This window comes from Rhododendron vialii, chromosome 4a, assembly GCF_030253575.1.
Source record: "Rhododendron vialii isolate Sample 1 chromosome 4a, ASM3025357v1".
In the NCBI taxonomy this organism is placed as follows: domain Eukaryota; kingdom Viridiplantae; phylum Streptophyta; class Magnoliopsida; order Ericales; family Ericaceae; genus Rhododendron; species Rhododendron vialii.
In genome coordinates, this window is record NC_080560.1 from 34,812,919 (window position 1) to 34,916,555 (window position 103,637).

The following is a 103,637-nucleotide window of genomic DNA, read 5'->3' on the forward strand; positions in this document are numbered from 1 at the left end:
ACCTATGAAGCACATGCTAAGTTCATGAAGGAAAATTAAGGAGCGAATGATGCTGGCGCCGTGCTAGAGTACTTTCAAAACATGAAATCAAAGGATCCTTCTTTCTTCTATTCAACTCAACTTGATAATGATGGTCTTATACAAATTTTATTTATTTATTTTTCCTGATGATTAACGATCAATATTCAATAGTTGATTATGGACACTTTGGATGTGTTGTGTGCTTTAATTTGACACAACTTACCCGACGAATGATTGTAGTGGAGCATTACTTTATGATGAGACAACAGAATCTTTTAAGTGGTTTTTTGATACTCCCTCCGTCTCTTATTTAGAGTCCAGTATTCTATTTTGGGTTGTCCCTTAATAAGTGTCTATTTTGTAAAGTTAGTGGGTAAAAGTTAGTGCATTGTCTATTTTGTTCCTAAAAGTAAATTCCATTTTGAAAAGTTAGTCAGTAAGAGTGTAATGATGATGGGTAAATAGGGAAAGTGAATGAAAAAGTTGATGTGAAAGGTATACTGATGATGTCTTTTTAATAAGTTGGAGTTACGAAGCAGGACACTTAAAAAGGGACGGAGGGAGTACTACTTTTCTTGCCGCAACGTGGAGAAAGAAATTGACACAATTCCTAGAGATCAATCTATTGCCGTGACCAAAGCAATACAATAGGTATTTCCTGAAACAAATCAACGTTCATGTGAATCATGTGTGTAGCACATTTACAGAATGCTGCAAAACATTTGAGTCATGCATTTTATGGATCAAATCAATTAGAACATGATTTCAATTAATGTGTCTGATTTTGAAGGCAAAGGTGATTGGAGATTTGGATTTGTCAGGTATGACCACAAGGAAGCAGTTGAGTTGGCAATTGCAGAAACTAATTGATTATGGGTTGAAAGTAATAGCTCAATTGTGAAGAGGACAAGTTATGACAAAGGAGCAACAAACATTCGCCCAATCTGGGGCATTTTACAAGACAATAGTTCATTCTATTCGATTCTGGAAAGTGTGAACATTTGTAGTACAAGTAGCAATTCCAACACACAATACGCGTATTGAGCAACCATCATACCCAGTCTAGAACAATTCACATAGCAACCGATAGACTAAAACCATTTTTACTTATTCGCTTGGCAAGCTTGATCCCTTCAATTCTTGTTTGAGAACTTCCATCGAATCTGAAACTTCTGCCTTATATACGTAGAATTTTGTCATGATTAAGAAGAAACCTAAGTTCAAGAAGCTGAGTAACGCAAGAAACGCATAGTAATAGTCAATATGAGAGGCATTGAGGTCATTGAGAATCCACCCATGGTGCCCATGCTCCTTAGTAATACGAGCAATCGTGGAAAGAAGAAAGCTACTAATGAAGTTTCCGACTCCTATGCTAGTCATGGAGTAGGATGTCCCAAGACTCTTCATGATTTCTGGTGCCTGGTCATAAAAAAATTCAAGTTTTGGAACTGAAATAAACGTGTCAGCTATCCCCATGAGCACATATTGAGGGAGCAAAATAAATATGGATAGGGGCACTTGTCCTCCAGTTTCATCTATCCCATGATTTTTGGCCACACTAAGTCTATACCTCTCGATTAGGGATGCGATCATCATAATAAAGATATGAAGAACTAATCCAATTCCCAGTCTTTGAAGAAGGGTAATACCTCTAGGGTTTTTTGTCCATCTGTTGATTATCTTCACGAAATTTCGGTCATAAATCACAATACAAACAAGAAAGGAGATGGTCTCGACCCCGGTCAAGGTAGCTGGAGGGATTTCAAATCTTCCAATGTGTCTGTGAAGGGTTGTACCTTGCTTAACAAAGAGAGTCCCGCTTTGTGCTGCCATTGTGCTCGGAACAAATGTGGCCATCAGCATTGGAATCATTCTTAGCATTTGTTTGGTTTCTTCCACTTGGGTGACTGAGCATAGCATCCATGGAGTACTAGTAGGACCTGTTTCAACACAAGCTTTGTTGAGGAACCTGCACAAATTAATAATTGCATGATATTAGAGGATCATTGCAAAAATAGACATTCAAGAAAGGGACACAACTTCTGCAACAAGACTTCCCTTCCCAAAATGCCCATATGAATGTCCTTAATGTCCCCTTTTTGAATCCCCCTTTCACCAACCTCTCTCTCTTCTTATTTTTTCTTCTTCTTATCGGTAGAGAATGCTCTGTCACTAATTAGACATAGTTGTTTGCCAAGCAATCTATAAACAAAATAGTTGTACGTAAAATTTATCAATTGTGGTGGAGCTAGCAGTGGAATCTTTGATAGTAGGAGTAATACGAATGTGAATAGAAACTTCGTATGGATTATCCCCATTCGCCTAGACCCTACAATTAACTAATTAGCTAAAGAAAAGTTAGACCACAATATATAGGGGAATAATCCAAACCTGAGGGTTGGTGTGGAATCAATCCTGAACTTCCCATTCTTGTTGTACTCTTCCAAATCAAGTTCATAAAGTTCTTTAGGGTCAGTTGGGATGGGTACCCTCCACTTCCTTAGAGCAGCCACTATGACCCTAGCCATTCTTGTAAATGGGCTCCCAGAGGGAGCCTTGTGCCTGTAAAGCGGCGAGCCAGCCAAAAAGATTAAAATAGACACGGCAAGGCCTGCCGTTGGAAGCCCATAGCCCAGGGCCCAGCCTACATTGTCTTGTATGTAGACAAGGATTGTTTGAGCAGAGAGTGTCCCAACGTAGATGCTGAACATCCACCAGTTGAAGAAGGAAAGCTTGTGGGCTTTTTCTTTGGGCTCAAAGTCATCGAATTGGTCTGCGCCAATGGTGGAAATGTTGGGCTTCGTTCCGCCAGTCCCCATGGCTAGGGTGTAGAGGGCCCCGTAAAACACGGCTAGTTGGATCGTTGAGGCCTTCTTGCAGTTTGGGGGGTCCGAGCAATGCGGCGGTCTTAGCCCAGGAAGTGATACTGATAATGTTAGCAGTAACATCCCCTACAATAACAAGAGGCCCACTTTTTCAAGAAAGATAAAACGGGCTAAGCTGGGGCTATTTAGGGTTACTGAGCCCAACAAAATACATATTGGGCTTTCTTTCTACTTTTTTATTTTTTTATTTTACCTTGCCCTCATAGAATCTGTGATTTAGCAATAAACAATAAGTTGGTTCATTTCTCGGTGCTATTTTTAATAAATAAGCAATAAGAAGAATGGACGATCCCAATCCCAGGAGAGGATGTATTTCCCTATCCCAGGAGAGGATGCATACACAAGACAAGAATTTGGTGAATTAGACTTACCAAGAGATAAATTGCAGATGCGATCACAAACGTCCAATAGCGACCGAGGTGAGCGTCGGCCACGTAGGCCCCCAAGATTGGGGTCATCCAAATGGTGCCAACCCAATTGGTGACATTGTTGGATGCAGCCACAGTACCCTGATGGAGCTTACCAGTCAAGTATATGATCAAATTCGATGCGATACCATAGAAGGCCATGCGTTCAACTATCTCATAGACTGCATAATATGAACATAAAAAGGGTCATTTGGAAAGGGCCAATTCATGCTGTCACGTGAAAGAAGAAATGTGCAAGAGAAAAGTGACAAACTTTGACAACAACGAACAACATAATGAGTATATTTTCCAAGCAGTATGGGACACAAGGAGTTTATTTTCCATATTATTGGCAGGAAAACTATCATATAATCCATTTAAAAACTACAAAACTCGTCGCGGTCTATTGTAATAAAACTTGCTGTTAGGAACTCTAGTATTTATTTCCTGTTTTGTTAAAATTCATTTCATATACAACTGTTTCTAATGGGTTTGTATTCTATAACACTGCCACTGTCTTCAGGTCTCTCACCTCGCATACCTATAGTTGATCATCATCTTCAGGTAGGGGTGGAGCCAGGATTTCTAACTAGTGGGGGTCAAAACTTCGACCTATTTGTGATTCACTTATCCAACGAAACAATTAGGTTAATGAGGTAATCAAAAAGTGTCTGTAGCTTAAAGACTTAAGTACTTCAGACACTTTTTCATTGAATGGAGTTTTAGTTGATGTAAGTGGGAAAAATGAAATCGGTATTTTAATGGCTTTAGCTCGTTTAGTCTGTTTAGAAAATAGGGAAAACCTAGCCTTAATAAATGTAACATCGCTTTATAATTGACCCCGACCACTTTTTGTATTTTGAAAACGATGTATGATATATAGCTTTATTTATACTGTTACAAAAAATATCTGTCCGCATGCACAATCATAAAATCTAGAAAACAACAAAATCCATAACCCAAAATAAAGCAAAGGCCGAAGGGAGAGAGTTCCTATTATAATAATTAACCCCAATATCTCCTTTCTTTCCTACTGATCTCACTTTCGTGTTTAACGTGAATGATGTTTCCCTATTTGCCACCCTAAGTTTTTCTAAGTACCAAACCAATGAATAGTCTGGGGCAAATAAGATTTTCAAGGTTGGGTCAACCAAGTATTATTTGGGTGTAAACTAGTATCTATCCATGGTGAAAGTTGAAAGGCAGTTGACCCCACTTGTACCAATGTCTCTCTGCCCTTGTCTTCAGGTGACGCTTTTAAAAAATCAAGAACCGGAAATCATATTCACTTATACATAGAAGATTAAAAAGAAAAAGAAAACTCATTGTCACAATTAATGGGGATTTTCAACTCATCAAACGGAGATGGTAGCTAGCTCATAGCTAGTTTATATAGATATCATGATGGTACGATGACACCAACCACCAGAAGAAAGTAGGCAAAAAGCACGCCAAGGTAGAAGAAGCAAAGTAAGACTAGAAGTTCCAAGATTCATGGAGAAGGAAAGGGGGAGCTGGGAGAGAGATCAGTAGTCAGTACCAACAACGAAGGAGCAAGCCTTCCATCCACCTCTCTTGGATCTGCGGACGGGGTTCCCTTTGAGATCCACTGTTCCATCTTCTGTATAATCATGATGATGAACCCCTCCTTCTTCCACACCCATTATTATTAGAACTACTAGCTAGTATAAATGCTTTTGGTTTTTATAACTTTGGTGTCCGGGCTAGCTTACGCGCACCTCGATTAATTCTGGGAGCCCAACATTCTTGCCTTCCACTTGCGGGAAGCTAAATTAAAGCGGAAGCAAAACTCTATATGGATTGACTCTACAGAAGGAGATCATAAGAATATGTTGTGTGTGAGAAGTTGAAGTTATTCCTACTAGTTGGCGTCTTTGAACCACACCCTTTTATAGAAGAAATACGTACCTGAAAAGTGTGTGGAATTTAAAATTCACCAAAAAGGCAGAAAATAATACTAACAAGTCCAATGCATTTAGGAGGAGTGTTTCTGAAAACCATTTAAAATAATAAATGTGAACAATTGAATTTAAACAAAAAAAAGTAATCCATTTGAATTATTTGGCCAAAACAGGCCTAAATAAGAACACAAGGCAAAAGGAAAAATCGCTAGTCACAATTAAAAAAGATCTTTCAAATCATCAAAGGGAGGTGCCAGCTACTTTCAACATGTTTCACGTTGGAAAATTATTACTTGCTCCTAGAGCCCCGTGATACTTCAGTCTTATGTCACTACGCATCGGTGTGGGCTCCGCCACCAAGTGTGCGGTGAAGGAGGCCCATGAAGCACCATGTGACGGTGCTATAGGAGCACTGAACAATCACTCTTGATCAAAGAGGAGGAGGGAAAAGATTAATAAAATTTCTTTGTCATCGTTCAAAAAACAAAAGAGAGAGAAACCGGAAACATTCAAGTAATTAAGGAGAAAAGACTACAAGCCTTAGATTCATGAAGAGAGAGAGAGAGAGAGAGAGAGAGAGAGAGAGATTCATTTTAAAATGAGAATAAGGACCTCCTCATTTCTCCCATTTTCCGTTCAAATTTCGATGGTCCGAGCCGCTTAATGTGTTCAGAACGTGATTTTAAAGGTATCCCAATAAATCGGCAAAAAAAATGATTGGGAAGAACTTCATCTGAGCAGCTTTTGTTTCCGTTAGATAAAAAACAAACAAAAACTGTTCAGATGAAGCTTTTCCTTGTCATTTTTTTTGCTGATTTCTCCCGGGTACTTTTAAAATCACGTTTTGAATATATTAAACAGCTAGGATCATCGAAATTATATTGGGAAAGGGAGGTCCGCATTTTATTAAGTTAAGGTGGTCTTAAAAGGAAGTGGACTGTATATTCAAAACGTGATTTTAAAGGTACTCGCGAGAAATCAGCAAAAAAAATGACCGGGAAGGGCTTCATCAGTTTTTGTTTGTTTTTTATCTAACGCTTCAAACAAAAACTGCTCGGATGAAGCCCTTCTCGGTCATTTTTTTTGCCGATTTCTAGCGGGTACCCTTAAAATTACGTTCTAAACACATTGAGCGGCTCAGATCATCAAAATTCGAACGGAAAATGGGAGAAATGACCGTATATATATATATATATATATATATATATATATGTATATATATATATATATATCTAGAGAGAGAGAGTGTGTGTACCAACAACAAATGAGCAAGCTTGGCTTCCATCCACCTCTTTTGGATCTACGAACAGGGTTCCCTTTGAGATCCATTGTTCCATCTTCTGTATAGTCACCATGAACCCCTCCTTCTTCCACACCCATTATTATTACTACAAGTATATATGCTTTTCGTTTTTTTTAATTCTGGTGTCCGGGTCGGCTTACGTACACCTCGACTAATTCTGGGAGCCCGACCCCATCGTCTACTTGCATGAATCGAGCTAAATTGAAGTCGAAATAAAGCTCTATATGTACTGACTCCGAAAAAGCCGATCATAAGAATATGTTGTACGTGCATGTTAGAAGGAGAAGTGGAGAAGTTATTCCTACTAGCTAGCGTCTTCGAAGCAGACCCTTTTATAGAAGCAGTATGTACCCGAAGAGTATTTGGAATTTAAAATTCACCAGAAAATAATTCTAGCATGGTCCAATGCATTTCTAGGAGGAGTGTTTCTGAAAACCATTTAAAATAATGTTAGGCTGACCATATGTTTTACATGTTATATTTGTCATGTGATATGATCCAAAAATGCTAAGGGTACCGAATGTAGGGGTACCGAAAATGTACATACGGCACGTGGGGCCCCCTTTTGGGTCTCACATGAATAATTTAAATCGTTCACTAGTTTTAAAATAATTTTTCAAATGGTCTTGAAGCTGAACTAAGATATGCTTAAGTGGATGCCCCAATCTTTAAGTTCCATTCTGAATTTAGGATCTTGGAATTTGGAAAGAAAAGTTTGAAGATTGGATCAACAACTTATATCCAATTAAGCAAGGGCATTCGAAAAATAATTTTAAAATTAATGAACCGTTTAGATTATTTGAGTAGGACCCAAAAGTAAGCCTTGCATGCTGTATGTACATTGTCGGTACCCTTTTTTCGGTACCAATAGTCTGGTTCGATATGATCTACTTTAATTTATTTTTTATAAAAAATTTATTGGTACCTGATTCCGTTCATGGCAAAACAAAAATAAAATCTTTGGATTCGAAATCATGATAAAAATTGTTGAGACAATTTTGTCAAAACAAAAAAAAAAACGTAGCCATTTACCAAAGCCCTCCTTTGACTTCAATTCTTGATATACATACGGCAAAAATCTTTTAAATTAAAGGAAAAGATAAACGAGATCCATTATTTTTATCCAGTGACTATCGTACCCTTACATCTTGTGCATTTATAGATACTAGTTGCATGCTAACGTGCAAAGCACGTCATTCATGCCCGTTGTGTAGATGCATTTTGTTTTTTCTTTAAATTATGGATCTTGTTGATTATAGCAAAGGTTATATGAATATGGTTGGTCAAGTGTATTTTGAGAAGTAGCTAGTTGTAGAAGTTATGGTCTAGATAAGTTTTCGTGTTGAGCAAAAGGCCTGAAGTTATTTGGGTACTTGCATGACTTTGGCTATAGGGTTTTTTTTATACAATTGCCAAAGGGTTAGACATAGCAAAAGGTAGAGTTTATTCTAGTCAGACAAAGCAAAAGTCCTTGGTTTGTCAGTTCTTCATGCCAAAAGGTTGCAAAGAGTTGGATCTGGTGGAAGGTGATTATTTGTTTTGTCTGGGGCTGTTTGGAGTTTCCTCAGCTGCTAGGGAGTCGATTGTTGGGTTGGAGGTTGAGGTTATTGAGTCATGGTCTTCTTTTTTGCTTCTCTTGTTTGGAGTGTTCGGTGGTAGAGCGAGTAGTGCTTCTGAACGGTTTGTTGTCTCTATGCTGTTGTCAACAGAGATGGTGTACACATTGAATTTTAGTTGATTGATTCCAGCATAGTTGTGCATGTAGGCTTTCAATGTGATGATGCATTTCTTTGGTTCAGCTAGCATGTGAAGCACTGGGAGGGCAAGTTGTCCCTGCATTTAGTTGGTAGTTAGATATTTTTTTTAATGTAACATGGTTGAGTCCTTTTTTAATGAATAAACTGTGTTTTTCTTACATCAATTAATTGCATCTGCTACTGTAATGTTAAGAACTCTGTTGCAACTTTTGAAAAGACTGCTGCTTCAATTTTTCTAGTTGGATTTGTGATTTGGATATTAAATTTGATCCTGCGAATAAAGAAAATTTCATTCAGTTGTGTTGTTGTAAATGAGAAATTGTATGAAGGTGTAGGGAAGGTTTTTTACTTTGTGAGTGTTGCTACTTTTTGGTTACAGTAGTTGCACTAAAAGTCTCCATTTCCGTATGCATTTATTGCTTTTTTGCAGATTTAGCAAGCTAGGTAATAAAAGTTATGCGCAAAATCAGTAACTCTTGCTATGCCATGCACATTCAAGTACTGTGTCTGCATAAGAGGAGTATGAAAAGAAGCTTAGGGTTAGTTTGATTAATGATTCCAAAACGTAGTACCAAAGGGAAAGTTGTTACAGCAAATATTGTTACTGCAGTATCATTTTAAAACTTAAGGCATGCATATAGAAAGTGGAAATTTAAATACGAGAGCTAGGAAATGACGAAGTTAAGCTTTTCTATTATAAGTTTGAGGGTATCAAATAGACAAATTGTGATTGTCTAACGAGAAATGCATAAATTTAGAGCCTCATGAAAAATATAACATATATATGTATTGCGTGATAAAGTTAATATGCTACTATAGGGAACCGGTTAATATAAGAGAGAGAAAATTAAAAAAAGAATCCATGTACGAGAAACTGAAAGAACTGAGGATTACTGAAGATCTGTTCAATAACTCAAGGGTTAGCTTAATAGGAGATCAGATTTAGAGCTTGATTGTATTAGTTACATGAGAAATTGAAGGTTTGAGAGAGATTCTTTTGTGCCAAAAGTATGAGAACTGTATAACTGTAAAGGTAAAGAAGTGGAGTTAAAATGCGGAGGGTTAAGTGGTAGAAGAAAAACATGGCAAAGGTTAAGGGGTATAAATAAAAACTGCATGTGTAAGGTAGAGTAAGAAATTGGTATTCCTCAAGTGGTGGATGTACATAGTGGAGGGTGGGTTTGGAGGCTGAAGTTGTAAGTGGTGGAGTGAAAAAGTGGTGTTGCCCAACATAGTGGTATCCCAATAAGCAGACGATGATAAGTAGGTTTGCCATAGCATTATTCGTCTTCGAAGCTGTCTTATTCTAGCCATTGCATTAATCGAGGGCTTTCCGTCTGCACAGTAAAGCTTGTGCATTTAGAAAGGTTGACTTCTGTAGGCCCTGTTCGGCTATGTATGTCCAAGCACACAAGCAATGAAGTCGGGTGGTGGTCTGGGGAAAAAAAAAACGCTACACCACCAGAATATGATAAGATAAAGTCAAGCTACCCAACTAAGACAACATGCTACAGCTAACAGCAAAGGAAAAGGCTCAAAAAATGAAAAGTAAAGAAGTTGATGACAGGCAGGCAGCCACAGAGCTATCTTAAAGTAAAGCTTTGACAGTTAGCTACAGGTAAAGTTCTCCCAAAGCCGGAGACAGAGGCCGCTACTCCTTCTGAAACTGGGATCCTAAAGGAAGGATAGGACAGAGAATAAGGACCTAAAGTTCTTCGTCGGATGAGACCGAGAACTGAAAGATGTCTATCAAAGAGCAACAGGGACTGATTATACCGTTGTCAACCAGCTCTGAAGGTTGCAAAGCCTTTAGAGTGCCCCTGAATGGAAGGAACGAAATAAAGAGAGAAACTCTATCCTAGCTACTGAGGAAGGGGAGAGGAGAAGAAAGATAACCATAAAACTATAGAACCTCACCTCAAAGAAAGGTCCTTGGAAGAGCCTGAAGTAGAGAAACAAAAGTAACAATCAAAAATAGAAAAGAGCAAACAACTGAAAGAAAAAGGCTCAGAAACATGGAAACAGTTACGACCCTCGGCCCACGGGAATCGGAGTTGTAGTAGGAGCTTGAGTAGAAGGAGTCAAAGGAACTGGCTTGAAGTCCCTCCAGGTTGTCTGGTTAACCAGGTTACCTATTCAAAGATGAACTAATTGCCTTTGGTTTCTTCTAATGGCAGGCCTGTGCCCCATCTATCTCCGCTTTCCGGGGTACCTCTTCATCTAGTATCAGATGATTCCATTGATTAAGGTTTCAGTGTTGCAACTAAGAAGTGATAAATAGTAGGATTTTGTATAGCTGATAAAGCAGAATTGCCCCAAAGTCGCTTTTCTTATGGAGGAGGAATAAGGTAAGTTTTTCATTAAAGCTTCATAATTTAGCTTTGAAGAGTAAGATAAGTTTTTGTATTGAAGCTTCATAATTTAGCTTCATAACATGAGTCTGTAGTGCAAATTTAGCTGAGTTTGGCAGCAACCATATCAATTGCTGGAGTAATCTATACGAATTGCTAAATTACTTTGGAACATAAGTTCTGTAATCTATATGATAAGGAAAAATGTAGTTTAAAGTTTTTTCCTGATTGCAGTCGGGTACATTAATAGTACTTAAGTAGTAGCTTGGAGCAAAAACATAGAATCAACCAAAATAGTACAGAAAGCTAACACACTTGAACTTATATAAATACACTTCAGCCAAAACAATACAGTTTAGCGAGATACAGCTGCATAAGTTTTCATATTGTTGGTTGATTATATTTCAAAGGTAAACAGAAAAGTAACATATTGTATGAAAATGGCGCAATAGGAGTTCATGAGGGTACAAAATGGAAGGCAAACGGGAACCCAAAGACAAATTAGACCCGCTAGGCCTCCCAAAAAATGCATAAAAATGAAAGGATTCTTCATCAGTATTGTTGTATGGTTTGTTTTTGGAAGTTTTCCTAAGCAAAAATCTATCATGAAAATTGTTAAAGATAAATCACAGTACATAAATATTTGTCATTTATAGTTCTAAATTTGAGTCTTTGTAGTACCTTCTCCACTGATATGGGGAGGTGAGCAATTTTGAGGATATCATCTTTTGGATTTTCATCTGCCTTTTGTACCAGAACTTGTGCTTGTTCTATTGCTTCCAGTTCTCTAAGTTTTGTTGTGTTTGTTACAACCTGCAATAGTTAGAAGTAAGTTAATAGAGTATATAGTTGGTATTCTTTGAACTGACACAATAATGCTATGATAGGCCTTTTATTGTTTAGGTATTATAGTAGTTACCATGATTGTAGTGCAATTGCCTCTGGTATTACTGCATCAAAGATGAAATAATAATAACATATCAACTATAAATGACTAATTCGAATCACAATAATAATGAATTCAACGAATAGACCATATTTGGAGCAAATACATGAAGTTGGGACATATGCTTAATATACCAGCACCGTCCGACACATACAAAATAAAAATGGAGGGAGAGTACTAAAAATATAGGCAATTGGAATTCACAACACTATCATAGAATTGACATACAATATGACTTCATGTATATCTATACATGATATAACTTAATGTATCCTATGTGACAAGCAAAACAAATATCTGGAGTACTATGGCGTATGTAAGAATTATGAACACGAATGTCCAGCCATTTGATCAAATCTTCACATACAGCCCATATCAAATTCTCACCCAAACCCAATATCTCCCCATACTTGCGCACAAAGATACTATATGCTCTATATTCTAAGTGACCAAGATGTGGATATCTTGCAATAGCCAGCAATCACCCTTTGACCTTCGATTGGAAGAAGACAATAAAACCCTCCATGTCGAGTTTCAGGATTCCGGTGCTTCACATGCAACCACTAGCAAAATGGAACACAGACAATCATATTGCTGAAACACGAAACTTAGTATTAAGAATTCATTGAATTTGACAAGATGTAATACATATTCCACAATGTTTTAGCAAATACTGATAAATTAATATACTATATGGATTAATCCATGACACTCACAAACTAACATATATCTAGATTAATTCCACATAGCTAACTGCATCCATCTAGTAGAAATTGAACCTAGGTATTCTCCAATTATAAGTTAGGCACACTCTCCAATTATAAGTTAGACACTCTAACCATTCAACCATGAATCCTTAGTAGAGATTCTCATACATGAGGAATAACCAAACTCCAATTGAAATGAAGATTTGATTTGATTTTATTCAAATTGAGAAAATAATCCACATGACTTTAACTTTACTCTTTTTGTGTCTGAAATAACTCTCATCAAGTTAGAAAAAGTATACACACAAAGATTCCACATGAACACAAAATCCTCCAGATAACAAATTAACTAACCAAAAAGCAGAACAGTGACAAATCTATCAACATAGACACATGCAACAGTAATAGAACACCAAAAAGAAATATTGTCCTCATCAAACACATAAACTACAAAATCAAGAATCCAAAAAGCAAAAAAATAAAGCATTGAAGAGAAAAGACACACATGCAACACGAATAGAATATCCAAAAAAGAGAGAGTACAAAACACTTGCCCTAATAATTCTACCAACACAAATCAAACTGCAAAACCATAGCTTACTATGGTGTAGACACTTCAATCTGGGCCTTCCAATAATCTTTAAGTTCCCCGATGATGAAATAAGAAAAAATATACCTTCAAGGCTTGGATTGTTGTTCTTTTGCTACTCCTTCTCTAAACCTCAAGAAAACCCCTTTTCTAAACATGTAGGGTGGCCTCCGATTCAATTGCAAAGAAAAAAACACGTTTGCTTGGTCAAAAATAACTTTTTCCATGACACACTTATGGTAAAATGGGCACACATTTCAATGTATAAAACGTCTTTGAGTGAAACCAATTGGGTTTGAAAGAGAACTCGACAAGCTTTCCAATGCTTTAAACCACGCCCAAATCCGAGTTCGGGAGTGTCCGAGGCGCCCCCGTGAAGTTCAGTGTGCTGAGCTGTCTCAAAAAACCGTGCGGCATTTCAAAACGCGGCACGGCATTTTAGAAATGCAGCACAACATTCCAAAAATATTCAAGAAATCACTCCACCACACGAGATTTCAATACATCGCTCGGCCTTTTGAAATTTGAAACACCGTCAGGAGGAGCGTCTGACAGATTTCCTTGCGCGTCGGCAAACTGTTTAGAGCACGTTTTTCACGTTTTTCGCCTTTGGGTGCACTTCAAGCATATTTTTGCCTATAAATACACCCCTCCTTTTAGAGGAAAAGGACCCCCTTGATTCTCTCTCTACAACCTCTTACACCCATTACACCCACATATATCTCTTTCTTTCTCTACATCAACCCATAGGCTGGGCTATTACAAAATCAGTCTCAAATTGATTTTTCTCTTTTTTTTCTCTCTACACTCATTTGCTCACAAGTCTCTCAAAACTTAGTCCAAATCAACCTCCACTCTTTCACTTTCAAGCACATCCAAGCCTCGATCAAAAGGTATAAACAAATTTCTTGAGCTAAACCACGTTTTGGCCTTAAGGGGAGCTCATTAGGGCCCTTCCTAGTCCTTCTATACTAGGTTTGGGCCTCGAACGAGTTTTATATTCAAAAAGTACAAAAAAATAGTTGCTGCATTGGATACGCTATATCGTGCGGTATTTTGCAACATCGCACGACGTAGTGTATTACACCGTGCATTATTTTATTTATTGTACATATTCCTTCTTATGTTATTCTGTTTAGTCTGTTAATTGCTTTTCTGTGTGAGTACATTCTAGAATCAAGTTTCATGTTAAAAGTCATTTTTTTTTAATTTTATTAAATCTTTTAACATTTCAAAGAGCTTTTAACATTGCTTTACATGAGGAGATGAAAAAAAGAGTCTCGTAAATCATTTTTCAGAGATTCGGAAAATCTAAAAAACTATTTTGCGGACCTATGATTTGTTTTGTCATGTAAATTAAAAGCGAACTGATGCTGGAATGTGTAGACAGGTGCACTGCACGGTGTTTTAGTTACACCGTGCGACGTATCCGAGTCGTCGTGTGATATTTCACATGATATTGGCGGACTGCTGTAATGCTATTATTTCATTTTCTGTACATTGCTCATCCATTTCATACTGTACAGTTCGCCCTACAAGCACGCCAATGTATTATATTTAATTCTGTGTCCCTTTCCCGTACATGTTTTAAAGTTAAGTTTTTCAAATGATATTAAATCTCCCATTTAAAATGCTTAGTAGAGACCGGTTTTTACCGGGTACGCAGGGTGCTTTTTCAACAAAACCTTCCCCGCTCGTAACGTGGCTCCCGGATCCAAAATCTCGACTTTTTCGCTAGACCAAAGCTTTTTTTTTCTCTCAAACAAACTCTCGATTTTTCGGATTATCCATCTCGAAAATCCGGGTGGCGACTCTTCGATCGTGCCGAGCAGGGAGCCCACATACGGCGACGAAGAATCATGAGAGGCAAAGGACCCAGAGGTAGAAGATCAGGAGCCAGAAGTAGAAAGCACAATAGTTGGCTTAGCAGAATGGGAGGAGCCCAAGACTCGCAGACGAATCTCTTAAGTTATAAACTGAAAAACCATAAAACACAGCACAACAGCAGAACAAAATAAGAAATCAACAAACGAGCATTACCTCTTACCAACAGGTACAACAAGACCCAAACAACTGAACAGACTAAAGCAAACGGCCCAAATCCAATAGGCAAATGGCAAGAAACCGAGAAGCAGTAGTTACCAACATCAGCGAAGCAAAAAGCGACAATCCAACAAACAACAATTGCCAAAACCCTTCTCTCTAACAAACCCTCACTCTCTCTTTTCTCCCATGAGATATCCTCCTCCTCTGTCAGCTCCACCCAAACACAAATTTTCACCCCCTATTGCCACGTAACCCAGTAAGACCCAACAACCAAACACGTACCCCAGTAAATCCAAGCAGTGGAATTACCATTTCACAAAAAAAAAAAAGCAAGCCAACACTAAAAGGGCAAAATCGTCCATCTATAAAATGGCAAGCGAAACACGTTCTTCTTATAGAGGAGGAGGATATAGTTGCATGGGGTCCCGTTGTGCCTTGGGGCACATCACGCTTGTTGTAAGCGTAAAACGGGAATTCATCCCGATGATGAAAATTGGATCTGAACCGTTAACGTTACAGAGCTCGGCAATGTCGGGCATCTCTGCGAAATTCAAGTCAATCAGACATCGGCAACTTAGTGACCAAAGTCCATTGTTTGTGGAAAAATAAAATAAAATGAAACGCAAATATGGTTTTATACACTTCAAAACAATTTTTTACCAATTTTATACCATTATGCATTTACTGATATCCAATCAACTTTTGTTTTTTTTAAATATTATGGCAGGTCATTTTTTCGGGCTGCGGACATACCTCATACGGGAAGACGTATAGGAAGGCAGAGATGAACATGTCCTTCAACTCCAAGGGGTTGGTCAAATGGTTTTGGCCTGAGATTTAGGTGTTTGCTCTATCTTAATGTCTCAGGTTTGATTCTTCTTGTCAACAACTCTTGGGGCCACTTCACCCCCGCATGTAAGTGTGTGAAACGATAATGGGAGGGGCTGTAGGATTTACTCCAAGGTATGCATAAGCTGGCTCGGAACACCCTGCATTACCAAAAAAAAAAAATCCTCCGGGGCAGAACAGGCCCTATAGATAAGATTAGTAATTTAGATTAGTGACTAATGTAGTTGACCTTCCAGGTTAACCAACTGGGACTAACTCAGTTGATCACGATTCTTGCATCTCATTAGAAATTTCATTAGGTGGTCAGGAGTTCCAAGATATATATTTGGAAATAGTCTTGTATGTTGGTGATTGCGGCAATTAATCAGTTCATCACTTAGGGTACATGCTTATTAACTTAATTTTCTACTTCGTTCTGTGTGTTTTGTTTGTCTTTTTTGAATTTTTGTTAGATTCGCGTGATATTTTTTGGATTAATCATTTATTTCAATGAGAGGAGTCTAAAAAGTTCTCCTACAAAATTATGACTGAAAGCAAAAAAAATCCACTAAAAATGAAAAAAGTATCAAACAGTTGTTTTATTTGTCTAAAGTATTGTCTTATTTGAATTCTTTCAACATCAGCTCAGACTTTTATGCTTTTCCAATTTGTCTCGTCGAAACGAACGATTAATCTCAAAATTTATGATGAAAAGCTAAACAAAAAGTTATGAAAAATAAAAAATATCAAAATAAGTTCCAGACTTATTAGTTAAAAGGAATGCAGCCTTACTATAAATTAGGGCCATTAGGTGCAGGAGGTACTTAACCAATGCTCTAATAATTGCATATGGGATAATAATCTTGCTCCTCCAATGGTCAAGTTTTTTGGATCCCCAGCAGAGTTATTAGCAACAAGATGATAGCAGTTGAAGAGGCAGAATGTAAAATTTGTGGAACCGAACCAGTTTGCAGACAGTTGATCACCTTCTTCTACCATGCAAATACTCTTTCCATCTCAGTTTCTATCTTTAGAGGTAATTTTCCCGATGTGAAACATTATGATCTTTCCGTCTGGGCGCCTCGTCTCCATCCATCATCGGCCCATCGCACATATATGCGCGAGAGCCGTGACCGTATACTTCCCAACCGCATAACATTTTGCTGACATTCATACGTTCGATGATTTCATAACTAGTGAATACACACAACAATCACTGCTCCAATCTTAGTACTTTGACAAGAATTTGTTTTTCGGGAAATGATTTTGCTACTCTCTTTTTTGTTAACGCCACTCTCCTGTAAGTGTATTTTTGCATCAAAAATATACTTGTAGAGGACTGGCGTTAACAAAAACAATGAGTGGCAAAATCAACAGCCTTTCTTTTTCCTTCTCATTTTGACAAGTGTAAACATTTGTAATACATGTGGTATACAACCACGGTAAAGTACATTCCCACGTACAATGTGCGTATTGAGGAACCATCGCAATCGATAAAGAACCCGACAACTCAACAATTTTACGTTATTCGCTTCGCAAACTTGATCCCCTTAATTCTTGTGTAAGAACTTCCATCGATTCTGAAACTTCCGCCTTGTACACGTAGAATTTTGTCATGAGCAAGAAGAAACCAAAGTTCAAGAAGTTCAATATCGCGAAGAAGGCATAGTAGTAGTCGAGGTGAGAGGCGTTGAGGTTATTGAGGATCCACTCGTGGCGCCCGTGCTTCCTAGTAATATGAGAAACCGTGGAAAGAAGAAAGCTACTAATGAAGTTTCCGACCCCTAAGCTAGTCATGGAATAGGACGTCCCTAGACTCTTCATCATTTCCGGTGCCTGGTCGTAGAAAAATTCGATTTTCGCTACCTCAAGAAAAGCATCGGCTGTCCCCATAAGCACAAACTGAGGGAGTAAAATGAATATCGATAAGGGCACTTGCCCTCCGCTTTCGACCAATCCATGATCTTTAGCCACTCTAAGTCTATACCTCTCGGTCAGGGATGCGATCACCATAATCAAGATATGGAGAACCACTCCTATTCCCATTCTCTGAAGGAGGGTGATTCCTCTAGGGTTTTTAGTCCATCTTTTCATTATCTTCACAAAATATCGGTCATATAGCACGACACAAACAAGCATGGAAATGGTCACAAACCCAGCTAAGCTTGCCGGGGGGATTTCGAATGCTCCAATACGCCTCTGAAGAGTCGTGCCTTGCTTAACGAAGAGAGTGCCGATTTGTGCTATCATCGTGCTGGGAACAAATGTAGCCATCAATATCGGGATCATTCTTAGCATTTGTTTGGTTTCTTCCACTTGGGTTACCGAACATAACATCCATGGACTAGTAGAATCTGTGTTGACACAAGCTTTGTTGAGGAACCTGCAAAAATAAATGCGCGATTTTAGAAGATCATCGAAAGAAACAGACGTATTACGGAAGGGCCGGAACTTTTCGCGATAGGATTACCATCTGTTTTGGATGGTCTGGATTCACCCCGTAAAACTTATTTACAGAATACTCCGTAAATAAGTTTTTTCTCTCAGAAGATACAAAGGACTTGGTACAAACCTGAGGGTGGGTGTGGAATCAATCCTGTACACTCCATTCTTGTTGTACTCTTCCAAATCAAGTTCATAAAGTTCTTTAGGGTCCGTAGGGACGGGTACCCTCCACTTCCTCAGAGCAGCCACTATTACCTTAGCCATTCTCGTGAACGGACTCCCAGAGGGAACCTTGTGCCGGTAAAACGGCGAACCAACCAAGAAGATCAAAATGGACACCGCGAGGCCCGCGGTGGGGAGCCCGTAGCCCAGCGTCCAGCCCACGTTGTCCTGTATGTAGACGAGGACCGTGTTGGCGAAGAGCGTCCCAAAGAAGATGCTGAACATCCACCAGTTGAAGAAGGAGAGCTTGTGGGCTTTTTCCTTGGGTTCGAATTCGTCGAACTGGTCCGCGCCGATGGTGGAGATGTTGGGCTTGGTTCCGCCGGTCCCCACGGCTAGGGTGTAGAGGGCCCCGTAAAACACGGCTAGTTGGAGTGTCGAGGCCTTTTTGCAGTTTTTGGGGTCCAAGCAGCGCGGCGGTCTTAACCCAGGGAGTGATACCGATAGTGTTAGTAGTGACATCCCCTGCAATAAAAAAAAAATAAGTTCGTTTTTTTTTTCTCAGTAAAATGTATTTGTAAGCTGTCTCTATATTTGCAATGAAATATATTTTCCTACGCGTATTTTTGGAATAAGAATTAAAATCGTTAGCGTACTATAAGGGTATTGAGCTTTTGATAGATTTCGAAAATCGATAATTTCAATGGCAAAATTGGCTCAAACAATAACGTACAAATATGAAGCTCACCGACAGCTAATTTTAACTCTGGTAGCGTGCTCTAAATTAAGTCGATTTCATACTGATTATTAGGCTTGAAAAGAAACGATTTTAGATAATTAATTGTAGGTGATTTTATTCGTATACTGAATTTTAAAAAGAAATATAGCCCTGGAGGGTCAAACTAAAATCCATCTACTTACACTAGTTGATAAAAATGGTTGAGAGATTTTCGCTAGGTTTGCTTAATATAAATGGATACGCAAAGCGAGGTAAGGATTCGGTGGATTGGACGCACCGAGAGATAAATTCCAGACGCGATCACAAACGTCCAGTAACGACCTAGGTGAGCGTCGGCCACATAGGCGCCCAAGATTGGGGTCATCCAAACGGTGCCAACCCAGTTTGTGACATTATTGGCTGCTGTCACAGTGCCTTGATGGAGCTTTCTGGTCAAGTATAGGATCAGATTCGATGAGATCCCATAGTAGGCCATTCGTTCAAACACCTCATAGACTGCAAAACACAAAATCAAACACGAAAACGAAAAAGTCAATTCCAAGGGCCAAAATTACTGTTTGTTACGTGAAAGAAGAAGAAATGGGACAACTTTGGCATGGAGTGTACAAGTAGAGCCAACTTGTGAGAGGAAATAAAGTCGTGTGCGGCCCTCGTGGGCCGTCCTGTCTGGGAGCACATCTTGGCCTTGGTTGGTGAAACCGACAAGACAATATTACGACTCAATTGGGAGAAATTATACAGTTGTCCGAGAGTACCGTCAGTCAAGTGATACTTTTGACCACTTTACAACTACACATTTTTTTTGAGGTCTACCACAAAGTACTGTAGAGACCCTACAGGAACGTATAATTGTAAAGTGTTCTGGAGTACCACCTGGCGATACTCTCGGACTATTGAAGATTTACTCCTCGATGGGCAGGGCATAAGGAGGGATTAGCTAAGGAGGGTGAACGGGTGATTAGCTTATACTTGGTTCAAATGATACTTCGTCCTGCCTTTGTTTGCAGTTAATGGGCATTTCAGCTTTTTATGGATTCCCCTTAAAATTGTTGAGATTTCCACAACTACCCTTCTGAAATAAATGCAACCCGCGCAATTTAAGTCTGATTAAACTTTTTATGGGGTAAAATTGGAAGATTGCTTTGTTTTGGTTGCTATTGCAAGTGTTTTTGGAATGACCGAAATGGAAAGATGAGCAACAAAAATGGGACGTAAGGAGTTGTTGATATAGGTGGACAAAAATGAACAGATAAGAATGAACGAAATTATTTTTGCCGATCACAAAAAGAAGAATGAATAATTAGAGAGCTAGATTACTTGGTTGCCTTCTTGAGAATACAAATAAAAGCTTAGAGGAGTTCAACCTTTTTCCCTACCCAGATTAGCTTATCCTAGCTAGGGTGGGGGTGGTGTTACTCTCCAAATGTATAAGCTTCTTCCCCGTCGTTCTCCCAGCACCAAACACTCTCTTCCTTCTCCCACTAACAAACGAGCCCTTATTGGGCAAGAAAGAGTCATCGAATTGGTATTCGTTTTTCATTACCCATCTTTAAATCTATTTACCTAATCCAATTTAATTTTGTGGTCTATTGAGTTTTAAGACTTGCTACCTAAGGTGATTGTATATTCGGTATGGCGTTGTCACGGTTATTAGATTTTCTAGTCGTCATGACGTACCTACTACTTACTACCTAGTTTATTGTGTTTCGTAGAAAAATGTACACAATGCTTAAAGACTCATACCTTCTTTTTTTTGGGTAAGTATTAAAGACTCATACCTTCTTTTTTTTGGGTAAGTATTAAAGATTCATTCTTTTTTTTTTGGGTAAGTATTAAAGACTCATGCCTCCTCCTTTTTTTTGGGTAAGTATTAAAGACTCATACCTTTTTCTTTTTTTTGTAAGTATTAAAGACTCATACCTTGTTTGGTTGGCTACTTGAAAAATATTTTCCAACTCCAAAAACACTCATTATGCCTACTTTTAATCATTACTTTTATTTCTCTCTCCACTCATTACTTCTATCTCTAATCATTATTCTCATTTATCTCTCTATCTCTCTTCAATCATTTTTCAATTATTATCCTAATTTCTCTCTCCACCCAATACCCAAAAAACCAAACTCAAATTTTTTTGAAAACCCATCCAAACAAGTCAAGCATTCTAATACTAGGCAGCTATGGAAGTAGTGATGATTGGGAGATAGAGGCTCCAATTTGACTTGCACTTAGGTGGGAGCCAAGTGTCGGAGACTGTGACGTGGTGACGGATTAACAGAAAGTCTACAGCCACCGCACGCCTTGTGGAGCCTACTCCGGGCACCTACACATATCGAATTGAGCTGACGTTTCACGTTGCCCGCTTGGTTTTTCTTAAAAAAATTATTGAACAGCTTGGATCATTTGTGAGGGGCCCAGAATGGATCCCACACGGCGTGCAGTGACTGTAGCGCTACTCACAGATTAATATTTCTTCCAGGCCAGGTTTGCTGTGACTTGAGTCTGAACATCTAAGTAGTTGATTGGGGACTGGGTCAATCCAGCCCATCGAGAGAGAGAGAGAGAGAGAGTTTTTTCATAAATACGGACTGGGTCAATCCAGCCCATCGAGAGAGAGAGAGAGAGAGAGAGAGAGAGAGAGAGAGTTTTTTCATAAATACGGATGATGTCCTACTCCTACCAAACAGTCCAGAATATGCATGGCTAGCTGTAATATCTAAAGATAGTAGGTGACGATCTGAGCCAACCAAATTAATGGGCAGCAATTAATCTCCATGAATGCTGGCTGGTGATAAATTTAGTAATCATCCGAAAGCATCTCAAATAAGTTATTGGCATAAAAAACACACATATACTATGTTCCAATCCCTTAGCAGCGGCAGAGGCAATGTAAAATTTTCCAAATTTTTCTCTGATTTAGATTTTACCCTAGATTTTATGTTTCTGGTTTTTCTGAGCAGTTAAAGGAAAAGAATTCAAATCAAAAGCACCACTCTTTTCTCATTTTACTATGCCTTCTTTCAATTATGCAGTCCAATTCTATTGAATCTGCAATAACACAATATAGTTGGGTGATGTGAGTGAGCCTGCATGCGACGTTTAGCTTTTCGATCAAAACATGGGAAAAATGCATGGTTTGTTGTACAAAGTTGCATGATCTGTTCTCTTTGCAAATGAATGCTAATATCAATAAGCGGCTTATTTTTGTCTTTATTCAAAAAATTGAATTTCAATCGTAATTTTTTACTTTTTAAATTCCTTTCATCAGGACAAATTAATAATTCATAAAAAAAATTGACGTAAAACTAACAAATACGAAAAAAATTAAATAAAGACAAAAAATAATCCAATTAGATTATTTGGCCGAAATAGGCCTAAATATAAGAACATAAGGCAAAAGGAAAAATCGGTAGCCACAATTGGAAAGGATCTTTCAAATCATCAAAGGCAGGGACCAGCTACTTTTAACATGTTTCACGCAGAAAAATTATTACTTGCTCCGGGAGCCACGCGGCAGTTCGGAGTTTCTTTCACCACATAGCGGCGTGGGTTCCGCCATCAAATGTATGGTGGAGTAGGCCTATGAAGCACCATGTGTCCGTGCTGTAGGAGTACGGAACAATCACTCTTCATGATCAAGAGAGAAGTTGGGAAAAGATTAATAAAATTTCTTTTTCGTCGTTCAAAAATCGAAAGAGAGAGAGAGAAGCAGGAAGCATTCATGTAAGGAGAAAAGGCTACAAGCCTTCAAAGATTCATGAATATATATATATATATATATATATATATATAGAGAGAGAGAGAGAGAGAGAGAGAGAGAGAGAGAGAGTACCAACAACAAAGGAGCAAGCCTTCCATCCACCTCTCTTGGATCTGCGAACAGGGTTCCCTTTGAGATCCACAGTTCCATCTTCTGTGTAGTCACCATGAAGAACCCCTCCTCCTTCTTCCACACCCCCCATACTTTGTGGAGTTATGGAGGAGTGCACATATGCTTCTTTAATTTCTCTCTACTAATAATAAAAGTACTGTCTTCGAACCAAACCCTTTTATAGATGGGTCCTTCCTTGGCCTTATGTACATGCACCAAAAGTGATACATACCATGGCACAAAATGTCAAGAATTCAAAAGTCGACCGCGGACTCGATTTATTCCGGAGTTGACTTATATAATACTCCCTCCGTCTCTTTTTAAGTGTCCTGCTTCGTAATTTCAACTTATTAAAAAGACATCATCATTACACCTTTCACATCAACTTTTTCCTCCACTTTTCCTACTTACCCATCATCGTTACACTTTTATTCACTAACTTTTCAAAATAAAGTCTACTTTTAGGGACAAAATAGACAATACATTAACTTTTACCCTCCTAACTTTACAAAATGGACACTTATTAAGGGACAACTCAAAATGGAATACTGGACACAAAAAAAAGGGACGGAGGGAGTATATTTATCAATATTAATAAAATTTTCAGCATATATATACTACTTTACTCTCAATAACCAATTAATTAAGGCTGCCAACCTACATATGTAAATTATTCTCAAGAACATTAATGCTAGATAGGCAAAAAAAACTTACCCAGAAAATACCCCGAAAAGGAAAATCAAGAGCCCAGATAATATTTTGAGTGAATCTAGACCATTGATTTTTCTTTTCGGGGTACTTTCTCAGTAAGTTATTTGGGTGCCTAGCATTGCTTGTGTGTTTTCTATACCTGCCTTGTCTGATATCTTTTGGTTTTGATTTTGAAGCATGATTCCAAAATAAAACGTCCATTTAGCTCCTTGGTTCTTGGAGGTAAAAGGATTGATAGGGCCAGATTTGAGCCGAGATGAGCAAGGCGGCGGTCTTAAGCCTCCGAATTTTGGATCAAAATTCGGGCCCTAGCCAAATATGTAATATATATTTAATCTAGCACTTATATAACAATTAAGCTAGCTAGCCTAATAGAAAAGTCTAGTTCCTCTATCCAAGAGATACATGGTTCAAGTTTTAAGGGCCTTTTTTTTCCTTCCCCATTTGAATATTTTTTTTCCCTTATAAGTTCGTCTTAGATCCCGAGAATCTCAAAGCCGGCCTTGAGGATCGGGGCCACTGGTTCCTTTTGAGAGCACTCACTTTGTGCATGTTGCCAAAGGTTAGATTTGTATCCAATCTTTCTATGCCCATACCTCAAATGATTAGGAACTAGATGAATTATGTTATTGTTGTTGTTGTTGTACACTTAGTAAATTAATGAGATGTAAGGATCCATTTTGCATAATCCACTAATGCTACTGGTATAGATTGAGAAGAATAGATCCAATGTACAGATGGTTTTGGGAACCGTTTTGGGTCCCGCAAACATGATCGGAGCCGTTCATTTTGTTCAGAATATTTTTTTAAGGTCTTTGTAAAAATTCAGCTCAACCCGATATCGGTAAGGACCTCTACGAAACATCCAACTTGGTCCTAGAATTCAAGCTGACAAAGTTAGATGTTTTGTAGAGGCCGTTACTGATATCGGGTTAAGCTGATTTTTTACAAGGACCTTAACCAAAAATATTTTGAACAAAATGAGCAATTCCGAATCATATTTGTTGGACCCAAGACGGATCCCAAAACCATCTGTACATGGAATCTGTTTTTCTTGGTCTTTGCCAGTAGCACAACTCTTTGCATAAAGTCCATGTGACATAAATTATAAATATGGATTCATACACTTCACTTTGTGAGTGATTACATAAGAAAAGTACTCTTTGGCCCTATTCTAATCTTTAAGACCGGCCACCCTTTCTACAGCGAAAAAATTGTGCGGAATAACTGTGGAATCTCCTACTTACGGGGTGGCACCACGACCTGAAAAATACTCTCCCCTCAAAAAACTATTTAGTGCATAGGACGAAATATTTCCTCCGTCCGGATTTAATTGTCCCTAGTTTTATTCTAACTGGCTAAAAAACAGGTTATATCTTTGAATCCGTAATGAATTTCATATCGAATATGAATGTTGTTTGATAGATTTCAACTAGTTCTATAATACAATGTTTTCGAAATCATGTAAAACATTTTAAATTGAAAGATATATTCGATTGAAAAATGACACGAATTCCAAAAAATGACTATTAAATATGGACGGAGGGAGTATATTTTTGTTGAAAAATATTTCAAATTATTTTTTTTGCAAGTTATACGATATTAATTCTGCAGAAAATATATAGGTTCTCGTTTTGCAAACCAGACTAAATTTTGATATGGACACTGTACTAAAAAGAATGCTGTTATGTTGAGTAGTATTTGTCTTTACATGTCGTATTTGTCAAGTGATATGACGCACTTTATTTATTGATACAAAATTCCAAGAAACCATATCAAAGATTCAAGAATGCTGTGGTATGCCACTTTGATGAATAAAAAAATGGTAATTCGGTAATTATCTTGTCAAAATCTGATTTGTAAGAAAGAAAAAATAAATTGGTACACACAATATCCGTTCAACAAATTTGAATTAAAATATATAATATCTCAGTTATGAAAACGTGAAATAAATGATAATGTGGGCGTTTACGAAAAAAATTCTCGGAGCAGATTTTGGAATACTAGCTTTTAAAATTGTGAGTTTTGTAAAATTCTTATGAATGGGATTTGAAAATCAACAGATTCCTAGAAACTAAAATAGGAATTAGATAGAATAAGGTTCTTGAGAAGCTGGATTTGAGATCCTTTTCGGATAAATTTTTTTATTCTAAATACTCTTGAAGCTGAAGCTGATTTCCAACCTTTTGCAATAAGCAGTCATAAATTTTACTACGGCTTAATCATCATTTCACAAATATAGTAAATAATTTCATCTGCTCCAAAAATTAAAACTTCTAAAATCTATAGCAGAATTTGAAACTATAATTTACAGCTATTGCAGACACACTCACGGTTTGTTTGACGACCGTAAGTTTTGGGTGGATATAATAGGAGGGGATATATGATAACAGTCCGTTTCAAATGAGGAGTCCCTCATATTAGTTAAAATGTGGACCCCCCTCAATTTCTTTCATTTCTGGATCAAATTTTGATGATTCGAATCGTTCAATGTGTTTAAAACGTGAATTTAAAGGTACTTGCGAGAAATCGGCAAAAAAAAGAAGAAGAGACCGGGAATGGCTTGATCCAAGCAGTTTTTGATAAAAACGTTATTATCAGATCATCAAAATTTGATCCAGACATGGAAGGTCCGCACGGTCCGCATGTTAAGAGGTCCTCATTTGAAACGGACTGATATATGATAAAATGGTGAATATGTGTGTGTGTGTGTATGTGTGTGTGTGTGTGTGTGTGTGGGTGGGGGGGGGGGGGGGGGGGGGGTGGGGGGGAGCAAATGTATATGTTTGGTTTGTTTTGAAATGGATATGAGTAGGTGGATATAGAAATAAAAGAGGACAGTGATATTTTTTGAAATTAAGAGCGCTGATGGCAAACACTGGATATAAGTACTTCAGATATATTATCCGGGGTGATGACATATCCGCTTCTTATATCCCGTTGGCAAATGGGCCGTCAAGTTCGTTAATTATTCTCTGACTTTAAGAAACATCAAAAAACTATACACCAAATGACAATAAATTGTGCGATGAATCACACGCATATGTGAAAAAGGTATGATCGGTGAGTGGCCAGTAAATTGAAGCGTTCCTAGACTTATTGTTTTACTATTTCTCTTACTTCTTGAGATACAGGCACCCAAAATCTTTTTCAAAACGACAAAATATAAGATTAAAAAAAAAGGATCTTTCGTTCTAGCAAATGACTATAATACCCTTGCAACTTGCAAGTTGTGCATTGATTGACAAGATTGAATACATATTGATAGTGAACTCAAGCGGTTGGCGTGCTACTAATATGAATTTCAATAACACCAAAATGGGTCAAAGTCAGTAAGTTGGCGTTCTACTAATATGAATTTCGATAACACCAACGAAGGCAATATGGTTAAATATCTACTTTCCCCTCCAACTATTCCAATTTTACGTACTTCCCCCTCCAACTACCAATTGAAGCTACTTTCCCCTCCAACTTTCAAAACGTCAGCCACTCCATCCAATCCTTAACTCCCATCCAACTCATGGACGGAAAACCCAACAGCACTAACCCCAAGAATGGTTTTGGTGCCCCAAAAGTGATTTTGGTGCCAAAAGAAGGGTAATCTGGACATTCCAACTCAAACCCCAAACGTGATTTCACCATTTTGTTCGGATGTCCAATTCACCGAAGCCACGTCAGAAAATGGATGCTCTTCCACGGGGAGAAATGGAAGAAGCATTAAGGGTTGTTGGGCTAAATAAGCTAAGTGGCTTATTTTTTTGTCCTTATTCAAATTTTTTTTCATATTTATTAGTTTTTCGTCAATTTTTTGGGGTTATTGCTTCGTCATGATGACAGAAATCTAAAAAGTAAAAAATCATGATCGAAATCCAATTTTTTTTAATAAAGACAAAAAAATTGGCTTATTGGTTTATTTTTATCTTTATTCAAAAAAATTAGGTTTCAATCGTATTTTTTAACTTTTAGATTCCTCTGGTCACGATGAAGCAATATTCTCCAAAAAATTGACGAAAAACTAACAAATGCAAAAAAAAAAATTGAATAAGGACAAAAAAATAAGCCACTTGGCTTTTTTAGCCAAACAATGCTATGGGTAGCACACTATCACTCCAGCTATGTTTTGCAACTATTTAGTGGGTCCCAATTTAAACTTTGGTTAAGAATTTTTAACACGTCAAAATCGAGCAATATAGATGGAATATTGTTGAGGTGTAGTGTATGAATTTTTTGTACATTGAGCCACAAAAAAATTGCATTTCAAAATAGACAAACGTTTTGAATTATTATTTTTCTTTATTAAAAAATATTATAGTTTGGTTCATAATTTTTTTACTTTTTAAATTCTTCTTGTCGAGTCGAGCTAATAATGCTTAAAAAAATTGACGCAAAACTAACAAATGCAAAATTTTTATGAATAAAAATAAAAAAATGTGAATTAATTATTAAGCCAAAATAGGCTTTTGTGTTACAAAGATTTAACTGCTCCTTCTACTAGTTAACCCCAAGGAATTGGCCAAGTGATGTTGGCCTGACACTTAAGGGTTTGCTCACTCCTAAGGTATTGATTGAGAGAGAGAGAGAGAGAGAGATGAACAAAGTCTCTGTTTGTGGATTGGAATGGGGACTCGAGATGCAGACGAGGATGAGGGGGTTTTGACTGTAAAGGGATATACATACATATATATTGGCATATTGGTAGGTTAAAGACATAAATCCCTTCAATTGGATGAGGGGGTTAGAGCTGTTGGTTTTCCGTCCATGAATTGGACGGGAATTAAGGATTGGATGGAGTGGCTGACTTTTTCAAAGTTGGAGGGGGAAGTAGCTTCAATTAGCACAGTTGGAGGGAGAAGTAACTAAAATTCGAATAGTTAGAGGGAGAAGTAGATATTCAACCCAAGGCAATACGATGTCGATCTCCTTGCCTTGCTGTTAGCATTTGATAGTGACTCAGGTAGTTGGCGTTCTACTAATATGAATTTCGATAACACCAAAATGGGTCGTAGTCAATACGATGTCGGTCTCCTTGTCCTGCTGATAGGAAAATTGTTACGCATGTAGTGCGACCTGGAGGAACTACTGACTACTAGAAAAGAATAATATATGTAGGAGGCACTCCACCTATTTTCAATTATCGATCGAAAGTAACATTTACAAAATCAATAATTAGCACATTATCTGCTAAAAAATAGAAGTGTTAGACTTGTCGTCCTATGCGTACAATTACATGGGTTACCTAGCTAGCTACACGTAGGGAAAATATTAGACTTGTCTTATATCGTTCGTATAAACCACCCAAACAACGGTAGTATAATCTAGATGCTACTCAATCTGTTCCAAGCCTCCGTAAGGAACCTCACATTCTTATGCTAGAAAATAATTTTTGGAGAAACAACATGCAGAATGATTCAGAAACCGATCTAAAAAATACCAATGGTAGTTAAAAATAGACTTCAATCTATAATACTAAAGAAATTTGCTTTAGGATTAAAAAAAAAAAAAGAAATTTGCTTTACATAGATGCATCTCGAAAAATGAGAGTGATTTTGGTACTCTCCAAATTGATAACTGCACTCCCAAAGGGCACTAAATCAATTTGATGAGTGTCAAAATCAATTCCTAAATAGAATTGATTTTAGCATTCCCTTAAAGAGTGTGGTTATCAATTTTGAGAGTGCCAAAATCACTCATTTTTAGTACGGGAGACAATTGAACGAGGCCATAGGTCCAGGATCCAAAGTGAGACTGAGAAGATTTGACTATTTGTCACTCAGAAATCATACTGCTAATAGAGGACTTGACTATTTGTCACTCATAAACCCTAGCTCGTTCAATTGGTCTTCTGTATTTTTTTGATACTTGAAGAAAGTTGTTACTTTAACCTTCAAATGTGTAGATATACAGAGAGGATAGAAATTTGATGGCCGGGGCGCTAATTTTTAAAGATTTTGCTGGAGATCCTACATGACTAAACTTTCTAATTTTTAAAGATTTTGCTCTTTAACATTTATTTTCTCAGCAAAAGAAAGAATTTTAAAAATCTCTCAACGAGATCAAATTGGCATCTATCTATCTATCAATATACTATATAAATGTGTTTGAGCCCCACAAGCCTTCAAACCCCATTCCTAATTTTGTGGATTTTTTTTTTTTTTTTGAGAGAGAGAAATGTGGAGAAGTGGGAGAGAGAGAGGGTGTGAGAAAAAATTATTTTATGCCACTGGGCACCGTCACATGGTACTCCAAATTCATTTTTCATAACACGTCTTTCAGTGTATCAAATGAGACACATGTTAGCATGCATCGAACACGGAGTTAGATAAAATAGTATCAAACTATCTTTTTTTATCAACTAGCGTGTTTGCCCGTTTGATACACTGAAAATAAACCAATAGAATTTTCAGTCCCGGAAAGGAGGGAGGGCGTGGGAGTTGGCTGACATGGGTATGGACGTGGGGATAATTTCTACTAAGAATTAAGAATTGGGGGTTTGGAAAACTGGCATCACAACCGACTGACAAAATCAAAAGGTTTGTTGTTAAAAGTTTCCTTACTAGCCGAATGACAGTAAAAGAATGGACCAGTATGGTTCACGCCAAGAATCTAATTGACTTGTTTGTCCTAATTTGTTTGAACGGAATCCAAAGTACTCTTTATTTCAACCTTTTCGGCCAACCCACAAGTTCTACGGAGTATTAATCATCCCATGTGAACCAGAATATTTCTAGACCTAATAGTTAAATTATTCCATTTTTCAACCCTCTTGAGATCACAAAGCTTGGTCATGAGGAGATGCATTAATTTTCGTCTTGTTATTGGTCATTTTCACTCATCTGCTATTTAGCTTACCATACCAACTTTTCTAGATGTTTTTCAATGGTCTCTATTTTAGTTGGCGATCCTCTTGATTCTTTTTATGTGGGAGGTCAGTGTTCGAGCCCCGCTATCGTGAGCGTTTGGAGTTTAGGGCTGTGGATACTAGATAGCCTCTGAAATCTTTTATCAACTAATTTACTAACACTCTGTTAAGCCATGCTAATGTACACAATATTTGCAAAAAGAAAAAAAAGAAAAAAAAATATCTTCTAGATGTTTTTGACAAAATGGAAAACAAAGACCTTTTCTTGTAGATACGTAGTACTAATGCTATGCGAAAGACCAAAAAATCTAGTCCAAAGATCTTATCCTTCCCATTTGTATATTTTTCTTCATCTTCTGGTAGCTCGTGTTTGACTCGTACTTGGACTCTTGGCTTAGTGAGTTAGCTCGTATTTGACTCGTACTTGGACTCTATGCTTAGTGAGTTATCAAGGTCAGGAGTTCTACTTCCCCATCCTTTGAAAATAAACCCCCCTCTTGCCCAAGTTCATATTTGAATCGAATTTGCTACTCGTGAACGGTTAGGAATGACATCAGACAACTGAAAATAAGTACTTATTTTTTAAGAAGGTAATTTCAAGCTCAAAAATAATGTGTGTACGCAATAATTTTTCTAGCAATATGGATCTTGTTTGATAGGTCTTATCGAGATCTTTTATACGGTGTAAAAAAAAATTATTTACATTATTTTTGAATTTGAAAATGTGAAATAAGTACTTATTTTTTAAGAAGGTGTTCTGGAACGAGTCCGTAGTACCATGAGGAAGCAAGAAAAGAAACAAGGTTGTATGATCGAAAAAAGCAGTCCACAGAAAGATTTGGCGCGGCTCACTAAATTCTGTGGTTAATAATATTTGTAAATCGGTAGTTCCTGTTTGGAAAAGAATCAACAGAATAGCGATCGTGCGTGACAAACCAAGAAGAGATTGCTAAGAACATCTCCAATCAAGCTCTATATTGGGTCTCTATTTTAGATATCTAAATTTGGTTCTCTATGTATAGAGATGTTTCAAAGATATAAAGAATGATCTCTATTTTTTTTTTTTTTGTCTTTCTAAAATCACCACTTTACCCTTTTTATGTAGAGATAAAAATAGAGATTTAGAATTAGAATTAGAATTAGAATTGGAGTGAATAGTGAAAACCTGTAAACTTGCTTTTTAGATTAAAAAGAAGAAGTATATTTTGAGTCTCTATTTAAGAGAATTGGGTTGGATATGCTCTAAAGAAGAAGATGGAGAGTCCAACTATGTTTGGAATTGAGGGAAAATAGGAGAGAAATTTTACTATTCACAAAATTAGAATTCTTTATTTTCTCTCCAATCCAAACAATTGGAAGGATCTTTCTTTTCTTTCACTTTCCCTAAGTTCCAAACAGAGCCTCAATGTTGAGGGGGAGTGTTAAGAGTCAACACATGGATCCACAGTGGAATAATCAAGAGTGGATAACCAAAAGATGGGATAATCAAAAGTTGTCATATCGTTATTCATTTAAGAGTTTGTTAAGGTTAGCAATGTCGATGTCCACAATGGCATGATCAAATTTGGATCTCGTATGAAACTTTTCAATTTTGATATCACGGGTACCTTAGTGGTGTAAAAATTAGCGGTTATGGTTGTAGTTATTGTTTGAGCAGGTTGCTTCTTGGTTATGTTTTTGCTACTAAATGTTTTAATAAAATTGGTTGCTAAAGAGTAACTCATTTGGGAACCATATTTATTTATAGCTAAAAGAGGTTTTTATCAACAAAATATACCTTTGGGGACTAAATTGGCAAGGTCTTTAGGGACCAAATTTTTTGTCCTCAAAGCAAAAGTATTAGGGATAAATTGTGCATTTTGTCCCTAATGCTCACCCAAGTAGCAACCAATCCTAATGCTCACCCAAGTAGCAACCAATCCATTATATGGTAGCCTAAAGTGATTTTTGACTTTTCTGGACCATGAATTAGGAGCAAACCTCCCGGCCACGAAATATTGTCCCGAAATGTCTTTGCCAACCAAAATTTTAGCTTTAGCAACCAATAAGTTTGGTCCCTAAAACCATTATTTGTTGTAGTGAAAATTGAATAATTAAAACTTGCCACATCACCTTTTCAACCTATAAAATTTTTTGAAAAAAGTTATAAAAAAATTGTCTTTTTTTTATGCTGCAAATGAATGCAATAGGGAATGGAGAGGACTGTGGATAACGTTCCCACTCGATTGCTCCAAACTCCCCCATCGGATTAGATGGTGTTTTTGAAAAAAAAGACAATTTTTTGAAAATAACAGTTTTACTATTTTTGCAACAAAAACAAAAACTTCTTTTAAAAATATGAGAAAGAGAGAGAGAGCACCGGGGGGGGGGGGGGGTCAGGTGGTTGCTACTTTTGATTATTCAAGGGCCAAAATTTAATGAGTTGCTAAGAGGTTGTTAAGTTTGGTTATGCCACTGTGAGCATTTTTTTGGAAACATTGCTAACTTTAGCAACCATATGATTTTGGTTATTTCACTGTAGATGCTCTAATAGACTAAAGGTTGCTAGAAAAGTCTGGAAAGAGTGTACTAGAGAATTCTAAAATGGCAAGGAACTCTCTAGAAGGTTGAAGAATAATCTAGACGATTCTAGAATGGTCTAAAACGTTTAAGACACTTCTGGAAGGTTCTAGAAGTGAAGGAACCTAGATAATGCAGAATATTCTAGAAGATTATGGAAGACTCCACCCCATGCTAATGTTGTGTGGAGAGCTAGAATGTTGTGGAAATAAGATGAGGAAGAAAAGATATTTGGTGGGAGGAAACTAGAAGGTAAATATCGACCTTTGGATGAAAAGGATCTTACCCATCTATTAATGAGGTGGATGGCTCTATATAAAATGGGAGGACGAGGTCATTTATAAGAGTGCTCAAATGAAAGCTCACATCGAAGACCACACTGGGAGTGCACCAAATAGAGTGCAAATGAAAGCACTCTTGGAGTGCAACTAGAAGAGTGCACAAAGGAGCGCGAAATCTGTAAACTCCTTAATTTTTTGGAGCGCGATTTTCATTGTCAACTTTCTGATGGCTTCTTTGCATCCAATACCAAGCATATATTACAGAGATTCAGTCAATGACCAGAATCTAAATACAAGTGTAGAAAATTAGAGGCCGGTCCTCCTTTTTAGGTTCTGTCGGATCCTAACCCTAATATATTTTATCGAAGCTAGATGGCTTGGTTTCGCTGCGTGATTGACGTTTTTGCCCCAAATGTCAACAAACGAAATAAAACCATGATTCCTCGAATCTTAGCAAACTATAACCCCCCCCCCCCCCCCTCGCTCTCTCTCCCCATTGTTTCCACCTCCATCATCATTTCCACATGTACAGATTCTCAATCTTCTCCAACTACGATTCTCTCTCTACATCTCGCTTCCTCAACTTTGGGTGCAAACAAGAGCTTGCTCGAATCCTTCGCCGTCGACCTCGACCAGTCCTCCCTGCTATTCAATTTGGCATCTCCTCCTCCTGCGGCGGCCATGGTGGCTTCCTTATGAGCTTTCGAACGACTGCGGCGGTGATCCTTGGACTGTTGCTCGATTGATCGGAACACGTCGTTTGGTCAGAGAAGATCTCAGGAGGCATCCTTCGCCGTCGACCTTGACCAGTCCTCCCCACTGTTCAAGTTGGCATCTCATCCTTCTGTGGTGGCCATGGCAGCTTCCCTATGAGCTCCCGAACGGCTGCGGCGGCGATCCTTGGACTGCTGCTTGATCAACCGGAACACGTCGCCGGAGCCACCATACAATGTTGTTTGGTCTGAGAAGATCTCGGGAGGCTAGTGGATGCCTGCTTCTTTTTGTTTTGCTTCTGGTAAGACATCTTTTTCCACCCATACTCGGCGTCGTCGTTATGGTTATGATGATATACGGAGTATAAATTTTGAAAAGAACTGTGTATGTACTAAAATGTATTTATGAGAAATGAAAAATTGAAATCTACCTGAATCTGTATTGATGAGCCTTGAGATCTCAGTTTCATAACGTGGTTAGGCTATTTGAACTGTGATAAGAGTATATGAATCGGTTATATGTGAATTGTGTGTGTTTTTCCTATGAGAATTGTGTATTTTTCTATGAGAATTGTGTATTGTCTATGAGAACTGTGTATTTTTTTATGAGAATTGTATTTTTTGTGAGAACTATATATTTTCTTTGAGAATTGTGTATTGTCCATGAGAACTGTGTATTTTTCTATGAGAATTATGTATTGTCCACGAGAACTGACTATGAGAACAGGTAGTTCTCGTAGAATTGATAATGAGAATTGTGTATTTTTCTATTAGAACTATGTATTGTCCATGAGAACTAAGTACGAGAGCTGGCTATTCTTATAGAACTGACTATGAGAATTGACAGTTCACATAGCCAAAAGTATTTTTGTCCGGAACTTGTGAAGGTACAAAATGGACAATTGAAATATTGCTGTAGTGGCCTTGGAAATGGGACTCGGACCATTCCAGAGCCAGGTACCATTGGACGTGTCACCCATTGGGTTTACCATGGAGCACAGCTCCATCCGGTGTTCTGATGTCTCGGAGTCCTGTTGTTATATCGCTTGGTTACACCGGGCGGGACTGGATCCGTGATGCCCAAACAAAAATGGAAGTAAGGACTTTTCCTCGTGCACTCAAGCCCCTGAGCCATGTATGTCATCATGACGTAGGCCGAGGCGGTTTTAGCACATGAATTATTATTATGGCCAGCTCAGGCTATGTGCTCCGTAACCACCTTCTTCGGTGCGTCATTTGTGATATCACCCGAGGCGGTTACCCAAGCGTACCCTCCATGCGCTTATTTAGGGATCAAGTCAAGCGAGATCTATAAAAGGGAAGAGAAATCAACCTAAAGAGGTATACCATTTCACCCTAACCCTAGACTTACCTTACCCTTCCTAGATCTAACTTTGATTGTTGGAAGATCATTGGGCTGCCACCAACCCTAGTGACTTGTTGCAGGTGAGGCAGAGGGTGAGTGGAGCTGCACAGAGGAAACCAGAAGACGATCTAAACCTACATATCCATAAACCGAAAACGCAATAGCCATAAAATATTTTCTTTTTCTTTTTGTGTTCTTTTTTTTTCATAATTGTGTCATTGCTTGCACTAGGGCCGGCCCTGGGGTGGTGCTGGAGGTGCGACCGCTTTAGGCCTCCGGAATTTAAGCAAAAACTAGGACCTCATTATCCATTTATAATATCTTACATAATATATATAGATTGTTCCGCGCTCTAGTTTGTATTTTGCTCTGGCAAAGTTGGTTAACGTAGGGGTTTTAGTTCCCCGTCTCCCTGGTTCAACTCCCAGGAGCAAGTGATTTTTTGCAAACTGGAGTAATTTTTTTTCTTATTCGCATGTCTTTTGCAAAATTGAGTAATTTTTTTTTCTTATTTGCATGTTGGATATTAACTCTTGAATCTCTTGTATTAAAATTTAGTTACGCTTTAGTAGTTGTTTATTTTAATTTCCCTTTAAATTTCATATCAAATTCACAAATAAAACACTATTGAATAAAAATAAACAAAAAATAAGTTATTTTTACTCAACAAACATTGACAAAAAAAATGTCATAAATAATTATAAAGTTGTTAAAAATAGAATTCGTACAATTAAAATTAATAACACAATTAGCTAGAGAAAATATTGAGCAGTACTTCCTTAGGTTTGAGTTAACTCCATCTAATGCTATGAAAAAATTTAAAATTTATTTTATGAAACTGAAATATCATGTTTAATCTTTTTACTTTATATTAGTCCACCTATATTGAATTTTTTTTAAAAGAACCAAGGCCTCATTCTAAAATTTGCTTTAGGCCTCCAAATTTTCAGGGCTGACCCTAGCTTGCACGGTTGATCTAATGGTGATTGTAGCGAACTTCAACTCTTAAACATCTTTTTTTGATATTTGAACTTCGATTCTCAATCAAGATTTTTTCTAGTGATTCTTTGAACAAACAATACTTCATTGAATTCGCCACTCTAGAGTGATCTTGCTTGTGGCCAAGGACTGAGAAAACTGAGGCCGATTATTGAATTCTGCAAAATGACAGTGCTAAGCTATGTGTACGAAGCACCAATTAAATTATCTGAGGACAAAATCTGAACAAATAAATACTTCCTCCTTCTCTATTTTTCTTCTTCTCTCGTTCCATTCTAACCGGATAGTAAATTGATTATATTTTTCAATTGGTAACACATTTTGTATGCAATATTGATCTTACTTGATAACTCTCGATCAGTACTGTTAAACAAAATTTTCAAAATTACTTAAACCCTCGTACATTATAAGATATAATCAATTGAAAAATAACATAAACTCTCAAAAAAAAGACTAAAAATTTGGGACGGAGGGAGTAATTCAATTGTCACTCTGAAGATTTACAGAAGACTTCTTATCCCAAAACATGACATTTCTTTTTGCGGCGGCCCAAAATTGGACTACGAATACTCTGACCTATGATGGGCTAAGCTTGGGCCCCCAAAAGCCCCAGTCATGTTAACCACATACACAGATAAAGCCATTTCGGGTCCAACAATCCGAACTGCTTATTTTTTGGAAAAATGATGGTCAATGACGTATTTTAATAATTAATATCTGTCAAAAATATTTTCAACATTAACAAATGTTCTTACCATGTCATTGACTAGTATTAATTATCAAAACACGTCCAGAGCCGTCATTTCCCCCTCTCTTTTTTTAAAGAAATAATCATTTAAGAGTTCTTATAATAAATAAGCTCAATCCCATAAGACCATGATCGAAATCTCAACCTAGCAAGTTGTTCGGATAGACATGATTGCACAAACCTCAATTGTCTTTTGTTCAAAAAATCGATTATGTTCAGATGACAACTATCGAGGGACCCAAATAGTAACCTTTACTATAATTTATTCGAAAACTAAATATGAACAATCATAATTTGTTTGGAAACTAAAAAACGAACTTTCTAGATTTGATCGGCAACTAAAAATTTCTAATGCTTGAGTTTTGGACAGTCCTGTATATCCGAAGGGCCATTAAAGGAAGATCTTGTGTCGGTGAGTAGGGCTGCAAAAAAAATCGGTAAATCGCAAAATCAGTCAGACCCACCCTTACTGATTCGTACCTACGGAATTTTGTCCAATGTCTAGCCGTCAAGCGTCAAATGATAAATTTGGTTGCTGGGCATGTGTACTGAGAAAAAACGGAGTGCGAATAGAAACTCCCAGCTTCACTTAAGTATCATTTTTTTTTTTTTGACCAATAAAGCCTAGGAGAACAATTCAAATACCCTCTCTATCCCTCAAAACCCTCACCTCTCTGCTATTTATACATGCGCGTAGAACCATGGCCGCCACAAAAACCCTCGTCTCTCCCAAGTCTCAACCACACATGTCCTCACCTGTCACATAGGTATGGTCGTACACTGAGAATTTCTTCTTTTCCTTTCTTCTAGTGATTTTGGACATGGGTTCCAAAAATTTGCAGGAAATCTTGAATAAGCTTGGAGTACCCAGCTACTCCAATTCCTTGATTTTTTTTATTTTTTTTCCAGTTTCTTTCTTCTTCTAGATTCTTATGCAGATCGAAATCTGGTTAAGAATTCAATGAATAAATTGTTCCTACCTTTAATTTGTTTCGCTGTTAATATCACTCTCACTTTGATCACACGAAGATATGAAAATATTGCTCAAAGTCGTCTATACATACCTGTATGTAAAGTGTGTGGACGAGATATTCTCTTTCTGTCTCCATGCCCTTCCCGGTGGTGAACAGGAAGCAAGAACGCCCTTGCGGCCTCGCCCCGGGGGTGCGTTAAACTGTACATAAATCCGGGCATGAAAAGCATAGTGCATTGTGCAGAGTGTGAAGTACAAGTGAACAAAACAAATGGACTTGTAGAGAGTTTTCTATGTTTTTTTGTATTTAATTTGTTGGTCTATTTATAAGATCCAGTCCATCTTGGCAAAGCTTAAGAGCCTTTGATAGGCAATGTTAAGTTTTGAATGCTAATGGACTTAGATCAATTGTCTCTCCTTCCTGTTCTGGGCTTCTTTTACACTGTGAAGTTGCAGGTCATTGGAGAGGAGACATGAAACTGGTAGTCTCTTTATCTCATAATTCGTAAAATTGGTTGGGTGGTTTTTTATAGTGCATTTAAGTTGTGAATTTATTGTGATAGAATCCAAAACACTGGCTGGAGAATGTATCTGTCAAAAAAGAAAGTGCAGTTCACATAGATTTCTTTTTGTTCTATCTTTATGTACATGTATCGATGTATGTATAAGCATATCCTTGGAATTGTATCTTTAGTTGCCTTTGGGATTTCATAGAGATTCAGTGTATGCATCAGAGGAAAGTAGGTTTAAAGAAGAGTGAAGTTAGGATTTTTAGTTGCAAGTGGAGTGGTAGCCAAGTGGTAGGCACCATGTACTCTCATGCATTTGACACATATGACTCCAAACCTAACAATGCTGACTTTCATTGGGGGAAAAAAAGAAGAAGGTTCTTAGTAAGTTTACTATAATGAATGTACTGCAAATTGTTTATAGATGATATCATTGCTTTCCTTTCTCATTTTGTTTACTATAAATTTCCATTTGAATGATCCAGTCCATCTTGGCAAAGCTTAAGAACTTATGATAGGCAATGTTAAGCTTTGAATGCTAATGGACTTAGACCAATTGTCTCTCCTCCCTGTTCTGTGCTTCTTTTACACAATGAAGTTGCAGGTCAGTGGAGAGGGTACATGAAACTAATTGCCTTTATATCATAATTTGATTAGTCGTTTGTAGAATACATCAACAAGACATTATATCAGAACAATCTACATCTCTCACCAGGTTTTGTGTGTGTGTGTGTGAATGCTACTATAAGTTAAGTTTTTTTTGTAAACTCTAATACTTTTTTTCCAGTAAATAACTCTAGTACTTGTTACTATACATGTCTGCTTTTTTTTTTGACTGACATTGTGCTATCTTCTCTATGTCATTGTCTCTATGATTGTCATATTTGATTTTCTTTCAATTTCATGCAGGATGAATACCGCAGATAACCGGCCTGGACAACATCACACCATCCTCAAAAAATCTAAAATGCAAGAAGAGGAAGTAATGACATCCTAACCATTGCACTGGCAGTCTGAAAATATTGGTCCAAGCACTTTCAAAGTGATAATTTAGGTAGTCTATAGTTGATACTTCTACAATGGTAATTTGGGTGAGAACCAAGGATGTCAAAAAGTGCAATTTTTTATTTTCACAATTTATTTATTTTTTACATTGTCCATGTGTTCGAAGTTATGGTAAATGTCTAATATCTTTGTTTCTTGCTGTAGAGCAAGCAATTAAAAGGGCATAGGGTTAATTAATAACGTCATTGCTTATTGCACGATGTATTAGAATAATGGTCCTAATTAACTATTTCATACGGCACCATTAGGAGAGGCCAATATGTTTGTGTCAATTGATATTGTGAAAGTAATAGATGCCCTTTTTCTTGTACCTATCCATAGAGAGATGACTATTCTAGAAGAGGCAACTGGGTGTCACATGGCATGACCCAGATATCTCAGGAGAGGCAAACTGGGTGATACTAAGATTTTTGGGCTATCATGCTACATGACACCCAACCGTCTCTTGAACAATAGAGTTCTCTCCAAGATAGGTGCAGGAAAAGACCTCAATTACCTTAACAACATCAATTGACACACGCATATTGCCCTCCCCTAGTGGTGCCATATGACGTGGTTCCTTAGGTCCATTTTCTCATGCATTGTGCCATGAGCAACAATGATATTACTATATACCATAAATCCACAACGCATGAACAATGTAAATAATAAACTTTGTGGTAATAAAATATTGCTCCTTTTGGCGTTACATGTCATCCTTGGTTCTCCTCCTATTTTCCATTACAGAAGTATCAATTTGTAGAATGCCTAGATTATCACTTCTAAAAGTGTTTGAGCCAATACTTTTAAGTTGAGCTTGCCCTCACTGCCCAAATATTAAGCTGAGCTTGCCCTTACTACCTATGCCTTTGTTGGATTGTGGGGAGCTTGTTGGAGGCACTTGGATTAAAGTTTGGGGGTTTTCTATGCTTTGGGGTTGTTTTCTCAATACCATTGCTTGATTTTTTTAACTCCTTTTTTCCATTGCCGATTTCGATGTTTTTGGTCCATAGATGTCATAGCCATTGTTTTTGTTTTTATGATACAGATTTACACATCGGATCTTCTTGATGTCCGTTGATACTATCAGCACCATGTAACAGTTTGAAATTTTAATGAAAACAATATAATTTTAATTTAATTGACATGTATTCTAATTGCTTAATTATTTAACTATGGTGTGAATAGATTAATCATGCAACAAAGTAATCTAATTATGACAAGAACACTTCAACATGACTTATTAGATTATTGGATTGGACTTCACAAGTTCTAGTGTGGCAAGCCTAACCATCTAATTATGAGCAAAGCTAACCCTTGGCTGATGTAGTCATGCACCATAGGTAAACCCTAAATGGGTACAAAATTTACTAGGTAATAGCTATGAGTGATTTATCTCTTACAAACTATTGGTAGAAGAATGGACCTATTCGTTTCTTCGAGGACCAAAACTGGAAAAACTTAGAATTATAAGGTCCTCGAACCATTTAAATAGTTATGAAGGTCAAGCAGGCATGATAAAGCAGCTAACGGCTCCATTGGTCGATAGGTAAGGTTTTGAATGATAAGGAAGAAGAGTAGATAAGAGGGATATGTTATAACGGAAAATTGGTTAAGAATGAAAGATTAACTAAGAAGTGGTTTTCGGTTGTTTAAAAGGATGGATAAGAGTGTCATAAAGAAAATCATGTAAGTTTACATAAGGGCAAATTTCACTCAGACCCCTTGAGGTATCTGACAATAACAGAAAGTACCCTTCAGTTTTCAAAAATGACAGAAACTTCTCCTATTTCACAGTTTGGGTTTCATTCCGTTAGTAAAGTGGACGGAAAATGTACAGAAAATGAAATCTTCAATTTTATTTAGTTCTACAGCTATCTTAGGGCTCTCATTGAAAGTTCTAGAGCCAAAAATTAATTATGACCATTTAGGATAAAATAATTAAAAAAATAAAATCTTCGTACCGATTCAAACAAATTAAAATTTGGAGCATTTAAAATTTTTCTCTTTATTTGATTTTAGGGCTTTCAATGAAGAGCAAATACTTAAAGTGCTCCAATTTTCAATCCATTTGAATCGGTGCGAAAATCTTATTTTTCTGATTATTTTATCCTAAAGTTCAATAATTAATTTTTAGTTCTAAGATTTTCAATGGGAGCCTTAAGATAGCCGTAGAACTAAACGAAGAGGAGATACTTAAGTGCTCCAATTTTTAATTCGTTTGAATCGGTGCAAAGATTTTTATTTTTTTATCATTTTATCCTAAATGGTTATAGTTAATTTTTGGCCCCAAGGCTTTCAATAAGAGCCCTGAGAGAGCCGTAGAACCAAATGAAGAGAAGATACTTAAGTGTTCCAATTTTTAATCCGTTTGAATCGGTGCGAAGATCTTATTTTTCTGATCATTTTATCCAAAATGGTCATAATTAATTTTTTGCTCTAGGATGTTCAATAAGAGCCCTAAGATAGCTGTAGAACTAAATAAAATTGAAATTTTCATTTTCCGTAGGTTTTCCGTCCATTTCACTAACGGAACTAACGGAATGAAACCCAAACTGTGAAATATGGGAGGTTTTTGTCATTTTTGAAAACTGAAGGGTAATTTCTGTCATTGTCAGATACCTCAGGGGTCTGAGTGAAATTTGCCCTTTACATAATTGGTCGTTTTGATAAGAAAAAGAAGTCGGAGAGGTACACATTGGTAATTAAACCCACCCAGATAAGCTTATCCGGGGGTGGGATTGGTTTCGCTAAGGTTTAACTGTCGAAAAAGGAGTTCGGGTGTAAAGGATGAACCAAACACTAAATAAGAGTGTTTTAAAATTAGTTTATCCTCGTAAGACCCTTATCCTTTCCGCTCAAAAGATTGCAAGTTTGATCCACAAAACGCTCAACGTTTCAAACATTTGGACTAATGAACATTTGTTCGGTTGTTAACTTTAAAAATTTTAAAATTAACCGATGTACACGCTAGTTAGCTTAGATACATTCAGTTATAAAGAAAGAAACAACACATTAAATTCTGGGACCTATTTATTTCAATGACTTGAGTACAGAATTGGAAAAAAATCCAGTAAATACTCCAAGTGTTACGATACCATTTATTCCCTAAAAAATCCAGTAAATCATTTTCAAGGAAGCCGATAAGAGAGAGAGAGAGAGAGAGAGAGAGAGAGAGAGAGAGAGAGAGAGAGAGAGAGAAGGAACGATGGCCGTAGTTACAGCATCATCATCCTGTTCAGGACTGTGGGTGGGCCACTCCTCCACTCTACGCTTCTCCAGACCACCGGTGTTCGGAACCAAGGCCGGTTCCCAGCTAGGGTTTCTCTCGTCCCAGTTCAGTGGCATCTCAATTTCCTACCCCAACAACATTGTCTTTGCCCAAACCCATCTCTGCACCCGTCGTCTACCGCCCTTTTCGGCCCATCGCCCGTAATCTCTCTCTCTCTCTCTCTCTCTCTCTCTCTCTCTCTCTCTCTATATATATATATATATATATATATATATATATATATATATATATATATATATATATATATATAGACACACACACACACACACACACAGCGTATATGCATATGTATTCGTATGTATTCACAGTAGTGGAGCGAGGAATCGAAGTCAGATGGGGCCAAACTAAGAAAGAAATGTTTTTTCGATGATTTTTCAAGAGTAAATCTAGTCACTCGAGTTTTTATGGAATTAAATTGAAGAATTTGCCGAAAACATTCCATACTAGTTTTGAATGATAGTTTTTGGTAAAGTGTGAGCCATCCTTAAAATTGACGTTCGCACTATAAAACTTCAAAAACTCACAATCAAGCGGTGGACTTCAAACGTTTCTAGGATCTTTTAATACGCAAGTCTGGAACAATGAGCTCAAGAACCTTCAAAGGGTCCCTAGGGACTCCTATAGTGGCTGCAATTCTTGCTGAATGCCTTAACCATCTTACACAAGTATTAAAAGCTTTAAAATTCCTCCGTTCGAAGTTGTTCGTTGTGGATGACATTTTCTTGCTGAACGAATGGCTTTAGTGATTCACATTTCGCGCTACTTTGACAATCAGATTTGTTGATGTTTTGAGATTGCTTGAGTAGATTCTAATTACAATGATTAGGTTTAGGAACCGTATTAGGTCATCTAGATAACAAGGATAAGAATTAGGCAGAGGTCTGAGAATAATTAATTTCTTTTGTTATTGCTATTCCTGTAGCAAATAATAAAGGAGATGATGATACTCTCCAGTTTCCATCTTGAAACTTGATGTATGGGTTCTCATTTTTATTTAATTATCTGGTTGATTTTTTATATTTCATTTTCTGCTTTATTTGGTGGGATAGGGTTCAGAACCATGTAAGGTCAGCATTGTGATTTCTGAAACAAGCATTATTTTTTATACACGGGGAGCCTTGGGCACTCTGTATTTGAGTTACGATTTTATTCTCATTGTTTTTAATTATAGAGGATAACTTATCAATTAGAAACACAAGCGCTGTGTTTCTTTGAAAAACCTGTAATGATAACTTGCAACAGCAATGGCCAGCTTGTTGCTTATTTGTTTACAATCGATTTAGTCATTTGTTCAATAAATGCGGCCTTTGTTGCAAGTGTAAGTTGATTACTTCAGTACAATTGATTTTCAGGTAGAGTATGTCCTTTCACCGGGAAGAAAACCAACAGAGCAAACAACGTTTCTCACTCAAACACCAAGACGAAAAAGTTGCAGTATGTGAATCTGCAGTATAAAAGGATCTGGTGGGAGGGAGGGAAACGCTGGGTCAAACTGCGGTTGTCGACCAAGGCATTGAAGACCATAGAGAAGAATGGACTGGATGCTGTTGCTAAGAAAGCTGGGATCGATCTAAGAAAGAAATGACGGAGAGTGTGTTTATTTGTTTTGCCGAATTCTGTTGGTAGAAGAAAGCACCACCCGTTGAATTCATCTTTTTCAGTGAATGAAAAGCCCTGTTAATGGTATCTTCTTTCTGTTGTTTCTTTTCTGGATGCACGCAATTTCAATTAATTCTTCAACTAATTCTACTATGCAATTTATGAGAGAAGAGGGAGGGTCCAATTTTGATGGACTTTTGGCTTAGTTTTTGGCGAATGGTGAGCCAGGGGTCTTGGATTTTCAATATATATATGGCCGATTTGTAAATTGAGCCAGAGTTTCATCCTAACACTATTTAGACCGGTGGAGGACCGATGGAAGAAGACGGAAGTTTTTGCTTTTCTGTTCCTGGGACTTAGATGATGCTCTGGCTAGTCGGACAGGGATGTGGTTTCAAGCTTATTTTCATTTTTCTGTTCCCCAAGCGAAGTTATCCTGAACCAACGCAGGCTGAACTGCTCTCCGTGGCTGAGTTAGCAATTGGATATCCCTATTCGCGTGGATGGCATCCCGAGCTAACTGATTCACACATTCATTTCCTTCGCGCCAAACATATTACACACACACTCCCATCCTCTGCCAATTAAGGTCTAATTAGGTTGCAGCTAAAATGAAAAGCTATCGGCTCCTGAATCAACTGCATAGCATCTTGAGAATCACTCTCAACAATGATCTTTCTAAATCCTTGATCCCATGCCACTTTCATGCCTGTATAAACAGCCCAAATCTCAGCATGGAGGGCAGCAGCATCACCTATACTTTCGCATGAAACCAAAATCCATTTGAATCTCTAATCAAGCCATCATTCCAGCTGATCCCGGGTCTCCTAGGGAAGATCCAGTCTTAATCTTATTTTGAATTCCGTATTCAGTACATTTATTCTGTATATCTATTAGTTATGTAAGCACCCTAAGCTATTGGCTCTTTAATGAATTGTGGGTATCTGGAAGTTGTTCGTCAAATGGTACTGCTGGCAGAGCTTTCATTTTCATTAACCAAGGCTGTGTCTGAGCGCCTCACCTCCTGAGCGACTTTCCAGATTAGCAATCAAGGCAGCCTCACCTTCCAATAGGTGAGCGGACCACCTTTATAGTGCTCTTAAAGTTCCACGAGCTCAATAAATTATCAAAGGCTACTTCGACACCACCTTAGGCCAGAAGCAGCCTCTAGCTAGTTACCTCACTCGGGCCCGAAGAAAAACATGCGGTTGTTTGGAGGCTAGAGCAAAGGGTTTTTCAAGGAGGTTGAGCTCTCTCTAGGAAATAAGAAGACAGAATGCAACCATAACCAAAGAGTTGGATCTTGCCAAGTCTGCAGCTAGTCAGTCAAGTGGGCTTTCATGCCACCTAGTAATTACGTACACCAGTCGAACACTATCGGTCTTAGGCACTGCTATCCGTAGTACATCAGTCTTCTGATGTCACACACGAAACTCAGTCAGGAAATCCACCTTCTCTCTATCTGAGCAAAAGCTGTGTCAATATTTGCTGCAATCAGGGAAAAAAGGGAAATCCCGGCTGGAGTCAGCCCAAACGTAACCCGTCCAAACTCACCCAAGCCTGCCCATTTTTGCCACCTCTAAATTTTGACATCTAAGAGAGTTTCTCACCTAAATTCATATGAGGAGGAGTTGATCTAGCCAATAGGCAAAGTAAACCAATCTGGAAAAGCAAAACAAAAATATTGGATAATATGGCAATGATGTGAAACCACTTCGTGATTGTATAGCTATCATTTTGTTTGGTGCTATCGACAATCCATCAATCAGTGCCTAACACCCTCTATATATTCCTTCCCCTTCAAGTACAATCCTTATTTTCTTTCTTTTTTCTTTGCTACCGACTCTTGAAGCTTCATTGATTTACACCTTTACAAAGGATTTGTTCCACCAATTGCCCACTCTGAAGGTTTTGACATGAAGAACCACACATAAAATCATAAAACGAAGAAACAAATTTCTAAGGCGCAGAAAAGGTAGAACAATTTACTCCATCTCACATGAGCTCAAGATGTTGAATTTACAAATTTCTAAGGCGCAGAAGAGATGGAAACTGGAATTTGCTCAACAGACATAGTTAGTGGAAAGAAAATACTTGTGCAAACATATAGGCGTATATTATAAATATGGCTGGCTACACACTATGGTATGAAAAGCCCAGAGACTGGAATGTTACTATGTCGTCCCAAGAGCTGACTGCAGTACATCTTCAAGATACTTCTCGGCAGCAGCATATTCGCATTTTTTGTCCTCGATGGCTAAAACAGCCAGGGCTTTATCCTACACTCATAGAAAGAAACATCGACGATGTGTGAGACATAAAATCGGAGAGATATATGCAGCAGCCGATGCCTACAAACTACCAGACATGTGGATGAACAAAAAGAATTACTGGAGGCAAGTCTTGGTAGCTTCTCAAAGTATCAACTATGGGTGTTGTTTTCTTCTCCAACTCTGCCCTTTGCTCAGCCATTTCAACCAGAACGCGGTGACTTATCTCGGGAGTGTATCCCACACGATTGAGTAACTCCTGCACACAAAAAGAGGAAAATGAAAATATGGTAGTATGAGACATGTGCGATATGGATTCGGATGAGAATTAATGGAGTTCATGAGATCAGACTCTTAAGAGGACAGGCCAAAGTATATCAGTCAAAATGCATGGTGGAAGGAAGTCAATCAAAAAATAAAAGTACCATATACAGGCACTGCGTATGATAGTTTGTTGTCGCAAGCAACTACTTAATAAGGTAAATGACTCAAATTTGAAACTTTAGGACACATACTTTCACAGAAGCTACTAACTTTCAAACTATGGCAAAAACAGAGATATCAGTAAAACCCTACTGTGTCATTTTGCCTTTCTCAATTGTAACATATGATGGACACGGCTAGAGACCCCATTTTTGGGATGCACCATTTAAATTCATGAAGTGGACCATAAAAATTCATCACAAGGACCACAGACCACAAAACTAGCAAAACATTGATTTGACTAAATCAATTCTGGACACTCATGTTCGTAACCACAAGGTCCACAACCAAATGTGGAATTCATAACTTGGAGGACTAGCATTCATAACTTGGCGAACCAACTTACACCGCTAGCACTCAGGACTTGGGACCACAAACACCCGTATTAATCCATAACTTGAACCACCAGAATCCACCCGATACGCCCTTTTTAGGGGGGGTTTTGTTGAAGCATTTCCTAAAAGTGAAAGGTTTAGGATTTAAGGAAGTATATATCTTCATCTACAAAGTACAGAACTCAACAGGAAAGGATACATGGTTTAAAAGTCCAAAATTGTTGCAAAGAAATTTCATCCACTCTACGCCCAGCTTTACAAATAGATCCATTGGCCTCAAATGTCTATAACCTTATGGTCCATATCAATCTCATAAAATAGCATGCACATCTATAACTTGTTGCTTGCAAGTTTGTAACTCAAGTCTATTTTATGTTCCCACAATCTATTTTGTAACTCAACGAGGAAAATAAATTGAATGTGTTGTCTCTTTTTAATCTTTCCCGTGATAGAAACTTGAAATGATCAATGCGAATTTGTCAAATGTGCCCATAACAAAGGAATAAACCTTGAAGTTAGCATGTTGTTGCAGGTATTGTTGCTGTTTAGCATCCATAACCGCTAAGTTTGTCTTCCATTTTTCCATCCGAGCCTCAGAATGGGATACATGATCCTCCAGCTGTTGAAGGATTCTACCGAGAAAAAGAAATGAAGAAAGGGTAATCCCCTCCACATGTTTGAGTCATTTCATAATACAACTAGAATATGAAATTAATATGTAGCATACCTTTTGAAATAAGTCAACCTCGCTATTGCCTTTCGAGTGTGATCTAGAAGTATTTTAGACTCCCTTTGGATTCGAGTCCTCTTAGTTTCAACCTTCGTCTTTCTTAAATTTATGTCTCCAATTGCTATAAGAAAACTGAATGTCCCTCAAATAAGTGCTCAACAAGAGGGGGGGGGGGGGGGGGGGGGCGGCGGGGGGGGGGAAGAACCTTCAAAGAGAATATTCATGAAGAAATTGCAACCCACCTACTTAATTCTGTATCTCTAACGTCCAACAAATTTGCCACCTTCGCAAGAACTTGTGATACTGAAACCACGTTCGGTGGCAAAGTGTCTAGCGCCAATCCTACATTCTCCAATACTTCTCTAATCCTTGCAGCTGCATTTGTGACCGTAGATAAAAGTCACTGAATTAGAATGGAAGTACAAAAACAAGAACCATACGAGTAAGAGCAAAAAATGTCCAAACTATATGGAGATGCGGAGGATGACCTTGGGAACTATACTCAGCTGCTTTTTGATGGAGATCATTTGCAACTATCAACGCAGCTTGAGTGTTGGCTTGCAATCGGATGGCAAGATTATGCAAATGAGAAATGCTCTGAGGTGTGTACTCAAAGTCCGGAACATCTTTACCAGCGGCAACAAATATAGATTCAATCCAAGCTTTCACATCTGGAATCTGATTAATATTGAAACCCGTTTTGCCTTCAATGAGTGAAGGACTGGTTTCACAAATCATGTCGGCCATTCTTTACGCTTGGTATCTTGTTTCCGGACGCTTTATAGTCCCTGTAGGAAGAAATGAGATAGAATTCCACATAGAATTATTGCATTCGCAAACACCATGTCAAATTTCAGTATTGGAAATGATGTGAATTTAGTGGCACTAATGCTATACAAAGTACAGTTCTGTAGTAGCCTTTGCTGGCAAAAGCTTTTATTGTGGTGATATTCAGTTCCATTGGACAAGCTGCAAAGCTTGAAATTCTAAACTCCTGATAGTAATGAAGATTAAGTAATGCCAAAGTTATAACAATGTTGTTGGCATTATTTTTTATATTACTTCTTCTCAGCGTTCTAAAAGTCGGCCGACTAATCCTTGCCTAGGCACTAGGCGGTGGTCCAATGCCTAGATTAGACGGTCGACTAGTCGGCGCCTAGTCTCCACCTAGGCTCTAGGTGACCCTTTTTTGCCCGACTAGCACCTAGCGATTCTTAGAACATTCCTTCTTCTGGTAATCTCAAACCCATATGTAATCTGCCAATGAATCATGCTTCACAAGGCTCATTCTACTCTGCACAAGAGATGTAGGCATCGCATTCTAATTTCCAAAGCTCACTACTCACCCTATCCACATGTTCAAGCAACAATTTCAAGTACTTTCTCATCATGATTCAAGTACTCCTTCAGTTTTTGCTCCTCCTTTTTTGGTTTTCTTCGCATAGATGTATCCATATCGTATTAGTACCCATATATATGTGCTTCACCGATACCCGGGTATTGATGATTCAACCCTTAGTTAGATGAAATGTTCCAAATTGATGTCAAGATTGACACAATAATCTATCCTCAATCCATTTCATGTGCACTTTTGCACTGCATTCAATGGTCAACATTGAACTAAAAACTGTACATCAAGCACGGCATAGGAGAGGTACGTAACAGGCACACAACCTTACTCCGATTTTTTCATTTTTCCAAAACGAACGAAAGCTAATACATCAATTCAAATTGACGGAGATGTCAAAATAACGCCCTTTAAAATTTACTACTTCCTACTTAAAACGACATGTAATATGCGATAAGTCGATAACGGCATAGCCTAGATGTGGTTTTCTAGTGAGTCTCGGCTTATATTGAAAAAAGAGTACTAAACAAGGGCCACCACACACAAGGGCCACCACACAACAAAAGGGTTCAATTCAGCATACAAAGCTTATGTAGCCCAAGGTTGCGTTTGCAAGTCATTGGATCGAATTATTTGCTCCGGCTTCAATCTGACTCCAGCTAACGGATGGAGAGATCGATTCGCACATGATAATCCAACCAATGGAGGTGTGCGCAGACTAGCATTTTTACAAAGAAAAAACCAGTAACAGAGCTACAGCAAGATAGAGATACCTCAATATAGTACATACGTAGGAGTATTTATTTATCTGAAAGGGATGCAACATGCGATGTCGTCTAGTCCCGTTCATGCATCCTTTGGGAATCCCAAAATTTTGTTTTCATAGAATCATAGAGAGAGAGGAAGCGAAACAATGGAAAATGTTAGGTATACACCAACCACAAATCCAACCACACACCCTTCTCGCATACACGTGCGCCTCATACGTTAGACTCAGGTGATATGATTTATGATGGGGTCCACATGTATACGAGAAAGTGGTATGATTGAATATGTGATGTGTGTAAGTACGCAGCAAAGAGCATTTTTATTTTTTTTTTAAAGAGAGAGAAACGATAAGGGCATGATCTTCTGTGCCGAAAGATTTTTCGACAGTTGAATTTAGAACATAAAAAAATTTACAAAATCTAACTGTAGGAAAATTTCTCCGCACAGGGCCACAGGAGATCGGACCGGCGGACCCCGAAACGGCGGGGAGGGGAATGGGGTAGGAGTAGGACCACATTGCCAATTCCTCGAGCGAGTAATTCGGAGCAATGTGAAACAGTAAAATCGAAGATTAAAACTTACAAATAAGTTTTCTTTTCTTTCATGTTAAATATATAAATAAATAAATAAGTCTTTCTCTATTGTTGTGCAGTCACACAAAAAGTTGTTTTTTTCTCAAAATTCTGTTATTGAACCAGAAACTTCATTCACATGGAGTTTTTTTAAGTGCATGACACTTTAATTATCAAAATGTTAGAATCACTCAACGCAAAAAAAAAAAAAAAAAAAAATAGTACTCTGTCTGTTCATTTTTAAATGTCCTACTTCGTAACTCCAACTTATTAAAAAAACATCATCATTATACCTTTCACATCAACTTTTTCCTCCACTTTCCCTACTTACCCATCATCATTACACTTTTTACTCACTAACTTTTCAATATGGAATCTACTTTTAGGGACAAAATAAATAATGTACCAACTTTTACCCACTAACGTTACCAAATTGACACTTATTAAGGGACAGCCCAAAATGAAATACTGGACTATAATAAGGGGACGGAGGGAGTAATAGTTTTTCCGAATTAGCAAAGAAATGAAATTTTATTAAAGGGAAGTACTACAATACACACCCCTTATTTGGGTGTGTATCATATGCACTCTTATTAAAATACACCAAAATGTTATGAATCCCAAAATGTTATGAATCTATTGCTAAAAAGTTACGAATCATATTGTTGAAAAGTTACGAATTTTTAGTATAAAAGTTACGATACGAAATAAAATGTTATGAATGACCGGTCCTACAAGTAATTTTTTATGAGGTGACACAATATGAACCACACAATAGGTGCATATGGTACACACCTTAAAAGGGTGTGTATTGAATAGTTTCCCTTTATTTTTTAAAACACAAAAACGATGCATCGAAATCGAAAAAGGATGAAGGTTAATAGGTTAATCATTCTGTCCAACTAATCACATGTGTTTTTTTATTTTGGGGGGTATTTAGTGAAATAGAGTGGACCATTTCTAGTTGGTGAAGCCAAGTAATCTTTTTCTACTTGGTGGATCATTTCTAGTTGGTGAAGCTATGTAAGTAATTTTAACAGGTGGGAAATGAAAAATAGTTAAAATAATTGGCCCATTTTTTTTAAGGTTCTTATTTTTTAAGTATTTATTTCCCGCTTTACAAGACAGGTTATTCTCTCACAATACATCACAAACTTATCAAGAGAGACTACAAATTGTTACTATGATGTCCATCTTGTCCCATTTTTAGTGCACAAAAGTACAAATTCAACCATGACTTTAATTTATTTTAGCTCAATTTATTGCAAGCAGCAAAAATAGAGAATATGATTCGGTTATGTAAATTATAAGTGAATAAATGTACATTTGCGGTATTTTTTACAAGGCAAAATAAAGAGTAGGGCCGGAGATGCTCCAAGTAGGGCAATATAGCATTACAACCATTTCTGCACTGCCTGAATAACTTTCCACTGCAAACTTATTCTTCAGCAATCTTCTTTCCTAGAACTGCCAGTAAATTCTTTAGCATCTCCAGAATATCGTTTTTTTTTTTTCATTTCTTCATTAAATACAATACGATGATATATGTGAATACAATTTGGACAGGCACATGAACTTGGAACTGCCGAATAACGCGAAGCTGACAATTGAATCATGCCATTTACAATACAAATTAAGTACAATCCACAGTGCAATCCGAAAGCCGCCTCCTCATTCTGTCTTATATTGAGACTGAAATTTAGACTGCAGTTACTAGACACCAAAAAATAGGTATACTACGTACTTATATATCAGGATCGGGTCTTTATTTAATCAACTTACAATATGTTATAAGATATGAATACATATACTATGTTAAAGAGAAATAATTTACGTGCATCATCGCGGGGGTACAGTGGGACCGGCCAATTATCTGAAGGGTTCAACCGGAGCGGAGTCTTGGAGAAGGGCTGCAGCCTCAAAACACTCGGCGGCTTCTAGTGTCAATGCACCAACCTCAGCCTTGTAAAGCAGTCCAAGATTGTACCACGCGGAAGGGTTTGTTCTGTCAAGCCGCAGCGCATCAGTAAGAAAGCTTCTCACAATCGGCAGTGATTGATAACTTAGCTCTCTGAGAACAATGGCTGTCGAGATCAAGCTTGGAACGTGGTTGGGATCGACATCCAGTGCCTTTTCGAATGATTTCAGTGCTTCCTTTTGGAGGCCCTTCGCTTTACACAATTTACCTAAAGAAAATCAAGAGGGAGCAAAAAACACAAAAACGATAAGAGCAATTCCAACCTAAGTGCCCATTCGCCATTTGGAGGCTCAAAAAGTAAATATAGAGCATATCATTATTGACACCCATGGCAACCACAATTCTGTATTTTTACTTTTCAACAAATTGTTCATTTTTCTTCAGAACTAGAATTAATTTTCTGAGTATCTCTTATTTTCCCAATTCCCAATGATTGGGGACTACATGGATTCTATTATTGTTGTTGTTGATCTCTTGCTTTAAAAAACTTTTGTACATGGTCTCACTCTCAAGGACTTTATTATACCTTCTCAATGTTTTTAATGGGTTCACGATTCTCATAGCTTTAGCCAGTGTTGTCCATATTAGTTAGTTTCTTGTTTTGTATCCTGTGTCCTTGGAACTTTTATCCTTATTCTATTGAAGTTCTTGCCATTTCTCGAAAAAAAAAAAAAACGATACCAATTCTGTATAAATCCAATTTGCATAATCATACATTGCACGGATTATATAGTAGGCATAAAGGTCTAGGACATAATGCTGATTTTTTTTTTTAACATTTCATTCAGTAAAACGAGACATGGTTTAAAAATGAACTAACCATACAAAATCATAACTTATTTAAAGTGTCCTCCACGAGAATTGAGTTGTTACTGAACTGAACTCCCACAGTAAAACTGCTTAGGTTATGGATCATGGTTCAGCCAGCGAGTTTAAAGCAATTACAGGTTTATGCACAATTCTAACTAAAAGAGAAGTTAATAGAAGTAGGGAAGTTTTCTAAGTCCCCTTCAAAGTGTGACTCAGAATTTATAGTACAATATTTTTATTCATCTTCGTTACCCTTCTATAATACTAGAATCTGATGGAGTGATGGTTCTCGAAGTTTCCCGAACAAGCTCATGTTTTGAACAGTACTCACAATTTGGAAGTGTAAATATTATTAAACAAACCATGAGAGACTGGGTTTATGATGAGTGCCAACAACACTTGGAGAGGGCACCAAGATGTTAACTCAGATAACATGACATAATACTTCTTCTATTGGGATATGTTCGGAGCAAATTTTTCTCCAGAATAAATTGAGGTACGGAAGTTCTCTTCTTCATACCAATGGGAAAAAAATGATCAACTGAACATTAGTAATACGGTATAATGCCCATAAACTTAATGAGTTTTTAGAAAACATCGGCACCGTTGAAAGTGAGTTTTTTTGTTTGGTGTGCAGCGCAAGGGAAGATTCTTGCCATTGATAACCTGATCCAAAGGCAGAGAATCATTGTTAATTGGTGTTGCATGTGTAAGAAGGATGCGGAGACGGTGAATCATCTTTTAATCCGTTGTCCTTTGGCTTGGGAGCTTTAGTTTGTGGTGTTCAACTGGTTCAGCTTACAATGGGCTGTGTCAAGGAGCGTTTTGGAACTCTTAATCGCTTGGAGGGGTGCTAGAGTGGGAAAAAGAAGGAAGCATGTTTGGGCAATGATTCCACTTTGTTTGATGCGGACTATATGGCGTGAGAAAAATGCAAGATGCTTTGAAGGAGTAGAAAAACCTTTATTTAAAATCAAAAGTTTTGTGGTTAGTAGTTTGTATAGTTGGGACAAGTGAGAATGTAATCCTTCCCTTGATCAATTTCTAGATTGGTTTGAATTGTTTATCTCACATAGTGGTGTATAGGGCCTTTTTGTCTATGACCTATTTTGTATACCAGCGGCATTCCCTTAATGCCTTTTTATAATATATTAAATTACTTACAAAAAAAAAAACTTAATGAGCCTCAATTACTTTTTTCCTCCAATAAGTTTGTTGTAGAAATATACTCGAAGGATGTGAAGTGAGGAGAACCTTGATGCAGTAGGATTTAGGGGTATTGTTGTCATTTTAGTATCTTTAGTGTGTGTAGGGTTTTGAGTCTATAAATAGGTGTCTTGTGCCCTCATTAGTTAGTTTTTTGATATATTGATAAAAGAATAGAGAGCATTGCTCCTTATATTTTGGGATTTATCTCTCTTATGAATCTATCCCTTGATTTCGTTTGCATCAAACCTAGTGTGCTAGCTCTACTGCCTAACTAAGCGGGAAAGTGAACTTCCAGAATGTAATGGAAAACTGATCTTCCATAGGAAGAAAGGAAGTGCAGACCATACTGGACATAAGAAGGCAGGAGTAGTGAATGAAATATAATGTACCTGTGGAGTGCCACCTAGAAGCAGAATGAGGATTGATAACCTTCGATTTCAGAAGACAGACCTCAGCATCCCGCCATTGTGACAACCTTGTGTATACATCTGCCAGATCATGCCACGTTTCCATTTCCAGACTTCTATCGATGTATACCCTGTTCTGTGAAAATAAAACAAAAGAGAGCAAAATACACAAAAATGAAGGAGTGGAGAGTCTTCTGGAAACTTATAATGCAGACGTCAACCTTCAGCTTTACCCTCTCTTTTCCTTTTCAAGTTAGGAGCAGTTGTACGATTACGATTGAGCGTAACAGTAACGAGGGGTAGACCAAAACTAACATTAGACGTGGTAGTTCAGTACTAGTTCTAGTTCTAAAGGATCTAGGTTTTTTGCATATCCTGGACTACAAATGCCAAAGACAGAGCTCAATAGACAAAACAGATTCATGTAGCCGACCCCAGGGACTTAACGCTCTGTCGGGTTTTGGTTTAGGTTTTTTTCTGTCACAAATTGACCATTTTTCTTGCAGAACTATATTAAACATAAATCTTCAGTTTGAATTTTTTTTTTTTTTTTAAAAAAAAAACAATGGTACTGATCATTGTTCATTGAGAATGTGAATATTTGATCTACTGAAGGAAATACGTGTAATACCACCTCTGTCGAAAACAATGCTCAAGCCCTTTTATTCGGCTGTGTCAACAAGTAATTCAAACAGACCTAATATGTATGTATACTGTTCGATATTTACCTTTAAAAGCCTCTTCTGAACTCCAAAGCTTTTACTCTGCACTTGAAGAACCGCAAGAAGATGAGTATACGTTTCTATGGCACTCTTCAATTGGCCCTGTGCAATCTGTAGCTTAGCTTTCGTTCGTAGCAATTGCCCTTGATCCCACTTTCCAGTCTCATCCAAAGCAGCATTGATTATATCCACAGCATCAACATACCGTTTTTGAGCCGACAAAATCCGAGCCATAAGTATCCACCCTTTAACACTTGACCCAGCCACAAGTTTCAACAGTTGCTTTGCATAATATAGCGCAACATCCAGTTTTCTCTGCTCAGCATTTTCTAGACTAAGATGGAATACAATATTAGGATCTATTCCCTTAGTCATTCTGTTTGCAGTTTCTAACGCCTCAAGTGCCTCTGACTGTCGTGTAATCCTCAGAGAATCAGAAGCGATCTCTCCCGATTGCGATGAAAGGGAGATACCTAGCAAGCAATTTGCAACACTTGCCATTTCTTCACATTTGCCATTGTATTCGGAAATAACTTTCCGGGAATAGCATATCCCTTCCTCAAGGCAATCCCGATTCTCCCCACAAATCTTTGAAGCTAATAATAGCTCGAATATGCGGTTATGATTCTCCCTGTCATTCAAAAGATTCCTTAACAGATTCAAAGCCACCATGTTTTCACCTTCCCCATAGTAACATAGTGCTAGAGTGCTACATTGCTCTCTTCTCTCCATAATCCCAGTTGGCAACTCTTCTACCTGACGGGCAAGGACCCCTAATTCACCGGCAACAGATAGGGCAAAAGAAAGGTGATCCAAGATCGATGGGTCCCAGTAAATCTGTCCAAGTGAAAACTTTCTGAGAAGAATCAGAAGCAGAAGGATCGCCTCTTCGTGATTGTTTCTTGGAACAAAGGAACCTTCTATTTGGGAGCGGAGATTTGGTGGCGATGCATCACTACCACTGTACAGAAGGTAAATCGCAAACTCTTTTTCTATTTTTGCTTTGGTTTCCAAATCAAGATTCCAGTGATAAAGAAGGGCCCGCCTGTAGGACAAGATTGTTTCTTGGGGGGCCAAAGCAAGTTTCCAGAGCTCCGGAAGTAACTCAACTGCCTTGTTTAGAGTCTCCTGCAATTTGCATTCAGCAGCAAAATTCTCTGGCAACCCAGCTGGTAAAGCGGATTCAACTGTGTCCAGAATAACTTTGCATGATTGAGCAGCTTCTGCAAATAACCATGGGGAAAAAGATCAGATACACTGTAGAGGGTAAGCAACTCGGAGCTTAATGTTATTAACATGTCACACACACACACACACACACACACGCACGCACGCACGCACAGAGAGAGAGAGAGAGAGAGAGAGAGAGAGAGAGAGAGAGAGAGAGACTATTACAAGTACAATAACGAACCAGGCAGGAACTAGTTTTATAAATATCAGTTGAACTCGCAAATAGGAGCTTCATTATACGGGCGCAGTGATTCCCATCTGGTAATGATGGGAACAACAGAACTACGAGATTTGTATACATCCAACAACAGAAAAGACAAAACTTGAAAGATAACACATCCAACATGAATGAAAATTAGTTAATCCAAAAAAAGTAGGGACTGTTCTCTTTTTTGTGGAGAAAATTCGTCATCAACTGATACAACTTGTTAGATAGCATTATCAACACTGTTAGGCAAGGTTTCTATTAGTTTGACCTTGCTGAACACTTCGTGATTCATCACAGAATTAAAGCTCTAGTTTCAAAGTTTTGTTTGTGCATTCTATTTTTTCATGTGTTTCTGCACCTTAGTTCAGTTTCGGTGTTCGTCTGTTTGCCCCTCTACGGACTACATGTGCTCTCTTAAACTTCGGCACAATTGGTGAGCAACAATGTTGACAGTTCAAAACATCCTACATAAATGAACAATTGGCATAGAAGAAATGATGTACAAATTAACAATTTGGAAAACCCAGAAGAAAGAGGACCACCTTTAAAATTCCCCAGAGTCTGCAATGACTTGGTCTTGAGAAAGATTGCCTCAAAAAGTAAACTGACAGCATGCATAGACATGGGTGGGGCAGCATCACTTTGTGAATGGCGTCTAGGAATCTCAGACCTTCTAGCTATGGCAATCTTGATCTTGGAAGTCACGGCAGCAATGTCTATTCCTTCGAATACATGAAGAGCGGCTTCTACATTCCCTTTTTGATACTCAAGCCGACCTAATAAAGCTCTCGCTTCCTATGAGTCAAAAAGATAAAAGCAGCTTCATGACCAGATTGTGATGCTATACAGCGATATGAGAACAAAAACTACAGCAACAAACAAAGAAAAGTCAACTGATGGAAGTTTCAAATGGCATTCGTATCCCAATCCCCAACAGGGACGCACCATCTTTTATATCAATTTGGGTACTGAGAGGATATGTCAAGGGTACAAAGCATGGGATTATGCAAGGAGTGTCTACTAAACGTAACCAATGTAATCCCAACCAATAAGATGCATAGCACATTAAAAAGATAAGACATGAGAAAATACTTAGAGAAAGTGGGAGAGTAGGACTGCAAGTTCTAAGAGGATTAGTTAGGTCCCTTTAAGAGGCCAAGACTTACATCCCTCAAGTCCCGCATCAGTGGGTTATGTGTGGAATGAGTAGTATATAAGGAAACATACACGGCACACTAGCTAGTAACTCTATGGTATATATGAGATATGGCTTTTGAAGCCATGTTGTTAGGCAGAAGAACTACCATCGACAAGCTATTGTGCGGGCCCTGGTTGTTTTAGATGGTATTGAAGCACAACCCAATCCCTCATGAGTGGGGTCTGTGGCGATGGCCAGCCGGGCAAACATGATAGGGACATGTTTCACACAAGGACGTGCGGATAAAGGTGCATTGAGTTTATCATTATCCCTCACGCCACACATTGGTGGGTTATTTGTGGAGTAAAGCATATTATAAGACATTGTACGCTAGCTACATGGTACATTCAAGGTACAACTTTTGACGCCATGTTTTTAGGCTGAGGGACAGCCATGGACAAGGTAGTGTGCGTGACCGGGTGATTTCAGAGACACCTCATGCGAAAAACATAAAAATAAATAGTAATTATCTTCTAACAGAATATTCATTGGAATTACTACCTGAAAAATGAAAAGACAACAAAAGCACTAGTGACCTTTACCCTGCTCCTTTATGCTCAAGCCATGGGAATGTATCGTTCCACCTATCCTTTACAAGTCATTTGCACAGTTACGAAGCAGAAATACCCATGACAGATGAGCATTGGTGGCAGCATATTATAGCCCAAAATTCCAGATTCATCACTGGAAATGATTTTCGCACTCCACTTTCTTATAAATGCACTCCAAAATAGGTTTTCTAGAGTTCTCTGGGAATTGAGTTGTGTTTAAATGTAAATAGGACAACATTTGGAGGGCATTTATAAGAAAGGGGTGCATAAAGCATTTCCTATTCATCACTAGCACTTAAAGAGTTTGGACCATGATAACCACCGAGGCAAGGATGTTCCAAAATTAGCAACAAAAAGTGGCAAGCCCACAAAAATAAATATAGAAGGCCTTCTTGCTTAATTTGGAGATAACTCAGGTCATGGTACAGTCTGAAACTCAGCTTATGGTACCTATTAGATTGTTAACCACCAACTCATCTAAAAGATTAAGCTGTTAGAGGGAAGGACAACTTTACTATTTATATTCTCAACGAGCCCCCTCACGTGCAGCCCGACTTTTCTCCATAAGCGGGTAAACACGTGTAAATTTTTAATCATGAGGTAGGCAATGAGATTCAAACACAGGATCTATCGCCAGCTCTGATACCATATTAGATTGTGAACTCATCTAAAAGCTTAAGCTATAAGAGAGAGGGGTAACTTTACTATTTATATTCTCAATACTACCATTCAAATCGGTGTCTCCAATCAATGGATATTTTTCTGGTTCCTAGCAATGCACAAGAAACTGGTAAAAGTAGTAGCAACCAGTTTGGACATATCTGATTGTTCGAACAGTCCACCACCTATTGCACTTCTCCCTTGTTCCCCCGCCTTCTTTTTCCACTAGACATGGAAGAAAACCCTCTCCTACATATCCATTCTTTTTATCTGCAATAGCATTCACTAGGCACTACCAAAAACTGGAAACAATAACGTACCAAATTCAAAAAATATCCCAGTTATCTGCTTCATTTACTGTGGTAGAAGTACCCCACATTCTCGACAAGCTCGATATGAGAGAAACGGGTTATGGTTTGAAAAAAAGAGAGTGACATTCACAATAAAGTCACTGGTATAGCAACATTGCTCTCATATGGTAATGGTGCATGGAACCAAGACTTTGAGACAAACCTCGTAGTTCAGAAAGCCGCTCTCACGAAGAGACGATTCAGCTTCCTCAATGTTGCTCGTATCCAACTTTATATCAGCTTCACCAGCTCGAGAAGAATACCCACTCGCCGAATAGTCCCGGGTTGCCAGGGACTCTGAGGAAGGAATTATTTCATCTCTTCTCAATTGCTCCCCAGAAAAAATGCACTTCAGCATAGTTTTAAGTTTCCCACTAGCACTTGTTTTCTGCTTACTCATCCAATTCCTGAATTTCATTCTGTCTCATCATAACCAATGACCCAAAATTGGAAAAACGTTAGAAACCCTCCAATGAACTAGAGTAACCTCGCACTCGCTATGGGTTAATGAATTCATAATACGAACAAAAATGCATCCGAATCCAAACAAATGACGTCATAATTGTTCAGTACAAAGAAAAAGAAATTGAGAATGAGCATACTGCCATGAAAGAAATTCAACACCATCTATGACATCAACTAAAAATTTGCCGTTCAAAAAAAAATGACATCAACTAAAAATTTTACTGAACCAAAACTGATAAAAGGTACAAAACAGTTTCTCGTTTCTTCTTTTTCTTCCATGTGTGACTAAGGCTCAGTTTCTAAATTGCTGGTTTAAAGAAAAGGCTCAATTTCTAGACCATAAGATCCCTATTTTTTTGTTCTGAAAATGAACCTCCACAGTAACATTCATGAGCCAACTTGATATACCCACCAGTCCACCAAAATCATGCTAATCAAACCTTGAAAACCTCTAAACAGCATCAAATCCAAGTTCATACCGTAAACCCTAATACCCAGAATTCAGACAAATTACAAAACCCAGAAGCATTGGTGCATACCCAGTTCACAAAACACCAAATTTTCACAGAAACAGCAAGAACCCAAGAGAGATTTTACCTACAACCAGGTGAATTCATGCCAAACACACCCCAAACCATCAGAACAAAAAACCCTGAAACCTAAGGTTGAAGGAAAATAGATACATGCTATAAAGACACCCAAAAAAAACACCGAAAGTGAAACAGATTACACAGTTTCAAGAAAAGTACCTTTGGATCTAGACAAGGCATTGGGTGAGCCCACAAGACATCACCATTATCACTACCCATCTCTCGAGTTCATCCAAAGAAAAAAGGGTTCCTTGAATTTCTGGCCACCAAAGAATCCAAAGCTTTACCTTTTTTGGTATATACTATATTGTTGTGGCTTTTTCGGGTTTGAACAGTGTTCAAGATAGATTCAAAAAGTCAAAAAGTTGGTGCATTTTTAAATACATGTAACCCATCAAAAAAATCAGATTCTCCTCTCTTTCTATAGAATCTGATCAGAGGGGTGAGAAATGGTGAATAAAAATCAGATTCTCCTCTCTTTCTCTAGAATTTGATCCGAGGGGTGAGAAATGGTGAATGGAGGAAAGATTCTGTTTTACTTTGGGAAAATACTAGTACTACTAACATTATTGATACAGAAATTGGTGAATTGAATAGTTCACACTCCACATGGATGGTCAAAATTTGTGGGAGGAAAGTCTAGCGGGACCCAATTTTTTTGAAAATTTATTACTCCTCCCCTTGTGCAGTCAAGTCAACAACTTTTTTCCTGATCGGGGAAAAAAAAAACAAAAAAAAATTGTGCAGTCAACAGCTTGCTAGATTTTTTTGAACGGAAAAAATCTGATGAATGGTCTATTTTACTATTTGTTTTGGTTTGGCGTGACTTATCATTCAGACAGCATGGTCTTACCACCGGAGGCCAAAATGGCAACTGCTGTGAGGGTTCCCCCCATCCACAAGGTCACCAGTTTGACCTTGTTTCACTAATACGGAGTAACTTTTTCTACTTTTAGGATTATTTTCGTTTTTGTTTTTATTTAAATTTTTTTGCGTTTATTTGTTTTACGTTAAATTTTTGTAACTTATTGAAAAGTTAAAATTTTTTACTTTTATCCAAATATTTTAGAAAATAATCACTTTTAAGTAAAAAAAAATATCTACTTTTTCGATTCGTCTTGTCGAGACGAATCAATAAGTCATAAAAATTTGATGCAAAACTAACAAACGTAAAAAAAATTGAATAAAAACAAAATACTGAAAGAAAATATACTTAGCAGAATGGGGTTGAATTTCATTCACGGGTAAAAGTCCCATGGGTTACTCCAAAAAGATGCTCATTGAGCTTGGTTCTTTCAATAGGTGATACTGGTTTACTAACTAAAAGTACTAGTGGTATGAAAGACGGGAGCCCTTTGTTTCTGGTCCCCATCATAAAGTACGATATGAGTAATTCTAGTAGAGTCAACTAGCCTCTACAACCACCATAACAAAAGCGAAAAAGAAACAAGAATATCCAGGTGCGCGTGTCTCGACCAATTATGAGACCTTGAAGGTAATGACCAAGCATAATCTTTAGTGGCCTCGAGGTTTGGGATGGTTCGCTTCCGTAGGATTTGAAACATCATGGTCAAGCACTTATTACTTTCTCATGTCCACTTTGCCAATTCCTTGAGGTTGTTATTTGGTGCAATAGTTTGTATTCGTTAAATTTCGTGAATAGTTTTATCTTTAGTGAAATTTCTAAAGTTTTTTTTTTCTTTTAAATTTTTACTTTCAAAATATATTAGTTAGTAGTGTGGGCTAGGACATCAGTGATGATACCTAACTTTGAAGCCTCTTTTCCTCATGGAAGTTAGGTGAGCTATATACAGTATATAGGTGACCTAAAAAATTTAAAATTTAACTTTGGAGAGAAAGGACAAAAGAATAATGAAACAAACACATAGATAGATAGATAGATATAATTTGTATATATATAGAAAATGGGAAAGTTATTCGAGAAAATGGGAAAGTTATGCCTGCAAGGCAGATTCACTAATTTGGATAATTTAGTTTTTACGCAAGGAGGAAAATCCTTGCATATATTTATAACAAAAAAACACTAAAAATTTAACGCATTTTACCATCTCGTTTCCACTAACAAAAAAATTGTCAACAAAAACTGTTTTTGCTACAGCAACTCTACTCACAAACCTATCAACAACTTATTCACTACCGGAAACAACTTAACATTTCTCAACAACTTATTCACTACTGGAAACACCTCACAACTTTTCAACCACAAATAAAAATCTACAAATTTTTCACTACCGGAAACACCCCCAAGAAACACCTAAAAATGAAGACAAAAAGGAACATGTTTATTTTTGTTTGTTTGGGGTTATGTACATTTTTAAATAATACATACTGTATCTAGTAAGTAGAAAAATCTTCAACAAGCAGCATATTGAGAATTTCTCATTATATATAGACAGAAAAATTAGCGAATCACCAAATATTGATATTGATATAAAAATAGTGCAGCTGGTATGGCTCTTCGCTTGGACTAAACAGCAAAATAATCATCAATCTGACATTTTAATTACATAAATGTCGTTATTCGGATATCATATTCATTGACATTATAGGAAATTTATGGAGCATGGTTTTGAATTCATTTGGTTTTACATGACTTCCTAAATGTAATGAATCAGGCCTTGGAAGTTTCCAAGTTATGATTCTTATGAAGGATCCTGGACATAAGACTGATAAGAGTTAAACTGAGTAACTTTTTATTTATTCGAAAATTACAGGTAAATAAATTGTTGATCATAAAAGTAGAGTAAAAATTGGATTCCTCATATTTTAACCCTCAAAAACTTGAAAAGCAATATTGTACTTGCAAGTTTGTAAATGCGAAAATTATTGTTGTAGACACTTGTTAACCAAATTTGTGTACTGTGTCTCTCCGAGGAACTGATCAAATTAGTTCCGTTCGGGACAATCAACTGAAAATAATACACACAGCGAAAAGGAAAATTGGAAAATTTTACACCAACTGCAATCTCGAACAGCCTATATACTAGGGAAGCTTTTTACTCCTTTTCTGAGAAGTCTTCGCAAGAGCGTCACAAATCTCTCTTTTCCGTTTGTTGTTGTCATTGTTGTGGTTGGTATCGCCCGTACTTGCCGCACTCTTCCCCTGAACCTGCAGTGCTTCCTTCACAAAAAACTTCAACCTCCACAATGTGGATTCACTCTGCCAAACGAACATAAACCAAGTCAATTAACTTGATAATTAAAAACACTTGGACTGTGTCTGAATCTTGAATTTGTGGAGGAAAAGAAAAGGAATCTGAAAGAAGTACTCATACATATCCTTTCCATCGTTTCCCTATCTTCTTATTTGGCCCCACAAATCACTCTATAAATCCAAGACCCAAATGCAGCCTAGCGTCTTACTCAGATGAAGCATATTAGACAGATTGAGGAAGGTAGATAATAACCTGGGCATCTATGTCAAGGTCAACCTCTTCTGCTGTTGCTTGGAAACCCGGGTTATTCTCAGCAACGATCAGCAGCGCCTTTTGTAGATCATCCGGAGACAAACGGGTAAGAGCTGTCCCAAGTCTTCTTTTTTCTTCAGTAGTCATCCTTCTGACATGATGATACCACAGTTAACATTGATTGCAGAGAAGATGCTATCATGAAGCATCTTTCCCGTATCATACATACTTCAACTACAACATGTAATGAATATTGATGAACTTATTTTCTGCTAGATATCAAGGTAAAGGATGCGACACAAGAGAAGGCAGGATATCAGGGTGAAGCAGCTAGATGCCTAACTCTCATCTTACGCACAATGGCAGCCCAGTGGTTTAAGGTTATTGACGGGATAGAAACCTGGAGGTCCTGTGTTCCACTTCTGCTTGTGATGTTTTGTCTAGTCGGATGCTTATGGGCTTATGGCTATTCAGTGGTTGCAGGTATCTGAGGTTCAGCCTGCGAGGGTGGGTCCAAGTGGCCCTCCGTGGTTGCAGGTATCTGAGGTTCAGCCTGCAAGGGTGGGTCCAAAGTGGCCCTCCCTTGGAGGGTTCCTCATTCCCAGAAAAAAGAAGAGAGGAAGGGATTGCCATTGTATACTTGAGTAAGGTTTCATGCTAGCCAAAACCAAGTAAATTAGGTATGAGTAACACAACAGTATATAACATGGAGCAATGTAGCATTAAGAAAGTAATAGTGTCTTCTTATTAACATAAAACAAAATAGCTGAATGATTTCAGACACGGAACCCAAAAAGTCGTTGAAGAACACAAATTAATGAGTTGAATTGGTTGGATCTTCTTGAAAAAAGACACTTTACAGACAAAACAAAGGAAATAAAGGAGTAAAAGCGTGCTAAGATTTTTGAATTGGCTGAAAAAGATTGGGATGGATTCTGCAGAAGCAGCTAATCTCTACGACAGATCTCTGAAGAGAAATGAGATCTCTTAAACTTCACCAAATTTGTTGAACCAGGTACTACAGTCCGTTTAGAAAGGACCTCGTCTTTCCTTAGAGCCAATAAGGACGGACCAAGTTTCCTTTACTTAATTTAACCAACAGGATACTACAACATCATGGTGACTTCCAAGGGCCACAGTTAAATCAAACTTCTCTCATGATGCCTCCTCCAATGCCACATTGGCAAAAGTTCCAAAACAAAGTCCACGAAATATGAGTTCTGGGGTAGAAGAATTCCAACAAAAGCAACATTCCCAGAACAGTAGGGCATGAGAGACCCCAAACTTTTTTTGATACGTATCACGAGAGAGAATCCTGAAGGGCGGGCCTGACACAACGGTAAAGTTGCTCCATTGTGACCTGGAGGTTACGGGTTGAGTAGGGGAAACAACCTCTCTGCTTGCAGGGGTAAGGCTGTGTACATCAACCCTTCCCCAGAACCCGCAATGGCGGGAGCCTCATGCATTGGGTTTGCCCTTTTTATCACGAGAGAGAATCCTATCTAATCCTTTGCAAAAAGGGCGAAAGGGGTTATAAAAGGGAAAGCCATAACTTAATTCCTAAACAAACCAAATGAGAACAATATAAACACAAGATGAAAAAAAACTCATTATGGGAGTAAAAATACCAAACAAATTTTGATCAATGTGGTTACTTCTCAAAGACACCTGAAGCAATAGAATTGGAAATGTAGTAGTATTAGGACACACCTACACTTTTGAAGCACCATTTCTCTCAGTTCTTCCAGATAAAGGTCAACTTCATCAAGCTGAAAAAGAACCAAAATTCAAGCCATGCCCCAGGGTCCACAGTATCAACAATTTATGCCAACAGGAACTACATAATGATGCCAGCCGAGCTTTATAATATTGATGACTTTTTCTTTTGGAAGGATTTAGTTTTGTGAAAAGCTATTGAAATTTCGACTACCTCATCGCTTAAATCCCTCGCCATTTTGGCATGAGCAGCCTCTTGAGCAAGCTGCATATCTATCTGTGCTTCTGCTTCTTCCTCTTTTCGTCTTTTTTCCTGCAGGAACTTAACCAATCCTTATAATAAAAGCAGAGATTTAAAATGTTCCACCAAGCTAAAGTAGCAACACTACCAAAGAACAGGTAAGGCAAAAACTAGAGCCATCAATTCACAAAGGAGTAAAATATACCTCTTCATCAACTTTTGGCAAGAGTTGTAGCCACTTCTCCTCAAATTTTGCTAATAGAGTTTTGGCCATCACATGAACATCATCCCTTTCCTCATTATATTTCATTGCATTCTTAAATATCAACCTCACATCTGCACACATCTCCCGGACATTTTTGTAGGCAGAACCATCCTTGGCCTCCATTTTGGATTTAATGGTAGTAAAATCCATGGGTTTTTCAATGACCTAGTACATAATTTTGACATATTAATTGAAGAAGAATCCTTGAAATTGCAAAATAGAAATAGTCGGGAAATTAAAAAGGCCGCAAAAGCTGTCTCAAATTAATGCAATTCAATTTTAAAATACTAGATGATCTACCTAGTATGGTAGTATGTAATTTTCATTCTTTCTTCTTTTGACAAATAACAAAGCACAACCCCTTTGCTAAGCACCACACCTTTTACAGTCGAAATATCCAACGCATGTTACAAGTGTGCCTTTGACATCTCATGCACGCACAAAGAAAGAGACAGGAAGGACAATAATTCATATGAAGATTGATATACGTGTGGGTATTTTCAGAAGGAAGAAGCTATACCTCATAGTAATCATGCAAACCAAGGCCTACCACATCTACAGGTTGCATAAAAGGTCCTGCCCACTTGTGCTGGGTGATCTGGTGAGTAAAAGCAGAAGCACAAATACACATTCAAAACCAATCTACCAATAGAAGTTACTTGTATTGGAAATCAAATCTTCAAGCAACTAACTGAAAAAGGATCCAAGGAATATGCAGCAAAAAGGGCCAGAAGAAACACAGACAAAACTTTCAGGAAGGAGATGGCTAATTCTAAAAGATCGCAACTCTGCCAAGCATAACAAAATTCCATTTTCTCCCCCAAACAAGAGGTATTCTTTTAGTGGATGAGTAACAGTTATGTGTGAAACATCCACCCAAAGAAAGGAAGGAGGATGGAACCTATATAATAGTATATATTATATTATATATTATATTATACTCTGAAAATCACAAGAAGGCAAATATACCTAATTTCATCCAGTATATAGAACACATAATTCATCATCACCTAGCAATTAAAGTCATGAAGTTTCATCGGAAGTTGCCACATGCTCCACAAATAACATAAACATGATCCTATGTTTCTTAAGCTTATAGAGAAAAACAAGAACCACTTCATGTTTCTTATGAAGTGAGAAATCATGATCACGGCCATGTTGTCATAAGAACATGCAAGCCCTTTTAGTTTTTGCTCATTCTTTGTGAAGTAAGTTGCCATCCTTCTTCCATCTGCTTTGTAGAGGTGCACAAGTAACGAAAGAAGCTAAAATGAAATCTTTGGTATTACATTAAGTGTCATAGTTCTATTGGTGAAGTTCAAGACTGGTTTGTCGGATGTAAGTAACCAGGCTTTTCAAAACTAAGTATTGACATCTCTGTGAAATATATCAAACAAAGATAGTGACGTTCCCAAAACTAAAACCAAGCATAGATAATATCAACCGCTGCACTCAATTCATGGAGCTCAGTGTACATCAAAGTATCCATGTACATATCGTATCAAGAATATCAGCACATGATCATGACTTCTGTAAAGCACATATCTATTTGATTAATGTACGTAACAAGCAAAGAACTTAATTTTGCCTTAAGCGCCAGAAACCCAGAAATTACTTATCAGATCCTTGTATTAGGAAAACGTGTCATGAAAGGCTTTTGTCTTACTCTACATGGTATTCACGAAGGAATAAAAGTATAAAACTTCAAAAGAATTTTAAACACCTCAAAGAGTTCAAACAAGAGAAACCCAATTACGGGTATAAATCCAAAGGTGCAAGCATAATTCAAGATCTCCATTTAAGCTATATGCTTGATGGGCAGCACTTCAACTTAGAAACTGATATAAAGAAGACTGAAAGAAACAAAAAGCATCAGTGATTGCCTGGCGTAATATTGTACCAAATTGGCGCATGAGTTCTTGCATTCTCTTTGTTGCGGCTGCTTCTCTAAGTGATGCATCTTGCTGCCGCTTCTTGAAATTGGCAATATGCTTATCTTTGTCCTTCGCAACTGAGGTGCCTTTGGAAGTATTCAATTGCTTCTTACCAGTAGTTGAGTAGAACTGCTCTACCTCATTCAGTGTTTGCTCAAGCTGCAAATATAATGCAGAAAATTAATCAATAAAACAACCAAACAAATATAATAGATACACCATGGTAAGACTGCTGTAAGGATGGTTGACACCAGTCAATTTGCAATCTTACCGGAGAGAGAGAGAGAGAGAGAGAGAGAGAGAGAGAGAGAGAGAGAGAGAGAGAGAGAGAGAGAGAGAGAGAGAGAGAGAGAGAGAGAGAGGAAATTTCAATTTTCTAAGAATCAAGTATACATAAGAACATAGTATTTCATTCCTTGGAACCATCAATATTGCATAATATCATGTACCAACTATTTCCTTAGCCAACTATCCCTTTCCCCATAATATCGAAAATTGAGAAGTCTCATGTACAAGAAAATTGTTACAAATTGGAACATTGTGCATCCATCTATCTATTCTTAATGACTTCCCTTGCAATTTGTTAAAGCATCCAACTCAAAACCAATTGGCAATAAGTGGAGAGGCTGCCATGCTTATATAATAGTTTTGGAGATTGTAATTATAAGATTGGACAAGCTCTAACACTCCCCCGCACAAGGTGAGGTAAACAAAGGATCCATAACATTGGGACCATAAAGAAACAAGGTGCATGGCAACAAATCAAGAGTCTTGTCCAAAAGCCTCCGAAAACCTAGATCTGATACCATGTTAAAACATCCAACTCAAAACCATTAGGCAATTAGTGGAGAGGCCACCCCGACTCATATAAGAGTTATGGAGGTTGTAATTAAGTAATTAACCACAGTGGGACAAGCTCTAACAATCTTAGACTCAATTAGAGCAACCACAATAGTATGGTTCAACTTCTTTTGTCTCTTTGATCAGATTTAAATTTGAGTACACACTACAACAGATCATTATGCTGCATAATTTCTAACTTGTACTCTGATTTCAGCAAGAACACTATCATGGTTGGCACTATACCCTCTTTAGTCGTTCCCTATAGAATCAAGCTTTAGCCAAGTCACTGTGAAGGCATAACAATTTTCTCGATCCCATATAAAACACTTGTCATTTGCAACTTCAGTAAAGTCGAACCAGAATGTGAAGCAACCGATGAATACAGATATTCACTGACTTACTGTTTAAACTTTAACATACTAAGATCAGATCCAATAGCATATCAATAATACACAACCTGTAAGCCAGTTGTGATAATGAATTTATCGTCACCCAGAAAAGAGCCAAGAGAAAGACAACCACTACACAAAACTGAGTAAACTAAAGCCAACTCATACATTTACTTCTTGATACATCTTACCTTATCAACCTTTGTGGAGATTTCATCCACATGATGCCTGAAATCCTCCATATCAGCATCATTACCTTCAGCTTTTCCCTGATCCACTAACACATTATCTGGAATTGCCAAATCCATTGCTTCCTCCTGATGACAGTAAATCTATCAAAACCATTGGACAATGGAATAGTACCAAAGATTACTTATCACAAACAAGTGCCAAGCAAAAATACAGAGTGCTGAGGCATCTCCAGCCCTTGCTAAAACTTATAGTTGAGTAAAAGAACTCTCAACATCAGTGGCAGCTCCACATTGTTCTTGGAGTGTTCACTTGAATTATGTTATTAGTGGTTCACTACATGTTTTGACAACCCTTAAAAACTTTTTATGCATGGACACTCTAATGTCTTGCTATTCAAATTGCAAAACAATCATTAAAGTATTTCAACAAATTTTGTTACTACAAACACCACCTTTTTTTATTTGAATAAGAGAAACACCAGTTTAACTTCAACTAAACCTAGCACTCAACTAATTTTACTATCCTTCCCAACATTTAAGTATTGTTTTCAGCTTCTATCACATTCATTGATAGTGTGACCATTTTAATCTTTGCAAGCAATGAACTCACCGGCCAGGCGGTCATACTTATAGTATTGTGTATGTATTTCCTATTCGATTTCCAAACGTATACATTAGTACATGTACAACCCTTGTTCGAGTTAACCCCAAGGGGTTGACCAAGTGGTCTTGGCTCGGGACTTAAAGGTTTTCTCTCTCCTAAGGTTCCAAGGCCACCTCACCCCACGCTTACGGGACACCCAGCATTACCAAAAAAAAAAAACAGGTGTTGGAATTCCTTTTTATTTATTATTTTGAATAAGGCCGATAATATTCAAACTACATAATGACGACCCTAATAGAAATTTATGGAGCCGCCACTGCTCAAAATTCTCTACACTCCTTTATACAGATTATATCAAATTGAAATCTAACATTTTCCCACTCAAATCAAGGCCGACTGTGAAAAGAATAATAAAATAAAGCCCTAATCTTTCCATCAAAGACGGAAGAAGAAAGCTCTAAATGATTATTATAGACCGATATGAAGAATAGATAAGAAGATAAGGAAAGAGATTACTTAACACCGGCACCGTCGCCGCCACCGCGTACGGAACCCCGTGCCGACCGTAGACGCCGCCGTAGCCGGCTGTGGTAGGCGTAACTTCGCCGTCCGTAAGCGAGAAAGCGGACGAGAGGTAAAGAATGATTTCGCCGTTAAACCGTTTTCACTTTTCAGTGTATAGTACTACTTGAGTTTGTAACACTTTTATCCCACAACTATTTTGATGTTTTTTACTACGTCCCTAATCTATTGATTCTGTCTACCCCGTTCTTATACTATCAGATTAGTGGCAATCTAGGGACATACATTGTTGTGGGGTTCTTATACTTGGTCTTGGGCTGCACAAACATATGTGTTTGAGGAGAGACCTAGGGCTACCGAAGGGCACTGAATAATTTTTCGATTTATCTGGAACTTAGGGAAAGGAAAAAGGAAAGAAAGGAAAATTTAAAATTGTTTCTTTTCCCTTGTTTGGTTTGAGAGAAAAAGCTAGAAGAGAAAATGACCAAATATAGTATTAGGAATAGTAAAATTTTCTATCATTTTTTCTCATTTTTTTTCTTTATTTTCCCCTTGCTTACCACAAGTTCAACCAGGGCGTTATAGGGAAATGAAGAAAAAATAATTGAGAAGAAAATAAGGAGGAAACTTTGAAAAGAAATTGGAGGAAGACTATGGATAGGAGTTTTTCTTTTGGTTTGGAGTTTCAAGTGTGTTCCGCTCTTTTTTTTTTAATTTTTTTTTTAAAAAGAAGATAATTTCAAGCTCAAATATAATAAAAAATAATTTTTCATTTTTTTTTTCACCGTTTAAAAGATTTCAATGAAATCTATCAAACAAGATCTATATTGGTAGGAAAATTATTTACGTAAACACATAATTTTTAAACTTGAAATTACCTTCCTTTTCAAAAAGTTCCTTTTCCAAGAGACCGGAACGGAGCCTCATACTTTGCTTGTGACTTGCGAAAAGTATAAATAAAAGTTTTTATATAAGAATTGGGATTAAACTTTTGGAGAATATTTGAAGATTCAATTCAGCAAGTAATAAACCGATCTCAAGGGTATAGTCGAAGCTAGTTATCATTCAATAATAAGTAAGTAATAATGTCCTACTCCTCTTAAATAAGAATCTGTTTCGCTTGGCTTTTTAAAGGTTGTTTTTGAGTTGGGGTTGCGTGGCAGAAGGCCGGGGGGCGGGGTGTACGTGGCGTGATAGGAGCAGAAATTTCTGGAATGGAGAACACGTACACCTTCTCAACTCCCACACATAGCTGCTTCTCGGCCTTCGCCATCTCCCCCTCTCCTTCTCTCTCTCTCTCTGCACTCGATTGTATACCAGAGCAGTCCAGATCTCCGGCCACAACTTACCCCCAAAAAAAATCTCCGGCCACATACACAACCATTGCCATGCCGGTGCGTAACTCGCTCTCTCTCTTTTGCATAGATTCTCCTTATTTCTCACTGATCTTGCATCATCTCCCTCGCTCTCTGTCTTTCTCTCACACTGATTCTTTGCAGATGTTTAGCATAGAGCTAATTCCATTTCAGATCTACTCTTTTAGGTTACAGTTTTTGGTAAGTTCTCTTAGATGATTTCGGTTGTACAATTTGGTTAAGAACTTTAGCTATCGTAGTCTTTACTTCTGATTGACTTCGGTTACTTTAAATCTGCTGAAATTTTCCTCCCGAAGGAATGGATTGTTTCGGTTGTACAATTTGGTTAAGAACTTTAGCTATCGTAATCTTTACTTCTGATTGACTTCGGTTACTTTAAATCTGCTGAAATTTTCCTCCCGAAGGAATGGATTGTTTGTTAAATTTTGATTTCCTACTTTGTGTAGATTTCAATTTGTAGTGCAGGAAAATTTATGAAAAGTAATGGAGTATTTGTTGTGATAAATTGAAATCTAAAAATCAACAAACATGTGATTTGTGCAAGTTAAGATTAATAATCTCACGGACTCTTGCTCAATTAAAAAAAGTGTTATGATGCTCTTCGTGTGGTTTTTATACGATGTGATGATTATTTATGGTTTATTTCATCCTTTACAGTTTGTTTATCAATCAAGTAAAAGCTTTGGCTTTTATCGTTAACTTCGAGTTTTGTCATCGAATACATGGTCGGCGTTTGTGTTCCATGATGACCTACGACTATTGAGATATCAGTCCCTTCTTTGTCCTCATCTCTGCAAGTATGCATGCCTAGGTAAGGGAGTTCTTCTCTGAATTCATTACTCATTCTGTGTTGAGTGTGTTCCAAATTAATAGTTTGTGACCTAACTACTAGAAATCACACAAGGTATACATATTTTTTGTGGGTGTTAATCTTTTCTGGTTGTAGACCTACGGTTTTCTTTGAATTTTGTTTCTATACATCTGATTTGCCCGTTTTGCATGTGCTTGTTAGTGTTAATTTCTCTGGGTATTGATTCTTATTGTGATTGTTGGTATTGATTTTGCAGAAAGGTAAAGTTGGTTATATGGTTCTTCGGTTGGTGTGTGAGAAGAGAGGGGAGGAAAAAAGGTCAAGCAGAAAAGAAGAATGGAAGGAACGAATTTGGGTTATTGAATCTTGATTTGCTTCTCTTGGTAAGATGTTACTCTACCTGCAAGTTTGATACCAATTATTAGTTTCAGTGGTTTGATTTTCCAGGATCTATAATGAAACCATCATAACTTGGGTTAAGAAATTATGTAGTTAGATTTGGTGAAAATTGCTAAAACTTAACTTGAAAGTGCAGAGCCCATGGATTTTGACTAAAAATACGTTGGTAGTATAAGTTACCCACTGAATTGGTTGTTCAAGAGCTCAAAATATACCTTAGTTGTGCTGAAACTTGGGACTTGAATATGAAATTAGTTGACTAATTACTGCAATCATGTTGGGTATTCCAGAAAATGTGTTTTTATATGCTGAAAGTTATTGGTGCCTAAATTGCTGAAATTGTTGAAAAGCTGTTTCTACACCTTCACTAATCCTCACTACCTTTTTTACCTGGTACATGTATTCTTTTCCTCCTCTGCTTCTTCCATGTAAACTGTTCTCTCATTATGTAATAAGAGAAGTTAAGATTCAGATCGCCAGTAAAAAGATAGCATGTAGATGTATTCCCCATTTCAGAGCATGCATGTTTATGTGATCTTTTTTATTTTTATTTCATTATCACATAAACTGAGTTCATGCATATAGTATTTATTCGTACCATGCATGTTATTTTATAGTTATTAGAATGTCTCTATACATACATACATATATAAGAGAAAGTACAGAAAACAGAACTAAGGGAAAACCACACAAAACTGCACTACGGAAAAATTGCATTGCTAACTGTTACGTTAAAAGGAAAAAAAAGAAGGAAAAATTGCATTGGTAACTGTTATGTTAAACTACCTTGGTATATATGTTTAACTGTTATGTTTAAAAAAATCTCCCTTGGTTTCTCTGTGAGAAAAAATAGGACTTCCTTACTTTCTAATTCTACTACTTAAGTCTTCATGTTCTAACTCTATGCCCTAAGCTTTAAAATTGCAGAGTAGTAACATTATTTGCCCTAAGAATTCTCTCTTGAGTCCTGTGTTTTACATATAACTACTGTAAAAGAACCTCTGGATTTTGTTTTGTTGCAGATCCTTCACTTTGCTCATTTACGCTAATCTTATTCGTTACTTCTGTTACCACACAATTCCAGTCCATGAAAATACCATGTCTTGAGATGATGGATGTTTGAAGAAGCCAGGGATATCTGCTATGTTGTCTGCATTGATCTAATTTTGAATTTTGTCCAGAAAATTTCCTTCAGATCATGCATGTTTGTAACTGTTCTTATGACATATATGTAAGAAAACTCTCATTGCCAACACAAACCACACCACCTAATCAAACAACTGACGAAACATACTCAAATCTCCCTAATTTGCAGGATCAAATTCAATCTGGAAATCACAGATCCAACTGGAACAATTGAGGCAACAGTATTTCCAGAAGTTGCAACAGAATTCTATAGCCTCATGGCAGCGGATGCAATGGATGTAAAACAAACATACTCAGATGTGGATAGCTTTGTTGAGCATGTAATCATGAGTGGCAAACCGTGGGAATCAGGAGTGCCAGAGGTGTTGGCTGGTTCTCATGTGTTCATTTGTGCTCATGCTAATAGAGATAAAAGATGTGGTGTTTGTGGACCAGTTCTTATTGAGAAGTTTGAAGAGGAGATTGAAACAAGGGGATTGAAGGATCAGGTTTTTGTGAGAGCTTGTTCGCATATCAGGGGTCATAGATATGCTGGGAACATAATAATTTTCAGTCCAGATGCAGAGGGAAAAACTTGCTGGTCACTGGTTAGTTCACATTTGATGCATATTGCTTTAATTTTTTTCCCTTTTCTCTTGTAGCCTTTAGTAGAAGGGATTCATTTGGTGTTGCTATGGTGTCAACAATGAGTCTTGTTATTTTGTAGGTATGGTTATGTTACTCCTGATGATGTGCTTGAAATGCTGGAGCAGCATATTGAAAAGGGAGAGATCATAGATCGCCTTAGGTTTGTGTCTTTGAAGTTACTTTGTCTGTTGCCATGGATTTTTTTAGAATGTTATGTAGCTATTGTGATTATTGGGCAATTTTCTTGAGATATTGGAGGCATGGGTTGCGTTATACGCTTGACTGAGATTGTTGTTGCCTTGTTGGGGTTAATATTTTTTTACATTGTCACTTTTAAGGGTTTCCAGTGAGTACTAATGGCAAGATGGCAGTTTATGTGCCTTTTTTATGTTTTAACGGTTCTCGTGATAGATTTTTGGTTAGGAAGAGTTTCTTTTTGATCATTGATTTAATTGAGCTGCAAGTAGAGAAGCAGTTATGGCTTTTGAGGCCATTAGCAATAGGGTATATTATTGACTCCAAGAGTGACTCCTCTATTACAAAAGTTATCCAAGTAACTGAATAACTTGAAACATTTTGTTCAAGGCAAAAACTTATCCATATAACCTTTGCTATTATAACCTTTGCTATCATCAACAAGAGCCATAATTTAAAGAAAATCCAAAAAGCATCTATACAACGGGCATGAATGACGTGCTTTGCACGTTGGCATGCACCTAGTTATGGTATAAATTCTAAGTTTTCATTCAAATTTTGATGGCATAATAAGGACTCTTTTCATATTTTATATGAAATGTACAGATTCATTTGTCAATTGGATTCCATCTATGCAACACGTATGGTATGGAGGACTTTGCTACAAAATTTTTTAAATTGACAGCACTGATTAAATTTTCTACCTAGAGTCGCCCCTGATATATAGTTGTGCCACTATCACTAGGGTCCGTTTGATTAACAAGATAACGATAGAAAGTGTAAAAAAAGAGAAAAATATATATACGGAGTACTTTTTTGTTGTTCACTTAGCAAGAATGTCCTAAAAAGTGATAAAAAACAAACTTTTCTGTACAACTCTCTAAAGCTAGGAAGCGTGCTTTACTTTTTCTCAATTTTCACTTTTCATTATATTTTTCTCGCTAATGAAACGGATCCTAAGTGGTCCGCAATGACTTGTCTCCGTGGTTGTGTGCGCATCAAGGACAAGAACACCAATCATCACTGGTTATCGGCAAAAGAAATTTCTACAGGGACTACATATATATGTATCCAATGGTAATGTAAATGAGTATATCCTATACTCCGTAAATGAGTGTATCCTCGACTCCGATTGCCTTGATTTTCTGAAGTTTCATTTGTTAATTGAGGGTTGGTTTGGCCTAATAAAAAAGGCAGTTTATTTTTTTTCATTAATCATTTTTTTTTGTGTATTATTGTTTCATCTCGACGAGAGAAATCTAAAAAGTTAAAAAAATCTTTAACCAAATTAGAAAAGATTCGAATAAAGACAGAAATAAGCTAAAGAGTAGGTCTATTTTGGAATTTTTTTGTCTTTGGTAAATTTTTTTAAGATTTTGATCATAATTTTTTACTTTTTAAGTTTCTATAGTTGCGATAAACCAATAATCCACAAAAAAAATTGAAGCGAAACTAACCAATGTGGAAAAAAGTTTGAATAGAGACAAAAAAAAATCCGCCTTTTTATTTAGGCCAAACCGGCCCTCAATTAAGGAATGAAACTTTAGAAAATCATGGAAATCTAGTAGAAATTAAACAAAAAAGCTACAAAAAGAGGTTATATAGGATATACATTACCAATCGGATACATCTAAGTCCTGAAGAAATTTCTCTTGTAAATGACAAAGAATAAGCCAAGCAGTAAATGTTAATGTTAAATAGGTTTGGTTGCCTGGATCCTGTAGGCCGCACTTCCTGTATTGTACTATGCAGGGCACAATCATTGCCATCCACGATACAGATAGAAAAATACTCGTAGACGGTTCGAATGTGCTATATATGCAAGGTGCACTACAGGAAGTATCCCGCAGTATTTCTGAATATTCTTGGCTGCCCATGCATTTAGGGGGACCAGCCCTAATGACAAAGAGAAAAGAATTTTCAAGTTTAAATTTCCAATGTCTGAAATGTAAAGGATTTGCAAATCCCACGTAGTTGACTGAAATCTCAATTTGAAATGTACAAGATATTCTGTTCATGCAATGCAACGACTCCGCCCTATATAACATGTAAACAGCGTATGGCTGCTAACAAATTGCAGAGAGACTTCGGTCGCCAATCGAGTAGACTTGTGCGTATGGCTGCTAAATTGTAGTGCACTATGCGAGGGGCACAATCACGGCCATCCATGAGTATTTTTCAACGATTCGGATAAAAAAATAACTCTTCCCTAGAGTGTTTATTATCGATCTCAACCATTGAAAAATACCCGTGGACGGTTCGAATGTGCTATATTCGGGTTTCTGATTCTTGGCTTCCCATGTAGGGGGACGACCAGCCTTACAAAAGACAAAAAGAATTTTCAAGTCTAAATTTCCATGTCTGAAATGTCAATTAAGGATTTGCAAATCACACGTAGTTGATCACTGAAATCTCAATTTGAAAACGAACAAGTTGGGCTTCCCAATATTGACGTACTCCGCCCTATATAACATGTAAACAACGTATGGCTGCGAACAAAAATTGCAGAGAGACTTCGGCCGCCAATCGAGTAGACTTGTGCGAAGATGGCAGGAGGAGGTGATCAACGATTGCGTTACGTGAACCTTACGACAGATGAACGAGGTCCGTTCGAGGAGATTAGGCCCGGAGAACTGAATCAGCCCATTGATGTTCCCTCTTTTCGCAAGTGCGATCGATGCAGGCAGCCTTTACCCGAAAACTTCGCGCCTCTCGCGGACGAGCCCTGGACAACCGGGATCTTTGGTTGTTGCCGAAGATCCTGATAGTTGCTGGACAGGACTCATCTGCCCGTGCGTTCTGTTTGGTCGTAACGTCGAGAGGTTAAGAGACGACGGTACTCGCTGGATTGCACCGTGCATTTGTCATGCCGTTTTTTGCGAAGGAGGGATCGCACTTGCGGCAACAGCAGCAGCATTAGCGTTACATGGTATCGGTGAAGCGTTACTTGTTTTAGGTGTGAGTGTGTATGCATGTTGGTTGGGGATTGCCGGTTTCGCCGGTTTCGCCGGTCTTGATAGGGTTTCATTGCAGAAGAAGTACCATCTCGAGGACTCGCCATGTACCGCGCCAGCGGTGCACTGCTGCTTGCACTGGTGCGCGATGTGCCAGGAGCACCGGGAGATGAAGGCACGCCTCTCGGACGGAGTTGTTGCGCCATCGACCGCTGTTGATCCTCCCCCTGTTCAAGAGATGATCAATGGCAGCCGGGACGACAATGGTACGACACCATCTCCTGGAAGAAGCGTTGGGCGCAACAATTTGGAGCTGCAAGCCTTGTAGATTTTCACCATCGCCCCCAGAAAGGGTGGCCCAAACCTTTTTTTAGGCCTAAGGCAAGATTTTAATGAATGGGAGAGACATCTTGTGTTTAATGGATATGGTGTTACACATATTGTTTATTCATTATTTTGTGTTTGTATGTTGGGAACAAAAGTCATAGAAAAAAAAAAGAATAAGTTTTAGTTTATTGACAAGAGTATATTATCGAAGAATGACTTAGACCCTGTTCCGCTTAACTTTTTGTCCTTTCATGTACCTATCGATGTTCAATCAAGCTAATATTTTTGTGTGGATGGCATAATCGACGAGTTCTGCAAAATAAACGATTCCGATCGTTATTATGGCTCAAAACTGAATTTTGTTGGACACATAAAAAATTGGACTAGACCTTATAAGATGAACGGTTCAGATTTCTGCAATAAATGAACGATAAAGCCCACAAATGAATTGTAGCGGAAACCATGAAATTTCCACCATAGGTGGACATAATTTAATGTCTTCTCAAAAACCATGGCTAAAGCACTTTTGATGGGTAGGAATTTGCTCTATTGTCTGAAGTTTGAAACCACTTCGGTGTCATCAATCTTGTAGGGCCAATCTATTTATTTATTTATTTATTTTTTGATCCGCTCCAATCTATTTAATTGGTCACCCAAAGTGGTGGGTGAAATTGTTAAAAGGCTTGTAGCCCAATGATATTTCTTTTTTATTCTTTTTTTGTGTGTGTGTGTGTTTTTTCTTGGTCTTTCATCGTGGGAGGCTAGGGTTCAAGCTCCATCCTAGGCGTTTGTGGTTTAGGGTTATAGACATCTTTTGAACCCATGTGGACTAATTTACTAACTCCTATCTAACCCCCCGCAGTATACTGCTTGGCGAAGAAAAAAAATTGGATGCTACACCCTAGGATGTAAAAGAGAGAGCCTTATTTTGCTTTTCCAATGTATGGTTGCTAAACGATTTTTGCAATGAGAGTTTTATTTATAGATGGATGTTAATCTAACTATTCTAACAATACTAACTTTTGTTGATTAAAAAAAAAAACCCACTAAAAACAGATATAACACTACAAAAGACACTTCTCAAATGATATTTAGATAGGATCGGATGAGTGCAAATAGAGAGCAAATATGTTTCAAAATTAGATGGATATTCTCCATCTAAATTGTTGATCCATAAAATGAAACTTACCACGACGCCTCATGCGTTACAGATCATATAGTCGAAACAAACTAGTAATCATGTCCACTTATTTAATAACTTTCAAGACTTTTGATCTCCGCTAACGTAAAAACCGTTTGGTCTCACCTCCCAATAGCAGTTGTAATAATTGGATGTCTCACGGCAGTACTTCCGATCGATGTTGTTATCATACGTAACAACACTTTTGTCTTTGGAGCCCCAACAGAAGTGACAAAAGAAGAGAGTTGTTTCAAAAAAGTTTGGGTGGAAATTCCATTTGAATTTCGCCCCAGTGGAAAGCGTATGGTTTCCAAGATCATCATCCGCAGATTGACAACGAAGTCGCAATTTGATTGGAACGCGACTGATGATATGAACGCACGTATCAGGTTTAGATATTGTGTGACCGGATAAAAATGTCAACATGAGTAAAAGAAGAAGGGAAAAGCATACCATTGTACCCTTTGCAATGCCGAAATGATATTGGTATTGCTTGTGGTTGTGATTGTCTTCTTCACCTCATTATATACACTTAGGATGAAGCAATGGGATTTTTGCTTTTTTGGTATGTGAGGCAATTCGATTTTTGCTTTTTCGATTTTTTTCTTTTTGCATGGGATTTTTCTTTATCCAAACTTTACAATTCAATCTCTATAATCCACCAAAATAATCTGTGCCAAACACCCAATCTCGATAATCCAAGCTTTACAATCCAATCCCAACAATCCAATCTCGATTTTTGCAGATCGTAGATTACAAATTTTCGGACCATAATGAGAATCTGTAAAAGTGTTTGTGATATGCATAATAAAATTTCCTAAAGATTTGTGAGTGAAATTATGTGACTATTTGCAAAATAAAATCTGAAGGAGATTATGGGATTCTAGCTTAAAAAATCTGTAATGGAGTGTTCGTTGCAAATTCTATAATCAAATTCTAAAAATCATCAGCTTTTTCAAACTGTTTTAAGGCTGAAAAGCTGATTTCTAAAAAGCCACGATTTAGATACTTTTATATATTTTGAGAATCTGTGATTAGCATAGAGATAAAAATATTCTTTGTATTGGTGCTCGATCCACTTATAATTTGGTGTCCGTGCAACTGAATGGGAGCCATGGAGATGTTTTAATTAGGTCCAACCAATCTGTAACCCAAAATCAATATGGATATATTCAAATTTTAAATATCAATGTGGAAATTTTACATCTGACTTAAATTTAATTGGTAATGAGTAGAGAAGACTCTCATACGGGAAAGCATACCCAAGCAATTTGGGATTATTTGTCTAACACCCCTCTCACGTGCAGGGTGCATTTTTATTTTATTTTATTTTATTAAAATGCAAGCTGCATTTAGTCTCTCACGTGTAACCATTTTTCTAGGTCTGTCACTGTACAGCCAAAAAATTCTCTTCTTCTTATTCTCTTCCTCCCTGTCCTTCATCTCTCACGTGTAACCATTTGTCTCGAAAAAAAAAGAGAAGGAAGACAAGAATAATTTTTCTTTCGATGAAATTTTTGAATATGCAAAAGAAATAATAAAGTTTGAAAATTTTAAAAAATACTTATTTTTTAAAAACCCTAGACAGGGCCTAGTTGCGCGCAAATTCAACGGCAAGACTACTGTAGGCAGAGAGTTCCAGGAACAAAGAAAATAAGTAAAGAATTGACCCTTAAAGTGTACATGAACGGCTCAGATTCAGTGTGCAATACATCTGAACCGTTCATGTACACTTTAAAGGTCAATTATTTGCCCATCTTTTTTGTACTTAGCATTTCTCTTATCATGGAGGAACGTGTGCTCTCTCTCTCTCTCTCTCTCGGACTTGGGGTTAGTGCGATTATGGAATCTTATCTGTAATTTCCCTTCTTACTGGTAATTTGCCTCCCTACTTTTGGTTGAATATCATGTCTTTGATGATCAACTATGGTTTATCAGGCTTGGTGCACCTTGTTACATCGTAGGACTCATGTACCGGGTTCCTTGTTGGTATGGGCCGATTTAAGTGATATCCTATTTATATTAGGAAGGAGGATTATAGCCTGTTTGGTAGAGATTAAAGGGAAGGGATATAGTCTTGCGCCGGATATAGAAATCTGGGTTCTCAATATCCTGCGTTTGTTTGGTTAATTTTGTCCCGGATATGGGTTAGGACTTGGGTAAAACTTTATAAATACAAGGTTTGGTCGACTTGGTCCCCATTCTCTCTCAATGATTTTGCAGTCTTCCCATTTAGACTTGGCAACACAAAGGCAAGACAAGAAAGTAGAAGGCCAACAATTGATTAACATGCTTATGATACATAGCATGTTAATAATCTGACCAATAATTTGATAACATGCTCATGATTCATAGCATGTTTCTTTTTATTTCATGCATAAAGGTATATTTATTGTGCAAATTTGTGAGCATGAGTTTCTCTATTTTGAATAAGCTTTAGTAGCTTTTCAATCTCCACTCAATTATCTGCCATTAAGAAGTTGGACGGGGATGGGACTGATTTGGAGTACTGGTGGAAAGAGAGACACTTTAATGTGTTATGGCGTGTGTGTCCTACATTTTTAGGCGGGCGGAACATATTTAGTAGTCAATTTTACTGCAAAACTATGCAAACGGAACTCTTATATTATGCATGAAATGATGTATGGTACCTTATACACAATTTACCTTAATAATTGGAAGAAATATAACGAAAATAATGAATATATTGCAATCTCCCAGTGTCCTTCGAATTAGAATTTAACAAGTGATTGAGTCCAAGATTTGGACACATCCATGTCTGATACCTTTGCCCCGAGAGATTAAGGTCTTAACTTGGGAAATCGAATGAGGTCACCATAATGACAACTTTAGCGATAACGCGGTTGTAGGATGTAATGACCATGGCATAAAGGTGTCATCAAGGGGGTGTATTGGTTGAAGTGTTTCATGTGCCGGTAACGGCCCATACCCATATGTAATGGGGTGCAGGCAATTAATTGCCTACATCAACTTGGGCATACCGCTAGGACTTTCTTCAAAAGCTATTGTAGTTCGAAATGCCATGGTGTGAGATGGAGAAATTAGAAACTTTGAAGAGATTAATGCCTTTTAAAAGGAGGTAGGTTGACAATTTTTCTACTTATAACCGTCTGTTTTAACCTTTCATCCTTTTTTTAGGAGACTGGAGAATTTTTTTGAAGGTTGCTCATGACCATCCTCCTATCCATTAGGGTCCTCAGGACTTGATGAAAGGGGTGATTGATTGGAACTGTATGTACAAAAGCGTCAATCATGTTATTGTTAGGTAGCTTAATGAACTCAGAATTTGGCTTGGATCATGTCAGCTTTGGTGGGAGAGCTTCGTACTTTCTGTGATTCCTGTAATTCTAGGAAGAGGGGAAAGGGAGTTGGGAGAGACAACTTCGTAGTTTTTGTGGACAATATCTTACAATCAAAATCAGAGATCTTTTAAGCAGTTGAATTACGTTTGTTCACTTTGATATCTTTGCTCCTTTCCCTATTGGTTTTTGTTTTGTATTGAGAAGGATTTTCCTTTTTATTTTTCCCTTTGTGTTTTCTTTAGTGTACTAGTTTAGCCCACTTTTAGTATCTTATGTTGGAATTTTACTCATGATCAATTATGTTGATTAGTTTATTTATTTATTTATTTTTTGCCTCTGTATACAACTACTCGTTGCAGGTTGTTAGGAATGTGGTCAATACTGTAAGCGGTCAATACAAGTAGACGTAGTTAGTCACATTGTTGATAATTGTTGGTCACATGCGCTGACCTGGTTCCCATACTAATCATGGCAGCCATGAGATGGCGCTAGACCATTGTAAATGGAGAGAAATAGAACTTAGGAAACCTTAGGTTAGAGGCAGTGTTGTGTGGAGAGAGTAGCTTTTGATGGAACTCTGGAGGAGGAGACCTTTTTATGCAGACAGGCCAAAGTTACTGGTTTTTTAGGCAGCAAGGGAGATTCATTTAGTTTTTGGCGCCTTGTAATTGGAGTTCACGATGCCTTTCTAGCTGTAACTCATTGATTTGGGCATTTGCCCTTTCAAGCACGTAGGCCTTACCCCAACATATGAGCTTTAGATAGGTAGAAAAAAGGCTCCTCAATCCAATTAGAACAATGCTTGCAAGGACACTAACATCCTTCAAGGGACTTCCAAGTGCTCAAATTTACCTGCCCCCCCCCCCAACGGCGTGTTAGCCATCACCTGAAGGGTTGATGAATGGTGAGACCTGTCACTTGAATGTAATAAACACTTCCTTAACTGAAATCTCTTCTGTTAACTTGAATGACATGCATCAACCGAACGAAGATATCTTATGATTCTTGACAATCATACAAGTGGCCAAGTGGTCTGTAAAATTCTGAGGGAGGCAATGGCTATCTAAGCAGATGCGGCTTTGACCACTTGGTCTACTTTCCACTCTATAATGGTTGTACCGTAGTAGTATTAAATTGGACGCACAAGGAAGGTTACTTGCTCATTTTAGACAAGTTACTACCAAGCTTGGTTGTAGTAGATGAACTGCCCAAGTTAAAGATAACGAAGTGAAGGTTCAAACAATAGTTTATGTTAATCTTGTTGAATAGAAACAAAAAAACAAAATAAAGCAAACCTTTCAATGTGATATATAGTTAGAAGGTTGTGACTTCTCTACTAGTGAAATCTACCATAATGAAGAGCAAGAAGTGCCAAGTAATTATGTAAGGGCCTGAAGAAAGTGCTTTTTTCATGAGTAATGGACAGGCAGGCCAAGATTAGAGACAATGGTGGATGTTTTGGTCTCTATGTTTCATGACTTCCTAGGGGTTAAAGTAAACACCAAAGGTTGGTACAGGGATTAACTGCAGGGCTAGTTTCACTGAGAAAATTGGATTATTATATCCTCCACTACCATGGAATCCTGCTTGGCTGTTGTAACTTGTACTCCTAATATGATATCTGTCGTGGCACGTTTAGCACACCTGCTTTTAAACGATGTAACTTTCAAGATTCTGAAATAAATGGATAAGTTGAGCGTTTAATGAAACTAACCTCCTATTATTCACCAATTGGTTTAGAGAGAACCACTGTTATAACTGGAACTACTTCTACCTGTAGCGTATCACATTTCCGACATTTTCGTTCTGTTCTAGATATGACACCAATCTGCTTTCTTGTTGGCAGTGGTGCAAAAGTCAAGTTCACTGTTGAGGGCCGTGAAGAAAGCAGCAGCATGGTGTTCAATATATGTTCTGTGAGTGGGATTACAATCCCACGCTTCATGGCATGTTGCTTTCAGTCAGGATGATGTTGAGCTTCTACAGAGAAGTCTTCTTTGTAAGTAGTTATAAGTTGGTCTCATCATGCTATAATGTGGTCAGCAATATTCTCTTCAACTTTTATACATTTTAGAACCCCCTTGTTTTGGAAGTCATCATTTGAAAGTTTATTTTGTTAGTCAAATGGTGGTTTGAAAGTTCCAAGCAATAGTTTGAAGTTATAAATGCTGATAAATGCTGGTTTTTATGAAAGCAAATATTGCTAGTGAAGTGTTTCCAAATTGCTAAAGGAAACAAGTCAAGTGTCTTTCAGGTATGAAATTGAATGTTCTCAGTTCATTCATCTTTCTGCATATTCTCATTCAGGAGCAACACAACCTTTTACTTTACTATTCAGGGGCATCACACGTTTCGAAGATCCCACTGCGGCCTAAATATGACATCCTACATGCACAACAGATAGGATCAGGAAGCATTATCACCCTATAAGAATGGAAAAAAAAACTCTTGTGAGATACACTTGAATGCTTTGTTGCTTAAAGTTTGAATAGATTGTTAATAATCCCCTTGCCCCTATAGGGTACAAGGTAAGCATCATTCACTTTTTGTTGATCACGAAACCGCAAATTAATAAGAGAGGGAGAATCAGAAAAAAATTATAAAAAAAAAAAAAAAAAAATCTAAAATGGAGTCTTTCCCTAGCGTTTAAGCTATTACTCCCCACAAAAAATACACTACCTTACATGCTAAACAAACATTTTTTATGAATCTGCTTATGAGCAATTACCTTAAAACAATACCAAATCCCATTGTTTTGTTATAGACTTCTAACGTTACACTGCTTGGTCACATAACTTTCTATATGTTTTCTGCAAATTCATAGGTGACTGAATCCAAACCGTGATTCAAGTGCCTCGAATTCGTGCCACAACTCTTAACACGTTCCAAGATTCAGGTTGAATATCTTGGGTACAAGCTTACTACACCTTCTTTCTTTTCCTTCATTTCTTGATCTCTATGATTTTTCTTTCTCCTCGAGCTCCATTGAGATTTTGCTTCAATAGATTTTTGATGCACTGGGCTTTTAAGTCCACAAGGCTTGGGCTTCAACCGCCAGGGGAAGAAAACCTCCAAGCCACAGCTTTTTGGTGAAGGGTAAGGTTGTGAAACACATGATCCCCTGCTGGAATTGCTTGATTGAGGAAGCCTATTGTTCAAATTCTTGGCAATAGCTAAAGCAGACGACGATGCAGCCAATGCAGCAGCGTCTGGCAGAAATCGCTGTATGATGAAACTCGGAGATAGAGCACCCCTAGTCTCCTCAATTTCCGAATTCACCCTTCCTAATCCATTGCAATAGGTTGATTCGCCTAATGAGAACGTGTCAATGGCATCAGAGAAAACATCATGCCCAGAATCATCATGATCACCATCACAGCCTTTGTCATCCTCCTCTTTGTCATCATCATCATCAACGTGACATTGATCTCTGTTACGTATTTTGGTTGTTACTTTTGGTGGATGCCATCTACTCGGTGGGAGTTTTGGAGGGAGCACGTTAATGTCAAGAGTGTCACATTTTTCTAATGCTTTAGGCTTTCCAGGAATCTGCTCCCAAGAAAATGGTACCCAGTTGCTTGTATCGAGCCAACTGCCTCTTGAGCTTCTGCGAGACAACCGTAAGCCATTTGCGCTACTTGGGCGTCGCGTGGACAAAAATGGGGCATTGTAGTCTAGCTTTCTAGGGCATTTTGTAGCTGTAGCTTTCTTTTGTTGTTCCTCCATGTATAAAATGTAGTTTCTATTTTCTGAAACAGGGATGGAGTACTCAAAATAGGTGCGAGAAACTTTGATTTTCTTAGGTAGGTGGGGATACATAATAAGCAGCAGTTGGAAGCAATAGGTATCTTGTGCACCCATTAAAAGTCCATCTTAAAAAGTCACAGGTGAGGCAGAGAGAAAGCCTTTTCTTGGTAGCAACTGCATCTTGTGAAGGATCATCTGTGAAGGCTTTGCACTTGACACTCCACGTTATATGAGGCAGGGTACATCAATATTGTTGACTTAACACATGTATTCTGGATTTTTGAAGTGATTGAGAGAGGGACTTTTCACACAATAAAAGGTTCGCTGGAGATTTCCAACTGGAAAATAGATTAGATTTCAAAACAGTCGGTTTGTTTAGGCTGATTGTTTGAGAAGGGTGTACAATTGAATGAATGGTCCTTCAACTTCACACTACGTTTCAAACATGCATTTGGGAATAATTTCTTTGCCTTTGCCTCAATGTTTTATGAGAAAGAGAAGAACCACCGAAGTGGATTGTATATTACCACTTCACAAATCACTTCTTGTAGTTAGGTATAGCATTTAAGGAGGCATAGCATTGAAGTTAGTCATATTCCATGTTAACGGGCGTACTTATAAGCGGGTTAGCAAGCCTTTTAATAGGCCCAATCTAGAAACTCAATTCCGCTTGCTGAAAATGTATGATTCTTCAAAAGAATCTTAAATTTTTTTATTAAATTTGTATTAAAGTGTAATGATTCTTCAACAGAATATTAATTGTAAATTCTCGAATGAGTACACTGCAACTGAAGCTTCAAAGGCTTATTTATTTCATTATTCTTCTATTTTGTAATTTTTTTTCCATGTAAGATGGTCTCTTGCGTGGGCTACCAGTTTTATGGGTCTCTTTAAGCAGGCGTTATTGATATTTCTTGGGCTAAGTACACTTTGACCCTTTGTGGTTATCGCCATATGCGGATACCCTTCTTATGGTTCAAAACTGATCACATAATCTACCTGTGGTTTTGAAAATGTGCGGATAGACTCCCTGCCGTCATGTTTTCCATCCATATTAACGGACACAATATTAAAAGACCGATATGCCCTCATCATGCCCCTTTATTCTTCTTCTTTTTAAAATATAATCGCACCATCCCCTATATCAAAAATTGAATCCAAACCATTGATATTGTAAATTTTGATGAGTACTACATCTATGCCAAAATTCAAGTCAATCAAAAAATGAAAAGCTCATGGTCGAATGGATTTTGTTATGAAATTAAAATTTCAAATTTGAATTTACTAAAAATTAGATCACTGGGTTATTGATGCCTAATCGAGATGATTTTTTACAGAGATACTCTATTTTTTATTTAATACATCATGAACAACTCAGATTACATTTTAGAGGCGTTTGAGATACATCTCCATTAATATTGATGGAAAACATGCCGGCAGGGGATCTATCCACACATTTTCAAAATCACATGTAGGTTAAGTGGTCAGTTTTAAACCATGAGGGGGGTATTCGCATATGGCGATAACCACAGGGGGTGAAAGTGAACTTTGCCCATATTTCTTCGTGCTAGTAGGTTTCAGAAACCCTGAATATTGAGTTTGTCCAGTTGAAACTTATATGGCAGATTAACGATATTGAATTTGTGTGTACTATTTCGTTCTTATTCATTGTTAACTTCTTGTTTGTGGCTGATTCCTTCAAGAATGAAGGGGTTTTTTTATTTATATATATATCTTTGTTGTTGCATTTTCGAACTTCACTGGAAAACTGACATGCCAGTGAAAGACATTAAGATTATTCTCCACAATTTTAGTTTCCAATTACAATGCTTTTGCCAATAATACTTGGCTATTTTTTTTTACTTGTTCGAACTTTCTCAAAGAAATTGACATGCCAAGTGGGAATTATGAAGATTTTGGTTCTGAATGGATACTTTTCTCTTGTTAATGACCTCACTGCTCCTTTTACGCCGTGGAAGAAGAACCTTAACTTAATTCCTTTTGGAAATTATTATGTTTTCCTCATACTCCTATTAGGCTACCATGTTGCATTATGAGAACGCTATTGCAATATGATAAAAGAGAGAGATATTTCCTGTGCATCCCACATTATGGAACGTAAATCAGCTTTCTTTGTGGTTGTTTTGGGTTCCACGTAGCGTTAGATTATAGATGTTAATCTTGCAATCGATGAACTTTTGGTCGACAAAAAACTGAGTGTCTAAGCAAGAGTTAGGTGGTGTATAGCTTATTGGACTGGAAAATGGATATAGATTTTCTATTTCACATCAAGTTACTCATCATGGACACGAGGAAGTTTCATTTTTTTCTTCTTCTTTTGCTTATATGCCAGATAAACCTTTTTGGGGAATGCAAATGACTGCATTATGCTCGTGATGCCCTCGCTGGAAAGCCTCTTGGAAATGAATTCAAGCTGAATTATGTGGTGTCCATATTCGTTCTTGGTAATCTGTGGGCTTCTAAAATTTAACCTCTCTGGAAACAATTTGTCTGAGCAGACATGAAATGTATGTTGCATGCTTTTCCCGTGTTTACACATGATCCCCTCCCACCTTCCCAGGCCACCTATCCACGCGCGCAATGACCATGTGGGATTAGCTGCTATAAATCGAGAAGGGCCATTGTGTTCTTTACTGTCTTCCCTGTATTGCTTGCACTGATAAGAAAACAAGTCATAAACCAAACAAAATTGTGATGATTTGATGTTTGGTGGGCCTTGCTGGAAAGTGTGATTTGCTAAGGTCTATTATTATCATCACGCAATTTTACTGCATAGCTGGCATCCAATTTACAAAGATGAATCTAAAATTTATCCCACTTGTTCATCGTATGAACTATGAACTCTGTCATCTTGTTCCATTATTATAAGGAGAAAGCCTGTTGATAAAGCATGCACTATTGCAGCTCTTTCCTGAACTGTGTATTTGAATATGATGGCTTAGAGATGCACCCTGTTGGCCTCTCCACACATGGCTTTTCCATTATGAGTTGGGAAAATAATTTAAGCTTGGCAACCAATGAAGGAATGTCATTACATCAGTGGTAACACTATTAGATGTCAAGTGGGGGTGCCTATGTGTTTCGAAATGTGATTGTGTGGATGGAATAATGACAAAATTACTGAGTCATACGCGAATCGTCGACGCCAGTAAGGCCATATACACCTTGAATTATTGGTCAATGGGATATGATCCCAACACCAACTTCTTTTTGCCTATTATTACTTCATGTATTACTTGAATGGAGCATGCTATTCTATGTTGGAAATGGGAACTTGGTTTTCGGTATCGAGTTTTTGATAGACCCACCAAAAGAATTCCCATTAGCTCCTTGTTACTCGCACTATTTTTCATTCTTCTTTTGCTTGCTTTGCTTAGTGGTGTGTCCCTATCAATGTTTATGAAGCCACTACTGAACGTATATTGGGTGGCCTTGGCTTTTCCTTACTAGCATAAAAGGCATTTTTACATTACAATGTTCCCACTCTACGATGAGTTCGATATGATTCACTCTTAATTTTTTGATGAATTTTTCCAATGGTGGTGACGATTAGGCAATAGTATACTAGTTTTTGGACCCACCTTGCACCACCAACCCATCTTTCCAACTTTGTATGTCAAACTAGCTTGTTATCAGTGCCTTCTCACTGGCTTCCGTTGAGCATTAGAACGTTAGATGATTCTCACAGACTTGGAAATGCATATCCTTTCATGTGGTGATTCAGTTTATAATACGTGAAAGGTGATCGATAGAAGCTGACAGTTTCTTTTGTATGCAGTATCATTAGACAGATGCATATAAGAAAGCAACTATAACTCATGAAAATTAACGAGAAAACTTGTCAATGCTCTTTCATACAGTACTTGCTTGAAAATGATTTGAATGGTCTCCATAGTGCTAGGACTATTTGACAAATGGATGATCCTTGCTCTCAGAGGGTCCATGCATGCTTCAAACGTCATTGAGGAATTAAACGGTCTATATCAAATCTATGAGGAATAGATGGATTTCTCAATAAAACTAAGCACCCAAAACAGGAAACTCGGCCTTGTTCGGTTGTGGGTTGGAAAATTTTTAGGTTTGGTTTTTGGGTAATGAGTGAGGAGAGAAAATAGGATAATAATTGGGGACATGGGTAATGAGTGGAGAGAGATAGAGAGAAAAATGAGATTAATGATTGGATATAGGAGTAATGAGTGGAGAGAGAAATGAAAGTAATGATTGGAAATATCGGTAATGAGTGGATTTGGGTTTGGAAATTTTTTTCCAAACCCACAACCGAACATGGCGTTACGTCTTGCTCTATGTTAACAGTATTGAGAGTAACATTCGAACTATGCCCACAAAGTACAAGCGACCAACATCCAGTGTACTTGGCAAGTCATCCTTGAATACAAGAGAATCTTCTTGTCTTTTCACTCTTTTTGTCGCGGTAGATAAGAGAACCTGCCAATTGTCTTGAGTTATAACCTATAAGGTGTTTTGTCGTTTGCTACGCAATGCAGGGGAAAGGAATGTGGCTTCAGTGCTTCCTGAAATCATGGAGAAAATTGCACAGTGAATTAGTGCAAGGAATGATAGTGGAACACTTGGTTGGAAAGGTATCAATATCAACACTATCTGAATCTGGTTCAAATTCTCAAATTCATGGTCAAAAGAATCCCAAATGTCAGATGTGTTGCACTGCAGCTTCGTTCTGTTTCACGACTACAGATTCCAATTTTGTCGTGCATGTGGATTTTTTTGGGCGCTTTGTTATATTTTACAAGAAAGTGGCAAGTCCATTAATCCACACCATCAGATTCTTTAGTAAAATAAATTGCCTGTATCTCAAACTAATAGATTTTACTGCTAAAGCAAGATACGATGAGAATATATTAGTTCATAAACTCATAGATTCTACTGCATCTAGTCACAGTGCATGTACACAGATGCATCACCACAGGGAGGGGAATGGTTCTTTTTCCCTTCCATCCTTTCTAGTTTTTGGAGGTTATAATTAACCAATGTGGGACAAGCTCTGACCAAACTGATAGGGGAAGTGAAGGCCTAATTAAGGATTCTATCTTCATTTACTTTTGCAGTTAAAGCGTAGCATATTTTTGTTTTCAACTCTCTCTTACAGTCTTACCCCTATATTCAACACAAAAGTATATTTTACTACTTACCCTTGCTGTTACTAATTATGATAGGAGCTCTCCTTTAACCGATACATCACAAGTTTCCCAACACCCTTTCGTATTTAGGATGTGGTCATGTGGGGATCGCATGCCGGTCCAACCCCACAAATGGAAACTGATACTTGCTATGGTTCTCTCAGGCCTGCATCTCCAAGTATTGTATTGTAACAAATTTATGCTTCTCTTTATAAGTTATTGGCTAGTTGTCAGCTTGGTTTCAAAATCTTCTGATTACGCTCATCTCAGTCGACTTTAGAGTTAAAGTCTAGCTAAAGTCGTTGAGGTTCATCTTGGTAATTTTGAATCCTATATCGGGAACCTTGACAATTGATTAGGTTTGAACTAGTTAGTGTGATGTGTAAATTCAAGACAGCGTATAGTGACTTAGTGCCAATAAGTCTAAAAGGAATTTGTGCCTAGTTCATCCATAATAATGTAGGCATCCTGCATTGGTCGGACCACTGGGTGATGGCCTTTACCAGGAACCGGGAACCATGACATATCGGCCGTGGCAAAAGCCATTCTAGAAATTCAGTGGCACAAAGGTATGTACTATGTAGAGCTTTAACAAGTAGAATTCGGGCCTTGCTAATGTTTGTGAGACAGAAAAGATAACTCATAATCCTACACGATCACTTCTTACCTTCAGAATATACCACAGAAATTTTACGTACACTATGTTTGTGTGTGTGTGGATATAAATGTACATATATTATCTCCAACTATGTAAAGGAGCATAAGGATATAGTATGCAAGAATTGTTCTCAAGAAAGAGAAAATGCAGGAAAGGTGGTTTGCATGTAGTACAATAATAGTAGTTTTTGTAGTGGTAGCAGGTAATTTTGTAGGTGTATTAGGAGGAATAGGTTCTAATGCCACTGTTCTCTCAAAACAAGTAAAGTTTCAGAAAAGAAGACGGAGCGAAGATGACAACATCCACAAACAAATGCTTGGTTCCTGCCTCCCTAAGGATAACGATTTGTAGCATTGTTTTCAGTATTCTCAGCTTTGTATCTTGATGGTTGATTGACTATATTTGATCGACTCCTGTATACACTCAGAGAGAAGACACAAGTAAAATACCCATTCTGCTTTGTGAATGTAGGTGCATCGGCTTGTGGGACTGGTTAGCAAACCAAACGAATATACAAGGTATACCTTGTTTTCCACATTTTTCATGCCCTCAAATGTTCATTTAACTTCGACTCGTTTTATGTTTTTGAACCAGTAATAAAGATTTTCCAAGTGTTTGCTGACGCTTTCCATTTCAATTTCTGGTTCATAATCAAAGTTGAGGAGACTCGAACACGAGTCTCTTTATCGGGAGAACGTGAACCTAAACTACGAATATCACCGTTCCGAATTGTCAACCTCTTGCATCAGCTGTCTTTCGCGTTCTCCTCCTTCGTTATAAGCAACAAATCATACATGGTCAAACTATTATGTTCTTGCTTGCAATAATGAATGATATTACATGATTGTTTCTCCTAATTAACTTCCATCACATATTCAAAGACTACAATTGTAGCCAAGGATGTTTCCACTAAATAAGAAAGGTCCATCGCAATTTTATCGATCAATACCTTATTGCTGCATTATTGCAGAAAATAATGAAAAAAAAGGGGGAAGGAAGCAGTCAAGCAGATAATGGTGGGGTCATTTGCTTATCACTTCACTCTCTCATCCAATTGCTTCATTCTTTGCATAATCTACAGGTTATAGCCATTAGTATCCCTGTCATAGCTTTGCTTCATAACTTGTGACACTAATTGGTGCATAATGCACCTAAAAATACTGTACAGATACTATCGTGTGCACTACACAAAGATCTTGAGCAACCGGTCCGGCAGAACAACTCAAGAGATAAAGAAGTCTCGTTAGTTACAACCACGTACGCACACTATGTGTGTATGTAATCTTGTTTACTGTACACAGATGCATGTCGACAACCACCAAACTAAAATCGTTCGTAGAGACGTCGTGTAATGCGCCATCTTATTAGATCTACGCCACCTTGTTTTGATTAGCAGTTCGAAAGTATGCTTATCGACTACACGATGATTATTTGCAGGATTGGATGTGTAAATGACTATTAGTAGCAGAAAGAGGTGTACAAAATTGGAAAGTTACGTAATTAGCCTTTGCTAATCTCGTTGTACGCGAACATTTAGGTGGAATCATCCATTGAAACGGCATGTTATGTGCCACTTCAGTATATACCATTTGTGACTTTGCGTAACCTTATTAGCAGTCTGATCAATTAAAGATTGTTATTTGCGGGGGTGGACGTGTAAATAAAATATTAGTAGCAGGGTTTTAAATCGCGGTATCGGGAAACGTAACGGTATTGGTGATACCGCCGATATCGGACAGTATCAGACAGACGACAGTGTCGGCCAATACGTAGGCAAATAACAGTATCGTACATCCAAATCCCTTTAAGTATCGACCGATGCCTGATACGATTCGTAATGGCTTTTATTTAAAACCTTGAATGGGAGTGAAAAGAAGTGTGCAAATGGAAAGTTACCCAATTAGCCTTTGCTAATCTCAAGGTATGTGTACTCCTAAGGTACAATCATCGATAGAAACATCCTATAATGCGCCATGTCACTATATCATATGTGGTTTTATGCATTTTGATTAGCAGTTGGAAAGCAAGAGTGATCATTTTAGAGATGTTTATTTGCAGGATTGGATAGGAAAACGACTAAGAAAATCGAAAAGAGGTGAGCGATTGGAGAGCCGCCTAGTTTGTGGTTGCTACTAAACAAGATTAGTTTCGTGAACCCCAGGGATCTGCACGGTGGTCAAGGCTTGCGATTTAGGGGTTTGCGCCCTCCTAAAGTCTTAGGTTTGAAACCTTCCAAGTGTCATCAACTCCTTTGGGGCTGCGTCCCATTGTTCTTTATGGACTGGGCCCTTGGGGTTTTCTTCTTGGTTGGCATCTTGCCAATCAAGAGTTTGGGTATCGGATGGGCACTTGTTGCCTTTCTCTTTGCTCCCTTTAGTCTTTGTAAACCTTCAAAGATTAGTAAAAAAAAAACTTGTTCAAAATAAAAGTCCATGCGGAGCTTCAATGGAGCTCCTGCAAGTGGATGGTGGAATTGAGCTTCCAAGATTGGTCGAAGTACACGTAAATTGGTCCGGATACTTGAGTTATCAAAAGACAGAGATTGGTTTCGTGTTGGTATTGGTTGTTGGTGCCATTTGCTACCAGATTTTATGTAGTAAAGCTGCATTTGGATAAAGGTGTGGGATGATAACTGGCTTTTGAATTCTTTATGTTGTTTCGTTGGACTAAGGAAGCTTTTAGTTACCTGAATGGAATTTGCTTTAGCTTGTGCCTCTTTATAAAATCAAAGAACCTGGTTTCCAATGTTTGTAAAACACAAGCTGGAATGAACTACTGGGAAAATCTCAGCTTAAGTTGATGAGTACTCCTTTTGGTGTCTGTCTTCGGCACCACCATGTGGTGCCCCAACGCTCTTATCCATTGCACATTTTCGTGAGCTTCATACACTTAATATTGGACACCATGGAAAAATGTGGTGGATAAAGATGTTGGGGCACCACCTAACGGTGCCCCGAGACCAAACCAAACCGAGCCTTAGGGTTTAATCACTTGGGGTAGACTACATGAATTTTTTTCCTTCATTGAGCTCTATCAAGGGTCACTTGTTCATACAAACCCATTATACTCATATCTTTGCACACAACAACATCTAATGTCAATTTAGGTCTATAATTTCCCGTAGCATTGCTACCCAAAGCTATCATATATGCTCTCTTCACTACTGCATCTCCTGATCTACGGTAGACATGCTCAAACCACCTTAGCCTATTTTCCATCAACTTCTCATCTATGGATGCTACATCTACCATCTCACGAATCGTTTCATTTCTAATCATATCTCGTCTAGTCTTACCACATTTACCTCAACATTATCATTTTTGTTACACTCATCTTGCTCACCTGTTATTTTTTAATAGACAACATTCTGTCCCGTAAAACATCGTTGGTCTTATGGCAGTTGCATAGAATTTTTTCTTCAATTTTGTGAGTACCCTTTTGTCACACAGTACACCAATAGCGCTCCTTCACTTGAGCCACCCCACTTGGATTCTATGGATCACATCATCAGCAATCTCTCTATCTCTACTAATAATTGAGCCTAAATACCTAAAATGGTCACTTTTTGGTTTCTCCTAGTCTTGGATCATCATTTTTTCTTCATGTGCACTGTTGGTACTACTAAACTTGCATACTATATACTCAGTTTTACTTCTACTTATCCGAAAACGCTTTGACTCTAATGCTTTCCTCCAAATTTCTAGTTTCGTATTAACACTTCTAGCGGTTTCATCAATTCATGTCATAAAGATTTGACGGACTTTTTACATGCTGGTTGTCAGCTACCTAACGCACAACTCTTCTCCTTTATCCAAGCTTGGGACCGGCTGGGAAAGAAAGATAAGACTCTAAGTACGAACCAGGCGGAGTTAGCGGTGCCCCGAGACTACCAAATAATATTTCCTTTTTGGGTGCTCAAACCTTTTTCTTTTTCTGAACAAGGCCGATGTTGACCTTTTCTTGTGTTCCCTTTTAGTCTTAATTGCATATTACTTCCCTTAACTATCTCACGTTTTTCAAATTATTCCCTAAACTATTAAATAAAATCCCACGCTCAACTACCTTAAAATATCTAAATATTTTGACTTGGCCCTTTATTAGTCTGTAGTAGCGTAATGGTCATTAAAGAGCTCGAAATAATACTTGAACGCTATTTTTCTCAAAATGTGATGAGTATGCCCAAAATGATATACAAATAAATTTGCATATTAGTATCATGAACTTAATCTTTGTTTGGACCGTTTTTAACATGAAGAGCTATTTGGCATGTTGATGGTTTGATAGAAAGGTGTTAATGAGGAGAACTAGAGAGAAATCAACATATAATGGATGGGGTGAACGGAAGAATGTAGTTTAGACAAAGATCCATTCTTCGACTTTCTCAGAAGAGCAAGTTTATATGTATGCCATTCTGAACATTCTCGTTTCATTTCGAGAAAAATAGTATTTGAGCATTATTGCAGACTCTTTAACGGCCATTAAAGGTGGTTGAGTGTAAGGTTTTGTAGTTCATGGGATAATATGAAAAATTAAAGTGATATAGTTTAGGGGGACAACATGTAATAAAGCCTAAGATTATACCACTGTGGCTTTTCCAAGGTTGACTTTTGTACAACAAGAACAACAATAGAAACACTTTATAGATTTACTTTTTAGTTTTTCCCGAATTAAGCCTCGAGTAAAGAGTCACGCCAAAATAAAGACAGAAATAAAGATCCCCCTTTTTTTTTTCTTTTCCTAATAAAAGGTTTGTTTAATTTCTTCATTGATAATGTCCTGAATCCTGATGAGTGGATGTGATGTAAAGAGTCACGCAAAAATAAAGAAAAAGAAATAAAGATCCCTTTTCTTTTCTTTTCTTTTTTCTTCCTAATAAAAGGTTTGTTTAATTTCTTCATGGATAATGTCCTGAATCCTGATGAACGGATGTGATGTAAAGAGTCACGCAAAAATAAAGACAAAGAAAATATTTACTTTGCGGTGACAACACGTATTAACTTTTGCATCAGAAATAAATCGAAGGGGTTCGGTCAAGTGAACATGAGAAAGCAAATAAGTTCGTGATCTCTACGACTTCGCATGTTTGAATCTTACGGAAGTCAAAACAAATTTAATCCAAACCTTAAGGCCATTGGAAGGTTAGCATGGCCCTTAACTTCAAAGCCTTGAAATTAGGCGAGGGACGCACAAGTTGGTCTGGATGTCCGCTTATAAAGAAAAGAAAAAAAAAAATTTTGCATTAAAGGTACAAGAAGTGAACATAATCACCAACCCACTTCCTGCAGGAAAAAAAATTGAAAGGGCCAATCCTGTGCAATTGCTTATGGATTTCTGTTCTGCCTTTCTCACAGAATTCCAGAGAGAGAGAGAGAGACAGAAGGGATCACTATCCAACTGAGTATAATGGATTCCACAACAATACACCATTAAGTCATTTAATATTTCCTTAAAAATCCCCATTTAAATTAAGAATAAATAAACGTACCCCAAAATGTCACGCTAAGGAGAAAGCTAATACAACACGACCCTAATCAGGTGAAAAATTAAAATCAGATTGTACTAGTGGAAGATGTATATATTACCATTGTTAGTATTAATTTGGTTTAATTTGGAAAGTGACAATTTTCAATGGAAGGTGACCTAGAAAGGTCATCATATTTTTTCAGAAAATACCCAATATATTAAAATAGTATTAATCTCTCAATTCTTTGGTGGAAAGTGACCTCTCAGACCCATTAAGCAATTAGATTCCATTAATGTGGTCTCTCTTTTAGTTTATTCATTTTTTTGTGGAATGTCTTATCTATTGGCCCCTGAAATTTGTTGCAAAATAGGGGTCCTTTTACAAATGGTAATAGGAAACGCTGTAGTGCACCAGGTGCATTACACCGTGTATTGCGGCTGATTCAGCTGTCTATCTCGGCACGAACGGTTCGGATTTAATTCAAACTCCTATAAATCCGAACCATCCATTGTTCCGATTAAAATCCGAGCTGTTTATGCTAAGATAAACGACAGGATCGGCCGCACTACACGTGTAGTGCGGGTACAAATGACCCTAAATAGTACTTGGTTTGTTTATTTGATCATGGCCCTAAATTGTCCTCGTGGATTTTATCCTTAAGGACACATGATGGGATAAATTGTTCACACTTAACTCATCTGAAAATTCTACTTTCTTGTGCAAAAATAAATTTTTAAATGGTTATTCAGAGCTAGATTCATTCAACTCTTAAAAAAAAAAAAAAAAAACCTGATCACATATCAAGGTGACATAAAACAAAATGCACTTCAAGAGGTGACTTTTACTCATGAATCAATCCCGACGATTTTTACTCATTAAACAAAATGTGAGAAGAACTGTTGCTCATGATCCACTCTGATTCTTCAAGACAGCTCCTCTTAAAAAAAAAGTTTCCCTCTATGCATATGAAGTCTTTCAACCAGTCACGTTAGATGCTTTTTTTAATCAATAAGATTCGAACTCTTGTCAAATGCATGAGAGTACATGATGCCTACGACTTAGCTGCCACTCCACTTGCAGTATCTTGTCCAATCTTTGTGAAAGGCAGCCTTCTAACTCACTATAGCAATCCAATTTTGGAGAACCCTCCAAATTGTCCTTAACCAAAGGGTACCTTACACCATCCATCCAGGTCCATCTTTCTCCAAACCAGGCCTTTACAGACCCATTACAAAAAGCCAAAACCTAAAACAAGGTGTCCTCTAACAATAAGGGAACGTTCCACTATCCGATTAAGTTAATGTAGTTAGTGGCAAATTACAAAAAGAGTGCATTGTTCCAACGTCATCCACACTCTAAACGAAAAGTGTTGGCTGGCCTTTCTCTCCACGACCCCCCATCCGTTCATCCTCACCCACTAGCCACCACCAGTGTTTCTTTTCCACTGTGAAGAAAAACCAACCAAACAGTTTTTTTTTTTTTTTTAATTTATATATAACCGGATGTGTAGGCTAACTTGTGCTTACTTCAACTAATTATGGGCCCTTGAAGTTAACGATCGCAAACCCGCCTTTAGACTTCGGTGGCTCCAAGGTTTGAAATGTTTGGATTCCGTAGGATTCAAACATGCAACCTCATAAAAGACAAACACTTATTGGTTTTCTCATACCAACTTGTCCAAACCACTTTGGCTTTACCTTTCCAAATTCCGAAGGTGATGAATTCTCCATGGGTAATTTATTTATTCATGAAAGAAAATATCTGATTATAATTGTGTGATTCTAGTGTAGCTGCTGACAATTCTTCATGGGTAGTTTCCTCTCTTTTTTCCTCCATCACCCCACATCCGCCTCCTCTCCATACTACCAGCACCAGTCATATATCTCCGCCGCTCCTTCTCCGATAATTCCACAGCATTGTCGGTAGTTTGTCGCTGGTTTTCACCGTTGTGAAAGTTATTTGAGTGTAGGAGGGTGTTCTTGTGTTGATGCTGCAATTTTGGTGGAGGCCAATATTTTAATGAGGTGGCATAATGATCACAGGCAACTTCAGTAATTCCAAGTTGGAAAGAGTGTGAATATAAATTGTGGTAAGGAATGTGTACACGTGTCCTGACGCACCCAAGGCGGGCCCACTGGTGATTTTTTGCCACGTCACCCTTTATGATTTGGGGTGGAAATGAAGCCTTTGGTAATATTTTTCTAGTCTTATTAGTATTACTTTTACTAAATTCACTCCGCGTGCGCGGTTGCCAATAAAGGAGAATTACGTATTTTAGGAAAACACTTAAAACAAGGAGGAAAATGAAATGACTAATCGGATAAAATGGTGAATGGGTTGGACAAATGAAGTGTTTGTATCGGACTTGTGTGATGTGTTTGAACTTTGAGGCTTTTCTTTTCTTTTCCTCTCTCCACAGCCAGGAGTGTTTGGGTCAATTTATACGCACCTCGATTAATCCCCTCACCAATCCCATCAAAAGTAGGTCATCTACGCGAGGACTATGAGATTTCTATGGAAGCAAATCCACCAACCAACCGAAGTAACCTTTCGAGAGCTTGTTCGGGCCTCACCTAAACCTCGACCTCACAAATTATAATTTTGGGTAACGGGTCATCATCACTTGATCCAAACACTAAAAATGAATATATCATCCAAATATCTATTAAAATAGTTGAAAACTAATATCGACTGCCCTTTTAGAACGATGTACACCGTCCAAAATATATTCAGAACGTAATGGCGTACGACGTCCGAAATATATCCCTATCTATAAAAAAGAAGTTTAAACTTCGGATAAAAAATTAAAGCAAGACGACTCTAAAAATGCTGAAATGGTTTGGTATAGGAAAAACTTGTAGATAAAAAAAAAATTATTAATTGCCCCTGAAACACTACGCGGCGGGTCTCTCTAAATTATTATGCAGAGGGTCGTGACTGGCCGCGGAAGATTTGGAAGCCGAGGCTGTAAGGTGACGCAATTCGGGTAGTGTGTGGAAGATGACTAGAATAGCAGAAACAATTTAGGGATTAAAATTTCTCCAGCTTAAACAGAGATTACTATGCATGATTTATTTCTATTTAAATTGAGTGCTTCCCTACCTAATTTTGTGTTGGATTATACAGTAGCACATTCTAACCTGGGGATATTCCCTCATTAGAAGCTAGTTTACATTAGGCCCGTCAATGGATTGGATTCAATTCGAATCCGATCTGAAAAATTCGATCCGAATCCGATAACGTTGATCTGATAATCCGAATCCGGTAATCCAATTACTGATCGGATCGGATTAAATACGTTATCGAGCGATCCAAACTTTATTTTTAAGTTTTTAAAATTTTTTTTTAAGAAAATTGTAAATTTTTTATTTTGAAAAAAAAAATGTTTAAGAAGTTGTATTTTTATTTTTTTATTTTTTTAAAAAAATATATACTTTTTTTGCTAAAATTTTTTAAGTAAAAAAGTTTTCGGATCGGATTCGGATTATCACTATCGGATTTGGATCAGATTCAAGTCTTATCGAATTCGAATTTGCCGGATCCGAACCAAATTTGGCCCATTGACAGGCCTAGTTTACGTGTTCGATCCCTTTTGTAATTCAGTGGGATCTGCCACACTTGCATTACAAGTTTATACTCTACATATCATCATTTCATATATTTCTTTTCCAGACAATTGAATGTTAGGATTAGCCTAAGTTCCGGTAAGTGCTTTTTGGGATTTTTTTTATGTTTTGTTCTTATTTTTTTCATTTTTATTAGGAAAAAAATTGGGTTTCGATTGTGATTTTTTTATTTTTTAGATTTCTCTCATCATAACGAAGCAATAATTGATAAAAAAATTGACAAATGCACAAAAAAAAGAAGGAACAAGGACAAAAAATTAAGCCATTTGGCTTATTTAGGCCAAACAACCCCTGAATGTTAGGAGTACGTAGTTAGCCTAAGTTCTGGTAAGAGCTTTTTAGGATTTTTGGGCTTATTTAGGCCAAACAACCCCTGAATTTTAGGAGTAAGTAGTTAGCCTAAGTTCTGGTAAGGGCTTTTTAAGATTTTTGGGCTTTTTCATGTTGTCTTTATACAAATTTTTTTCCGCGTTTGGTAAATTTGTGCCTAATTTTTGTACATTATTGGTTCATCTCATCAAGACAAATTAGAAAAGTAAAAAATTGTGGCTTTTACTCAAATATTTTAAAAATATCCATAATACCCAAAAAGTCCTAAAAATTGGCTTTACAGGTTCCCCTTTGTAACTCAGTGGGATCTACCGGCACTATTTTTTTTTTTGACAAAAGTGAGAAGTTGTATTGATGAAAACCTAATGGCAATTACAATACGGAATTCATTACAAATATTTTGGATAAAACCAAACTAATACTCTGAGATACAAAATGAGAAAAGTACAAGGCTGTTGATGTCTTCCCCCAACCCAAGTATCGCCTGACGCACATTCTACTAAAATTACCTATTTCTAGCGGTCTCAAAAAAAGATAAAATACTAGCAAAAAAAAAAGGACAACAAATATCCAGACGATCAGACGAACTCCAACCAAGTATATATGAATGCGCCAATGAACTCCGAAAGCTACAAATTTGACAAGCTACC

General features: G+C 37.6%; 8 protein-coding genes, 2 long non-coding RNA genes and 2 pseudogenes across 20 annotated transcripts; 4 read left to right on the forward strand and 8 right to left on the reverse strand.

Moving 5' to 3' along the window:
• LOC131323937 (protein NRT1/ PTR FAMILY 5.3-like) overlaps positions 1-673 on the reverse strand; it is a 5,299-nt pseudogene extending 4,626 nt beyond the window's left edge.
• Positions 674-858: 185 nt separating this feature from the next.
• LOC131324353 (protein NRT1/ PTR FAMILY 5.2-like) lies at positions 859-5,424 on the reverse strand. Of its 2 annotated transcripts, XM_058356299.1 has the most exons (4): positions 4,854-5,424; positions 3,278-3,495; positions 2,413-2,972; positions 860-1,990 (listed from the first exon to the last, which is right to left on the reverse strand). In XM_058356299.1, the coding sequence occupies exons 1-4, from the start codon at positions 4,975-4,977 to the stop codon at positions 1,129-1,131; spliced, it is 1,764 nt and encodes a 587-aa protein (XP_058212282.1). In that variant the 5' UTR covers positions 4,978-5,424; the 3' UTR covers positions 860-1,128. The 2 variants fall into 2 exon arrangements, with proteins under 2 accessions (XP_058212283.1, XP_058212282.1); XM_058356300.1 differs by lacking the exon at positions 3,278-3,495 and having other exon boundaries at positions 859-1,990; positions 4,854-4,969.
• An 11,721-nt stretch (positions 5,425-17,145) lies between these two features.
• LOC131324352 (protein NRT1/ PTR FAMILY 5.2-like) lies at positions 17,146-23,239 on the reverse strand. The gene is made up of 4 exons (XM_058356298.1): positions 22,939-23,239; positions 19,386-19,603; positions 18,335-18,894; positions 17,146-18,145 (listed from the first exon to the last, which is right to left on the reverse strand). The coding sequence occupies exons 1-4, from the start codon at positions 23,066-23,068 to the stop codon at positions 17,287-17,289; spliced, it is 1,767 nt and encodes a 588-aa protein (XP_058212281.1). The 5' UTR covers positions 23,069-23,239; the 3' UTR covers positions 17,146-17,286.
• A 14,551-nt stretch (positions 23,240-37,790) lies between these two features.
• LOC131323278 (uncharacterized) lies at positions 37,791-40,881 on the forward strand. Its single transcript, XR_009199142.1, has 2 exons — positions 37,791-37,980; positions 39,605-40,881. It is a non-coding gene; the product is annotated as an uncharacterized LOC131323278 (long non-coding RNA).
• Positions 40,882-42,873: 1,992 nt separating this feature from the next.
• LOC131323173 (large ribosomal subunit protein bL28c) lies at positions 42,874-44,717 on the forward strand. Its single transcript, XM_058354854.1, is given in 3 exon segments — positions 42,874-43,102; positions 43,104-43,171; positions 44,384-44,717. Coding segments are annotated over 3 exon segments (456 nt in total). The 5' UTR covers positions 42,874-42,947; the 3' UTR covers positions 44,617-44,717.
• On the reverse strand, positions 42,920-43,733 carry LOC131323174 (uncharacterized). The gene is made up of 2 exons (XR_009199102.1): positions 43,285-43,733; positions 42,920-43,208 (listed from the first exon to the last, which is right to left on the reverse strand). It is a non-coding gene; the product is annotated as an uncharacterized LOC131323174 (long non-coding RNA).
• Positions 44,718-46,460: 1,743 nt separating the features above from the next.
• Positions 46,461-50,711, reverse strand: LOC131322579 (AUGMIN subunit 1-like). 2 transcript variants are annotated; one of them, XM_058353938.1, is made up of 7 exons: positions 50,587-50,711; positions 48,937-49,236; positions 48,691-48,823; positions 48,446-48,580; positions 48,227-48,350; positions 47,022-47,159; positions 46,461-46,909 (listed from the first exon to the last, which is right to left on the reverse strand). In XM_058353938.1, exons 2-7 carry the CDS (start codon positions 49,193-49,195, stop codon positions 46,805-46,807), a joined length of 894 nt encoding a protein of 297 aa, XP_058209921.1. In that variant the 5' UTR covers positions 49,196-49,236; positions 50,587-50,711; the 3' UTR covers positions 46,461-46,804. The 2 variants fall into 2 exon arrangements, with proteins under 2 accessions (XP_058209921.1, XP_058209920.1); XM_058353937.1 differs by having other exon boundaries at positions 50,570-50,699.
• A 2,001-nt stretch (positions 50,712-52,712) lies between these two features.
• Positions 52,713-62,013, reverse strand: LOC131322326 (protein NPGR2-like). Of its 2 annotated transcripts, none has more exons than XM_058353619.1 (6): positions 61,674-62,013; positions 60,623-60,878; positions 58,243-58,495; positions 56,269-57,485; positions 55,523-55,676; positions 52,713-53,322 (listed from the first exon to the last, which is right to left on the reverse strand). In XM_058353619.1, the coding sequence occupies exons 2-6, from the start codon at positions 60,875-60,877 to the stop codon at positions 53,006-53,008; spliced, it is 2,196 nt and encodes a 731-aa protein (XP_058209602.1). In that variant the 5' UTR covers position 60,878; positions 61,674-62,013; the 3' UTR covers positions 52,713-53,005. The 2 variants fall into 2 exon arrangements, with proteins under 2 accessions (XP_058209602.1, XP_058209601.1); XM_058353618.1 differs by lacking the exon at positions 61,674-62,013 and adding an exon at positions 61,522-61,650.
• Positions 62,014-64,342: 2,329 nt separating this feature from the next.
• On the reverse strand, positions 64,343-71,785 carry LOC131323508 (transcription factor GTE1). Of its 7 annotated transcripts, none has more exons than XM_058355345.1 (9): positions 71,647-71,785; positions 70,522-70,647; positions 69,048-69,257; positions 67,685-67,762; positions 67,105-67,329; positions 66,873-66,971; positions 66,653-66,711; positions 64,943-65,090; positions 64,343-64,695 (listed from the first exon to the last, which is right to left on the reverse strand). In XM_058355345.1, exons 2-9 carry the CDS (start codon positions 70,636-70,638, stop codon positions 64,519-64,521), a joined length of 1,113 nt encoding a protein of 370 aa, XP_058211328.1. In that variant the 5' UTR covers positions 70,639-70,647; positions 71,647-71,785; the 3' UTR covers positions 64,343-64,518. The 7 variants fall into 7 exon arrangements, with proteins under 7 accessions (XP_058211328.1, XP_058211326.1, XP_058211323.1 ...); XM_058355343.1 differs by having other exon boundaries at positions 64,943-65,093; XM_058355340.1 differs by having other exon boundaries at positions 64,943-65,093; positions 66,873-66,980.
• A 1,001-nt stretch (positions 71,786-72,786) lies between these two features.
• On the forward strand, positions 72,787-76,394 carry LOC131323516 (altered inheritance of mitochondria protein 32-like). 2 transcript variants are annotated; one of them, XR_009199193.1, is made up of 6 exons: positions 72,787-73,041; positions 73,147-73,203; positions 73,681-73,834; positions 74,091-74,217; positions 75,549-75,966; positions 76,086-76,394. XR_009199193.1 is itself a non-coding variant. In XM_058355353.1 (3 exons), the coding sequence occupies exons 2-3, from the start codon at positions 75,637-75,639 to the stop codon at positions 76,104-76,106; spliced, it is 351 nt and encodes a 116-aa protein (XP_058211336.1). In that variant the 5' UTR covers positions 72,810-74,217; positions 75,549-75,636; the 3' UTR covers positions 76,107-76,394. The 2 variants fall into 2 exon arrangements, 1 of the variants encoding a protein (XP_058211336.1); XM_058355353.1 differs by having other exon boundaries at positions 72,810-74,217.
• A 1,899-nt stretch (positions 76,395-78,293) lies between these two features.
• Positions 78,294-79,622, forward strand: LOC131323514 (cell number regulator 6-like; annotated as a pseudogene).
• A 7,100-nt stretch (positions 79,623-86,722) lies between these two features.
• LOC131323509 (uncharacterized) lies at positions 86,723-87,989 on the reverse strand. Its single transcript, XM_058355346.1, has one exon. It carries the CDS (start codon positions 87,844-87,846, stop codon positions 86,878-86,880), a length of 969 nt encoding a protein of 322 aa, XP_058211329.1. The 5' UTR covers positions 87,847-87,989; the 3' UTR covers positions 86,723-86,877.
• Positions 87,990-103,637: the final 15,648 nt, after the last annotated feature.

Excerpts from the sequence above, each read along its gene's own strand:
- LOC131324353 (XM_058356299.1), bottom strand. The coding sequence starts at position 4,977 with ATGGGTGTGGAAGAAGGAGGGGTTCATCATCATGATTATACAGAAGAT. Across the intron at positions 3,496-4,853 it reads GGCTTGCTCCTTCGTTGTTG|TCTATGAGATAGTTGAACGC; the intron begins GTACTGACTACT and ends CATATTATGCAG. Across the intron at positions 1,991-2,412 it reads GATTCCACACCAACCCTCAG|GTTCCTCAACAAAGCTTGTG; the intron begins GTTTGGATTATT and ends TAATTTGTGCAG.
- LOC131324352 (XM_058356298.1), bottom strand. The coding sequence starts at position 23,068 with ATGGGGGGTGTGGAAGAAGGAGGAGGGGTTCTTCATGGTGACTACACA. Across the intron at positions 19,604-22,938 it reads GGCTTGCTCCTTTGTTGTTG|TCTATGAGGTGTTTGAACGA; the intron begins GTACTCTCTCTC and ends TGTGTTTTGCAG. Across the intron at positions 18,895-19,385 it reads CGTCTGGAATTTATCTCTCG|GGGATGTCACTACTAACACT; the intron begins GTGCGTCCAATC and ends TTTTTATTGCAG.
- LOC131322579 (XM_058353938.1), bottom strand. The coding sequence starts at position 49,195 with ATGGCCGACATGATTTGTGAAACCAGTCCTTCACTCATTGAAGGCAAA. Across the intron at positions 48,824-48,936 it reads AGCTGAGTATAGTTCCCAAG|CTGCAAGGATTAGAGAAGTA; the intron begins GTCATCCTCCGC and ends TCACAAATGCAG. Across the intron at positions 48,351-48,445 it reads AGGTTGACTTATTTCAAAAG|AATCCTTCAACAGCTGGAGG; the intron begins GTATGCTACATA and ends TTTTCTCGGTAG.
- LOC131322326 (XM_058353618.1), bottom strand. The coding sequence starts at position 61,562 with ATGGTTTGGGGTGTGTTTGGCATGAATTCACCTGGTTGTAG. Across the intron at positions 58,496-60,622 it reads GCGGCTTTCTGAACTACGAG|GAAGCGAGAGCTTTATTAGG; the intron begins GTTTGTCTCAAA and ends TTTGACTCATAG. Across the intron at positions 55,677-56,268 it reads TTCAGAAGAGGCTTTTAAAG|AACAGGGTATACATCGATAG; the intron begins GTAAATATCGAA and ends TTATTTTCACAG.
- LOC131323508 (XM_058355340.1), bottom strand. The coding sequence starts at position 70,638 with ATGGATTTGGCAATTCCAGATAATGTGTTAGTGGATCAGGGAAAAGCT. Across the intron at positions 67,330-67,684 it reads GTTTGCATGATTACTATGAG|GTCATTGAAAAACCCATGGA; the intron begins GTATAGCTTCTT and ends ATTATGTACTAG. Across the intron at positions 65,094-66,652 it reads ATGGTGCTTCAAAAGTGTAG|AAGGATGACTACTGAAGAAA; the intron begins GTGTGTCCTAAT and ends TCATCATGTCAG.
- LOC131323516 (XM_058355353.1), top strand. The coding sequence starts at position 75,637 with ATGGCAGCGGATGCAATGGATGTAAAACAAACATACTCAGATGTGGAT. Across the intron at positions 75,967-76,085 it reads GAAAAACTTGCTGGTCACTG|GTATGGTTATGTTACTCCTG; the intron begins GTTAGTTCACAT and ends GTTATTTTGTAG.
- LOC131323509 (XM_058355346.1), bottom strand. The coding sequence starts at position 87,846 with ATGGGTGCACAAGATACCTATTGCTTCCAACTGCTGCTTATTATGTAT.